The sequence below is a fragment of the Astatotilapia calliptera genome, chromosome 9, assembly GCF_964374335.1.
Source record: "Astatotilapia calliptera chromosome 9, fAstCal68.1, whole genome shotgun sequence".
Lineage (NCBI taxonomy): Eukaryota > Metazoa > Chordata > Actinopteri > Cichliformes > Cichlidae > Astatotilapia > Astatotilapia calliptera.
In genome coordinates, this window is record NC_137430.1 from 15,154,684 (window position 1) to 15,298,862 (window position 144,179).

The 144,179-nt window shown below is 41.0% G+C and overlaps 3 protein-coding genes, 1 long non-coding RNA gene and 1 other non-coding gene across 7 annotated transcripts; 3 read left to right on the forward strand and 2 right to left on the reverse strand.

The window, feature by feature from the left end:
* Positions 1–3,220: 3,220 nt before the first annotated feature.
* Positions 3,221–6,604, reverse strand: LOC145431100 (uncharacterized). Its single transcript, XR_013911451.1, has 2 exons — positions 6,540–6,604; positions 3,221–4,236 (listed from the first exon to the last, which is right to left on the reverse strand). It is a non-coding gene; the product is annotated as an uncharacterized LOC145431100 (long non-coding RNA).
* A 2,102-nt stretch (positions 6,605–8,706) lies between these two features.
* On the reverse strand, positions 8,707–16,265 carry pex2 (peroxisomal biogenesis factor 2). 2 transcript variants are annotated; one of them, XM_026180801.2, is made up of 2 exons: positions 16,146–16,265; positions 8,707–10,145 (listed from the first exon to the last, which is right to left on the reverse strand). In XM_026180801.2, the coding sequence occupies exons 1-2, from the start codon at positions 16,147–16,149 to the stop codon at positions 9,157–9,159; spliced, it is 993 nt and encodes a 330-aa protein (XP_026036586.1). In that variant the 5' UTR covers positions 16,150–16,265; the 3' UTR covers positions 8,707–9,156. The 2 variants fall into 2 exon arrangements, with proteins under 2 accessions (XP_026036586.1, XP_026036587.1); XM_026180802.2 differs by having other exon boundaries at positions 8,707–10,142; positions 16,146–16,244.
* Positions 16,266–16,366: 101 nt separating this feature from the next.
* Positions 16,367–37,415, forward strand: LOC145430841 (uncharacterized). Of its 2 annotated transcripts, none has more exons than XM_080305823.1 (5): positions 16,367–16,856; positions 19,407–19,526; positions 29,396–29,466; positions 35,158–35,281; positions 36,584–37,415. In XM_080305823.1, exons 1-5 carry the CDS (start codon positions 16,626–16,628, stop codon positions 36,923–36,925), a joined length of 888 nt encoding a protein of 295 aa, XP_080161949.1. In that variant the 5' UTR covers positions 16,367–16,625; the 3' UTR covers positions 36,926–37,415. The 2 variants fall into 2 exon arrangements, with proteins under 2 accessions (XP_080161949.1, XP_080161950.1); XM_080305824.1 differs by having other exon boundaries at positions 35,161–35,281.
* On the forward strand, positions 16,896–16,977 carry trnal-uag (transfer RNA leucine (anticodon UAG)). The gene has a single exon. It is a non-coding gene; the product is annotated as a tRNA-Leu (tRNA).
* Positions 37,416–43,652: 6,237 nt separating the features above from the next.
* LOC113029761 (uncharacterized) lies at positions 43,653–109,898 on the forward strand. Its single transcript, XM_026180757.2, has 22 exons — positions 43,653–43,704; positions 43,818–43,901; positions 56,460–56,579; positions 64,538–64,708; positions 69,625–69,708; positions 69,928–70,092; positions 70,207–70,290; positions 70,945–71,112; positions 72,991–73,218; positions 73,311–73,541; positions 75,363–75,464; positions 75,721–75,797; positions 76,117–76,261; positions 77,527–77,764; positions 83,668–83,752; positions 86,364–86,454; positions 98,889–98,998; positions 99,329–99,403; positions 100,464–100,557; positions 100,655–100,695; positions 105,732–105,834; positions 108,683–109,898. Exons 1-22 carry the CDS (start codon positions 43,702–43,704, stop codon positions 109,064–109,066), a joined length of 2,883 nt encoding a protein of 960 aa, XP_026036542.2. The 5' UTR covers positions 43,653–43,701; the 3' UTR covers positions 109,067–109,898.
* The last annotated feature ends 34,281 nt before the right edge of the window (positions 109,899–144,179 follow it).

Genomic DNA, 144,179 nt, shown 5'->3' on the forward strand with positions numbered 1-144,179 from the left:
GCCTCTACTCTGTGTATGTGAGTGTCCTTCTCTCATCCTCCCCCCCTTTTTTTGTCTCTCTGCGACGATAGGTGGTGTGTCGGAGAAAAACTGAACATCTCCAGTGAAATTGGTTTTCTGTGGAGAAACTGATGGATCACTCTGTGTTCCTGACGGGAGTATAAGGGATTGTTTATGCCGTGCAGACAAATGCATGAATACACACACACACATATACACCCATACACATATGCAAGGGTGAGAGGACGAGAGGATTGTTTATGCTGAAGCAGAATGAATTTTTATGAGTCGTAAATTGCTATTTATGGGGAAATACACTTTTAAGCTGCGAGAAATGTAATCTAGATTGTAGCATGACCAACAATGAATTACTGTTTTTTTTTTTGGAGGCAACAGCTGCAGCAGCCTTCCTCTCACCCTCCATTTCCTCAGCATATGCACAAACACTGGAACACACACGGCACAATTCACCAGCGCTAATGTCACTGCTTTTAAATGGCTTGACGCGTCCTGTAAATCAGACAAATTCACATAAAAACATAGATTAAAACGTGAACCGGGGTGGTGGAGGTGACAGACAGCTGATCTTCACAGACAAAAAAAAGGTTTCTCTTTGTCATATTGTTGTTATGTTAACCTATTTCAAAAATCCATAGACCTAGAAGTTAAACAAATGACTTCTTCCCATTTTCAGGCTGAACTTATCATAATTTCTCTAATACCAGCAGCCTCTATTGCAAGAAATGAGAAATTATTCCATTACCAGCCACCTCTCCCCTCCTCCTCCTTCGTTTCCTTCCACAAATATGTGCATGTAGTATTAGACACACACAGCCTGCGCATGAAAGAGGAAGACCTTGCTTCAAATATAAATTTCACACCAACGAGCGTCAGATGCCTCTTTTAATCGCACACACATGGACAAAGCCTATAAGACATCCTTAACATTAACGTCAATAAGGCAAAAGACTTCAGCTTTACCATTTTCTCTGCTGGCCTCTTCACACCTTTGCAGCCCCCAAAATATTTTCTGTTATGTGAATGGCTACACTGTGGGCCTTGGAAACAGAAAATCTGCACAGACAAAAATCCAAAACTCTCTTATCTGTCTTGTTTGTGGTGAAACGTGACTGTAGAGACGACGATTTCACTATGGTTTACCAAAAAAGCACAATGATAAAAATTAGCAGCGCTAAATATGCAGCTTCTTGTGCAGTCAGCTCATATAAATGTGTGTTTAGAGGGAAAAAGTCTTTATTCAGTGATCAAATTCATTCCCTGTGTCTTTTCTCTTTTTTTCCTCTTTGTCCTGAGTTTTTATCAGCACTCGTGCAATAACTCGAGCGGAGAGATGGAGCAAATGTATTCCACCCATATGTATGAACGAATGAATGAATATGATTACCATGTCTTGGACCCTCTCAAGGACATAGTGCTATGCTTTCTATGTGTGTGTTTGTGTGTGTGCATGTGTGCATGTTTTACTTCTGCATCTTTTTGCGCTGCTTGTAATGCAGCTAAACACAGTGTTTACCTTTGTCCATGTCTCACTTATTGCATTGAGTGAGATTTTTGTTTTATTTGTGCCTGTCTTCATGCGCAGTTAAAGGCTCATGCTTGATAGGTGTCCTCTACAGACTCTGTGCTTTCTTTTTGTTGCATAATTACAATCTACTTCATCCCCCGGTGCACACGCAAGCAAAAAACCCATCTTTTCCTGCTCTCCTGCGCTGCCTCCTCAGAGGCGGTCACAATCAAATGTAACCATTTGCAGGTGACGTACCTGGGAAATGCTGTCCTGTAATTGTGTCACTCTGTCTTCCTGTGATGAGGTAGCTGGTGGCTTGCTGCCTACCAGCCTGCGACTCACCAGAATTACCAACTGAGGGGAGAGAGGGGCGGAAGAAGGGGGGGGGGGTACCATTAAAATGCAAAATCACCACTGCGGTGCAGTGCGGCGCCTTGCACCCTCACTTTTTCTCCAAGGCAGCCATCTTATGATGGAATGAGTATGTGTTTGATGGTGTGCAAATGTGTGTCCCTTGGACTCTGTGCATGTGATTGTGCGCGCTCATGCATCTATATGTCCATGCGTTTGATAGAGTGTAGATTTGAGCTGCGACGAGGAATGGTGAGATGGTGTGGGGCTGGCAAGCGGGGTTTGTGTGTTTGTGTGCACGTGTGTGTCTGTGAGTGTGTGAGGCAGGGGTGATAAATCAGAACTAGGTAAAGGCTTTTTAATGCAGCGGACCCCTCTCCCAGCCTCCATCTTCTGTCAAGGCTCAGTAAAAGATGAGAGCCCCCTGGGGAACAGCACTAGCCATGCACCAGAGCAGGGCTATGCCTCAGGTCTCTCGTACACACGCACACATTCTCACACAAACACACACACACACGGTGACAAAAGCAAATCCACTGACTGGGCCTTGTGAATGAGTGAATACATGAATAACTGAATCTACAGAATACTTGAATATATAAATAAAACTTTCCACAGGAGCCACATTTATTGATGAACACCTCCCCCCGAATAAATGTGTTTTCCAAATGATTTCCAAATGAGTTCCTAAATGATTTATGGCTGGTGATATTGCATTTAGATCAGAGAAAATATTTTCGCAGAAAACAGAATGAATATTTGGTTCATTCCTGCCTGTGCCCCTAAGGTCAAACGCAGTCTTTGTCCATGATATGCCTTGAGTCTTAAAGCGGCCCCAAGTTTCAGGGGGCCGGATATGAAAAATATGTGGAATTTGCCAACATCTGACAATACTTAGTCGGCAATATATCTCCTGTCTGATAGAAAAATGTGTTCTGAATTGCAGATATGCTCTCTTTTCTGGCATACCTTTTTAATTTGACTTTGAGGGAAAACAAGCCAGGCTCCCAGATAGACAAGGAGAGATATGACTGCTGAACGTTGTGTAGGCCTTTGCGGATGGGGCAAAGAGGACTCCAGCAGCTTGGCTTAGAAGACGAACACAAACGCTTGAGAACATAATACTTGACAACGAGCCCAGAGTGTCTGGTAGGGGGCCTGCAGAGAAAAGTGTGCCGTGTTTGGGAAGCAACAGAAATGCTGTGATGCTGATTCTTAGCTGGAATTTTGGAAACCTGTGATCCTAATTTATGCCCCTTACTTTCATTTAAAAACAATCTACTTATAAAACAATCTAGTATTAGTAATCTGTTAGCGCCACAAAAAACCACAAAAGTCTTATTTTTGGAAAGCCAACAGCTTGTAAACACAAGTTTTATTTCAAGGATTCAGTTGAAGTTATTCAAACAAACAACTAAAACCCCACATTACAAGGTACAGACCAACAGCCTTCTAGGTTTTTTGACCATTCAAGGTGTTTTTATATACACTAAAGTCACACTCATTACTTTTTAGTACATTTTGTTATCACACACACACACACACACACACACACACACACACACACACACACACACACACACACACACACACACACACAGGGTTCAGTATCTTGCCAGCAGACACACATATTAGAGAAGCCAGGGACTGAACCACCAACCTTCACATTAGTGGTCTTGCACTGCAACCTAACAGTCATGCCACCCCAGAATGAACTCTTGCTTTACAAGTATTTATAATGGAATAATAGCAGTACTTTATTTAGTTCACATAAGACTACTCTAAATTTAAAGCTAAAGCATCATACATGAACACATAACAATGATTAAATCATCAGTGCACTTTACCAAAAATTCAGGGAATTGTATGGCATGAAAGCATGGCAGGTAAGTGTTATTACAGCGGTGAAAAACGAGCTAGACAACATCACACACAGAAACCCCTCCACAGCGGACGCTTGCACCTCATGTAGTACAACAGAACAGCATTACATGTGTTTCTTCTTCTGCTTACTGCTCCCTGCTCACTCAAGAGTATCTAGCACCAGACCGGCTCTGACAATGCACAGCTCTGCTCGCAGCCGTGTGCGCACGCCTAGCTGGCTGCAGTTCGCATTGTACTTTATGCTGAGATGAGGAACCTAATGCGCATGTTTGTGCGTGTTTATTATTCCGTCTTGTGCATGTGTGTCTCTGCGCATCTGTTGGACATAGCAGGTTAATGCTGGCTGACACATGCGGTTCACTGATCTCCACGAGGAGTCGGGACTCGCAGCAAAACCTTCATACGCAGGTATCCATGGCAACCACAAAAATTATATTTCCTTCTTCCCCCGGCAAGCTGGAGATTCCGAGATGCTGAAATGCACAAATACATTGTCATTACCTGGCTGCCTCATACTTAACAGGGCTAGGCTTTTTCTGCCTGCTGTTGTCTCATTGTTCAGTGTTGCCTACACATGTAATTTAGAAATTCCTCTTGTTACCTTCCCCCCAGACAGAAACTCCATACTATCTTTACATGATTTCTCTTTCCCCACATCAGACTCCTTTCCAGGAAAATGCTTATACTGTTGTGTTTTTGCATATTTTCCTCTTTAACTAGGCTCAAGATCTAGCCCAGTGATTTTAAATATCTAGTTAGGCTTGCAGGACATGATCAGATATTCATGCTGTTTTTGCACCATGTGTTTGGTGGTTCCTATTTAGGGCCTTGAGTATTAAATTTGATTGACATTTGAGGGGAAAGCTCTTTTTTCACCTCACCATGTTGTTTTATTGCTGACAGCTAACATCTGCAACTAAAACAAAAAACAAAAGAGGATATTAATGGAAACACATGTATAGTCTTAGTTTTAACAATCTCTACCAGAGATCAATCAAGTCTAAACATTATATCCATCTTATAATTAAAGGAATAGTTTTCAGTCCAACCTCAAAACCACACCACATACTCAACATCCTGCTGTAGAATTCCTGTTAAAAAGAGAAATATTGCACCAATAGGTGATCTAGTACTCGAAGTAAGCACATTCCCACTTTTTCATCCCTTTGAGGGGAAATTGGAATAAGCACAATGTGTCCTGCACCAAATTCCTGAAGAAGCAGAGGTTCAATCACATTTGCAGAAGTTATCGAGACTTCCAAAGAGCTCAGCTGGTGCCTTAAGCCACAGGAAATTCACTGGGACATCTGGAGGGATGTGTGCAGATTATTGCCCATTTAGTCTGTTCTAGACATCAGTAGGAGGACAGAGATGGCCCAAGCACGCATGCACAGCCTAGAAGATGTATATACACACACACACACACACGCACACAAACATAAAAACGGGCTTGGTTTTGAAAGATGCTACCGCAGGCACACAACACACCAGAGTATAATCCCCCATTATGAGACCCTCAGGTCATTTGTCCAGATCTCTGCTACACCTGTCCCAGCATCCAATCACAGGACAGGTACGGTAAGGTTGCTTTGATCTTTTTTTAAGTAAGTGGATGTAAAATATAATCCAGAAAATTCGAATTACTTGGTTGTTATATTTGAATCTCAAATATAAGTCTCTGATCGGTTTAAACCACTGCAGTTTAATATTTGTCCTTCAAAAGAAAAGAAAGAAAATACTGGGCTTGTAATGTATGCCAGAGCACAATTAGCTCGGAGAATATTTGAAAAAATATATTAATTACAGTATGAGCACAAAATGTCCAACTTTAAAAAAAGAAGAAGGTAGATTTAAAAAAAAAAAAATAGATACGCAGTATATCAAAGCATGTAATATTGAGTTTACAAGAACACACCCACCACATCCCTGACTGTCTGCATGCATGCTCTGAGCAAGATGCTCATTTCTGATGCAGTGGAGGAGGATACAGCTTTTTAAAGTAATAAAGTAGCACAACCTTTATCGACATGCATCATAAGATAGAATACTTTTTTGTGTATTTTCTTGATCTTTGCATTTGCTCTTCTGTGCAGTAAGTATTGGTTTGTACATATACGTCATATATATATATATATATATATATATATATATATATATATATATAAAAAACCCAAATTATCCTGGGTCTTCAGAACCAAAAACAAAAGGCCAATTTTATAAATATATATATATTCCCAAAGCAGAGCTGCCTCGTCTTTCTTTAGGTGTGAAATGCAACCCGACAAAACCTCAACACCATGATAAAAGCTCAGGAAATTACTTCCTTATTTTAGGTGTGATTGATTGTCCCCCTGACCTGTTAGACTGAAGAGGTGGTTAAGAAGAAGAGGCAGACTAAGATAATTGGGCCCGGTGGTATCCAAAGCCCGGCAGGTGTTGAAAGAACTCTCATAATACAGGTACCTGCAGCGGCTGCAGCCCTGAACTTCAGCACACCTAGGATTTCACTACCTTGGAGGAATTTTGCTGTTTTATGTTTGGCATGTCTTTTATTGAATAGATGAAATATGAGATACTTGTAACTCCTATTGACATATTGGACATGCCACGAGAAAAAAACAACAACAAATAAAAAAAACACAGGTGTCAAAAATCAAATAAATGCTGCAGCTTTGTTTCATCTTTTCTTGGCATGAAAATAATGTCATTCACTCTTTAAAAGCATTGTCAGTTGTTGGAAATATCTCCCAATACAAGAGGGATGTAATTCCCTTACCTGTTGAAAAGCAGGTAAAAGCTTTCACCAGCAGCAGCATAGGGATCGGAGATGGAATTCAGCTGAAGTGAAAAAGCACATGTGTTTTTACTCTTTAATTTAATTAGCAATTCAGAGGGCTCGATGAGTCCTTCTAGCCATTTCAAATGAAGAGGTAAAAGCCAGACATAAGCTTAAATGATAACATTCTTTCTCAGAGAAAAATATGCATGTACTACCCTTATTATTATCTGCAAGCCAAGGGCTCTGTTCCAATTAAAGAATACCACAGATGGACCATTCAACAAGCATGCACACAAACGGACCTACAATAGGTAAAGTAAAGTACCCAGTATTACAGAGCCCAGAGAAGAGCTTTTTACTTTAAAAACTATTTAATCAGGAAAATCAACGCCTCACATCAAAGAAATGGAGATGAGGGACAGGCGGATGAAGAGGCTCATCAAAGGAGAAGATCTAGTTAGGGATTCAACGCCCTAATTCCCTTTCTCTTAAAACCATCGTCAGAGGGGGCACAGGGCCAATTTGCTCCCTAAATGGCTGCGTGTGAATGTGCAGATTGCTTTGCATAGCCGCTGGGAATCTGGGCTTCTTCCTCTTTTTCTTCTCCACATGGAGCCTGTGAATTAGAAGAGATCCAAAGACAGATAGGCTTAACTGAGCCCAAGCTACCTTCCGTAAGTCCAGAGCCCTGTTCCAACTTCCAACTAATGCAATCCATGGCCTAACTCAATTAATAGACTTTAATACAGTGTTTCTTCTTTATCTTTTCACTTTCCTGGGGATTGGGGGACTTCAATTAGAGTTGTAGAGTAATGTCAGTGAAAAGGTTGGGATTTTAAGTATGTCTGAATGTAAAGACAATGACCCGGTGTCCCAGTGGCATTAAGGTTGATCATATATGCATCCTTAATCTCAAACATCTCCTTAATCTCACTTCCTGGGACTTGCTGCACATTAATGTAATGCAGTGCATAAAATATTGACAACTCTCTCCTGTCCCTGACTTTATATGCATTAGTGTTGGATTCATTAGTCAAAATGTCCTTGATGTAAAGGAGGACTTTCAAGTATCCATGTGATGAGCCCTGTGTTTTTTACATAATGTCAAACTAATCATGTAGAACGTGCCCCCCCTCCTCCAAGGTGTACATTTTATTTTATTCTGGTGAAGGGCTACCTCAGTATTTCTGTAGGTGCTCTAAAAAAAACAAAACAAACCAAACCACACAAACACATACAAAATAATTAATTTTGGCCTTGCATTACCACCAAGGACATATACTCTAAAGGCCTGCTGAAACACTGGGAGAAATCAAAATCACATTGGTCAGTAATAAATAATTTAAAATGAGCCCTTCCAGTGCAACCAGCTAGTATTCTTCAGGGAATTCATATACCACACAAGGACAGATATTTAAGTTTACCCTCTCTGTCCAAGGGAAACATTAACCTCATCTGAGTGCAAATGTCTTTCTGAGCTGGTAGATTTGAGACGAGCTCCTTGGCAATAGGCTTTCTATCACGCCTGCAGTTCCGATTGATCGTCTCAGCAATCAGCAATTAAGTACTAGTGATCAGAGCCTGGGAAGGGAGGAGGGGGTGGGAAGGAGAGTTAGGAGGTAGCCTCCCCACCCCGCTCCTGTCTTGTCAGCCCAGGAAAGGCTTCACTCAGCTGGGGTGAGTTTGGCCCGGGGCTGGGCTCACTGGTAGAGGTTAACTCCAGCATAAATAAGCATCTTTGGACTCATTACAGGGATTAGAGAGTAATTCGCCTGCGAGGAAGGAGACGACTGCCAGGGTTTTGGTACAGTTTACTACAGTCTTATAGGGGCGAGGGCCCTGGAGATTACAGAAAGAGAGAGATGGAAATGCAGCAAAAGAGAGAAAGGCCAAGGGAAAAGAGAGGCTGGCTGTCAAGTGTGTGTGCGTGAGTCAATCCAAGCCCCCGGCTGCCCCCTTGATCTTGAGCATGTTGGGGTGCTGTGAAAACGGATAATGGGAGTTAGAACGACCGGCCTGTCTAGAGAGAAGTGTGCTGATTGTTATAACTTTCCCTCATCTCTCTCTCCTCCACTTAACTAAATAAACACCCAAGAGGTAGCACTCTATCAATTTTAATGATGTTGAAATACAATTTAGGCACAAAATACACAACAAATGCTAATTTGGCCATGATGAGAGGCATCAGAAATTCCTCCCATTATTTATTCAGCTGACTTTTTGCATTTTTCATCAGAACAAATATTCCCATTTCAACAAACACACACACACTCATACATACACACACGTCAGCACAGAGCCAATTTGGAGCATAAATCAACACGTTCACTCATCAAATATATGCTCTGTGTCGTTCTCTGCAGTCTGTCCAGTGCACCAAAGACAAATAGTTCCTTCCAAAGTCCAGTTGGAAAAACAGAAGGGGCAGCAGACTGTCAATATGTGCACATATACATTAAACATCACAGGCTGATGCGTGTTCAGAAAAGACATCATGGAGATAAGTCTAATTATAAACTTGTACATGACAAAACCTTTAAAAACAAAACCAAACAAAAGCCAGCTGAAATTTCATAGCAACTTCATTTCATTTCTTCTGTGTGTGAGATGATTATCACCTGTCAGTCATCTCCACCTCCAGCTTGACCAGCTTGGGCTGCCCTGCTTCTGCCCCGCACTTGGGACAAGTGAGATAAGGGTCGGCAATGCTGTGGCTTTTAATGCAGTAGTAGCAGAAAACGTGCTGGCATCCCACCGTATGAGGCATGGTTGGCCACTCTCCGCACAGTCCACACTCTTTCCACAACTCTTGCCCTTCCCTTGCTCCCTCCCCGCTTGCACGTTCCCCCCCAAACACAGCAGACAGTATTGTTGCCTTCAGTTTCTTTGTATTGATCAGTGGGAACAGGAAGATGAGAAACTCTGCAAAGCCATGCCAAAGTAGTTCTCGGTTCATGAACTTGTAGTTTACCTCCCGGGCCACATTTGGCTTACTGAAAACCGTCTGAGCTCCTGTGATTCTTTCAGCGAGGATGGGATGCCGGCCATTCCTTAGGAACACAAGGAAGTTGATCAGATTTGTGAACTTAACAATACCAGCAACAAGCGTCAGCGCATTACGGAGACCCTGATGGAGCAAACCGCTCTCTCTTTCAGACCCAGATCCTTGTGAACTCAAACCCAAGTACGGCAGCAGCCTGTGGGAACGCTCTTGGAGCCAGAGGGGCCCTGCAGTGAGCACGGCCAGACCTAACTTCTGCCTGGGGGATAAAGGCCTGTAACGGGGAGACAGGGAAAATTTGCTGTGGTAGCGCAGGCTCAGTAAAGATTGCCCCACCGTGGCACTGTTAGAATAGAGTGTGAACCTCCATAGGAGCAAATGAAGCAAAACCCTCAGTTCAGGCTCCAGAGGAGTGAGGAAGCCTGGGCGGCAGTTTTGGAAGCACAGCGAGAACTGAGTCCACACTAGCTGCTCAAGGGCTGAGTCTAGCTCGAGGGCATCCAGCTGACTGATACGCAGTACCGGGGTCTGTGGGTTCATATCAAAGTGGGGGCCGTGACTTCTAGCAGTCTTTTTCTGGTCATTCTCACTTCCCAACCCTGCTGAAAAAACACAAACACCCAAAAAACAGAAAACATTAAGAACATATCAACATGTTATTTTCAATATTTTAATCAGTAGAAAAAAAGACAAAGTGACTGGGCTCTTGTTGCAGCCTGAATGTAGTTTCTGTTCATGTTGGCCCATCCGTCTTAGATATTATGATACTATGATTCACCAAATATTACTCTGACAAAGCAAACTTTGTGAAAATGACATTTTCCTGGAGTGAACAAGGACAGCCACACGCAAATGGTTAGACATGCTTTAAAAACAGAAATGGAAGAATAAAAAAAAAGGACTGAATGTAATACAGGCCGAAATCAGATAAAAAGCCAAAACCCCCACAAAAAACAGTCGTTTATTAAGGCCATTTCCCCCCAACACTGATAAATGTTTAAAGCATTTACATCAGTTAATACGTTATTAATGTATAAACAATAGCATATTTAATGTATTCAAATCATGAACATAATATACACCAAGGCTCAACCATTAAAAGGACAACTCGGTCATTGGGAGGGCTGAGGCTCCGGAGGTGAAGCCCATCCTGTTAGGAAGGTCATTTTGTCTTTATACACAGGAAGGGAAATCACTTTTCACATGTAAAACCCGTCCTTAATGCAACCTTAGAGCCTTGCCATGCAGAGGAGCAGGGGGTCTTAGACTGCTTTCCCCTGCATATAAACACACAATCCCCCCTGCACACACACACACACACACACACACACACACACACACACACACACACACACACACACACACACACACACACACAGGAGCAGAAGCCCAGGGGCTCCTGGTGCCCGCTCCCTCTAGAGATAGGGGTGTGTGTACAAATCACATCACTAGGGATTAGGCTAACGGCACAGTCTCTGGTACACCGTAAACATCTGCCAAATGTGGAACAATTTTCTCTCCCCTCGATTCGACTCCATATGGGATCTCGCCATTGTGACATCAGGGCTATTTAGTGCTGCATACGTTTCCAAACCGCTCACAGTTCTCCAGTTTTATCTGCCATTTCCTCAAATGAAATACTTAAAGAAGTGAAAGACTAACTAATGCAGGGAGAGACAGAGCAAGAAGGCCACAGAGAGAGAGGGAGAGAGAGACAGAGAGGCCTTTTTTTGACAGTGACTTTTGTGTCTCGCCGAACAGGATTTGTCACGAGGCTTTAAAAGAGATTTCAGCCGGGTAAATATGGCAGTTTTGACAGAAGGAGAGAGATGATGGTCACTTTAGACGTTTTGAGGAGGTGAAAAAAATAAAATTCTAACGTGCGCAGGCAAATCTTGGGTTTATTGTGGTGGTGCACACAACCATCTGTGTATTCAAGATGTTTCAATAGGGCTAGGATACACGGTCCAACTAAGTTAGAATTAGCAAATGAATGAAAGGAGTGAATTCACGCTAAAGTAAGCAGGTATGACAAATTCATTGAGCTGTATTTGAAATGCTGCCATGTTTGGTGACTAGAACCTCGCCTGTGACGGGAATAGAGTTTGGATTAAAAAAAGAAGAAGAAGAAAAAAGGGAAAGAGCAAGAGACGTAGTCTGAGTGTGTTTGCTAACCAGTAAACAGGCACTATTTGTTTAGCCTAATCTGAAAGTTTTTTCCCTTGATGGGAGAAAATGAGCAGATTATGTGTCCTCATGTGTGTGTGAGAGACTATGTATGTATGTCAAGCATAGCCTTGATCTATGCAGAGCTCTAATGCAGCGCAAACTTAATCTATCAGCCCACCGTTACACATATACACACACACACGCACGCAAATATACCGCCAGGTGGTGGAAATCCCCGTCACAGCAGCAGCTCTCTCAGGAGAGTAAACCCGGCCGGGTCCAATAGTCTTTTCAAAGCCTTTTATCGAGCAGTTTACAAGTTATGAATGAATATGTTTTATTTGGGGAAACACAGTATTGACAACCACCTATCAATAGTAATGTGACTATTGTCAAGGGTCTGTCAATATTAATGTAATTATGATGTAGAGGGATCAGAGGGATGCTGGAGTTGGGGGCCAAGTAACATCTCCTGCCCACTGCCATATCAATAGCTGGGATTGCTATTGACAGCTTCCCTTCAGACTTGCAGCACTTGCCAAATATATAACAAGCAGACACTTCAGTCAATGCCGGGCTGCCTATAAAAATTAAGCATTTGAATTTACAGGGCTTTTACCGCGGACAGCTGGAAATCCATGTTCCTTATGTAATAGTCAAAAGTCACAGTCAATGCCAGTGTTTACAGAGTAATGACACGGTGTGGGTGAGAGGACAGACAGCGCAGCATTTGCACGCACAAGGAAAAAATATACAAGGATATGAGCAAAGAGACTCCTTCCATGATGTATTCACACACACACACACACCCACACACACACAATGATATATTGACTTTATAATTCTCTTGTGGGTCAGCCATCCAACTAACTATGAGACTAAATGCCCTCTTTTGGAGAGTTGATAACTGACAACCAAGAGAGTCAGAAGGCAAGTTAGAAGAGGTCGTTGAAAAAAAACAACAGAAAAAATAAAAATTTAAAAAAAATCACCTGATATTTCTGAGGTCTTGCTGTTCTATCAGAGCAGTGAAAAATGTTTTCAAAACATTTTCCGGGGTATGTTAAAGGGTATTTTGATTCAGGTCATATGAGCGTTTATTTTATTTTTTCCCTTCCCCTTGTTTCCATAGCTTGTGCATCTTGTTCAGACAAAGATAGCGCACTGACTCAAGGCTGACTGCCATAGCTTACAGACAACCACAACAACAACAACAACAATATCCAATCTAACACGGAACACAGTGCAACACCGCTTCAAGGCAAAAGGGGCCATGACCAGTGTGAGGAAGGAGAGATGAGGCAACAAAAGCATACAGCGCATCAGTCTGAAGCCTTGCAGCTGCACTGGGTCCTCTGAAAACTAGACAATGGGCTGTAATGACAGCTACCCAACGAAAAAAAAGACGGATAGGCAAAGACACAGACAAAGATGGATACGTCAGACAAAGCGTCATGAAACCGCCAACTGGGAACTGTGAGCTAATGTCTACTGATATAGTGAAAGAAAAAAAAAAAACTTGGGGAAACGATAGCCAAAGAGGGAAAATAAAGCGTGGGTAGGTGGGCAGATAAGCTCAAACCTCTCCCTAGGAGCTGACCTTGAGACAGACACAATCATGGAGGAGGGAACATTTCTGAAGCATACGTGGTTCAGCCCTACTGAGGTGTGGGCATCCAGGGAATACCCTATAGACAGAGGAAGGCCTCACTTTCTTCTTGACCTTGGCTTTGGTGTCTAGGGAGGTGTGAGACTGTTTAGGACAAGGGGACCAAAGGCTGTGGGGGGGATGCTGGGAAGGTGAACGTCTCTTGGGGATTGCACTTTGCTTTTTCTGTGCTCATTGCACACCGGTTGGAAAATGCACAGCTAGAAGTCTGGATGTAGCCCCTCGTGTGGTGTAGCGCTGAGATTCCTAACCACTTAGCTGTGGTTGTTAGTATAATGTATTTGCTGAAATAATGCATAAATGTTCACTTGGCTTTCTATGATGCTTGTAGCGAGAAATAGGCTATGCATTGGCAAAGCATGCTGGATTACAACTTTACATTTTATTCTCTCGCTCATGTAAATTAATTTGTGTAAAAGCTCTGGTGGATAAAACCTATTTCTCTGAGCGCTCCAGTCAGTCAGTCCCCCCCCCTTCTCGTTCCCGCTCCCTCGCTTTATTGCCCTTCTTTCGCCAGAAACAAGTGCGGGGCCTATTAGCCGAGGCTTGCTAATGTCCTCACTATGAAAACGGATGAGAATGTCAGATTTAGAACTTTTAAGAGAGTGATGTCATACAGCAGACCACAGGCATTACGGGGACACTAAGATTACCCAGGCGGTAACCAGACTAATTGTTATGAGTCTGTTTCATGAAAAATGAATGTGTGCAGATGCACAGAGGGGTCTTAGGGCTGTGTGTGCGTCACACACTAATGCTTTATCAAGGCTCTCCTCTTTCTCTAATCACCCAAAACTCCAAGCCATTGGGGTAGGAGCCAAGTTAATGCCTGAATACAAAAAAAAAAGGAGAGAAAAAAAAAAATAAAAAAAATTACACATCAGTTAGAACACCACATCTGACACACAAAAAAGTGCTCCGCTTAATCTGGTTTGCTCAGAAGGTGAATTATTTAAGAGAATTAATTGATTTCATGAGTACAAGGTTGAGTATGCTAAGGCTGTATGAGTAATAAGTTCAAGGGTTTGCAGAAAAACAACTTAAAAAGTCATGAAACATTTAGAGCACAGAGAGAGGCACAATGAATGCGAAAAAAAAAAAAAAGCAGAATGGCTAATAAATGAGAGAACCAAAGTTGTGTCTTTCAGAGGAGTCAATGAGAGAGCAACTCATGCAAATAAAAAGTGTTATCCTCAGGAATATTTGATCTGCACATTTCTTGACCTCTCTTTATGCATGAAAAAACACAGACAATAAAAGAGTAAACATTTTAGCTTTTTAAAAAAACAAAAAGGGAAAAAAATGTGATGGTTAACTGAGGACAAGCCAATAAAATCTACAGGAATGCGAGGGCTACTGCAGGATGTGTTTGTCAATCAAACTCATGGTGCTGGGGCTACATGTAAGAGTTCATTCGGCATGTCTAATTCAAAGTGTGATTGGTTGATTTCCTTCAAAAGTAACACAAAATACCTTCTAGTAATTTACACATTATATATTATTATCAGACAACTAAACATGAAATATAGACTATATTATAGTTAGATTAGCATGCTGGAGCTCCAGCAACACATATGTAAAAAATGGAAATCTTTGTGCCTTCCAGTTCCTTTTAGTCTATTTGACCTTGTAAAATTTAGATTGAACAGTAATGCTAATCTTTTATTACTTTAAATTGCAAATATGAACATTCTTTTTCCAAAATTCATTAAAAGGATTGACACTATACATTGTAGCTTTTAGACTGTGGAATAAATTAATGTTGGATTGATTTTTTCCCCCCTCCAAATATGCACTGATAATTATAGTGCCTTTAAGACTTGCCTTCATCTGGAAACTGTATAAAATAACCTTATGACCCCAGAGTGAGATCACAGCCTAGTTTAACTTGTGCGACTGCCTTAAAAAACACACTCATCAAAGTAAGTGTTTGGCTCCAGAGGCACACACACCACATCACACCACACCACAATCTCATGCAATCAGCCGGTCCACATTCTCCTCATAATAGCGTTGTCTGCTTAATTTTTTTTAAACATTTTTTTAAGCTTGAGCCCATCAGTCTTTAACAACAACAACAAAACCCAAATCTGCTCCATTTTGATAATAAGGCAAGAGCATTATGTGATAATCACAGGAGGGATTAGGTTTTGGCAGAGAGTGTGAGAGCCATACAGTCAAAGCCACTGGAAAAGAGAGATATAACCAAGAGACAGATAAGAGTAGAGCAGTGATGATTGGGATGAGAGAAATGAAGTGAGTAGTCTCCTGAAAATCAATAAGATCAACTTTGCCTTGAATCTCAATGTGGAAGGTTTTGATCTCTGGCACTGATTATTTAGGGGAATAATGGAATTATGTGCGGAGTTGCACAACATACTCTTGAAGGTGCACACAGTCACAAGGTTACCATCCAAAGTTTCAGCTGGTATACACACCTGAACCAGACTCCCGATGAATACTAATTCAAAAACGGCTGGCTGATTGAACACTATGCAGTGGTCACTATACTCATCAACAGCCATCAACAATCGATACGATTTTAAATGAAAGCGTGCAGGAAAAGAGGGGGGACAAGCAAGCGGCTAACACAGACAAAATACTGATACAGCAGCGAGGAGCTGATAACATGTGACGACGAGCCTTAACAGCTCGGGGAAAAAAGCAGACATGCCGCTATTGAGCTTCATGTGGGCATAGAAGAAAATAATGCAGGCTTATGTTTTTTCAGCAGGGTAATGAAGTCATATATTCATATATTTACCCATCGCTTCTCGGGGTCGAACTCAATGTAACCCAGTCTTCCCTGAAATGTCAACAGCACTTGTATTTCCGGGTTGTACATCGTTATCCCGCCTCCTAAAGAAAACTCACCAGTAGCGGGTGTGTACGTCACGTTTTAGAAACCCGTGATCAAAATGGGCCAATCGCACAGCGTAGCGCCAAAGCACTTGTTAAAACCTGCATACCGTCTGGGGAAAAATAATTCAAACTCCTCAGTTGTAGCAACGATACATAGCGACCAACTTGTTAAGAAAAGCCACGGCAATTATTTACTCAGTCTTAAATGTCAAGTTCATTCAAAGTGCCGGGATCTTGATTTGATTTGTTTTTTCCAGGTTACCGTGTACTTGCCTAAACTATAAGATTTTACCAAACCGAGATTATGACTGTTTTTAGCTAGCTTTTTGCAAGCCTTTATGCAGTTGACTTAGGAAATAGGTTGCAGGAACTTCTTGGAGCAATGCGTGCAGCTTGCGCACAGCCAAGGAAAAGCTCAACATTGTCGGAAACGCTTAGTCACGCTTCTCACCTGTCTTCTTGCTCAGGTGAAAAAGAGCTCATAGTAGCCAATCAGAGTCCCGAAACAGAGCTAAACATTATTAAAGAACTACTAAACGAGTTCAGAGGGCTTCACGAGCTGAAGTTAAGATGCTTGGAGGAGGACACCAGTAGAAGGGGAGAACTACCACAGGTGAGTAGTTGTTGTGCCACATGTGAAATGCACGTTGTGGGTAGCGTGGCCGAGCGGTCTAAGGCGCTGGATTTAGGCTCCAGTCTCTCTGGAGGCGTGGGTTCGAATCCCACCGCTGCCATTATTGTTAGTCCTGGCGTAACATCCGGTTTACGGTAACTAAAGGACAAAGTTAAGAAGTGTAGCATCAGATTTCTTGAGGGAAATAATAAATCCAGACTTTCTGTTCGCACTTTATACAGCTACGTTGAAACACACGAATCCAACCCATTTATTTAAAATAAAGAGCTCCTTAATAGTATCGTGTTTTTTCCTATTAACATTGGAAACAAATGCTAGTCGTCTTAATGACGATTCTGCACACGCCCTTCCAGTAGTCTGGACCCTGGATTGTGAAAGATTGTTTTTATGGGTTCAGACAATTGCATAAAGTACGGGTTAGCAGACACAGTCTCTACAGCATGTTTAGATTTAGGCTAACATCTATTGTCATTAGGCTATAATCCATCCATTACAAATCATACAGCATCCTGTCCACCTTGACTCTAACATCAGAAGATGACCTCTGTCTTGTCAGACAAATGACAGGAGGAAGCGCAGCGGTGCTTTCATAAAGCCGCAGCACTTGTAACAGGTGGCAAATTGCATTATGTTTCCATCTGAGCGGCAGAGATCAGGAACACAGAGCCACACTCATATTTAAAAAAGAGAGGTTTCTAATCATCGGGATCGTCATGTAACATCTTTTAGCAACAGAATGTAGCTCGTGTGAGCTGGACTGTGCATCAAAGCAAAAATAACAAGGTTTCAGAATAGGTTATGGTCAGCCGGCCCCAGTCAAGGGCCAGCTTAACAAGGTTATGATGTTCAGAACCCAGGAGCTCCCAAGTCCTAAAGGTTGATGGGGACACTTAATCATAAAGCGTGTCCGCTGAAAATACAACATCCATTATTGCATGAACCCATTGTAGGTTTATGATGTTTCTTAAAATGTTGAAATGTTTGAGCAACCTGCCAGTTCAAGAATTCATTTTTTTTCTTATGCTTTAGGGCACTTATCATAGCTAGCTTTTCCAAAAGTGAAAAGTAAGTAAGAAACAACAACAACAACAACAAACAAACAATGTCAACCCTAGAATGTTACCGTACTGTCACATTTGCCATCTTTGTAAAGTTACTTTCCCTGAAGCTAAACATCAGTATAATGTTATGCATCAGGGGACAGTATAAACTGCTTATTTACTTTTGGCTGTAGGGGACAGATGTTTTTCAGCACAGATGTACAGGTGGTCCTCTAAGGCAATATACTTCTTAGGTTTGTGGCACTTCCTTTTATCGGAGGGACAATCATTGTATGTGTAGGGTATCTGGAAAACTACAAAAGCTCCTTAAGCTAAGTGCACAGGCTTTTTTTTTTTTAACCTGGAATAAGAAAATAAAGAATACGGTTAGGTTATCAGTTTTTGTAAGTAATAAAATCTGAACATTGAAATGCCTTCTTGAGTCTTCCCTACACTTTGAGTGCATGATCACTAAGTATTCCTTTTCCTGTGATAGAGGGCAGAGGTCATCTATTGTGAATCTTAGGTGGGCTTCTGTGTGAAAGCCACAAGGATCTGGCCTCTTTGTCTGGCGTATTCAGCATTATATAAAGGTTTTGGAAAATGAAAAAGAAAAAAAAAGTTTTAAATGTCACAACCAGCTCAGTGAATAAAATATGTCAAGGATTTAGATACTCAAACAGTGCCATAATAACAATAAGGCTTACTGACTTAATGTAAGTAGAATCAAAATAGTCACTGGTGGCTTTTGACGATCTCTCTGTTTCTTATTCTCTTTTATAAACTGTTGTATTTTGGCTCGTTCTTCGACTGTTTTATATGTCTCGGGTACTTGTTGGGATAGAATGAGAGCCTGTGGACATCTCACCACCAACATGTTTTGCACTTGTTGTCTTTAGATGTATTTTCTTCAGTTTGTCAGAAAGTTACAGAGACCCCCAACCTGCCCGGCCATACAATTGATCATCATTTAATGTGTTTCAATGCTAAATCAGATTCTTCATCTGCTCTAAAGACGGGTAAGATGCAACTAAATAAGAAACACATTATTATTTTGTGTTTGCCTGGATCTCTTGCCTTTCCTGTGAGGTGTCACTGGGGATATAGTCCCTGTTTTAACACCAAGGAGTACTACATTTATAAGTGACATGCTGGATTGAGGGGATTATGTTGCTTAACTGCACTGTGGTTAGTGTTTGTGCACACTCCCATATTGGGATTCATCATTTTGACTTTTAATGAACTTTTTATTATTGGATATTTTAATAATAATCTTACTCTGCCCTGTTTATGGCCACCAACTCAGGCCAGCCACTCACTAATCTGTTACAGTATTCACATTGTCCCAGAGAGTCTCTAGGCCTGTATGACCGGGGCCTAACAATTACCATAATCTGTACTCAGCAACTAATTAAACATATAAACTGTCAGCTTATTAAACCACAATAATTAACCACTATCTTATCCTGTTGTACTGTTGCTCTTACAGAAGAAAGTGGACTTCCTGCAGTCTTACGTGAATGACCTCACAGACCACATCCAGGTGCTTGTTCAGACCATTGAGGATTTGCAAAGGGGAGCTGGACAGAACCATGATCGTGTTTTGGCTGTAAGATTTTATAAATGGCTTCATCTTGACACAGATGTAACTGCGCCCAGTGCTTTTTTTTTCCTGGCTCAGAATGGGCTTACAAGAGGTGACTAGCCATGGCAGTAAGCATGACTGATCTGCGTACTCTGAAGGCAAAGTTACCTTGTTACCTTATTTGACAAAAATCGATGCATTTTTCTCTTATTTCTGTTCATTCGATCAACAAAAATGCTATTATGCCTGACTAAAAAAGACCAAAAACCTCTCAGAAAATAATTTTATTACATGATCAAGGGTTGGAGGGCTCTTTTTGTGGCTGACTTAAACCTCCTCTGGTTGCCAAAAATTCCTCTGCACATTAAAAGGCTTCTTGTCTTTGTTTTTAATATATATCTTCTGTAATTTTAGCGATTTTACAGTGTTCTTTTCTTCCTTAATGTGAATTAGAATCTATCCTTGAGACAGATAATGAACTATTGCTTTTGGGTCTTTGGAAAAACTGCCTAAAAAAGGAAAACTTTATTATAGGAGGAACTAACAACATCACCACCACTTGATGTAGTGACCTTAAGTCATTGTTCCATTTTAGTTACGGCCAGGCTTCTATCAATATTCTCTCCTCTGAGTGGATTTTACACACAGAAAAGTAATTATGGCTTATTATACATCAAAGTACTTATCTGCCATTATGTAGAAGGTCAGAGGGCTAGCTTTGTGTGCTCTCTACACCGTTACTACAAAGGTCACGCTAACATAATGCTTTGCATTTTTGAGCATTCAAAGCTGCCCAATTTTAACTTTCATCATTTTAAAACTTAATTCTCTTCACTGACATTGCTTAAGCAACACAAATACCGGCATCTCTGCCGTTTTTCTTCCATAGCACTTTCTCAGATTCCTTTATTGAATAAGTTCTACAATATATGTCTTTCTTGCATATTATAGCACAATACATGCCTACAGGATAGTTTGAAAAGCAAAGACATTTGTTAATTTTCACATTTATTATCAGTAATGGAATTTTAGGAACTTTACTAATTTATTTTTCCATTTCTCAAGCTGATTAAAAACATACAGCTTAAAGGGAAAAGGTGAAGAACAATTTGTAAAATCTATTAAAGTGACATTCACTTAGTTGCTGAGAGTCCTTCAGTCCATCCAGTCATAGTTTTGCTATTGTTTGTGATAACAGCAGCTTCGTTTGGCAGCAAAAGAGACACGCTGTGAGGGAACATAATAGTTTGTTGCCGCTATCGACCCATCTTCTGAGCCTTTGAATCTCCATTTTCACCCGTCTTACACGATGCTCTCACTGTCTGTTTATGCTACTTTGTATGTTTTCAGGGTCTACATCAGTAAACAAATACAAACAAATGGAGCGTCTCACTCAACAGTCTATTAGGATAGTCAGGGGACAGGATAGTCAGTGTGTTTCTGCTCTGATGTCCATAATGCGAAATCCAATCAAATGAGGAGCATTTAGAGCTACTTATGGACCGTTCCACAATGTAAACGATGCAATGAGCTCTGTAATAGGAGCTTGGCTAACGTCTGATTGAATCGTAGTGTATGGTCTTGTTGATACACAATAGGGCTGAACTCTAATGGACACTAAACAGAGTTTGTTTTGTGGCCATAATATCATAAAATTCAAGGATTGTATTCTGGGTTCTAGACTGTTACAATTAGCCTTTGGTCTGTGCCATCTACAGACAGATGGACATGTCCCTTGCATGCAATACAAACTTGTACTGTACTTGAACACCTGTTTTAACTGAAGGGGTTATAGGACAACCCAGGATTTTAGATAGAGAAGAAATAGTCTTTTTTTTTATGTTTTTTGAACCTTACTTAACCCTCCTGCCATCCTTTAAAAAACTCACACCCATCACCCTAGGGACCATTCTCAGCCACGCCATAAAAAGACCATATATCCATATTTTATTCCACTTTAAATTAGCCAACCTTGTAAAACTACTTCTCCCTGAAATATTCATGTAAAGTTTTAATTATATTTTCGTTGTTTTAACCCTTCAAATCCCAGTGTTATTACATGAGCGCCCTGTGTTATAAGCCCCAAAAACCAAAAAACGAAACTAAATATTTCCACAAAAAACTAGTTGAAGTAATATGTGATTGTCATTATAAGTAGGCCTTTAGATGGACCAAAGATTGGCACCAACATACATTTTGACCTGCCATTATTTTTTTTGCATTTTTTTTGCAATTTAAAAATTAAAACTTCAAGGCCCTGAGTCTTCATTGACATCCAAGAAAAGAAGAAAAAATAAAATCATATGATGATAATTTGGGGTTGAAAAATAGCGTTTATAATGGAAGTCAATGGGCAGAAAATGGTCCCCAGGGTGATGGGTGTGGGGATTTCTGCTGCTCAGCCATTTTAGGCTGATTTAAGGAATTCACACTGGAATATTAACATTGACAGGTAAAAACTATCCTGTGGCAAGTTTGGTTATATTCCACTGAACACAGTGGAAATGGCAGCCATTTAACACATAGCAGTGGCACAAAAAGGTCCCAAGAAGGCAGGAAGGTTAAACAAGTTAAACTGTACTAGGAAAACATCTGCAGTGACAGACATGTCTTTAATTTGAGACATGTATTTGTTAGTAAGTACAGATCAGAAGAGGTAAATTGGAATCAGCTGGCATCCACTCAGCTCGTCATGACAAAATTTGAACACCGTCGCCCCCAAAATGTTCCTACAATCATAGATAAAAAAAAACACCCACATGATAGGACAAACAGTTCAATAGCCTGCATTGGAACCCCTGCAGTCTTCTTTTGCGGTTGCCTAAACTGGAAGTCTTCCATCGGCCATGCTTGTTAATCTTTATAAACGGTGGTTGACAAAGGATTTTCTTTGTGTTATTTGTATCGGAGGAGAGAGCAAAACCAGTTACAACAAGTGATGACAACAAATTTGCTCACTGAATGCCAGCAATGTCTCCAGCTGTGATGAGGCTCCAATTTTTTTGTGTGTGTGTGTGTGTGTGTGTATGTGATTCACAAAGCGACTATTTATGACATTCCCATAAACCACAGAACAGGGGCTATTAAAATCTTAAAGCCTGGGAACCAAATGATAAAATTGGTCTCATGACTTAATTTTTGCTAATGAGAGCACAATTTTTCTTGTCATGTGGAGCTTTCTTCATAGCAGGACTCTCAAGGCCCAGTTTTCTTCCTGGGTTGTAGTTACATGTAAATGAAACATGTAAGTATGCAGGCTACAGCGCATATCAGCCCTGCATTAAGGATGACCACAACTTTAGAGTTCTGACATCTGGTCTACTTGAAAATACATACATACCGGTGCATTAAGACTATCTGTCAAAAATATGTTGAAGAAAATGATTGTAATAGAAGTACTGATGTAGCGTGCTTCCTAACTGATTAAGCTGTGGTTAGCTTGTATATGATTCATGCTGCGAACTTGGTGCAGTAGAAGCGTTTCAAAGAACACCTGTCCAACCCTACATAGCAGTGACTGCTGAAACCTAATTCAGGTTAGCATTAAAAACAGTCTATGATCTCTGTGACCTTTATCAACCCCCCCAAACTCCACTTCCCCCAACAAATACATGCACACATGCACGCACCTCACACACGCTTCAGCATTCGCGTTTGTGGCAGGTGCTCTGAGGGAACAAGGCAGTGAAAGTGAGAAAGACAGAGCAGGGGAGGTCACGGGGGTCACGGTGGTTGACTATGCTAATGCTGTTGTTAATGACTTTGCTGTGAGTGATAATTTATTGTCTTCATTACCATATTAACTCCATAGCACCCCTCCACACCCAAGAGCCCTAAGTCTCTCTTTCTCTCTGTCTATGCAGTAATGGATGCCCCTGTTTGATCCTTGGAATAATGAACTAATTAGCTTAATTAAAATCAATATAGGTGCCAATACCAGGTTAGACCTTTCAGGGACGCCATCTCTATCTGCAGGAGAAGGGGTTTTCAGAAAGAGAGGGTGAAACAGGATGGATGGCAGGGGGTAGAGGGGCCACACATAATAAATAAAGAGATGATGATGAGGAGGACTGACAGGTAGACAGATACACAGTATAAGGCCATATGCACACTACATCAATGCTGTTATGTTTACACCTGTAGACCTACACTGCTTTGGTATTTTAGGACCCATAAAACAGATCCGCAATGACCCAGTTTTAGTTTACAGATGGAGTTTTGGAAACAGCGATGTCAACGCCCATGTTTGCAGCCTGCAGTCACCGTGTGTCCATCCCTTGTGTCATGCACAAAGCACACAATCCTTGCCCATAAGAAGACAAAGACTTCAGCTTTAACTAGAAGTATTAAATTAAACTTGGATAACAAATTATATGCGTCTGTTTGGTCAAGGAATATGCGTTTATTTAAGCGATTTTCAAATGGTGTTATCAACTTTGCCAGTGTGGATGTAGTTAAAAGGAAGAAGAATGAAAAACATTGAATTTGAATGAGAATGAGTGACAGGTTTGAAAAGGTAAATTGTAAAAAAAAAAAAATGCATGCAAGAAGGGGCAGAAAATATCGGAGGAGTGGAGGGAGCCACAGAGAAGGGGGACTAAACGAGAGAGAGAAGGCGAAAGAGGTTCCTAATGCTGATTTATGAGTGCTTGACGGTCGTTAGCTGGAATAAATGGCTTGTAGGAGTGGCTGCAGCATTACTCCCTGTACAGGATACTAAGTGCATTGTAAGGTCAGCCATAAGGCCAAACTTACATATGTAGTGCTCTGCCCTTGTAAACCTTTGTTAATATATCAGCCACAGGATGGAACGGTAACAAGTCCGTCTGATGCAGGGAGACGACAGTGGCTTTCTGAACTGTGTAGAAATGATTCTACTTGGGTTTTACTTTAAGAGCAACCGGTAAGTTTAGTCAACGCAACTTTCATGGTTGGGCAAGCCAAAATTAAAATCAGCAACTTTTTGTATGAATGTGATTTGCTACAGTTTAGTCTTCTTCCATTGGGCAGAGGGAAGGTTTACAACAGTGCCACTTCACTAATTAGGAATAAAGCTTACTCTCCCAGTCTTTTTGCAACAAATTGGCAAAATAGGACATTTTATATTTGAAAGATTATAGAATTGAAGGCAAAATCTTATAAAGGGACGTCTCGGCACATACAGTATATTGGATAGGCTCTGCCAGTACGTTTGATGCCACACTGTATCTCGTCAATAACATGTTCAGTAAGGCAGCAGACATGTGCTTTTGCCTGTATGCTGTCGTTGCATCATTTGAATTAGGCTCAAGCAAAATTAAAGTAAACTTTTTCTTTCTTTTTTTTTGTCTACGCTCATTCTGAACATGCAGGTCGTGACGTAGCAGAACTAGATGCTGGCGTGCTCCTTCCAGTCACAATTGGCTTGAGTTGCTTGATTCTATTTTATTCAGCCTTCGCTTTGTGTTGTGATCTGGTGACTCACGAGCACACGTTCCCGCTTTGCTTGTTTCTTGTCTTTTTTCTCCTCTGTTGCTTTTAGTTGACAAAGCTCGGGAGAAAATTGATGACTATTTTCAGACAGAAAAGGAAACAAGAAAGGGGAAGTGTGTGTGTGTTGGGGGGAGGGGGGGAGTATGTTAGGGGCAAATGATTGAGACAGGAGGGGACAAGAGACTGTGATGAGGTTTGAGGCTGAAAACAAAGAAAAAGAAATGAAGGAAAATTGAGGCAAAAAGAGGAAGAGTGACAGTGGAGAAGAAGGAAATCAGTCTGGGAATGACTGTTGCTATTTTGCGCTTTCCTTGTATTTCTTACAGTAGAAGTCCTACTGTTGACCATTTTTGGTACTTACCAGCCATACTGCAACTACAAGTGCAATCTCTTTACATCGTATCTAATAGGGCTGCTCAATTAATCGAATTTAAATCACGATTACGATCTGGGCTTTCAACGATCATTAAAAATGACTGAGCCGATTATTAGCCCCTTCCTCGTTTATCCGCGACACCTTAAAGGCCGTCTGTGAAAATATTGTCGGGCATAAACCGGTCCGTGGCGCAAAAAAGGGTGGAGACCGCTGATTAAGAGGACCCGAGGGAAGCCCGGAAAGCTAAGCAGAAGTTATTTGGAGAGTGACTGCCGTTGGTTGAAAAGAGAGGTAAAAAAAAAAAAACTTCAGTGGTGTTGCACACCATTTTATATTATTTTTTTAAAGTCATTGTTAACCCTTTAAAGCCGGTCAGAGCAGCACGCTCCGTTTTGCGTAACTATTTTTAAATCCCTGTAGAACCTGAACCGTGTAAGCTAGCGCAATAATTTGTTTTGCATATGAAACCGGAGGAGTTGTACTTACATCTGATGCCATCAGCTTGTCCTCGGTCACGGTTTCGTTCCACATATAGCTTTGCAAAAATTGCATAAAAAGCGCTTGCATGAACAAAAACATAATATTCCAGAAACACGTTTTGCCGTTCCTATCAGCTGTTCGTAACACTTCCCACAGTGAAATGATGCACATGCTGTTTTCTTTGCAAATTTGCATCATAGGATTGTTTTTTGTTTTTCCTGCAGTATATAAAAATTGCTGTATCTCCAAAATAAAACTATGAAGACACTCAAAATAAATTTCCTGTGGTGGGAAACTATTTTTTGCAACTTTATTGTATTTAAAGTTTTGAGGGATAAACCTCTTAAATTTCTCCAAGTAGAAATATATGTAAACAAAACAAAAGCGATTTTCAATTTTTTTTGTAGTTTATTGCACTTTTTTGCAATTTATGTAATTACTATGGACTTAATGCATACATATTATTAAAATATGGGCTATAACAGTTGTATTGATGTATAGCAACTTGAAATGCTCCCACAAATGGCACTACAGCATGTAAAAAAAAAAAAAATAATAATAATAATATAAGCTCTGGTGGACTTGGTTCTATAGTAGGTCTTAAAGGGTTAAATAAATATCGTCAAATAATCGTGATCTCAATTTCAGTGAAAATAATCGTGATTATCATTTTTGCCATAATCGAGCAGCCCTAGTATCTAATACAATTTTTCCCTGTGCATAACAGGGAAAGGACCTGTAGTGATGAAGATAAAATAAATAAAGATAAAAAAAAAAAAAAATAGGACGTTTGCCTTCCTAATAAGAAATTGTGACACAACATTTGAAGTTAGTTTTGCTTGTTATGCCGAGGACACCGTGCAGAAGAATATATTGTATAAGTCCTCTCTGTGTTTTTAATAACTGCCCAAGGAAGCTAATTGATGTGATGCAACATCTGTGTAATGTGCTCTCTTTTTCTTTCCTGTTTGCCTCTTTTTCTCTCACTCCCCGTCTCTGATGATTTTCACCAATACTTTAAAAGTATTTTTCCTCGCCACTCCTTTATGACATTGCTATATTATACATAAAACAGCCAGCCAGCCAGACAGACACACACATATATACCTACTGCTAACAAATGAGTTTACTGTGGTCATAACCTTCACAGGGCTCATTATCATAGATTGCAGGCCTTTTCATAAAGCTGAGACCACAGGTGACGGATTACTAACGATGGACACACACACACACACACACACACACACACACACACACACACACACACACACACACACACACACACACACACACACACACACACACCGTGATCTGTAATGAGACCTTATTCCGGACACCCAGCCCAGCTGCCTGTAAATTTCAGCCGTCACTCTGCCATACATACTTAATCAGCTAATGTTGTTTTATTTCTTATTATTAATTTCCTCCTGTTTCTGATTTATCTAAAGCCCCCTGCATCGCACCAATATTTTGTCTCCTTTACAGTTCAGAGAGGCAGAGAAAAGGAGAAAGCCGCACGCTTATTCATGTACTTAGGGGATTGCATCAGTAATGAATTGACTGGCTTTTTAGGCATACATAACACAGCCTACTACTCACCTTAATAATGTAAGCAGGTCGTAACTCCTGCTAACCCAAGGGTATATATAAGGCCTGCACGCACAGTCGCACACACTCCTAAACACACATAGCCTACCTATATTAGCCGCTGACCTCTACGTTTTCCAGGTCCTCTCATTGTCACATTGCAGGTGCATTAGAATATGAATATTTTATGATCGTGTGTGGCTTTTGTGTGTGTGTGTGTGTTTAAATGTATATTTTTATAGATGTGGTTTGGTAAACAGATTGATTACTTAGAGGACGGACAGCTTGGCTTTTTATATTACTTTCTTATAGACCAGTAATGCTATGCTGGTATTATACAACATAATATTCAAACGTGCCATCACACAGGAGGAGTCCCCATACATAAATACTGCCAGCAGGTTAAATTGCACTAATATGTGAGTGAACACCTTTTCTGTAATCATCATTCACCAATCAATGTCCTTAATTTAAAGTTTTCTTCAAGTTCATAGTAAAGTGGTGGCAAAAATGGAAGATCCAGACTCTGTGTGTTATTTAATGATTAGTCTCCTTTAAAACAGCAAAGGCGACCTGTATAATTGTCTTTTACCATTAGGCCTTAAATACTACACATTAAATGAACTGAATCTTATCTTTACACATGCTTCAGATCCTTTTTTTAGATGGTTTAACTTGATATTTTATGCACTCCATATGTGCTCTACTGCTCCATATCTTATCTCGCATGCACACAAACGCATGGTTATACACATAAACACACTTAACATATGCATAATTGAAAAACACACATGCACGCACACACTCATGGCCAAAAGCAAACGAACAGACACACATTAACTCACACACGGGGGATATGTGTTGACCTGTGAGTCATTGCTGTCAGCATTGATTTCCTTTTCCCGGAGTGACCCCTGTCACCACGGCGATAGAGTGGCCGATATTTTACCAGCGGTGCCGGGCCTCTCTGTTTCCGTGGAGCCTCCTGCCGCTCTCTCCTTCTCTGGCAGTCTTTTTCTTTGCTCTTTTCAGCTGTTGCTTATTGCCCTTGTTAATTTGGCCCTGTCCTGTCTATTTCTTCCCTCTTTTTAATAGTCTGGCCTAATAAAAAACGCTGGACAATCAGAACTATTTACTTTTCTTTTGAACTCAGTTAATTCCTTTGCCCCCCTTCTATGCTGTTCTCTTTTTTGCACAGTGTGAATTGACCTCACAATAACTGTGCTGACACATTTTTCACTCGTCCTTACAAATTTTCATTTGAAAAAAAAAAGACATGCAGACAGGATAATGGCAAGGGGTATTTTGAATTGAAACTATATCTGAGAATTGTGTGTCTGTCTGTGTTTGTGCATAAGCTTTTGTCTGCATATGCTCTGTCTTGCTTTCTCTGTCCTCCTTTCAATGCACTTGACTTCCCACACTACTGTATTGCTTTAAAGATGTTCTTTAAAAAAAAAATCTCTCAGGAGGGAAGTCGAATTATTAAATCAGTTCTATCTCCATTTTAATCTTGGATTCTGGGTTTGAAAATGAGGAATGATTGTTTTCCTTCAATTTTATTTATGCAGTTGCTGTATATTAATGTCTTCTTTCCTCATGATAATATTATCATGCTGCTGCGGTCAACAAGATGCAAATTCTTAGCAATTAGTCAGGGGTGACACACTTCACACCTTTACCCCTGGGCGCTGTCGGACTTCATCACGGTTTACACCCGAGAAAATCAATTTCTACAAAACTATTTTCCTTTATTTAGCAGTGTATATCTAATAAACAGAAATTTAGGTTGTACTGAAGTGAATATTGAACTATTTGGATATGTTAGAGTTCAGAGAGAACGTATTATTTCTTGGGTGTACTACTTTAGCATTAAAATTCATTTCAAGGTGTATGGTACTGCATTATAATGCTGCAGTTACTACAAATACACTAAACAGAAATAAATAATCAGGATGTCATTTTCTGTGTATCCTAGGTGTCTGAGGCTGGGTTGAAGCCTTTGTTGCTGGATGAGGTCACTGGACCTGTGGCTCACATCCCACGCAGGTTTGTATTACCTTCGCTTCTCATCAGCTAGGCAGTTTTTTTCTTCGGAGAAGTTTACTTTTGACTGAAATAATGATTAATTTCATGATTCGACCACACAAACTCACTCACACACATGCACAGGTACCCCACTGTTGAGAAAGGTAGCAGAGCTGGCCTCAGGGACTGTGTCTATCCTGAGGGAGCTTGAACTCTTTAGGGAGTCACTGCAACACCACTGTCCCCATGGCAATATGCAAATCCCTATATGATATTTCCCACCATGCAATGCTCCAAAGCCCCTAAAGACGTGTTCTGTTTTGACGTTAGATCTTCCCAGAGAGATAGATTTTTATTTTTACATTCTGACAAAACTAATGAAAGTAGCATTTTTGAATCTTTGTGCTCATACATATTTATCTAGTTCACACTTTTTCATTGCCAGCTAGGCACACGGACTCACTTGACCAGTAAGAAGTTTGATAGGAAAATCAATTGAGAAGCATTTGGATAATTTGGACAATTTAAACAACCATCCAAATAAAAACTCATTCAAATTACACCTTGTCTCGTGCTGTACATATCATTGTTTTGTTCTTTGCCTTTATAAAACAGCTGCTGTAGCATCACACAGCTGTTTGATGCTACAATACAACTCAATCTCTCGATGTCCCGACACTAAGAGATTGGCCGTCTGCAAGTTACGCAGGTGGCACAGCAGCAGCAGTAATTTCATTAATTATTTATATCTTCTGACATGCCATTGTGATCTTAGGTATTAACCCAAATGCTTTTCTCCAAGCAAGCAGCTGAGCTGCTGTGCACAAATTCATAGTTACCCTTTGGCAACAGAGCAGTTATGCTTAGAATGAAGTCAGCATTTTTATCCGCAGCAGAAGAGTCAAAATATAGGTTAGTTTCATCTAGAGAATGCCAATATGTTTTCATGGTGTATCAAGTGATTATTGCAGGAAGTGGTCTGATTTTAAAAAGCAATGATGTATGCTGTAGAGTTATTGAAATGTATTGATTATGTCATTGAAATTACAAAAAAAAGTGAATAATCTGCCCAAATTTTAACTAAAGACATTGTCCCCGTTTCTACTGCTTGCAGTAGATCATGTGTTCCTGACCTCACTACACAAGAGCTCCTCCTCCTCTCAAACTCCAGTACAACCCCTGCTGACAAGTAATGCCTTTGTCATCAAAGGTGACATTATAATATTTACTGACCTAAAAGAAAAACAGTTAATTTCCAAACACATGGGTATTATTGCAGTTGATATTTATTTTTCACAAGCTGTCATATAATAGCTAAAAAAACACATCCAAATATGGTCAAAAGTGACAGTCGGTGGTTTGACAGCCTGCAGCGCAGCCAATTAAAGCACCCAGCTAAGCAGGAATCAGTGGTCTGGCACAATGTGGCACAGCCGAGTTTGTGGCTATACGGGGTTTCTATGCCATTCCTGTAAAAGGCACTGAAGGGTGTGATGGATCCTCAGTCAGCGTACTTGCTGTCAGAGATGTGGGGCTTTGCATCACACCTTGAGCGTTTTAAATGGCTGCACATATAATAATAATAAAAAAAATTAAATAAATGAAATGAGTAAATCAGGTCTCCTGAAATGAAATGACAGGCAGGTTGAAACAGCGGGTGAGTGTGTGTGTTTCTTGCCACCAGCGTCAACATTAAACGCATCAGATTGAAGCCACCCTCCAGGGTAGCATCACTCAGCCAGGTGTGTGTGTGTGTGTGTGTTTGTGTATGTATGCGTGTGCGTGGTGAAACCTAAGTCTTTTATCTACTTTTCCGTTTTCTCTGTTTTTTTTTGTTTATCTACAAATTTATTTATATATTTCAGTTGAAATGGTGTACATAACACACACACAGACACCCCCGACACACATACCCACCCACCCACCCCCACACACACCCATAAACCCCCACACACATTGATCTATCGGTGTATTAATGTGTGAGTGAGTGTCAGTTTTTATCCCAATTATTTTTTAAATTATTTCCCCTTAGTATAATCTCCAGCAGTTTTTTCTTACACAGGAGTTAACTTGAGTGCTGTTTTCCTTTGCCAAAAGCAGTCAAATGCTGAAAGTTAGTTAGGAAAGAGAGAGGAAAAAAGCTCTGACAGAATATCCTGATTCTCATTTGGGAAAGGTAGGAACTTCACTTATGTGAAACTTAGGCGGTATCCCTCAGTGAGACTGTTCTAATTCAAAACTCAAACTTTTCTCTGTTAACAGAGTGATGAGATACATGGGCTTCAAGAGACTAGGGGGGTGGGTTCATCATTGTTATATTATTATTTTCTTCTGGCGCTGGTTGTTTTTCTGTTGTCCAGCTGGTTTTCCAAAAAGCTACACACTCTTCACCATTTTCTTCAGCACTGACAGTGTACAGTAGACTCTCTACCTCTGTATCTATCTCTTCTCTTTCATTCTCTCTCTCTCCCACTTCTCTCTCAGGACGGGAGGAGGATATGTCTCTTTTTCCCCATATTGACTTTCCCAGGTCAGGCTCCTCTTCTCCTATTAGGCCAAGCTAACTGATCAATACGAAGGCCTGGTGGGCTGCTGTACGGACATGCAGACATGCACACACAGCGGGCCGTGCCGCGGCCAAGTGCCACGCTAATTAACAAACAAACACACAAAGCAGAACACGCGCAGCGCTCGTATCTACCCATTTCCAAATATAAGCACACACACTTCTTAACGATACAGCTGATTATTAAAGCCACGGCTAACATTTCTACATGTATGAAAAAGTCGCCGACATTAACAAAAGTCACGAAATGAGCACATTGATTAGTCAGTCGTGTGCGAATATATGAAACTTCATCCAGTTGGTTGCTTTTCTGTCAAATACTGAGATGCAAGAAAACTCCTCCTCTCCTCTAAAAAATCTTCTCTCTTCTCCTCCCCTGCTGTTCTCCCAGCTGATGAGTTGTGACATCTGCAGCGCTGCGACATGGATAAGCAGCTGCCAGAGATGGAGCTAGGGAGGAATGATGGAGAGAAGACAATGCAGGAGATGGGTGAAGAAGGGGGGGGTGGGGAAGGGGTGAGGGATGCTGACAAGCAGCAACAGTTAGATGTACAGTGAGGTGGGGCGGTGGGGGGCATGATTGCATTGCGTGTGCATGTTCCTAAATGTGTATATGTGCATGTCTCTGGGTGTGTATGTGTGTGTGTGTGAATGAAGCTGTGTGGGCATATGAGCATATGTGTCTTTGCATGGCAGCGTGCCAGGCAGTGCCATCTGGCTGCTTGACAGAACTCCTCTCATTAACGGGGGAGGTTAATTGCTGTGGCAGCGCCCAGGCTGTGTCAAACACCACCCTGGGGACACGGAGGCAACAGACTATCTACATGTTGGTGTGTGTACATGCACCGACACGTGCGCGCTTGTGTCTCAAGCATAAAACGCGGAGCGGGAAACCCCCAGCCTTTTTTCCCCCACAACATAAAAAGGTTAAAGCGAACCCGCTGTACTATATGTGAACCCCATCGTGTGAAGAGAGTCTCAAGGAGGACTTGTGTCCTTTTTTTGCGTGCCAGGTTACATAGATGTTCAGATTATTCTTATGAATTATGCCTTGTTGCTGTAATGATGTAGAAAGAATTGGGTTTACAGAGCCAATGTCTATAGCCCTGGGGGCAAACACATATGTATACACGCTCACACACCCACATGCACAGCGTGTTGGGGGGGAGTGGTGGCAATTTGCATTTGTTATTACTGCATATTCATGACTAATTTTGTTAGCCTTGCTTAATAGGGCTGAATGACAGGTTGAGAAATCGAGAGCCTGCTTTAATATCACATACAGTCACAGTAATACACACACACACACACACACATGCACAATTCAGTCACATTCACTCAACCTGCTCACTCTGTCCACACAGTAATCATAACAACACTTAATGCTTTTAATAGGAATTCTCTGTTCCTCTGGTGGTGTGACATTGTGTCATTTGTTTACCACAAGTACTTATTGTATATTGCAATATAACAAGCCGTGCAGCCTTATTTGTTGCATGCATAATAATGACCTGCAATATTATGCACACATGCACGCAGATACGTACGCACTTGAATGGCATGAATAAATTTGCATGTTGACTTGTTGCAGATCAGGATTTGCTGCATGTTTTCATTTTGATTTTCCCAAAAGTAGCAAAACTGTTGGAAATGAAGGATCCTCCTCTCCTTAATAAATTCAGTTCCATCCATTAATGGTGCAGAAAATAGAGGCTTATGTGTCGTTAAGTAACACAAATTATAGTTATTTTATTATTTTTGTTTTTTTTAATCCTTTGACTCTGCATTAGTTGTGTGTTCATGAGTTCTTGGACAAGATAAGAACAGTGTGGTTTTAAAAAAAATCTTTGTTTTTGCAGCGAGCATATGCTTGCACGCACTCACATCCATTTTCCAAGTGTCTTCCTTCTATAGGAAAATAGGTTTTAAATTAGCTTGTTTTTACACCTAAGTTTTGCACCTCTGACTAAAAGGACCTAAAGAAGTCATCTTATAATAAATGTTAGCATTTCTTTTCCTTTTGGTCTTAAATGACATGTTTTGGGCCAAAAACCATCCTTCTACACATACCTATGTGTTACTTAGGCTTCTATATCACGGGTTGTGTGTTGTAAATTATCACCTTAGCTCGGTGATTATTTACAACAGAGGAAAACTCTACTTACGATTAAATAAAAAGACATCAAGTGGATTAATAACAGCAGAACATACACGTTCCCATTCTCCTATCGAGGCAGAACCAGACTATAATCTAAAGTCAGCTTTCACTGTTTCCTCTGTGGCTTTTACTCCATTTGACTGAAAAGTTTTTTTTTTGTTTTTTTTTTTGCCAAAGTGAAAGATTTAACTCTCAGCGCTCTCTATCCACTCACATGTCACTTTTGTCAAATCTTGCCTTTCCTTCTCCACTTGGTGTGAAAGTGTAGACACGCTTGATCAAATGTGAGTTTAACATTTTTAATCTGTGCAAAGTTTCATCAGAATAGCTCATCTCATGAGGCTGGTAAATATGAAACTGTGTGTGCGTGCGTGTGCCTGCGTGTGTCTTTGTACGTGCCCGTGTGTTTGTGAACAGTACCACACAGTGCCGTATGATCTGGGTTTTTTTTCTCTCTCTTTCCATCTTGGGTGTGTGACAGCTGTCACTGGTGACTCAGAAAGGTGTCTGGGCAGAGTTAACGTATTTTCACCGCTGGGAGACACACAGACTTATACACATGCATGCACACGCGTGCGCACACACACACACACACACACACTGACGGAGAGAAACACATATCAGCTCTGGTTGCTGTCATCTAGCACAAATTTCAACAGGCTCAGCATCTCTTTGCTGCTTTTGAATGAGATGTTTTTGAATTTTACACCTTATACATGTGCTGCATGTTGCTTACACATTCCTGTTTTATCCTGCATCAGTTGTTAAAACAATTTGATTAAGGATCAAAGCTTATACATTGTGATGGAAACAATTATATACACTGCAATATGCTGTGGCTTTCATCTCTGTAATTCACATCACTTAATAATGCACTCTGTACTCACTATAAACCTGAAAAGAGATATTTTCCTTCTATGTTTTACATCTATCTGCTTGTTCAGTAGTTCACGATTTCCTTCCTCTTCCTTATGCTTTTCCGCTATAGCAGTGATTCCGTGGACCAGATGACGTCTGAGACGGAAGATGTGAAAATCCAGCTGCAAACCAAGGACATGATCATCTCGGATCTGGAGAGGGAGCTCACAGAGAATATACAAGGAAAGCAAAAGGTAACCGACTTGACTTGACTTGATTTTAGCACATTCCAAAGAATGAGCTACCGGGATCACGCCACAAAAATGCAAACAAGACATTCTGTCGTTTGCACGTAATTGTCTGGACTCAAGATAGTTCCCCAAAAAAAGCAAGACAATGTAAACAAATCTCTTTTTTCTTCTCATAGCAATTGTAAGGTTGAAACAATTAAATGATTTGCTAAGAAATTGTTTCTTTTTTTTGCAGCATTTGTTGAGAAGGCTGTTTAAAAGGTGGAGGAGTCTTTTTTTAATTTTTTTTTACGATATTGGTTTGGCAGCTGTGCTACAAGCTCTCCATGTGCAGTCAGGTTTAACAGGAAGCCATGGCGTGTGTGATGAATTACCAGCATATCTCAGAGCCCTGGGTAACAAACATGGCATCGCCGTTCGGGATTAAAAGGGAGAGATTTTTACAACCTTCCCACACCTCCTTACAGGGTGTCACTAAATTATACCCACTGCTGTTTTACTGTCTTCTGTGGCTTATGGTTAAGGCACACGTAAACACACACAGGCTTGCAGAAATACACACATGCATTTGTGCTTGTGGTAAACCCAGGCTTGTTGGTTGTTTATGTGTGTGTTGGCTGGTTACTGTTTGTTTATGCTGCTTGTGAGTTGACTCATTTGCACTGCCGCTAATTAGTGGTTTGTGTGATTACAGACAGATCCGTAGAGAAACAAGTAGAGTAACTGGAGCTTGTTCTGTTAATCACATTTTCAACAAATGGCTATATATTTTCTATTCCACTTGTGTTTCTGTTTAGCTGGTGCTTCTGCAATGCAGATGCGCAAACAGATCTACAGGACACACAAACACACACGGAGCCTTGGTACATGTGAGCGCCATAACTTAAAAAAATACTGTTTGTTAGCACGACGACACTATCAAATGAACAGCTTTCTAGAACACGTGGCCAAATTAAACTATAAATGATATATATTTACAGTATACGTTGTATTTTAATCTGCAATATGTGAACTTCTAACTATGAATTTGTCTTACACAACCCAGGCAATTATCGCTCAGGCTCTTACAGTTGTAATTACATGGACTTCTATTTTAAAATGAGACATTAAGAATTGATATAAAAATGTAATTTTATTCATTCCAATTCATTTCAGATTATTGCGAGACATTTATGAAAAAGTAATCAAAAGCAATTTGGAAAAATTGTATGAGGAGTATTAGCCAGTGAATAATTCTCAATGAAAATAAACCTTTGTCTCTTTTGGGGGGGGGGGAAATCAAATTTTAATTCCTTTCTGGCGAAGACTGCGACGCAGGTGCTGGAAAGCGGTGAGAGGCTGGTGCACCTGCAGAGCGAGCTGTCTTGTCTGCGGCGGATCCACGAAGACAACATGAAGGAGATTGCTGAGAAAGACATCTGCATCACCAAACTGCAAGCTAACATTCAGCTCCTGCAACAGGAGGGGGCTGACACGCTTGCTCAGGTGTGCAAAGGCTTACACGTGTACTATTCGGGACTGCTGTTTGCACACATACACATGCATGTGCCACGCATATTGCACATGCAACAGCTATTAACGTGTGGTGTGATAAAACATACATTCGCTCACTTAGTGCCAGTCAATTTAGCCATCTTTTTTGCATGACCCACTTTTTCTTTTACTGCCTTGCAGGATGTTGTGTTGCGATGGGTCTCTTGATGTTTCAGATTAGTTTTTTTAGATTATGTGACTGGTACCTCATTTGTTCCACAGATTGCAGAGATGTGACTGCCTGCACATTTCTTTTTTTCTTTTCTTCTCCTGTCTGACTTCAGCTCTCCAAGCTGAATGTAAGAACAAATGAGCTGCAGGAGGAGTTAAAGAAGAAAAGAGGTGCTATGGAGGTAGAGGGAGGATGAGGAGAAAATAAAAGATAAAAAAGGAGCGTTAAGAAAAACAGATGAGAGGAGAAGGCAGGAGCAACTGAAGACAGAGGAGTGGATAAAGAGTGGAAGAGGGGGTTTGAGGAAGATGGAAAAGACTATATCCGGGCTGTTTAAAAGTGCGCTAAGAAGGCAGCTTTTTTGAATTCTGAGGTGAGTGTATTAATGCACTCTGTAACTTAACAAGAACTACTCATCAGCGGGTAAAACTGCAAACTGGGTTGCCAATAAGAAGTTACACACCTTCATCAAGTTTCAGGATGATTAGATTCTTTTGATCATTGATATGATTTACATGAAGTTTCTCTCTTTACAATTTTATACACGTTTATATCAAAATCCTAACTTAGTGTTTCAATGTTAAGACTTTTTTTTGGATGATGGACATCCCTTTATTGAGCAGACTTAATATGTTTACCAAAAACAGTACAGCAGATAGCATATTTACGCGTATGCACATACACACACTTACACAGTCCTAGAAAAAAACCCCAACAAAACACTTCACCTTAATTCAGACCTCAGACACTCTCTCCTCTCCCCCCCCTCCTTCCATCCTGCCATCTCGCCACAACCGCTCCAAATTAATCTGCAAAATATTGATTTGAGGACCAAGGGGGTGGGGGGGTGGAGGCGCACGATTGCGGCCGCATATTAATACGAACAAGCCGCTCTTCGTCTCTCCTCTATACTTTAAGATCCTCATATCTTCATAATTGATTAATGTTCCTTTGTGAAGTGGGGATGAATAATACATTAGTGGGCCTGCTGCACCCTCAGGCTGATGAGAAAATGTTTAATTTCAGTAAATGTAGCGCTCCTTCTCTCTTTCTCTCTGTTTCATTTCCCTCTCTCTGGTTATTTGTGAGTGCTGGATTGTGTTTGTGAGTTTTCACTTGCTGACGACCGGAGGAGTGCTGTTGATTTGCTTCTTCTGTGTTTACTGTCGGCTTTAAGCGCATGTTGAGCATCACAAACAAAAGACAGCATCTGCATTTGCAAACACGAATGAATAAATTGGTGGTATGAGCTCAGCATTGTTCTATTAACTGATATAACTTCAAGAGCTGTGTCACTTTTACAGGGCTGCTTGCCTTGAGAGAGAAATCATCCCCCTCTGACTTTTTTTTTAATGTGTGTGTGTGTGTGTGTGCACATTGCATCAAAATGTGCTGGAAAGACCATTTGTTATCAGTTAGCAATCACTAAGGGTATGGAAATGTGCCATAAACCCACCTGATGAGGAACAAGTAGCCCCCTCCGCAACCTGGAAAAGTGCGAGGAGCTTGACATTTGTCAGCTGCCCCGACTGGCACAGCCTGGCTCCACTCAAGCTCATCTGGTTAACAGTGCTAATTATGCTAATCAGAAACCTAATGATGATGATGAGGGGGTTTAAGAGCCACAGCATAGCAAGCTTGGAGTGTTTGTGTGTGTTGGTGGGGGTGGTAGTGAGGGGTGGGGGGGCTGGTGGGGCTGAAGTGCCTGGCACCTGATGGTGAGCATCTGTGTGTCGAACAGATAAATGATGAAATCAACACGCGCACAGGCGCCCACAGGTCTCCCTTCATGCCTACTTAGCTTTGCCTCGTTTTCATTTGAACTTATACCAGCGATGAAGGGGATCCATACACACAGAGCGCTAATTGAATAAATAGCACTCCTCCGTTAACAAGGATCCTAATTAGTTATGCTAATCAGACTAGATAACCCAATTAACCCCACAGCGAGGCAGGGTGGGCTCCTCTCTGTGTGTGTTTATGTGTGGGTGTGGATTTATGTGCCTGAGAGCATATCAGAGACACTTAAGAAAACACGTTTGCCTAATTACTTTTCAGAGACGAGCGTTTATGCTTTTTTCATGTCCTTATTGTTCTGCAGTTAAATGCAGGATATTAAGCTTTCCAAACTAAAGAAAAGAAGGATTGAACAGTGTTTGTTTTTGGGCTTTCATATATGGGGGATATCTGCATTTATATGTATTTCTCTTTGCCTTCTGCCAGCCTGTCTCTCAGTTAGATCTACATTGACATGTATATTTTTACAACTATTATGGTTGTTTAAACAGAGTGTGTATTTGTTCAGAGAATGTCTGGCTGTTCCATTAGTTTATGTCCTTGGAAATACAATTTGGCCTCAAGTTCTCTCCGTTTATTTAAAACCTTCAGTCAGCGTTCCCCTCCTAATAGTGAGCCGTGTTTCCTCTCGTTTAGCTCCACCACTCATTATCCGGGCCATGTGGAAGAGACAATGTTTAGAGAGAAGAGAGGGGGACCTGGAGAAGGACAGCAAGAAATGGAGGGAGAGGGAGAAAAGGGCTAAAAATAAGAGCGAACAGGAGAGAAAAAGACAGAGGGAATTAATGAGTGACTGAAAGAGAGAGAATGTAGATTGTCTCTGAACCTGGCCGCAGCTGCTTGTGCTTCTAATGAATGGATGGGGGTGGGGGTGGGGGTGGGGGGGACCCGGACAAGACTGTCTTTGTTGTGCCTGTGCCATAGAGAGAGTGAGAGCACAACAGATTTATGTCTTACAGGAAGTCTCCTAGATTTGTGGTGTCACAAACCGCCTACCCCAAGTCAACTTCATGCTCTGGCTTTTAATTAATAGGCAGCATTCATGTATATGTATCTGTTTGCCTCTGTGGCATGTGCCTGTTTTTGAACATTTCGCCATGTAGTTGATCATGTGTGGTTTGGAAATGACTATTAGTTTTGACAGAACAGTACTCATCCTGTCTTCCAGTTTGGCCTCTGCATCTGACATTGGGAGACGTTTAATTAGAACAACAGCTTCCGAATAATTTTGCATTAGATTTATACTTTGTTTAGGGCCCTTAGAAGAGTGGCAACAATGACATTTTCACATATACAGGCCTGTCTTTTGGATTAGCCTTGCTTTTAGTTTTAAGAACAGTTTCAGGGCTACCCTCACATTTGACTTAAGCTGCTTTAGAGAACAAATACTGTAAGGTCTTAAATGCGGCACCCAACCTTAGCATTAGGTCGTGGCACCTTTGCTAATGTGCTAATGGAATTCACTGCGGTGCGCTTAACTGCTGGTCTTAATGTCCAAAACGTGCACTTTTGTAATGGGAAGCCCAAAGAGTAGAAGCTACTCCGTGCATTGCAGGTCTAGAACGGGGGGCGAGATGCTAATATTAGCTCGGGCTCACATCAGCTGAGTCATCTCCTCTGTGTCCTTGGCTTATTAACTGATTTAAGACTGATTAGATCAGTCATGCACAGACGTGCACAGGCACACATGCGCACCAAATTTGAATATCAAAATGGAATTGCTTGACCAGTGAAAACTAGATTAATTCAAAATGTTTGCATCAAGGTGTAGGTAAAACGGATGACTGTGCATATTTTTAATGCACCTTGCAGCATTTAGAGCCATTTATGACATTAACTAAAGCTCATGTTATGCAAACACATTTTGCAAGTCAAAGCCACTTATGTTGAGAATGCATGATGCTCCTTTTTTCCCTCCTTCGCCTTGATTTGACGTCATGAGATCATCAGCATAAGTATTGATTTTGCACTCCATTAAATGGAGTTTGAGTTGAGTTTGCTACAACGTGTCTCGTCTTTTCACAATACCATGCCTAAGTAACAAGAGAGTGTTGCTGAACTGTTTTACGGCATTGTTATATCTGGGCCTTTTTTTAATCACTAGCTGCAGAGATACTTCAAATAGCTTGATAATAAGAAAAAAAAAAGATAATTAATTTCTGCGCGGACACATTGTGGACCCTATACACCAGAGCAGCATTAGCTTAAATCCCTATTTATCACCTGTAATTGTTCCTTGATCTCACTTCATCAAGGTTATGTAAACAGATTAGATGTTGCTTCGCTCCCAAGAAATTACCACAAATAGCTTTACTTCTCTCCAGTCTCCAGAAAGCATCAAGAACTTGCACTGTTTCTGCCTGGTCAAATCTCCTGACAACCTAACAGCATGGGTGGCGGTGCACATTTGGCACAGAAATCTCCCTCGTTCTCAGTCTTAATTTGAACAAAATAATTTCTGTTGTTGTGGTTGATGTGAGAAACTACTGAAGTTTTCCACCTACTTGATCAGCCCTGAACACGATGTTACAGTTACACAGCTGTCCTGGTAAATAAGAGAAAGTTGTCTGTTAGAGTTGGTTGAGTCAGCCAGTGTTAAATGTGTATGCCTGTGTGTGCTCTCGCACAGGACTGATTGTTTCTACTTCTCTCTGTATATGTGGCAGTTTCCTCTCGAGATGTTAATTCCTCTCCTCCCTGTTGTTGTCATGCTTCCACCAGCAGTGTCTGCACCGGGGAGACGAAGACATATTGGTGTTAATGAAAAGCCCTCCTAAACTATCCTCCCCGCATGAATGTTTAAACATGCTTGTCATAACATTCATTCGCTCACACATGACAGCTAGCATCTGCAGCTGCCTTGCTCGCCCTCAATATTTTATCATACCATCTCCCCTAACCCTACACTAGCACAATGCCTGTGTGTTAGCAAACTGAATTATAATGACTGAAAACAGGCTGTGTTCAGACCCACTGCCAGCACAGGCCATGCATAATGGATTCAGTAACACCAAAAGTCTCATAATGGTACAATTAGTCAATCTTAAATATGAAAGTAATAAAGAAAGGCAAAACAAGAAGCCTTTTTGTTTTTTTTCAAGTAGCAAAAAAAGAAAAAGAAAAGGAGAAATGTACACAAAGATAATGAGAGAGAAAAAATGCAAAGTAAGGACAAAATGTGTAAAGAAGGAAAGAAAGAGAGAAATCCTTGTGTCCATTTACAGTATGCTATTCCAAAGTCCCATAACGCTGCAGGTCAGCAGTTGTGACCTTGGTGGTTTTGACAGAAATGATTCACCATGGTAACGGTTGGTCTGCAACCCTCACTACACCCCCGCACCCCTTATCATTCCCCAACCTTCCTTACCGCCTCTTTTCCAATTTGATTGGATGCACAATTGAAATGTCATGCCTCAGCAAAACGCATGCACACGCACCCGATCAACCACAGTGAAAAAGTGGGGGGGATAAAAGAACTGGACATGTTATACACTTCAAATTATAAATTAAGAGACAGGTCCAGTGCACGCTGGAAGAAAAGAGGGGTTTTGGTCGAGCATCGAATCGCTTGCATTTCAGGTAGCAAGGATAAATATGCATATATGGCTGAAATCATAATCAGAGCTATAGGGTTAATGTTGTGTGATGTACCAGGGGACATAGGCACAGTGCATCAAAGCAGTGAAGGGAGCCATAGTCACTAAATGCAAAGTCAAATGAATATTAATGCAGAACCAATTACCTCAGAGAAATGTTGTCTGTAGGTTAACTTTGCTAACACGTGTGTCTCACCTTTACCGCAGTAGAAGCATTGGGGGATGGGTTGTTGAGGGGCAGCGCTGATGTGTTAGTTTTCTTCCTAACAAGCTTCTCTGTCCCTGCTAAAATAGAATTGTTAAGCAAACAGCTACTCCTCTCCACTTATCTTATTTCAATACGATGCAAGATCCAATTTTTAAAGAGAGGGAAAGTGCAAAGTGAGGGTTACAATTAGGGTGTTACTTGACTGTGGCATTTCTTTAAAATACTTCATAAGCAGCAAAACAAAAAAAAAGTATTTTGCATGTCATACAGCAATGCTAAGTCTCCTCTTTCTCTTTATTTCAGTCTTTAGAGGTGAGCCACATACTTTCTTGTTGTATGAGCAGCTTAGCACAGAGCAGCACTGATCTATGCAGGTGCTGATCTGCACAAGTGACTGTGCCACACTTAAAGCCCCTTCTAAATCAGTGTTAAAGCCTTGATAATAGACCTCACTGACCAATTGATTGGCCTTCATATGTTTACAGCTCACTTTAATTGCCTCAAAAATACCATTTATCAGCCAAGTGTGTCCGCATATGCATGTATGTGTGAGTGCAAGCATGCCCGTCCATTGACAAAAAGGCTTATTGATTTATCAGCATCAGGATTTGTCCCGTTCACCATACATAAAACCCCTGCGTATGTGCTGTTCAAAATGGGAAATGGCCCCATTGATTCCCTTAAGTTGGAGCCCAAATGCTAAAGATTTTTGGATAAGCTTTCTCATTACTTAAGCTGAAATCAATAGGGGAGAGCATGGGTCTAATGAATGAACGGGCCACAGATCAGATGGGGTGTGCTCATCCCTGGCCTGTCCGGGTCGATCCGAGTATGTGTGTGTGAGTGCGTGTGTGGGAGAAAGAGAGAGAAAGAGACATCCGCATGCACTCACACAAAAACGAGCGGACTATTTGGACATCACAAATCTTTTTGTCTGCCTCAGAAAATTCACATTTTAGATCCATTTGTGTCTTTAGGTCTTTCTGCTCACTTGACCCACTTCTGTGCCTTTAGCTTCCACTGCTTCTCGATCCACATTAATGTGCCAAAAATATGTTCTTTTCAGAACCGGAACCATGTGTTAAAATCATGCAAGACACCAAACCCTTATCCATGTATGGTATGGAAATAGTTTAAGCCTCAAAAGTCTGCGTATGGAATTTCAAATATTTGTTATTAATTATTATTTGAATCGTTCTACTTTCCCTTTGCACACTTTCTTTCCCTCTGTAGTTGGAGGCCAGCAGGAAGCAGGTGGAACGTCAGAGGAGGGAGTTATCAGAGCTTCACCAGAAGGAGGAGACACTTTTGTGTGAGGTACAAAGATAAATCATAAACAGACACACACATGCATGCACGTGCACACAACACATACACACACACACACACACACACACACACACACACACACACACACACACACACACAGAGGAACTAACTCGGGATTTAAGATTTAAATACTCAGCATCTACAAATAAAATCTAGATTAGTCATAAATCTTCATGGGAATGTACAGTAATATCGAGTGCATGTGGATGTGTGTCAGCCAGCCAGCTGGTGGAACCAAGAATGTAGCTCACACACGCATACGCGGAAACTACTACCCCTCTTAGTCGCAGCCCCTTTGGCTAACCATTTGGTTTTTCCACTTTCCACTCTTTCCACCCCTTTGAAATATCAAAACAGCACAGAGTGGTGTATCTCTTGAAAATTGTTTTTGGCTGAGTGTGCAGACGCTTCCTCTCAGAGTACATTTACCAGACAACTTCTAACAGTTTCACTTTGTGACTTGGCCAATTTATGGAATTAACTTGATAAGCCGATATTACAAACAGTTGTCACTGCGATTAGTTAAACCAAGGAGTTGCTCGCTAAAAATTAGAAACCTGTAGACACCTAACGCTGATGAAAAATTAATTAAATCATTAATTAAATAGATTTAATTAGTAATATTGCAGTTATTAAATATCACATACACATGAAGCAGGAAACTTAGGAGCTATTTGGTGGATTTATAAACTGTGGCTTTAAGTAGGATGAGCAGTCAATAAATTGTGCATATGAGCACTATCAACAAAGAACTCTGGATTATCACCACTAACCCAGCCCACTTTTCAAACAGTCAACTCCCTATCCCTTCCCCTACTCTCCACCAAGGTGTCCCGCCTTTTCAACTCATAAATATGGAAGGCAAAAGATGATGAGATTCAGGGACAAGAAAGGAATCAAAATCTATTGTAGCGTGTCCTTTTCCCCGTGTAAAGTTTGGATTAAATGTCACACATTAGCATGTGAACTTTTAAATGAGCTTGTTTGCTCTCCACGGTGTGGGGCATGTAAATACCCATCTTGAGAATGGAATGGGGATTTCGTAGTGGAGGCGGTGGTGCTGGTGGAGGTTCTCAAGAGTTGCAGAGTGTAGGACACATTTGAGGGTTGCAATGGGCAATTAGACCCCACCAAGGGACGGGTGTACCAAACAGGTCTATTGACTGCAACCTGAAGTGACAGACATTAGCAGATGGGAAATCTCACTAAGGGATGTGGCTTCTAGTGATTTATGTGAGACAGATGATTGACATGAGAAAACTGACACACACTGTCATGTTTATTTCTGGGCAAAATCCGGTCAGAGTGAAAAGAAATATGTAAATGTTTAGAAAACCATTGTAAGTTTGTTTGATCAAAAAAATTAACTGTTGAAATTTTTATGTACTTTTTACTTTTGCATTTTCATTCTATAACACGTTTAATACGCACTGCTCAAAAAATTAAAGGAACACTTTGAAAACACATCAGATCTCAATGGGAAAGATCATGCTGGTTATCTATACTGATATGGACTGGGTAATGTGTTATGAATGAAAGAATCAATTGTTTGATGGAAATAAAAATGATCAACATACAGAGGGCTGAATTCAAAAACATCTGGAAAATCAAAGTGAAAAAATGATGCAGTGAGTGAGTCGATTTTGTTGAAATTTCTTGTGAGCAACTCAAAATGGTACTCAGTAATTGGTGCTTGTATTCATGTCTGACAAAACTGGACCATGCTCCTATTGAAAGGACGGATGCTGTCCTGAGGGATCTTCTCCCAGATCTGGACCAGGGCATCACTGAGCTCCTTGACAGTCGGAGGTACAACCTGACAGCGTTGGATGGACCAAAACATAATATCCCAGAGGTGCTGCATTTAGCTCAGGTGAGGGTATCAGTTCCTTCATCCTCCAGGAACTGCCTGCATATTCTTGCCACATAATGCTGGGCATCGTGAACTAGGAGGAACCCAGAACCCACTGCACCAGCATGTCTGACAGTGAGTCTAAGGATTTCATCCCGATACCCAATGGCAGACAGTGTGCTGTTGTCTAACCTGTAGATATCTGTGCGTTCATCCATTCCTCACCACCAAACCGCTCATACTGAACGATGAACAGGCAGCATAACGTTCTCTACGACTTCTCCAGAGCCTTTCACGTCTATCACATGTATTCAGTGCTTCGATCTGTGAAAATTAGAGGGTGCCAGTGGTGGACTTGCCAATTCTGGTATTCTATGGCAAATGCCAATCATGTTCCACGGTGCCAGGCAGTGAGCACAGGACCTACTAAAGGACATTGGACCCCCAGGCCACCCTCATGAGGTCTGTTTCTGATTGTTTGGTCAGAGACATTTACACCAGTGGGCTGCTGGAGGTTCTTTGTTGCTCCGTCAGTGCTCATCCTGTTCCTCATTGTACAAAAGGAGCAGATACCGGTCCTGCTGATGGGCTAAGCACCTTCTAAAGCTTTACAGCGCTCCTAAAGTAACTGCCTGTGTCCTGGAATCTCCTACATGCGTTTTGGAAGACACAACAAGCCTTGTGGCTATGACACATATTGACGTGCCATCCTGGAGGAATTGGACTACCTGTGCAAGCTCTGTAGGGTCCAGGCACCAACTCATGTTACCAGTAGTGACACTGACGTTAGCCAAAAGTAGTGAAAAAACAGTCAGAAAAGATGCAGGGAAAAAATGTCAATGACTTGGACCTTTAAAAACTATTTGTGGTTTAAGGGTTGTCTCATTGTTGCCCCTCTAACTGCACATGTTGTTAATTGTATTTACACCAAACTGGTTAACAACCCCCTCTGCTACTTAACTGACCAGATCAATATCCCAGAAGTTTTACTGACTCTGATAAAAAAGTGTTCCTTTCATGTTTTCTGAGCAGTGTATAAGTTCGAGTTGAAGCTATGGAAATAGCAAACATATGGTAAAGACCATAAAAAACAAGCATGTGTCGCTAACACTCACAGAACCTCAGGGTTGAGAGCTCACCAAGTACTATTGTCAGAATATGTGTGTGTGTGTTGACGCATGACCGTATTGTGTATCATATTTGATAACCAAACACCATAATATATGTGCACATATTTCACTGACTATGATTCCCTTTGTTTTAAAATGTGAGTCTGCTTATTTATTGACATAATTTCCTCTCACTGAAGGGCTTGTGTCTATAAAACACATTAAAATCATATTGCAATCTTTGGTTACCCAGGAGTAGCGTCATAGTTCTATTATACTCACTGAACAACAGCATCACAGCCTGTTTATCAATCCAATATCTCATAATGTGCTCTCTGCCTGGTCATTTTGAATATAAAAAGATCTCATACTCCCATTGTACCATATTTCCTATATTTAGTATTAATCTCTTGTACTGACATGAATCTGACACATCCAATATGGCATTTGATTAGTTGTTTTTGTTTTTTGTTTGTTTTATTTATTTTTTTCTGAGTCTCCAGGTGATATTAGATACACGTGCCGAGCTAGTATTATGTTGGTTGTTTCATCTGAGTATAAAAATGATTTAGTGTGTACTCAGCAGGCAGTGTCATTGACTAGCTTTAATTTCACTGCAAGGGTGGGCTTTATTACTCTGCTACTCTCTAAATATGTGTATGTGAGTGCATGTGAGAGAAAGTGTGTGTGTGTGTGTGCGCGCGTGTGTGTGTGTGTGGAGTGCCCCCCCCACACACACAGAAAAAAATAGAAAGTGCAAATGAATGTTTCTGTGGACATTCGTTCTGTCTCTTTTCATGCTTATTATCTTTGCAGCATGCAACGTCTGTGCACACATGTGCTGAGACTCTCTTTCGCTTTTTGATGAGCAGAGCTTTCCTAAACCTAACCAAGTAGTTTTCAATACCCAAAGCTAGCAAAGGTAAGACAATAAACTGCAAGTAAATATGAAACCTGCACCCAGAGAAAACTCAATTTTCAGTCTCAGTGGTCAAAAATCAGGTGTGTCTGAAATGTGTCTGATCTTGTTACTCTTGGAGTGGACTCCGAGTTGAAACACCCCCAAAGCCACGTGGAAAAGTTTTCACAGTACTCTATGAAGTCCTGGGAAGAGTCACCGTTATCAGATGTATCTTGAATGAATGTTTTTTTGTGTTACTTAATTAGTCTCTCACATCATTGTGTATGAATTTTGGCCCATTCATCTTTACAATGTTGCTTCAGTGCATTTGCAGTGATTTGTTTATGCACAGCTCAGTTTTGGTCCTGCCACAGCATTTTAGTCAGGTTGACGACTTTGACTGGGCCTTTTTTCTGCCAATTTGTGCAGATTTGCTGCTGTCACTGTTCTGTTGCATGACTCAATTTCACCCGGGTTTAGCTATTAAACAAAAGGCTTAACATTTGCCTATAGAATACATTGCAATACAGAGGAGTTCATAGTTACCACCTGCAAGGTGCCCAGATCATGTGGTTCCAAAACAAGCCAAAAGCCTGTGGTCACCCCTATTAGGTGTTTGGCCTGATAGGCTGATTGCTTTTGGCCAAACATGGCACTGTGTACAACTCCACTTGGATCTCATCTGTCCAAAACACATTGTTCCAGAAGTCTGGTGATTTGTTGAGATGTAACTTTGCAAACCTACTGCCATGTTTTGCCATGGAAGGACTGCCAGGAGAAGAGGCTTTCTCCTGGCAGTCCTTCTAAACAAGCCATACTTGTTCAGTCTTTTTATTGTACTGAAATGAACATTATCATTTCACATGTTAAATGGGGCCTGTAGAGAAGTAGCTTTTGGGTTTTTTGCTGTTTTCCAGAGTGTTGCATGGTTTGACATTGGGGTGATTTTGCTGGGAGGTCCACTGCTGGGAGGATTATAGCTTTGTGTTAACATGCATCTGAGTGCTCCAGACCAGCAAACTTCCCAAATATATGTTTTTATTAAAGCAACTGATGATCAGTTAATCAAGTGGTAAATGGTAAATGAACCACATCTTATGTAGTGCTTTTTTACTTTACTGGAGTACTAAAAGCACTGATGCACCTGGCTACTATTTACCCCCGAAAACTTTTTTTTTCACATGACTGTACATTTCCAAAAGACTTTAATGGATTTTAGACAGTAGGAATCCATCCATCCAGGTCCAAGTCTCTGGTGCAGCAGTCTGAGATGCTCCAATCTCAGTCTCTACCTCACCTGTTTTTCTTGGGGGAGACACAGAAGCATTCCCAGTCCAGATGAGAGACATTACCTCTCAAGTTTGTCCTGGGTCTGTCCTATCTGAAGCATGATAGGGGCATTAGCAACAAATATTGATATTCCATATTAATCTTTATTTGGAGGACATCTTACATGCACTTTTGTGCAGTGACAATGAACAGTGAACCCTTTGAAATGGGCTGGCTTTCATTAAAAACATTTCAAAAAGGTGACATGAATCTCATTTGAGCCAAAAGAACACAAACCAAATGTGCTAACACACAAACAATTCTACTGGTTCTCATCTTTAAACTCATCCCTGATGGGCATGTTTAATAAATACAAATCAAGCTACACTGTAAATAAGGAAAATTTAATAAAAAAATTTAATAACCAGTTCAACTTCCAAGTATAGCAACAGCCACAAAAAACAGGGTTTGGGGTCCCACACAACATTTGGACTATTTACCGTATGCTTCACCTCAGCCATTTTCTTGTCCAATGTGACCAGATTACTTGAAGTTGTCCACAATATTGTTCAATGCTTTGGTTCTGAGTGGGCTGCTCAGAAACTGAGCTGTTAAGTTGCCAGTTTATTTCCTTGTCCTTTTGCCTCACCCAGCATCTAGCTTGAGCTTTAACTGTTGAGCAGCTCTATCCTGTAACATATTGTGATAGACTTGGACTTCCTTCATTTTCCCCTCAGTAATGAAAAGTTCTGTAGTACTCGAGGCAGCAAAACAGCCTAAAATTATACTTCACATGCTTCACATTTGGGATAGAACAATGAAACTTTCTTGAGTTCAAGGATTTTTTGCATTTCTAAGACAGAGTTATGCATAAATCCTGCTGTATATCTTTGTATATATCTCCAAACATGCTGTTTATTCATCGTCTTCTGCATGCAATTAGCATTCACTGGACGAATCGGCTAAACCAGCACTTGGAGCCGTTCTCACATAACACTCTGGCTAAACTGATGGTCCCGGTGCAAGAAACAGAGGAGCTCCACTTTGACGTGACAAACCTTACTTCTGATCAAATGCTACAGAGCTATAATCATGTTTGTGCCACTGAATTCCTTAACCTTTCCATGACCTCGTTGAATGCCAGCGGCCCAATCACAGAACCTAATTGAATCTGCTCGGCGGCGCCCCCCTCACACCCCTCCCCACCATACCCCAACCCAAATAAAATTGGAGGTGAAAAATGAATACAGCAGTATTCGGTAAGAGAGAAGAAGAAGGCAGGTGACACCAGTGGTGGTGGAGTTGGTGGGGTGGGATTGGGGCGGTGGATCATACTGCGGCTTTATAAATACACAGACGTGCTCACAAACACACACCCAGACACGTACACGCAGTCACACCTTTTTCAATCCTGCAAGAGAATGGGGAGTGGGAAATGACAAAGAGAGAGAGAAGGCGGGAGCGAGGGAGAGGTTGGGCCTAGGTTTCTCATTACCCCCCTGGCCTATTTGGAGGATATTCCTATAAGATAATCTGATTTATTTGCAATTTTCCTTTAAGCGGCTTAGTGTTTACCTCCAAGATTAATATTTTTCTCTGTTATTAATATCAGACTGTAATTAGGAGTGATGTGTCTCGCTAGGCACGGTTCTGTGGCCGCCAGGCAGCTGGCTGGATGAAACTCTTGTTGCGACTCACTTGTTGTGATCCTGTTTCACGAGAGGCGTAAAAGAACAGAGATGGAAGTTTTAAAAGAAGAGACTGCAGGGTAGGGATGCAGAATTACAATTGGGGCATACCTGTCTCTATGTCGAAGTGTATGCGTAGGTGAGTGCGGGTGCAGGACCGTACAAATATGGGAGTTTATGTGCGCGCGTGTGAGTGTGACAGTGTGATGGCCCCCTCTGATTGATAAGGTGTCTGTGCCGGCTGCAGATTGCTCTTGCTGATTGCTTCTGAGAGCTCCAGCTGATTTATAATCAGAGCAGGATGAAGGATTGTGCTGTGGATTGCTTATCTGTTTACCCCCTCACAACATAAACTGACAAATTATCATGTTGAACACCCCCCCTCACCCACCCACCCACACACACACACACACGTGAAAGGGGAAAAAAACACATAATAATGTTGACCTTCTTATTAAATATAAAGGAAAAGAGAGAAAGCATGCGAGAGAGAGAGAGACACTGTCATATAATTTCACAGACACACACTGGCCATACGGAACATAAACAGCTCTACTCTTCAGCACATATTTTCATGATTGCACAAAGGAGTGCAATCAGTCTCAGTTGTTTATATACAAAAATGTCAACATGTCAACATCACATATCAAGTTACGTTGCAATTAGCATGTTTCAGGCACTTCGATTTTTTTTTATTCGCTTCAATCAAAAAAAGAAAGTATTCAAGTATTATTTGGAAGCTTCTTAGCCAGTGATCTCAAATATCGATTTGTATTCATTTATGGCCTTTTGTTTCATTTGTGCATTTTTCTATTCCTTGTTGCTTAACGTGCCTCACTGTGTGCAACGGCATTTCTTATATGCACAATCAAATTCTTAATCTCTGAACCATGCGAAAACTGACTCGGGAAATAACAAATATGCCGACTTTTATGGTACTTAGTGAAGTGATTCTGATTGTATTTAAACTGTTGTGTTTAGTTGTAGTAAGAATAAAATAGCTGTTGCTTTTGACAAAGAAAATGGCATATGATGTGAGACTAATTCCAATTGGCAAGGCAGGGTACAAGCCGGTAGTTTTAAACGCTGACAGGTTTTGTATGCCCTATGGCACTGTGACAGCTCTGTGTGTGTGTGTGTGTCTGCCTCTGTATCTTTCTGTCTTTCTCCCTTTCTCTTTTCCCAGTCTTACCTGTCTGTCTGATGATGCTACTTTCTCTCTTTTCACCGTGCTTGTTTGTAAATGCACACAGACAAAATTATGAAGGGAACACAAAAAACACAAAGTACAGGAGTGTATGAATTCAGACGCACACACACACACACATGTGCACACACACAAAACACACGCACACACACTGACGAATGGCAGCAATTAGATGGGGAAACCAAGCATGTGAGGACAGAGGAGCGCTGAGGGGCTGCAGCCTGCTGTATGGAACGTGCGTTTGTGTATGTGTGTGTGTGTGTGCACATGTTATATGTTTGTGTGCATTTGATAGGTTTTTATCCCTCTATTTATACCATCCATCTGTCTAAATATCAACACTGTCTCATATGTCACTGGACAGCAGCTGTAGTAAGGTGTAGTCGAATTTTAGCATTTGCAATCAAGGACCAAATGTGAAAAGGCCTGGACTGCAACAATATAACTTTACAGGAGATAATTAGTCATTATATAAAAGGTGAGAAAGAAATGTTTGAGTATTTGACAGCAGGCACATGAGGTAAATAATTCAATTTTTTTAAGTTAAAAAAAGAAATAAATATGAAATATTTGTCATCTCTGTCTTCCTCCGGTTTCATGTCAGCCTACTGAATTGATCAACCCACTGACACTGAGACCTTGGGCTTCCTTAGTTCTTCTTTTCTCTCCCATTTGGAAGAATAGCCTTCTTGCTTCAGTCAGAGCAGCAGTCACTTCTCATATTCCCTTTAAATGTGAGGATTCATCTTTTCAGGAAATTCCTCAATGCAGCCTTCCCTCTTCAAATTAATCACATCTCTACCCACTCCCGTTGCTATCTAATAAACACTCCCCCCCTCGCCTAGATCTGTAACTGTCCCAGGATTTCTCTGATTTTTCATCGCCAGGTTGCATGTGGAAGTCAGTGTTAATTAGCCGCAGCGGTTAAGTAATAAAAGAGCTTCAAGGCAATTCAATTTCAGCTGTTTAAAAAGATTTGAGACGCACTGTTTAACTTGTTTGGGACTAACTTTTAGTGCTGACACTGGTGACTTGTTTCCCAAGCATTACAGCTGTTAGGTAAAAAATATAATATAATATTTAAAAAAACACCATCAAATGTTATGAAAACACATCATATGTCTGTCTTTTTGTGTTAGTTTCTGTATGTGTGTGTGTGAGAGAGAGAGTAAGAGAGAGTAGTCATATTTGAAAGGAGAGCAGAGGTATGATAGACAGAGCTGAACGATTTACTTCTTGCTTACATCACAAATCAGCCCCATATTATAAGGCTTTACATGCAAATATGAGGCAGAGTAAGTGTGTGTGTGTGTGTGTGTGTGTGTGTGTGTGTGTGTGTGTGTGTGTGTGTGTGTGCGCGCGCACATGTGGGAGAGAGGGACTGCACACTGGTCTGCAAAATAAAGCAAACTCTTATTTGCATATAAACTGAATGCATTGTGTGACTTCATATATGTAACCCATGTTTAGTATCAATGTATATCATGAATGAGTGAGTAAGTGTATGCGCCTCTGTGTGTGTGTGTGTGTGTGTGTGTGTGTGTGTGTGTGTGTGTGTGTGTGTGTGTGGTAACCCTGTATCACTGGCAAGCTCATTTCTCTCAGAAATCAAAGTTAAATGGGTCATCTATCATGAGAATATGTGACTGGGTCTCTTGTCTCTGCTCTGTGTGTGTGTGTGTGTGTGTGTGTGTGTGTGTGTGTGTGTGTGTGTGTGTGTGCGTGTGTTTCATGCACACATATGCAAGGTGTGTGGTGCGAGAGCAGTCTGCGTGCACCGCTGCAGCTGCTCACACGTGTGTATGCGGCGGCCACTTGTCTTTGCCTATGCTATGATTAATGGTTTACATTGGGCTGTTCAGCCATGCATGTTTCTTGGTTTATCGTTTTATGCTGTCTCCAATTAAAGCTCCATAACTTGAGTGATGGCTTCACGCCAGTGTCCATCAATAGAGGCCATCAGCAGCTCATGCATTCAGGATATGGAAGCCACACACTAACTAATATCCTTTTGTGTCAGAGCCAGTGGGCATCCTTTTTGTGTGACTGTACAAATATATACACGTGCGCATGCTGTGCACATGAAATAAAAACAGTAATTAAATTTGAAGTGATCTATTTTTCCTGATAAATTTGGTTTTACTGTTTAAAATCTTGAAAAATGAATTACCAGTGGGATGAAATAATATTATAATTGTATTTTTTTATGTAATCAATGAAAACCATCAGGTGATCAATTAATGAATCATCCTGAAATTGTTTTTTCGATAAGGACAGTCTTTTGCGCCATGTCTGCATTCATGCACGATTTTGCATCTTTGTGTCTTTTTGTGCCAAAGAAGTGCTGGGGGCTACATACATCTGGACGTGGGAGCTAGTTCATGTGTGTGCCGCACAGACACGCGTGCGCCGCACAATATCATTTCACGCAATATTATTTCTCATATAGCTGTAATGACATTAGGCCGATATGTTGATTATACTGTCGGCAAACAGCAGCCTGCTGATTGGGTTAGCATATAACCTTATATCACATCTCTCCATTCATCCCTGTGCTTTTTTTTTTATTGCCCTCATTTTTCCAAATCACTTCCCACTTCTCCAGTTTCCAGGGCGAGGTTCCAGGCTATGCAAGCAGGTGATGAGAAGTAATATGATGACAGGAAGACACAACAACTTAAGAGAAGAAAACCCAGAACCTTAGAGCAGCCCAAGTTCTCTGAGTGCAGGACAAAGAAGCCTAGTGGTAGGATAGAAAAGCGTTGTCGACAAACATAAGAATAAATGAATATTTATTCGCGCTGACAAAACCCAGTGAGCACGCACAAATTGTGCATGTTACGGTTTCTGCTCAGCTTTTGTTGTTTTGATTTTTAACAGTTGTATGGATTGATGATGAAGAAGAAGAAGAACAAAAAGGGAGATTTTTTTGGTGTGGGCTACTGAGATTGTTAAAGAGAATGAGATTTTATTTGCAGTTACACATGGACACTTTAGTATCTGCACACACAAAACAAGGTTTTTCATGCATTAAGGAAGTTTTAATCCCCCCCATAGAGGTTTTAGCCAAAGCTAAGATGCTAAGATCACTGCTCATTGGGATTTTATATACTCAGGGATAATAGGAATATTCATTACTGTACATAGACGAATCTTGTTTACATTTGTGGTATAAACTTCAAGCTGTGTTTGGAGTTCACTGTGTAGCAGCTACAGCTTTAATATGTGTCCATAAGCAGCAGAATGCAATGGCAAAAATCAGCAGAAAACACACTGTAGCTGTATACAATCACCTCTATTTCCCTTCTCCCTAGCTAACATGTACACACAAACATACATATGGTGTACTCTCAAACACAGACTTCATTATTATCTACAAGAAACAAACATTACACAAAATACCTCTGGCGATATTTGTGCTTTGACGAAAAGAACACTTTTGGTGCTGTTTGGTTCTTAAACACAGCTGTGTTAGCACGTCGAACTGTCAAGATTTTACTGCAAATTACTAATGGTGGGAATCAATATCTGTACCACATGCACAGGTAATGATTTAGCCATGTATAGCATACAGCTGGACAGACAAGCAGCAAATGGAAAAAAGATAACAATAGCAATAAATTCACATCAGCCATACCTAACGCATAAGATGCTATGCTATGTCAAGGCTAAATGACACAAGGAGAAAAATGAAACTAGGTTGTGTGGAAATTAAAAAAAAAAAAGGGGGGGGGGGGGTCTGATTTAGTATTCAGTAATGGCTGAAGGGGATTGGGGGAGGGAGAGAAAGCAGACTTATGTATAGGGAAAAGGGGTGGATATGATGAAGCTGGAGAAAATTAATCAGTGGTATCATCTCCCGGCAAGTTTAGTTAACACTATTTCTGCCAGTTACAAAATATTCCAGCAATTAGTGATTTCCCATCGTGTGGTAGTGTAAGGGAATCAAACTTTCTGCTCTTTCTTTTCATGTATGGATTAAATATTGAATGATTACCAATGCATTAGTCACTGGTAAGTTCAGAACCGTACTCTGGCTTGAATCTTAGTGCTTTAGTCTTCCTGTGAGGGAACTTCTGTTGTATCGGTGTAACAACCCATTAAATCAGCGTGCATATACACTGCACACACACAAGAAAAGCACAGTCGCTTGTTGACCTCACATTAGATAAGCCCAGTGTCATCAGTCCAGCACTCCAATGTTTGTTTGCATTTGTGCATGAGCTTAGCCTTGAGGCAGTCTCAATGCTTGCATGTACATTATAATGTAATCTAAGTGTATAAACATATTAATGTGTGTGCAGAGCAAGAAAATCACTGTGACGAAATCATAGTGTGACATTTTGCAGGAATCTAAAACTTTATTTTGATTCTTTTAAAAAAATCTACAACACTTTTGCTCATAACTGCTTCTCTCGATCAATTTTAACAACGATAGAAGCAACGTTAAAAGTAAACTGACTAACACTTTGACTCCAGTTTATGACAATGACTAAATAATACTGTTCTTTCTGCTCCAGACCAAGGCCAAAATGGTGCATTTGAAAGACAAGCTCCGCAATCGTTTCAAGAGAATGGTGGAGGAGAAAGAGACGAGGATTAAGCAACTAACTGACGAGCTGAATGGAACGAGGCAAAAGGTAAAATGCACGCAAAGGGTACACAAGCACATACTTCAAATGCTTCTTTTATGTTTGTATAAAATTTAAAGACATTTTACAGATTCTTCAATGAATGAGTCCTATTTATCTATAATGAATTGCTGCTTCGCTGTAAGAGCATTTGTGAGCGAAGGCTGCCAAGAAATGGGAAAGAGTAACTTCAAGAGAAGACATGCTTAGTGTTTTTAACACGTGGGTCATAGTCTTTTTTGGTCAAACACATAAGTACACAAATAAACATACAGTACTGAAAAGCTTTTGAGTAAATGAATTGCATTGCACTGTGAACCCTTGGCTAACATTATTGGTTGACCCCTGGGATTCTGTTAGCTAATTTAACTACGCCATCCTAGCGCTTCAATCACTTTTCCACCCACTTATTTTATACCCTTTCAATTATACAGATTACCATTGCTAGTAGAGCTTATTGAGCTGTACTTCTGATTCAAAGGAACACCGGCCCATTGAGGCACAAGCACTGACTGACGTACACACACACACACACACACAAGTACACACCACTTGATCTGCATATCATTATGCTTTTGATCGAATGCCAAGGTTTTCGCTGAGAAAGACGTCAGAGTCAAATGAAGCGAGCATGTACACAACACCTGTAGGATTTGTGTGTGTGTGTGCGCTCGTGTGCGTTCATGCTCATGAGAGAGGCAGCTGTGAAATCTGCACCTGTTTAATTGAATTAGCCTCGTTAATGTATTCACACAGCCTGCCAAAAAAAAGCGTGGCATTAACAAGCTCATTAGACCAATTAGTTAATTAATTGTCTGTATGGCAGAAGCTTCCCAAAGAGCTGCGTCTTCATTATCTGATAGCTGCTGCCTGTTGGATCACTGCTTGAGAGCTGATAATGCACTCTGTGTGTGCGCCCGCTTGTACGTCTCATCAAATGTCGTATATTCCTGCATATATGTGTGTATATATACTGTATGTACTGTGTGTGTGTGTGTGTGTGTGTGTGTGGTTATTTCAGGTAAAAAATGTGCGTGTGCGCGTGAATGCTCATGTATTCGTCTGTCTGTGTGTAGCATGCTCATAATATGGTGGCCAATATCAGTGTGCATATTGCAGTGAAAGGTTATGTGGGGGCCGTCACTCCCACAGGTAAAGACAGAGCAGTCCTCCCAGCCACTTTCTAATCTCTCTTTTATTAGAAGTTAATATCTCGCCTGCTCTTTCTCACTCCACACTCCCACCTGCTTAGAAATGGCCCCGCTCCATCTTTTTAATTCAATTATATTAGCCACCCTCTCTCTCTCTCTCTGTCTTTCTCTGTGCCCATAACTCTGCAACTCACATCTCTCCCTAACACACTATCTATCTCCTTCTTCCTTCTCTGTCTCTTCCCATCTTACCCCTCCTTCCTTTGTCCTCAAATGTTCCATTTCTATTTGTAATCCTAGATGGAGGATAGACTTTGGCCAATCAAGGATTTGCACAAGCCATTCTCCCTTTCTCCTCTTCTCTGCCTTGGTGGCAGAAATGTATGATGGCGAGCAGAGGGGGAGAAAAAAAAGACGGGAGACGGGAGGAGGTGGGAGGCAGGAGTTGAGGGGAGGACCCCAGGGGCGAAACTTTGATTGCTAAAGTAATGAGACTTGATCAGATTGAGGTTTCTCTCTCAATAGGAGCTCTACTAATATGAAAGTCCAGGGCTTAAGCACTCATTTGAAATAAAATCACAAATCTGATATTCTTTCTTCCGGACTCTCAGCCAAGGTCCTATACTCCTCTGCTGGAGAATTAAGACTTCACAGAGACCACATGGGAACTTTTAATCATCTCTGATGGTGGCAGATTTGGAGATGGGGAAAAAATGACCCTAATGTATTAATTATGTAACAATATTATGGAGAAAGTCAGACCTGTAAAGACCTTGAGCTATAGGAGGGATTTTGGCAGACACTGAGATCTTTAACTAGCTGGATCAACAGGCCTGACCCGCAGTGAGTGGGAATAAGAAAATGTCAACATCCTGTTATACAGACTCATAACAAATTAGATGTGACAACATAGGCTTTTTGAATTACCTTGTTTGTAGCCCTGTGAGTAACTCAAATTTGGATGTTTTTCCAAGGTAAATGTGACTTCGTTTCCAAGAAAGGCTTGATTGCTGCTGCAAAAATAATACTCAGTCTCTACTTGTTCACAAGAGCAAAAAACACCATGATGTTGGCACTAGATAACAGGAATAAAGACTATCAGTCACTTTACATCGCTCTTCCTTTTGGCTCCTGGGCACTTTACCATGAATCCAAGCTTCTTTTGCACCCTATCACCGGTATATAAGCCTTTAAAACGTTATATTTCTCGAGTTTTAATATTGGATATTAGCGAAGACTTTGTCTAGTAACTAAGCTGACACAGAACACTGCCTTTAATTGTGTCTTGCATGTGAAATATGGCTATTGTCGTACAGTCCGGATTGCAGTCATAAGTAAGTATAGTAAAACATTTACAGAAGCTGACTTTTAATTAGATCTTATTGCTTTTACTTGGTTTAACATTGATGGCAATAATATTTAAAATGTGTAAAAATGTGCTCTTTTGCCAAATGTCCATTTTTCATTTGAAATCCCTCTTGCGCCGTAGATGGTTTAACATAAAGAACTTTTGCTCTCTGGTGTAATATGTTGAACTTGGTTGAAGCGATGAAATGAACACGTTATTGTCCTAGTTTTTGTAAAACTTATTTCCCAATAGTCACACAAAAAACTGGGGCGAATAATCCAGATAAAAGAGAGATTTTAATTCATTATTGCAATAATACTGGGTGGCCCATTGCTTATAATTGTTACCATCCATTAGCAAAGCTGTAGATAATTTAACTGCATTGATGACCACCTTTAACTCACTGTTGCACTGTGTTGGGTGGGACATATTAATGCTAGGAAGTGTTTCTGGGAGGCTCACTTAAGGAGGCAGAGGTAGGTTGTGACTGCGCCAAGACACATGCCCCTAACCACAGTCTGCTCCTGGTGGCCGTGTTCACTTTGAGTGTGTCTTTAGCTCCATATTTTTTTTTGTGGTTATATCTGCATCTTGTTATGACCTGATCTTATATCATCCAGTTTGATAGAAATAAAAATATGCAGGCGTTTCGACTAGTGCGTGCACGTGCATGCAAAGGTATGGTATGGTATCTCAAAGTGTGTTTGCTGTGACTCTCTGCGGAGCTTCCTTGCTAATCTAACACAGGACCATTTAACAGAGTCCCAATGAATAGAGGCTTTGATTTAAGTGGGATCTGAACCACGGGCCCACACACACTCACATTCATGTTTGGGGTGAGGAGTTCACCCACTGTCTGCGTCCTCTGAAATTATTGGTCTTTTTGTATCAGTAATTGCTCAAGCGCAAATTCATGTGCAGTAACGCACACCGCACACACCAACAGTTACTTAGAGCGGCACTGTGGTGCAGTGATTAGCAGTTTTGCTTCTCCTGGTCTCCAGGAACATGCAAACTCTATGTGGCGTTTGCATGTTCTCCTGGTGCTTGCCAAGGTTTCTCAGATTCAGATTTTTCCCACAGTCAAAAAGACATGCCTGCTAGGTAAGTTAGCTAAATCCTAAATTGGCTGTCCATATGAATGAAATCATAAATTGCTGGTAAAGAGACAGTTCACCCCAAGTTCAAGTTGATGAAATTCCTTCGTGCTACAATAGGCTATGGATTGTAGTGTGAAGGTAAATGGTAAATGGCCTGTATTTGTATAGCGCTTTACTAGTCCCTAAGGACCCCAAAGCGCTTTACACAACCAGTCATCCACCCATTCACACACACATTCACACACTGGTGATGGCAAGCTACATTGTAGCCACAGCCACCCTGGGGCGCACTGACAGAGGCGAGGCTGCCGGACACTGGCGCCACCGGGTCCTCTGACCAGATCCAAGGTGGATCCAAGGTGGCAGATCCAAATGCAAAAGACTCAAGGCAGAATAATAAAAGCTGATAAAAGCCCAAACCTGCTACTAGACATCCAAACGAAAACTAGAGATGGACCGATCCGATATTACGTATCGGTATCGGTCCGATACTGACCTAAATTACTGGATCGGATATCGGAGAAAAATAAAAAATGTAATCCGATCCATTAAATATCACGAAAGCACCTCACAAAACTTGCAACACACCGTAACTCACCTCAGAACGTTAGCACGTCGGAGCAGTATGCATCACGTGATAGAGCGGCTGTGGCATGCGGGACCTGTCGGTGGTCTGGATAGCATGTGGAGCTTCGCTAGCAACCCAGCATTTCATCTCTGACAAAGTTACCCCGAGAGAAGTAAAGCAAGTGTGTAAGTCCATCTCTGAATGTTTGTAAAGCATTCCTGCGTTAAGCTTAACTAGCGACTGCCTCTCGCTCTCCGGCTGCTACTTCAATCATGAAACTGCTTAATGATCAGCTGATCGGCTTTTCTGTCGCAAGTCCGTGTCTCTTGTTTGTTTTTGGCCCACTTTGCACCAGAAAGAGGAAACCAGCGGCTGAACAACAGCAGCACGTTTAAGCTTGATCAGCTGTTGTTAGAATTTATTTAATATTACTTTCTACTCCAGGATCTTTTTCTACGTAGCTGACGCTGGTAACTGTGCAGGGGCGGATCTAGCAAAGTTTAGCCAGGGGGGCCGATAGGGCATTAACAGGGAAAAGGGGGCACAAAGACATAATTTTCTTTCTTATTCTCATTTAAAATGTCGAGCTTTTAATTATTTAATATTTATCTGAATCTTACACCCAAAGTTTTAATCTGATGTAAAATGTATAGAAGTCCATTATTGTATATAGTGACTATTAAGTCTAATATACCCTAGTAAGCTATAGTAGTTTTTCCTTTGGGAAGGTACCATCTGTGCAGTCTGCAATTTTGTTGAAGAAAGATGTTGAATCTATTTAATATTTCTTGAAAAATAATTGATTTCTGTGCATTTTTTTTTCACACTGCATCAAATTAAGGTTGATTACGTTGATTAAGCATCATGAGGTGGAGCGTGAGGGGTGGTTCCCTATTTTTTATTTATTTATTTTTGTTGTTGCTGGGAGTTGGAACCCTATTAGTTAGGTTGCTTAATATTTATGCTAAGTACTCTTTAAAATACCAGAATAGGGAGGATGGTGTAGGTCTAAGTTTATTAGATTGATCAGTATTGCTGAACTATGAAATATTTTTTTTGCATACAGGTATAACAGAATAGCTTTAGTGTAGTTGTTGTTTTAAACTTGAGTATGAACTTATACAAAATGCAGCAAGATATTTAAAAAACAGTTTTGTTGATTAAAAAACACTATATCGGATTCATATCGGTATCGGCAGATATCCAAATTTATGATATCGGTATCGGACATAAAAAAGTGGTATCGTGCCATCTCTAACGAAAACATAACCCAGAGAACTACAACAACACAAGAAAACACAAGGAAGCAGAAGAGCACATGCTGAAGGCACATCAGGGAATAGCCAAAGAAGACCAATACTAATCTGAATATTACTACTTAACAAGATGAACAGAAAAAGGCAACACAAGGGGACCAAGGCATAAACACAGAGCGAGACAGAGGGACAGCTGAAAAATATGAAATACAGAAAGAACTAAAACCATAAAGTAACGGAAAAACCTGCCATTAATCTATAACTTAAGAATTCACAACCCCAAAACTAAACACAAAGAAACACACAACGTTCTACATTAGACAGTGTGGGAACTAAGCACAAATGCTAACTAATGAGCTAAAACATAAATATACATAGAACAAAAATGAGGAAATCATAACTCAAAATGTAGGCGCTTAAGTAGAGTAAAGAAGCCCAACTAAATAATAAACCAGAAGACGCAACTCAAAAACCTGGCACAAAAAGCCAGGGATCATGACATCTCTGGCCCGTACTGCTATTTATATGGTGTAAGTTACCAATCACTGGGAATATTGGCTGTAGAAATGCCTGCCCTCTCTTGAATGTAATGAATGCAAACAGCACTTAAAAGTCGTGCTTAAAGAGCCAAAAAATACATTACAGAAATACAACTCAGCACAATCTTTCCAGAAATCCTGACCCGGTTGCTCAAACAAATATAAAATAAAAATAAAAATCCACAAAGTGTCAGCACTACTTGAAACGAACATCTTGTTTATCTTCTGTAACTGAAACCACCACATCTTGTTGGTAGTTTCGCAAACGCTACGGGAAATCTTCGATTGAGGCGAAAGGGTGCCTCTGAGCACTTTTTTATTTGCAGGTAGAAAACCTCCAAGCTGAGGAGGCTCATGCGAAGCCCCTCGCCCAGGATGTGGTTAGTTTGCGAGTCACATAGAAGTCTCTGAAGAGAACATTTGTCATAAAGGAGAAAACTAGAATGCCATCCTCAAAGACAGCCCAGCCACACGGCAGAGCACAGTGGGTAAGCGCGCTCTGTCTTTCACACGCTCGCACACAGAGGAGAGGAGATCTTCTTAAACAAGGAGCAGAACTGGGCATCGTTCTCTAAATCAAATCCAGCGAGGTACATCGGGGAATTCTCCTCATTTTTTACTTCCTTCACAGTTAATCATCAGTCCTTCTTCCCCTCCTCCTCCGCCTTTCCTCTCTTGCCCTCTCTCCATATTTAATAACTCATCCCCACCATCTTAGCTCCGCAGAGGGTAGCCTCGTACATTAAAGAAGCATGTTTGTGTGAATATCACTTAGCCATTAGAAGGAACAAGATGGGGGGAGGGGTTAAATGTTGGCTTGATTTTCTTTTCTATTAATTATTTTTCTTCAGATCATTCTTTTTTTTTTGCTTCCTTTGTTGTCTTTTTCCTCTCTCATCTCCCTTGTCCAGCCTCTCTCTCTCTTTTGCCCCAATGAGAATCAGTGGTAATGAATGTGAACATTAAAGAGTCGTACGCATGATGAATGGAATGGCCTTTAGGTTTCTCTCACTGTCCTCTCTCTCCCTCTCTTTATTTTTATTCTCGCTCCCTCTCTGTTTCATTCTCTCTTCTTCTTTTCCTCCTCCCCCTCTCACCCCTCTAGGTATATCAGAGTGGCGCGTGGCAGTGATGTGTTTTAGGCTTAAATTAACCTATTTACTGTGTCCTTGGCCAAACCAAGTCATTTGTCTGCTCCTTAGTGTTTTAGCATGGTGGGTGCCTGTCAGCCAGCTAAATGAAATACATTCGACATAAAAACAGCGGGCCCTTAGATGCCGACTTTATGCCCTTACTTTTCTAACACTAACTTAATTTCCTTATTACCTTTTTGACATCACTGGTGTATTCAGAAGGCGCCAGCAGCTTAAATGCGATAAGTGTAACACTGTATTTTCATTTCATCATGTTACTGATGTTCTGGGGCCGAGTTTGAAAATTTGCGGTGTCAAAGGTTTAAGTAAGTGTCTGAAAATAAACAGGTTGCTTTCTGTTGCCAGCGTGATTTTGTATGTTACAAAGAAAAGGGGCCGTGGCCCAGCTAAACATCATGTGATGCTTTTTTTTTTCTTTTAATGAAAAGCTTTTTGATGCATCTGATGTAGAGGAGATACAAAAGGATCACAACACAGTGAGAGCTCTGCCTCCAGGTTTTAGAAGCACTGCTCCGGTTAGCGTCCTACAACTTTATGACGAGTAGTCAAGCAGTTTTATTGGTCCCGAGTCAAAGCGGTAATTGTAGGGGTCCCTAGCCTGGCACAAAGCCTTTATGATGTTCCCTTTCACTTGTACGGAGAAAAAACAGAAGCAAACGTCTCTAAATTTTACTTTCATCTCCCACCTCTCTTATTTGTATTTTCTTGCAATGGGTCGCTCATTCTTCTCCTTGCGTTTTGGTCCACCACAGCTTTCTTTTTGTCTGTCGGTGGGCTTAAAGGTCCTAACCTCAAACAGTACTTTCAGATCATCATCCTTGCCTTTCTTCCTGTCTCTGCTAACCTTGCAGTTACGAATAAGTGAAGGTATGTTAAGTGATATCACGAATGCCCTGAATCAGACCACCACCAACCTGAATGCAGACAGACAGCAGATCTTAGGCCAGCTGCACCATGCGAGCAAAGAGGTTGGACGTCTACAGCTGGAATTAGCTCTCGAGCGTCGCACCAGTGAAAAGAAGGTAATCAGCTTCGTCTCCAAGGTCTTAATTCAAATATTAAAATGTGAATTCTTGTAAAATCTTTGCTTTGTTTGACTTTGTCGTTTTACAATTAAACCGAAGCGTGTGCGTGTTTTTCCCCCTCAAATTGTTGACAATTGGTACGTTAAAGGCGAGTTTTCCACCTCACCATTAAAGCAAGAGTTTCTACAGAAAGCGGGCACGTTGGAAGAAAAATGGTTAATCTAGAGATACGAAATTTCTACTGGATGGGAGATTAAATATAATATTCACTTTAATGTAATGCATTGTCTTTCCCCACAATGGGACTGATAAGATGGGTCGCGTAGGTGAGGGATTCATTTAAATATGAAATTTTCAAATGTAATATTCACTGTGACAGGCATTGTCTATTTCTACAATAGTGCTGATAATAAGGTTTTAGATAATGGGTAATAGGATGTTCTGATATTTAGAGCCTTATTAAAAACACATACTTTTGATGAAGACAGACTTGGCAAAAATTTTGATTGTTCCGCTAAAATGGGATTTCAGCTTCACTACTGCTGGGATTGTGGCGAAGCTGGGAAATCACGTGGTCACGTGCTACATTGCTTCTAAGACCTGTTTTTTTTGTCCTGCTCTGCCCTTTATGCGATACACCAAAAGCATATGTTAGTGCTTAGTGGTTTGTGTTTAACCTTCAATTAACCAGGTTGCAAAGATACCTTTCCCAAAGCCGTTGGGAAATTTCAAGGGCTCGGAATTGTAAAAAAACAGAACACAGCACATGAGGTTCGGTCCTTGTCACTGGGATGCCTCTTCACTGACAATACGCTTTTTCAACGTATTTTTTAGGGTGAAGGTTAAGTTCAGAATTTTGCTGGCTATCCGCGAGTCTATTGTTACAGTAGTCAGCCATTTATTAGAGTGCCCATTTAAAAATGCTCCTCTGTAGCTCATGTTATATGGGAGTTTGGGTAAATTTAAGAAATTTAATTAGGGGGTGCACAGGAGTTCATTTTCACGATGAAAGCAGCTGCACTGAAGTTCAGCTCCTTAAAAACAAGTCACCGAAGCTAAGCTGTCACATACAGGAGAGTTTTAAATAATTTCTAAAACGGTTTTGTGCTCATGTGTTTTGTCGCGCACATACATTTCATGCAGTTACCTGTGCACGTGCAACTGTGTGCACATGTATACGTGTGGGTGTGTTTAAGTCTTTTATGTTTGTGCTGGTTAAGTCAAAGGATGGACCACAGCTCTCAGGGATCTGGTTTCTGCTTCACATCTGGCCTTGCTTTATGCACAAAAACTGGTTTTCTCTGATGTATTACAAGCCCTCTCTCGCACACCCACACAAGGGCGCACACACTTGCAGCTTTGCATTCCCTCATGCACACTTCATTCCGTCGTTGTGTGGACGGTGGCTGCAGTAGGTGTGCGGGAACGCGAGCGAGCGCCCCTGCTCCCTCTCAAATCTAAATGAAACGGAGAACTTTGCATTAAGTGTTTTTTTTTTCTTTTCGCTGCGGCTCTAAATGTCCAAACATTAGCACAGCTGAACAAATACTGTCAACACTCTCTCCTTCATCTTAAATGTACTCTGCTGATTCACTCTCTCTTGCACTCGCTCGCCCTCTCACTTACAGTTGCACTTCTTTCCTTCGAATAAAAAGAGAACGCAGTCTGCTCTCGCTGCAGAGAACAAGTACTCTAGTCACTTTAAAATCGTAATTATCCGAAATTCTTGGGAAGTCAGCGTGGACACGGCATTTATATTAGATTTATATAAGAAACCACTGAAACATCTGTTTAAATCTTTTTTCCTCTCCCTGCGGTATCATTTTTTTTCTGTTAAAACAACATTTCACCAAACACTGATACTGATGTTTGCAGGACAGCTACGGTTTGCTGTTGACATTTTTTTACTGTATTTTTTAATTTTTTTGTGACTAACACAACATATATGACACAGGAAATTTGTCAAATAAAAGCAGATGTGTGCCCTTTTTTATGTAAATGTCCAGTCTTAAATTTAGAGCCTTATTAAAAACACACCCTTTTGATGAAGCCAGGCTTGTCAGGAATCGGACGGGCACAACTTCCTCCTTAATCCCTTTAATTTCCTACCTTTTTAATCCCGAATCCTTTTTTTCTAACTAACTCGCACATCATCATCAACATCATGTGAACAGCCACATGTTGTTGCGACTGAGACATGAGGTTGAAGTCTTGTCTCTCCCTCCCCCTCCCCACCCACCATCACCACCACCTTGTGTCAATAATAAAATCATTAACATCACAAGCGGCTTTCTTTGTAGAAATGATCTACTTCACCTTCCCAGGACCAAAAGACACACACGCACACAAACTCTTCTTTAAAGATCACAGATCACAAATGTGCACAGGAAGCAGAACGGGGGATTTCTTGACTTGAGGATTCACGTTCAATTTTGCTGGACAGTAAAAGCCACAAAATCTCGCCATAGAGCTATATGTGAGGCACGACCTTTCAGATCCTTTACTCTAAATCTTAAAATATCTCACTCTATGCGCGCGGAGACTAAAGAACAGTAAATGAAGCTGTGTTTCAAAACAGATGTGTGCACTATAATCCTATTTATTTTTAATCTGCTGCTAACTCTCCTGCCTAGTGTGTCCTCAGCTTCCTCACTTGGACTTTAGTTTAAAATGCAAGGACGCACAAGTTGTGTATGAAGCACTTTTGGAAAACTAATTCAGATGCCCTCCTATTTAAAGTGGAAAAAGAGGTGAAAGCAAACAAAAGAACGGAGTAGGAGCAGTACAGTGGAAGGTAAGCGGCGTTGACTAAAGTTGTTCGAGCCTTCAAGGTTGGACAGGGACAGACGTGGGTCCTGGTCACAGCGCTTTACAACTGTCAGAAAAGCTTACAGATTTTTTTCTCGCTCTCTCTCGCCTTGCTTTCTCTCTTGATCTCACTTATTGCTCATTTCTTTTCTTGCCTTGCCACATCTCTGTTTCATCCCCACCACCCTCTTCACTACCCCACCCACCCCCAACTGTTCAAATATTATTTCTCCCCCTCCTGTCGTTGTCCCCCCCCCACCTGCGCACCTCTTTTTTTTCCTCCCTCTCTTTATCTTGTCATTGCCTGTCAGTGGGGATTCTATCTACGCCGAGTGTTGTGTGCGTGCGTTATGTGTGAACACATTGAGACTGGGATGCACTTAAGAGCTCATTGATTTAAAAATACCTTCGATATTGGAGGTCCCCTCCTGCAGATTCGTTCAGGAGCTTATCACACACACATAGACATCCAGGTAGAGATATGCATAAACCAAAGCTCCACTCCAAAGTTTCTCCTTAAACTTTGTGATTGACCTAGTTAGCGTGTCGTTTTGACAAGTTGTCTGTTTTGACACGACGTCCTCCGGTGTTTATCAACATCCATTCTGCCTATCACACGCTCACATTGGGAATTCATGCACGCGCACGCACTCAAAGATAAATCAAGCTATGGTTTAACAATTGGCAGGAAGAGAGTGTGCAGTGTTTGCTATGGGTAAGTGGAATGACTTGTATTTGTAAGATGAATAAAAGCTTTGGTCAGTTTTTTTTTCTTCTTCTGTGTGCACGTTTTTTTTTATCTGATGTCTGTGGAATGCAAAACACCACCGGTATCACTCCGGTACCAGGGTACTACCTATTTGTATGAGTCGAAGTGTTTACATGAATGCTCCTGTGTGATTTAACTGGTGCGTGGATAGCGGTGTGTATACACAGGGCTTTTTTTCTTCCTTCTTCTTCTTCACTTGCCATAGCTCAGGTTTAGTGCGTCTGGTGAGCCTGGCCACCGACAGCCAGAGGTGAGAGGCCAAAGAGCCAAGTTAACTCCATCAATCCCCCTGGACAGTTACAAACAAGCCCTCAACTCTGGTCAAAACGATCCCTAGATCATGGATGACAGACAGCAGGTGGGGAGGGAAAGAGAAACGGAGAGCGAGCATTTGACTCAATTCCAAAAGAAAGGCTCTTACAAATTGGAAGTGAAAACTTGTCTGCTTCAACTATAACAAATAAGCTGTTAAAATTAGATCGAGACATAGCATTTCTTCTTTCTTATTGTTATTGTCAGCATTGTCAGTGATATTGTGGTAAAATCACTCACAAGACAGGATTAGATATCAAGTAATACAATCTTGCCTTCATGTCAATTTAAAAAAGGTTAATTAATTTAGAGCATCCTATTCCTCTCGGTCTTCAACTCCCAAATACTGGCCGCTGATTTTGTTTTTTGTTTTGGAGATGATCAGATTCACGTTTCAGTCATAGAAAGGTTAAAAGAACAACTTAACATCTTTAAAATGTTAATAAGCCATCGCAAAAATATCCCAGAGTTAAAAAGAAACTTTTTGGCTCGACACCCAAACCTGGCCGTTCTCACCAACCTCAATGAGAAAAAGACCGTGGCGAGGTAGGAAGTCGGTGAACACGTACAGAAGAAAAAATGTCCAAAACATTTCCCCGAGGCAAACTTGTAAGGAATCACACCCACATGAAAGCGCACACAGACATGCAGACGCACACGCTCACGCACTCATTTGGCATCGAGCAGAAGTGGGTAATTAGGGAAGGTCACCAAGGAAACAGACAAACACAAGCTACTGTGAGACGTAGCGTATACTCAAGAGAAGCATCAACAACCGTTTCCCTGTATGCAGTGTCATTCACCCATCACCGCCACCATTACCTGAAACACACAAATATGAAAACAACAACTCGAATATTTTATCTCGAGTTCAGTAAACGGTGACAGAGTCGCCAGCGAATGTTCTTAACACGACGTTCCCTTGTCCGAATCTTATGAGATCGGCTGTGGCTTTGCGATTTAAAAAACAAAAGCAACAAAAAAATGGGTGTTTGATGTGTGATTAAATGCTTTCATCTTACAGATACAGAAGAGGGAGGTTAAGATTTGTACACTGATGAAGGAGCTCACAGAAAGTAAGGGACAACACTCAGAGTGTCAAAAAGAGGTAAAAAAAAAACCCCCCATCAGTTTCATTTTTCATGATTATTGTTAACCACACTGAAATTTGATAATGGAATCACTTTTTAACGCATCCTGTTTTTAATTGTTTGTTGGATAATGTTGAGTGGGTTTATAATTAATATTGTTTCATTACATGTTTATCTTTGGACATTTAAAGCTTTTTCCCCTGGTGCGGATGCAAATTTATGTGCAAATGTAACAGTTGCTTCGAAAAGACAGGTCTTTGGAGAAGCTCCGTGAGGAGAGGGATGAGCTGAGAATCCTGATGGAGGACCGAAGCAAAGAGTGCGCCCACCTCGACCGGAGCAAAGCCAAACTGGAGGCTGACTTGGCTCTGAGCCACAAACTCCACACCTCACACCTTGAGGTCCATCTCTCTCTGTCTGTTTAATTAAAGGAACTGGAGAGGCTAAAATGCCAGGACGTGCAACTTATTTAAATGCACGTTTTTATTAATTTTGTCAATTTTCTCTGTTTTCAGGTTCGAAGTAGAGATGAGTTAATTGTGCAGCTCAGAGCCGAAATGAAGACAGCTGAACAGAAGCATCGAGGAACACAGAAGCAGGTGCGGTGGCTCGTCTGCGTTCACTTTTCAGGTTGTGTCATGCAGTTTTTAGAGATTAAAAAATACAATTTGGAGAAATGGAAACTCCATGTTTTTCCCTTTAAAACTGCATATTTGGCCGTTTTTAAGCAGTATTTTATGAAAAAGGCGCTTTCTTTTTTATATTATGTTTTGCTTTTTGGGTTTGAAATTTGTCTTAGGGCTTTCAATTCTCTCCTACAATTTTTTTTATTTTTCTTTCATATGCCGAGGCTAGGTTCAGTGATCACCCCTATTTTTTCAACACTTCCTTGCTTTACACCCACAGAGTTGCACACATCTACTCAAGGGAAGTGCCCAAACCAGCAGCAGTCTTCTACTGTTGGCTATCGAGCAGCTCCATCAGAGCAATGGGAGGTGTAGCACCTTGCTCAAAGGCTCTGCGAAAGTTGGAGCTAAGGAAAAGGGAATCGTTACTCATTCATGCTGTGCCTACATTTTCCCAGCTGGTCCTGAGACTAAACTGGGAAACTCTCTGACTCAAACCTGACACTCACTTTTTGGTTACTGCCACCCCCTCACTGTCTTTTCTGTCTGTCTGGGTGTGCATAGTATCCCAGCGTAAAGCTTTCCTCGTCTCAATTTTCATCTTTTTTTCTCTTTCTTTTGGCTCAGGTGACAGCTCTGGAGGAAGAGGTAAGACACTTAAACTGCACGATTAGAGCGCACAAGGAAGAGGCCTGTCAGTTAAGCGAAAAGGTCAGCGATATCGAGCACCTTAGAGAGCAGAAGGAGAAAGAACAACAGCAGCTACAAGAGCAGCTCCGTATTAAGGAGCAACAGGTAAAGAGAAACTCTCTCCTCTCCTCTTCACCTTTGCTCACTTCTTGTGAAATCTATGGATCAGTTGAACTCTGACCGGGAAGTCGTGAAACAGGCTCACAAAATTGAAGCGTAACCCGGAGGGGGGACCGGCTCCGTGCTTCACAGCCGACTGAAGCAGAACAACTCTGAGCTCGGCCAAATGCACAGCAGGCTGAAAGACCGAGAGCCAGAGGTCACAAAGCTCAAGGACGGTTTAAGTCGGAGGTCCATAACGGCGCAGAAGTCGACTCTTTTGTGTGCTCACTTGTCTGTCGGCTGAGACATAATCCAACCGAAAAGCCATCTACTGCGATAATCCAATGAGGAACATAAAAGGAAAAATCGGATGCACTTGTGCGTTTGAGTGCGAGCGCTCTAAATCACGGTAGACAATCAAGTAGTCAGAGTTTTCTGCCAGGAACGGCAAACCGACTCGCTTGCGGCAGACAAGCTTTATTTTGTAGTCATCTTACATATATTCCAATCTACATCATCTGAATTACTAAACAAGACACGATGACTCTACTGTTTGTGAAACTCTCACATCTAATTGGAACTAAGCATGAATACAGACAGGGAAATGTAGACCAAGAATAAAGTTATTATCAACTTAGGGTCAACTTGGGTAGTCATGTGACGGCAGTGAATACTCAAACATCAGGCCAAATGAGGCTTGTCAGGTCATGAGGGTCAGATGTGTTTTCCATCATGTTTAATGAGGGTTGTTTGTTTCCCCAAAGCACACGCTTCTGATTATGGTCACAAGAAAGCCATAGTGTCCCCATTAAGTCTTGTTATGAGGCCTTTCATCCAGTAACAGAAAGAAATGCAAAGTCCACCATTAGTGTTTGGCCTGTAGGATAGTGAATTCATTAAAGGAGAGAAATACAGTGACACAAGTAGAGCAAGTAATAAATACAGCTTTGATATGTAAAGCCGACGTACGACGTCTCACTTTATAGCGTGTGGTTCTTCTCCGTGTGATTATTTTTAAAACTGTTACCTCAGACAACCTCGTCAAACATTCACCATTCACCACCATCACGCTCAGATAAAACAGAGGCTGCATGGGCTGAGTCAATGCTTTTAAGCAGTCCACGCACGCGGCCGTACACCTACACAGGTTGTTCAGTCTTTCCACTCTAAAACAGAGAGTAAGAGTCGATGACTCCTCTCCTCTGGTTTGTCTCTTTCTTCCTTTTGCATGAGCAAGTTCTCTCTCGTGCCACCTTCAATCCAGTGTTAGTCCTGCGGGCCCAGTTAATCCCTGGTTAAACCGAGCTGCAGTGAACCGCTGAAATCTAACTAGTTGGCTGTCATTAGTCGTAAAACCCTCGTGTTCTGATCCAGATTACAGCGGGATTAATGTGGATGAACTCAAGCTGAGTGTTAGAGCGGGTTTAACTTTCTCAACCTCTCCCCTTGAAAGGTGAGCTACGGTAGGATTCCTAGTGTAACGGCAGGATTAAGCCCGGTTTCACTTCCTGAGTTCCCCTTTCATTATGACAGAGGTTACTGTAGAGCAGTGCAGTAAATTAATGTTAAACAAACTAGCATGGGTCTGTTCAAGTAGCTTTTTAAGGCACGTTTAGTCACGAAGCATTGAGTAATGGCTTTGGTTTCACTGTTTGAATTTTAGCATAATGATAATGATGATGATGGTTGCTGCTGTAATAGTTTATGTAATATAAAAGTTTACGTTTTGCAAGATTATTTATTGCTTCCTACTTCATATTGCTTTTTTTTCACACATTCACACGTGCCACTGTGTCTTTTTAAATTTGACTGCTTTCATCGTCTTTATTGAAAAACAAAGGTCAACATCAGCATCTGTACTCTGTTTGATTTTGCTCTCAGGCTGATACAGTTGAAAAGAAGCTGAATACGGAGAAGGAGGAGGTACTTCTTAATCAGCAGCTGAAAGAATCCAAGGATGAGCTCAAAGAGGCCAATTTGCACACCCAGGAGCAGAAAGAAACGGCTGCGATTTTTAAGCAGAAATGCACGGCAGCAATAGAGAAGGCGCGCAGGGTGCAAGAGCATGTGGAACGTCTGGAGGAGGAACTACAATATTCACAGGAAAAGGTTAATAATGGCCGATATAGCCTTTAAATACGTACATACGTTTTGTCTAATATGTCTTTAATTTTGAGTCTGACTACCTGTTTTAATGGCAGCTAAGAGAGTCGCAGTTAGCAGCTTCTTCGCTGAAGGAAGAGCTAGCTGAGCTGGAGCGCCGGTATCAGGAAAAGGTTGGCCAGTGGGAGAATTCACAGGAGGCTCTTGACCAACTAACAGATGAACTTCAGGCCAGTCACAACCTGCTAAGAGAGAGTGAAGAAAAACTGGAGCACTTCAAAAACCTGATGAGATCCCTTCAGGAGCAGATGGACACACTCAATCAGCAGGTTTGGGAAAACATTTACGTAATCCAGACACAAACACACGTACAAATACATGAACATAGTTAATCCTTTATATCTATGTGGACAACCTGATTTGCTTGCGTAACAAATAGTATTAACCTTTCTTGCAAAAGAGTTGTTTTCCTTCCACTTAATGAAACATCTGAAAACAGTGTGATTCATTGTATACACTAATTCTGTGTAATCATGTCACGTAACAAATGAGGTTGACTGTGAGATCAGTGGAAAACTCTGTCATAAACCAGTTCAGCCTTTCATTTCAAACTAAGAAACTAATGCTGTTGCACACTTTACTGTCTCACTATGTATTTTTTCATGGATGCACCCACCTCCTTAAAAACTAGGTTTTGAATACATGCCTTGTTTTTTTGGGGTTAACTCCGATGGGTGTCTCTCTATTTTCGCAAGTGCACCCAGGTGCTTGCCAGCTCCAATCATGCTGTACAAGTGCATGCATGGATATATTGCTCTGTGTGCTTGTGTCATTGTACGCACGCATGTATATGTGTGTGTGTACTAGTGCGCATTTGTGCATCTGTGCACTGGCGTGTGTCACTTAATCTTTTCTTCTTCTTTTTTTCCCCCTTTCTGTTTTATATTTACTACGTCAGGCAACAAATGAATCATCTTTATTACGGAGAAATTTAATTTGGATGAACTTAACTGCTGCCGCCAAGGTCAGACGGGCAGAATGTCATTTTAATCCAATCAACTTTAATCTGTTGGTTATAAAAGAGTTAGGCTGTTGAAGAATGGCTGTATCTCAGGCCCTTTATTACACTGGCTAATGACTTTGATTGTAAGGCGCCTATCAAGAGGTTAGGAGTTCTTATGGAGCTTCACATCCTGCTAATGCGCTACCTCATGTCACTGTTGGGCTTAGCTAACCCTAAAATCACCATTGCCTTTATTCCCTGTTTACGAAGAAATACAGTGTGGAAAACATGAAACAGTTTTAAATGAAAGAAAACATGACTATAAAAGCAGTTTAGAAGTTATAGCGTTTCACATTTGAGGGATAAATGGAGAAGAAAACCATGGACTGGCTCAAATTGTGAGTGTAGTATCTTAATTCTATCTCTACTGGTCAATTTATATTCGACTAGAGAATATTTCACTATAACATAAAGATGGACAGTTGAAGATAAGTAAGATTTCTTCCCTTTCCTATAAAGATGTCTACTTTTGAATTACTTACATAATTTGCCTGTATAAAGGACAGCAGCTAATAGGGTAAGATTGAGGGTAGTGATACATTAAGCAATTTATGAAAAAAAGCGAGAGCATTACTCCTGGCGATGCTCTCGGGAGTAAAAAACAAAGTGTAACACTTTCACTTTTTTCCAAAGAGATATACATTTGTAATTAAGAGAACAATGCAGATGTTCATGAGCGCGATTGCTCATAGTACTTCCTATGAGCTAGAGTCACGTGCTAAGTTCGAACTTGTTGTTTTACAGTTTGTATAATGTGCTTGAAACACCAAGGTCATGTTTCTCTGTGCAAATCAATACACAAATGAGTGTAACACAAAATAATGTGCTTCCTTAATGGCCCATCAATGCCACTGCCATTTATTAGTAAACCAAAATAAGTGTAATCTGTTGAAATGCAATTCATTCAATTCATTCGCCCTTTTGTGTCTTGACTTGGTGGTTTGTTTCTATTTAAGTTTCTGTTTAGGTGTGTTTTGGGTTATAGAACCGATTAAAATAAGATTTAAACAAGCGGGATGTTCTTAAAAAAATATGTTTTTTCTAACTATCTATATCACTTACTCTCCCTTTCTCTCGTTACTTATAGAAACTTGCTGTGGAGTGCGACCTGCAGCTCTATCGTCGGAGCCATTCTCATTCTGATGAGGAGTATTTGAGTCTAGGAAGACTCAGACAGCAGCTGCAGAAGGTAATATCCTGCATGGCACTGCTGGGATTATGCATTCTGTGTATTATCATCACAATGAAACATTAAAATATATCTGCCACAGTTATGTTCAGTGATAACAGCTGAGAGATAAGATTTGTTGACATTCCAGTATTCAGAAGTAACGCTGGTAAATGTAAATGTAGGCTTATATTTAAAGTTTGTTTTATATTTACATGGACAAACAGTTTTTGCTACATTCCAGCACTCATTTTTTCTTTGTGTGTGTGTGTTTCAGCGCTGTGCGGCACAGGTTGAACACCTTGCGGTGTGTGAAAACACTATTCTTCAGATGAAGTCAGAGCTAGAGAGACAGTAATAACAGAGTCTATAAAACTCTCATTCTCCTCTGCTGCTCGCTTTCTGTCCTTGTCTCTCCTTTCATGCCCTTCTCATCAGTCTCCACCCCCAACTCGCTCTCATTTTCGCAACAGTCTGCTTACTAAATGGCACACAGTAGATATATTATGTTACTTGGCAGATGTAAAAATCTATTGAAATCTTTTTTTTTTTAATTTCAGTAATCATTAATATGCTATCTGGTCTACATATTATTACGCTGTGTTAACTTGGGCAGCACATTTTTTACAGACCGGTTTGCTCAGGCAATTATCTTTTGCTCTCCTTACCTTAGAGTCCAGGAAAAGGTGGGTCTGAAACCAAGTCTCGCTGCTTCCCAGCAAACTCACCGGAGCAATCAAAAACAGCTGGAACAGGAAGTGATTCGTTCAAAACAGGAAGTGGCATCCTTAGAGCTTGAACTGGCGAACGCCCAAAAGGTATTAAAATAATGCATATCTGCTGACCTGTCCTCTAATTTAGTGAGAGCTATATTAATTTGACCTTTGTCAAAATTCAGACGCATCTGCCATTGTCCTTAAATGTTCGCGATGCAGTCATTTCAATCTAAGGACATGTTTGAGTTCCCAAAGAGGAGTATTTCAACCACCTCCACGGGCACCACACACCCACCACTCATGTGATTGTCCTGCGATTGTCTGGCAGAAACAAATTGCCTCGCCATTAATTAAAGCACCAAACGGTGCCAAGGCTGGTGAAATTGACTCCAATTAAGAGCTCAATGGGACACTAAATATTCAAATTACTCAAAGTGGTGACTGTAGCCTGGCAGAACGCCAGCATTCCTGGCAGTCTTGGACACATCATTTGTATGTGTGTGAGTGTGTGAGTGTCTATGTTTGCGCGCGTTTGTGTGTACGCTTGCTTAGCCGTGTATGGGTAGGTGGAAACGGTAATATTTGATTTCGCACGTTAATTTGTGTTTGTCACATATTAGCAAAACACGTGTTACTCTTACCAAAATCATATGCTCGCACACTTACATTTACTCCCACAAACACACACAGCGGCAGGTTCTCTTGCTGTCAGGTCTTGCCCATTCATTCACACAACTTCCCTGTGGAATACCACATAATGAGTCCGTGTCATGTAGGTACACATATCTTGAAGTATACATCTACATTCATCACATGCATAATGCATGTACACATTATTAACTTTTATCATTATGCATATATACATAATTATACAAGAGTCTAATCCTTTACATGAGTGATCAGTCATACATACAAGGGCTGAGTTCAGAGCCATTAACACTAAAAACATTTTTTTTAAGGAAATTGTATTTGACAGTGTATTTTTTGGGTTGCTAAATGTGTGTGTTTTTTACAGAAACACAGAATTTATATTGGTTCATAATGTTTTTCTGTTTTATTATTATTATTATTATTATATCCACCATCATTTCCACCACCTTCTGTCTTTTCCAGCTTTAGATTAAATGGAAATATATATATCTTTTATCTTCGGTTTTTATTCAGGACCATACAATATGATGCGATACCATTTTGGAAATTCTTTAAATGTAAGCAGCAAGCAAAGCAAATAATAAGTGATTTCTGATGATATATTTAGAGGTCTATTGATGGCAACTGTTACATGGCAACAGCACATTATAAACACAACTGTGCAACATATTTAAACCGAACAGACGCTGGATGTTTCTTTGGCCCGTACGCTGCAGGTACAGGTGACACTCCTCAGGCAGTCAGATGAGGAACTGAAGGAGGCCAGACAAGAGTCTGCAAGAAAGAGCCGAGAGGTGGATGTGGAGAGAAGAAAGGCCCAGATGCTTCAGGAGGCGTTACACAAGGAGCAGCAGAAGCTGCAGAGTGCTATCAGAGAGAATGAGACCCTGAGCACTCTCATCGGAAAGCTGAGGAAAGAGCTGGAGGAGCTGCGCAGCAGTCACCAAGTTACAGGTAGCAATCAGTCCATAAACTGATAAGCTGTTAGTCATAAAGTAATAATTTTCCGTCAACCGTATATTCATGTTGATAACATATACATATTTCAGTTAGGACTAATATATTTATAAGAAGAATGCTATTAATATTCAGTATTATGTCACTGTTCAGGGACTTCTCTGCTGTTCGGCGCGCATTCGTGGATGTCTGTAGTCGGAGAGAGCAAGAGCCAGACCCCAACATAAAACAGAGTAGGGTTCAATGACAGTGTTACTGCACGCATTATATGAATCTGTCAGCATAGCATGAAAAGGAAGAGTGGGGATGAAAGTGGGTTGCAATGTGGCATGTAGATAAGAAGAAGCCGTAGGTTCCTAAAGACACTTACACAGTGTGGCCTTTATGAGATTTGCCAGCTAGATGCATTAGTTGAGCCTCCAGCTGTGGGCAAGCATGGAGATCAATTGATCTGACAGGAATATGGCTATGCTTGACTTTGTGGCCTGCCTGAACTAACACTATACTCAGTATCATGTGAAAATTAACCTGTATTTCACCAGTGCTTGATTCAGCATCCACATTTTTTTAACAAGCAAGTCAACATGACCAAAAGCAAAGATTTTATGTCAGTTCACTGCTTGATCCATTCATCACCCTGCCTTTATTATTAGCACTCTATGAACATTTCCCCGCTGCTAAGGTTTTGGACATTATTGGCGATCAGAAGCCCATCACATACCAGAGGAGCTACAGTACGCAGCCTGTCCTGTCTTTTGTTGCAGAACCACCCGCACTGCTGTTAGCTCAATCAGTTAGCTCAAATTAGCCAGCAGTGTGGTGATTTTGTAGCTAGCTGTCTGCACACCATGTTAACTCAGACACACACACACACGCTGTAGGTAGAGGTTTGATTTAATGGTGCACTGCTTTAGCTGTATGGTAATGATCTGGTTTCTGTGTGTGTCTGTACATGTGTGCGTGTGGCCAATGGTGGCCTTTGTAGTAGTGCGTCAGTGTAGGAATGGTGATGGCTGGGTCTCTCTGGGCACAGAAATGTCTCATTAAGAATTAACGTACACATCGACGGTCACGCCAGGCAAACACCTCACATGCGCACGCTTGCAGCCATTTCTTCCAACTCCCACTGCTTTAATTAGCACATACACACTGGCTCTCCAAGGTACAAACACACATACACACACACAATCACCTATTGTCCGCAGAGAGATGAATCTGAGGTCTCTCTCTGTGGCAGACAGTGGCTGGCTTTCTCACTGAACACTGCTCATTAACAAGATAGAGACAGAAGGACAACGCTGTGTAGCCTGGCCTTTGTCTGTGATCAAAACGCATTCCCTCAACTCTACTCTACACACAAAACCACATATTATTCAGCTTTTACCTTCAGCAAATACAATCCAGCAATGCAGAGCCTATTGTAATAACTTAAGAAGAATAAAGATGCATTATTATAACAAAGGGGGCATTGTTTACCTGGATATAGCAGTGGTCTGAATAAACTGGGTGAGGAGTCAGCTTGAGAAATTACTGTCATGAACAAAGGGCCTTTTTATTAACATGAAGCCCTCGTCGAGGTTCTTTCTGTATTATGAAAACATTTCATTGAGTGGTGATGATTTTGTTTGTTGCTTAATAACAGCAGACCTCATCTAAGATGGACTGGACTGTGAACGTGAACAGGTTTGAATGATAAGAAAAATATGGACAGGCAGAAACAGGTATACAATTATGAGTTAACAAGAAAATGTATGCTTGAGGTGACTCTAACCAGAATAATTTAATAAGGAATGCATATTTAAGATGCTTTAAATTACTCTACATAACTTATTAGCCTTTTATAACCCAGTCGTCTGTAAATTGTTATGTAAAATTACAAAATTACTCATCTGGTAAATTAAAAATCAATGAATTATCAACACAGTAGCTGCCAGTATCAGGTTTTCAGAAGTAATAATCATATCAGTCCAAAGTCATTTTTGATGTTGCTATTTAGACAGTTAACGAGATAAACTGCCATTTTTGGTGTTTTTAACAAAGCATTTTTACCTCTAATGCTGTTGATATGCTTTCTACAGTTTAATATATAAATGTAGTTTGGGAGTAATGGATATTATATAAAGGTCTCTGTGGCCAGACAGAAGGAAAGAAGCAGGAAAAGAGAATGAGTTGGAAACCAGGGAAGTGTCACATGGATTAGATTGAAGTGTCTGAAGGCAGCTGGATTCAATCAGACTGTGTCAGGATAGGATGAAGAGACTGGAAAGAAAGGAGTGATTAAAAAGGATAGAAAAAAGTCCTTAAACTTGGCGTATGGGTGCTTGTGTCAAATTTACTGTCATTCTGTCACTTATGGCTCTCGGAATAGGCTGGGGCGTGTGTGATACATGCGGAAAATTGCACTATTTCGAACATACAGTGCACACGAGCCATTACAGAAAATGCACATAAAGGTGTACCGAAGGGACGATTGTATTCGTAATCTGTTTTCCAGGAAAATCAGATGTGGCGTACTCTTAAGTAGGTGTTTTCATAGCATCTGCTCGTGAAACACGGGCGGGGATGGATCTTTAAAATATTCAAACCCGACTAGTAGAGTCATCTTACATCTTAAATAAGATGTGTTGTAAGGTTGGTTATAATGCAAAATAAATGTGATGCCGTGTGACAACAAATGAAATAACGGCATAAACAAAAACACTATATCCTTATTTCCACACTTCCACCAAAACAGAAATGTGATATTACCACCCCTCTGTGCTGCTGATGTGCATCTGCCTAAAGATGATGAAATCATTATTGCACGTTTGTGCGTGCACTCGTTTGTACGTGTGAATGTGTGTGCGTGCATGTGTGTGTGTGTGTGTGTGTGTGTGTGTGTGTGCGCTGCTGCTATCCAGTCTGGATCCCCGGACACACACGTGCACAGGCCTCTCTCCTCCAATTCACCTCTATTACTAGCTATAATCCCATTTCACACTCTATCGATCCCCAAAACTGTTGTTCACCGGAACCAGCAGCAAACACTGGCATTTCTCCCCATCATTTCACCACTATTGTTCTTTATTACACAAAGAAGCGTAACCCCCCCCCCCCCCCCCCCTCCCTCTTTGTCTCAGAGCAAACTCAGCCCCGCTGAAATATGAATTATAAATGTATGGCTAATAAAAGAGAAGGGGGGGGGGGGTGAAAAGGAGAGAGAGTTAGAGATAGAGAGAAGTGGTTGGTAGAAACATCAGAGAAAATGACTCCTTTACAAGAGTCTATTGATCAGTTTCTATCAAAGGGGGATGTCAGACATGAGATTACCTGGCAGTTTGAGCATTAGGTGCCGTGTGTTATAGCCCCGGGCCCTTGTACCGCTGCCAGAGGATTGTAAATAAAGCGAAGAGGAGAGAGCAAGAGGGGAGTGTGTTGGGGTGTACGCGTGTGTGTTTGTGTGTGTTAGTCTTTGTCTTTGTGAGTGTTCACTGTTGTGTGCATATGAGGTGTGTTTTTTTTTTTTTTTTTTTTGGTCTTCTTGTGGTGTATTTGTGTGCATGACAGTGTGCGGCTGTGTGTCTGCACCTTTTGGCTTATACCCAAAAGCAGTGTTGCAAGCCCATGAAACTTCAGAAAGAGAGAGAAAGAGTCTTGGGAGGCTTTGGGACATCTCTCGGGAGCACCTTAGCCGGCTCCGAATCCCCCAACAAAGCCAAAGGAAGCTCCCATGAAGCCTTATGAAGCTTTTATGAGGGCCAGGCAGGGCCGGGCCTAGCCCCAACCACTGATTCAGGGTTAGCAAGGTTTTCATCCTTCTCATGTTAAAGGTTAGCGGTGAGAGCAGGGTAATCTGACCGCAGATCTGTGATTATAGGCTGATGCTGCATGATGGGCTTTGAAGCTCCTACGAAGGCACTGAGAAGGAGAGATCGGGAGAGAGTTACATTGTGGCCTAATGTCACACCGTAAGTTGTGAAGACAAGAATCAAAGAGCTAAGAAAGAGAAGGACTGAAGATCTTAAATTGTGAACTACGGACACAGCTCATGAAGCCACTCAAAACAGTTTGCTAAGGGCCTCAGACCTCAGGATATGGATCACAGTTCTGCTTTTACTAAGATAAAGAGAGAAGTGTCAAAATCCACACCCCCTCTGCAGATCCTCATTTTATGCGGAAAAAAATAGTCAGTATTTGGTCATCAAGTCTTGCCAAGCTAAATATGTACCACATTTAAGTAAGGACTTGTATGTGTTTGGACCAGCTTCCTTTGTGCCCATTTTTTCCCCTCGTATTTCTACAAATTTGTTTTTCACTTAATTTTCAGTGTGTATTTCAGTTTTGTGCGCATCTTTATTTATGCGAGCTCAGGCACAAATAAGAGAGTTTGTGTAAACGGTCAGCGCATGCAGTTAATTGCTCTCTCTGTGGCTTCCCCTGGTGGAAGGTGTCACTGAGGTCACCTGAAAAGCGAATGCCTTGAATACGAATTTGATCCCCATCTCAAGTTTTCACATCTCCACTTTATTGATTATTGAGATTCATAGCAAAACTTTCACCTTGAGGTTCGGTAAAATAGCCAAGGCAGGGCACATGCATGCACATAGATACACAAATAAAAGCGCATCGTTAAATATTTAGCAATTCCAGTTGCAGCTTCAATTTTCCTAGGGCTTTAGTTTAAACAGTTTTGATGCAACAAAACCATAAATTAGTCATAGTTTTATTAAATGTGGATTTTCTTTTCTGTATTGTTTCCTTTATGGTATTGGTTTTGGCTTCCTCCTCTTCAGTCTTTCCCACCACTTCTATCCTAGCATTCTGTGTGGCCTTAAAAAGCTTACAGAAATACACATTTCCTATATTTCTATTTCACACACCCAAATACACACTCAGAAAGTCAAGGTCCGCTCCGTAAATATTCAACAAACACCCGCACTCGCACACACACGTGCACACATAAACACAGACTCAGGAGCGCACACACCTCTTCATATTCAGCGCACAGACCTTCTCAATATTCACTAGCCTTGGTCACCGATGGCTGACAGTTTATGTTATATTCAATGAATACTGAATTTAGTGAAAAGGTTTTAAGAGCTATGAAGAAACATTGACTCACAAAACAGCATACAGAACAAAAAAAAGAGGGGAGTGCGGGGGCAAATCCTAAATTTTAAATTCAAACTGAACAGGGCCTGCAAAGCAAACCTAGCTGAGAAACCTGACTAGTGGTTTATTATGCATCCCTCAATGTGCTAAACTACTAAGTGTAGGACAATGGGGTTTTATTGCATGTAGATGGAAGAGACGGCTGAAAAGGGTATGTGATTGAAGGGCTGCAGTCAGGGGTATGAGCTCAAGTGGCCTGCTCAAGGTAAAGAGTGCCATCTATTGACGAAACCAGGGAGCACCCCTTTTGTCTCTCAACAAAAGGTTGCTTCGCCGACCAACTGTAAGCAGTGCACTGTGTTCGTTCCTCCCTTCCCTCTCCGCCTCTGAAAGGCATTCAGTGCCTCTTCTGTGGCAGAGTTCTTGGTTCGCTTTGAAGGTGACTCGCAGTTCATGTTTTCCCACTCGTGCTGAACTTGACAAGAATCAATAAAGACCTCCGTATGCAGGTTTTGTAAATCATCCAGTTAACGTTTGCCTGCTAGGAGATGTAAAGTGTCGTGCAAGTGTGTAGTCATCTCGGAGAGTTATTTCTTTAATCCAGTTCAAAAAACAAAATCATCTCTGCATCGAGAGCTATCTGAGGCAATTTTATGACTATTCTTTTTGCATTTTTTGTGGTTGTGTGATTATTTGAATAAGGCCTGTTCTCTAATGAATCCCAACTAAGTGTGTCTGAAATGAACTGTTGCTCTTTATCGCACACTTTTCTTCTTCCTCTGTCTCCCCTCTCTCTCTCTCCTGCTCAGTGGAGGAGTTGGCAGCCCGTGCAGAGGAGGTGAGGCGGATGGAGGGGTGTCTGAATGAAGGCAAGCTAGCAGAGGAGAAAATAAGGTAAGAAGCAAAGAGAAGGAAAAAGGGAAAGCGGCTTCCGTTCTCATCCCATTTCCCGCCGTCCCTCGCGTAAGCTCGGTAATCAAAAACATTTAGACTTTTTTACGTGCGACGCACAGTAGGCTTTTTTTTTTTTAACCGAACATGTGTTGAACAGAACAGCCCTGAGCTCTAAATGCATACATTGTTTGAGCCTGCAAAGCAAAATGTTACATTGTTCCTGAACATGTGAACTGCTTTCCCTTTTATCTGCTCCTGGATTAATGCGAGAGAAAATATATACAAACATGTATTGATGGGAGAAGGTGAGCAAGCAGATGTTGGGTCGCAGAGTTCAGAGGTGAGACCTCTGGTTGACCTCTCTGTTTCACCAGAGCTGCGGTGATGACATCAGCAAGCATGTATCACCCAGTCGAGTGTGTGTTTGTGTGTTGCTGTTTGTGCACGCATAGTTGTGGTTGCGGCTTTGGCTTCGACATGACCTCACCGCTACGGTCTCCGTCTCGGGGAGTTTCTTGGTTAAGTTGAGCCATGGAACATTTTGCTCGTCAACTGACAATTTAAAACTCAGTATGGAGACTTTATAGGTTACATTCTGAATTATTACATTTTATTAGATTTTAACCAATTTTAGATGCTGTATGGTAAAACAATCGCTGTGCCTGCATATTATATCCATTTGCAGAATCATGCTGTTTACTGTTAACCGGGTATTATCTAATAACTGCAAAGACATGAAAGGTTTTTAAGCAACAGCACCATGCTAATGGCTTCCATCTGTGCTGTGGGAAATCCCCCTTCTTTCTCCACAGGACGCCTCCTCTCTTTCTTTCCTTCTCTCTCCCACTCTGTTCATCCTATCATATGTTCTCTCTACGGACCGATCTGTCAGACATTTTCTCTTCCTTTTGTTTTGGCTGTACGGCTTTTGCTTCAACTTTTGCTACCAATGAGTTGCTTTATTAGTCTCAGCTTTAAAGTTGTTGAGGAACATTTAGCGAGGGATTCTGAGTGTAGTCGGCTACGATTTCCTTTCATTATACAAACGTATACGGATTTTTATTCTTCATTTTATCGCCTTCTAATCATCTGAGAAGAAAATTAATTAAAATTGCCCAGCTCTTGCTGGTGTGCCTTCATAACTATCAAGGTTTCATATTTCATAATTTTTTTGATCATTACTTTTTCATCATTCACTTCTTACCCAAGGAAAACTGTAGGATCTAAGGAGAGCACTGGTGGCCTAGAGATATCGCCTTCTTGTTTCTCTCTTATTTTTGTCACCCTTCTGCTATCGGCCATCTCTTAATGCAACAGCTATCCGTGACATTTTTTATAAAGTAATCAAATATAATCTGAAATGACAAAACAAGTTTCCCCAGCCTTTCAAATCTAAAAATTTGATCTTCTATCATTTGGGGTTTGTCTTTCTGAGAGGATAAAACCTATAATCATGTGAAAACACTTTAGGTTTTGGGTCCTTGGGAACTGCTCTAGACAGTGTAAATAATTAAAAATGAAAGATAATTGGCAGATTAAACGATAATGAAAATAATAAGTTGTAGACAGAACAGACAAAAGTGGTAGTAAGTTAAAGTTGCATTTTTTTTAGCACTTAATAGACTGATTAATGAACTTAAGTATGAAGTATAAATCACATTTATCACCAGTGTTAGAAAGATTTAGTTGGGTAAATACTGGGCTTTCTATTAAGGTTTTGATATTTTTGGATGAGTCGTTTTAACACAGAAGCCAATAAAAACTAATAGACAGATGCTGACTTTGTGGTCTTTCCCTGCCTAGTCATTCTTTTTTTTAACTGTAAAATCAATAATATGCTAACTTCAGATTATGGTCAAAAAACTTTCGGCCGTAAAAGGCCCGGATGCTTTTACTATTCATAAAGTTGCAATTTCTCATTTTTATATCGGCTTTTTAGAGGTATGGGTCAAGAGCGGAGGGAAGGGGGGTTGTTTATGTGTGTGTGTGTGTACATATATATATATATATATGTATATATATATATATATATATATATATATATATATATATATATATATATATATATATATATATATATATACATATATACATATATATGTGTGTGTGTGTCTGTGTGGAGTGTTGGCGGAGGGGTGTCGAGGCCCGAGAGCGGCCGAAGTGAGGCTGTGGAGGGAGGTTTGTGGAAATGGTAATCATTTGTCGTATTGATTCGGCTGTAGCCAGGGCAGCCGGCACACACAGTCTCGCTCGCATACACGTACACACACACTCGTAGACACTGACTGACTCGCGCACGCACGGACGCACGGTGCGTGGCAGGAATAGACCCCTTCATATTGATCCCCTTCACATTCCCTTAGCTCGGCTGCCACACACACATACTCACACTTCACGGGGCCTGCGTTAAACACTAACGCGGATCGGGATTTTCTGTCTCTGTTTGTTTTTGCGCTAATGGAAATAATGTATTTGTAAAATACATTTGAATAATGAAATCAGTTTAACCAAAAACGAATTACTCACTTAAGCTGTGTTTTTGTTTTGTTTTTCGTTGATAAGCCTCGTCTTAGGATGATACTAAGCTCGGCTGTTTTGTTTTCGCTCGCAGGTCAATGGCTGCGGGGCTGAAGAAGGAGCTGACAGAGGCTGTCCATCAGAAACTCACAGCAGAGAGAGAGAAACAGGATGCATTGGACCAGGTGAAGAAATACGCACCAAACCTCAGTGACGCAGTCTTCCCAAATAATTTCAGGTGTTTGTTTAAAAAGGGCTCGGGGCACAACGCAGGTGAGGTGTTTGCTGAGAAGAAAATGAATTGATACTGTGTGTACATAAATTACAGCTATGCCAGGTTTTACCGCTTCATTATTTAAATGCGATTATCTAACTCTTCTACCAGTCAGCCTATTGATTTTTCTCACTGACCCATCTGGATGAAACATTTAAGCCAGGTGTACTGTACTACATAAACATGAATACTAATACTCATGATCTCCTCTATTCTCCCTTTCCCTTGAAGATCTTCCTTGCTGTTCCTTCTCTCCCTGCAACCCCCCCACCCCTTGCCTTTTTGATGATTAGTGGCATATATCCGGTGCTAGAGCCAGGATTATCTTGTCCAAGAAAGGGAGGGGTATATGCGGGACCTAAACCTAGCAAGGTGATTTGGAGCGTTAATTCCTAGGTGTAATATTCCCTGATATTCCCTAATGTTCTAGCTGGGAGCTGGGGGGAATCTCAAGGGAGAGCAGTTGTCAGAGCTGAGCTGCCGCTGTACAAAGGCAGAATGGATAATTAGGGCCATAGCCAGTGTAGGGAAGTGATGTTCATTTAGATTTGACAAACTCTGAATCCAGCCGTAAGCTTCCCCACACTACGGTGCTCTCTCATGCCTTGATTATGTGTTTTGTTCCCTTTTTTTACCTTCAAGTTTCTTCTTTATGTGTTTCATTTTCTCTTTCATGCCTTCTTTTCTTTCCCACTCTTGTTTTTCTGTCCTCTCTCACTCATGTGCTCTGTTGTTTTCTTCTCTTTTCATTTTGTTCCCCTTCACTCACTTTCCTTCACCTTACTCCGTTTTTTTCCTCCACTCTGTCCTTGTGAATAATGCAGTCCACATAACACGGCTCTCCTTTCTTCTGTTTAGTGCACCATGGCTTGACAATTGTGATAGCCCAGGGCCAGTAAGACACCAACTAAGGCCAGCTGATTGGTCAGTCACAAGCCATGTCAGTGCTCGCGAAGAGTTCTTCATCTATTTCACGAGTGTTGAAAACTCTTTCATGTCTGCCTTTGCTGCGTGGCTGGCTCTCTTTTCTCTGTTGTCTGTGATCAAAAATTTTGCATGACATTTGTCAGAGGTATGTCAGACTATTGATTGAAGCAGACGTGCCAATGACTGCTAGTGCAAGAATTATCAAGAAAAAAAAGGTCTCTTTCTTCTATAATAAAAGTTGCAATATTAAAGGATTTTTTTTTTCCTCATGCTGACACGTTTCGGGAAATTCCTCAAAAATATGGAAACATCTTATAAGATAAATAAGTTGTTTTTCTTCTCCCAGTCCCCATGGTTTTAATTTTATCTGCACTTAATCCATCAAGATGAAGTTTTCTTATTCTTATGGAAAAATTTAGCAATTAAATGTTCACAAATAAATACAGTAAATTCCTTTTCTTTCCATCATTAAAAAATACAGTTTCAAAAATAGACTGCTGTCTCACCGTAAGACGGCTCTGGGTTTGAATGCGGCGGCTGGGGCTTTTATGTGCAGGTTGCTGCATGTTCTCCCTGTGCCTGCATGGGTTCTCATCAGGTAGTCCAAAGACATGCATGTTAAGTTAACTGGGCTTCCAAATTAGCCGTAGGAGTGTAAGTGTGTGTCCGTGGTTGTCTGCTTCTCTGTGTAACCCCCTGTGATGTGACTGGCAACCTGTTCAAGGTGTTCTCTTCCTCTCACCCTATGACAGCTGGGAGAAGTTCCAGATCCCTGTGACTAAATTGAATAAGCGGTTAAGAAAATGGATGCATGAATGGAACATTTTAGGGTTTTTTTTTTTTGCTCATTGTGATTTATACTAAGCTGAAACATCTAGTGTTTGTTCTGCAAGTCTTGCAAAGTCAAGTTTAGTGTACTACTAAAGGTTTTTCTTCAGTTTACACTCTTGCAGTGGGGGCTGTTCACCAGCTGATAGTGCTGACAGTTCTATTGCCCAGTGCAGGGCCTGTAATCCTGGAGGACCCACACAGGAAACTTTGGGGTTTCAATGATGGAGCTGTTCCAGCGATCATCAGGGGGTATTTGGTGCGTTTAGACAATGATACAGATGAGCTTGGCGAGCTGATTAAGACCATTCTCTGAGGAAAAGCACAGAGTGTTGTGCCATGTACTATTTGGAGCACTGCAGTGAGATGTTGGTGCACATACTTAGTGGACCACAGTGTGACCTTACCTGGCTTCAAGACTTTTCGTGTGGACAGAGACATTAATCTTAGCGGTTAGAAGAAACGTGGAGGGATTGATATGCTACCTAAGAAGGAAAGTTTCTGTGGCTTGGATAGTGAACTGCTAGCTGTTGGAATGCATCCATAATACTTGCCAAGGGAATTCATCAGCGCTGTAATTGCTTGAATCTCATTGGAATCAACACACCGTTTGGATTTTTGGGTTCCTCGATGAGCTTATGCAGAGGTCATCAAAATGACTGTGGCTGTTGTGAATAGCTGTGGATAATTAATGGAAAGTACACCGCTTACTGGATATGCAGCTGAAAACCTTCTCTAGCATCTGTTTCAGCTTCGCTGCCACGGGGACAGCTAGCAATGCACCTTATATGACCGTACCCACGTTGATTTTTGATTTAAGTTCCTTATTTTATCATGTTTACTTTTGATTGATTCCCGTTTTTATCTATACAGTAATTTTTCAAGATACTTTTCTTTGTGATGTTTATTTATTTATTGAGCTAAGCGAGCTTTCATGTTTTAGCTGTTTGTTTAGCTAGGTCCCATTGCCTGGGAATAGAGGCCTCTGAGACCATTATCTAACTCATGTTGTAATCTGTGCCTGAGTTTGCAGTCTTCACACAGATTTTTGGACTAGTTGAACTGTAGGTTACTAAACTGCCTCAAATTGAAGCTTTTGTTTTTGGCATGAAGTACACATTAAACACACAATGAAAGCTGTGAAATGTCAACTCCTTGATTTTACTGTTAAGATTTCTTAAAGTGGACTTACTTGGCTGATCCAATCCCAAACTCCAGTTCCTTTTTTGTTTTTCTTTTATCCCACAACTTTGTGGACACAGGATTGCAAAACTGTGGGCACACTTTACAAGCTAGCCTGACTCTACGGGGCCTCCAAAGAACTGGGCTAGCTGTTTCCCTCTGTTTCCATACTTCATGCTAAGCTGAGCAAACAGGCTATAGCCCTATATTTAATGGATTAATATGAAAGTGTAAGAAATGTTCACATCCAGCTCTTACCCATCGCATCATAGTATTTCATCACAGCCTTTCAAGGAGCAACAGCCATGAGCATCTAATGACTAAGATAGTAAAGCAGACACTGCAAACCCCTATCAGGTGACCTTAATGGACTGACAAGTTAGATGAGTTCAGAATCTTGCCAATATCAATAATGGACTTCCTCTCTGGCCTTTTAGTATTAGGAGAAACAGAGTAGAGCCTTCTGGCATGGAACCTAAAGTCTGCTTTCCGCTTTAGTAACTAAAGTGGTAAAAGTTCATGCAGCCTAAGTAGTATGTGCATGTTTTGGCTTGTGGCTGAAACACATTGCTCAGCTAATAAAAATGCTCCCAATACTACCGGTGTTGTTGTAACTGTAACTGTAATGTTTCAGTAACCTTTGGGTTTAAGTTCAAGATACTGTATGAGCAAGTACAGTGATTACATCTGGTTGTAAATGATTCAGTTAATCACTCTAATACTTTTTTATTGTATGCATCAAAAAGTATGTATTTGTATATGTTATGCGCTCACTGACCCACCCTTGTTCACAATCCTTTGCATTTTTCCTTTGCATGCTTCGTGTCCTCCATCATTTCAAAAACCAATGAGCTTTTCAGTGAATTTGACTCCAAACTGTGTTTAAACACCTGTGTGATGGCCGTTGTGACTATGACTCCTTCATTAGGTCCCAATCTCGGTTATTGAGCGGCAGAAGATGAATTATCCAATGGTGAAAAAAAATCAAAGGGTTTGAAATGGTAAATGGTACTCTACAGTGGCTTATAGAGGAAATCTATATTACAAATTGCCTTGGTGCACAGAAGCTGAACCTCAGATAGCTCTGTCTTTTTCTCTATGTATGTCTTTGTATGCACAGTGTATACTACGTAGGTGTGCGCGAAAGAGTCTTGTTTGCGTTTTCTGGGTTTGTTTAGTATCTTTTTTCTGGTATCAAGTTAACGATTCGCATGTTAGTCAGTTTTGCACTTCCATGCATGCTGCTCAGGACATACACACACACACACACACACACACACACACGAAGAGATACATGCACACTTTGCTTAGTCCTGTCCCTCTGCATGAGTCCAGTTCAAATACCAATCAGGGTAAAAATAAGGCATGTTTTTGTGATTGATCAGATCATCCCTCTTTCCTTCTCCCTCACATTTACTCAGCCATACACACAACACACACAATCATAGTCATTAGTGTGTTTACCTCAACTTCTTTGAGCATGAAGTTAAAGATTTCAAGCAGTTTTAATGAGAATTTGCAGAGAAGTTTTCAGATAGCAAAGTTTATAAGCATGTTTTCATGTTCTTAAACTTTTTTAGTTGCCCAAATATCTTTACAACTATTGATGTCATCTGTACAAATACAATTAGACAGTAGATTTTAATCACTCTGAGTCAGCGGGGCGCTTGCCTAGTGATTACAGAGAGAAGTCTGGTCCCTTGTTAATATCCTTGAGAAAAACATAGAACTGCCAAAAAAAAAAGGGAACAAAGAGTCATCCTGCTACCTCCTGTTACCACCTTTTCCCACAATGAATCATTAGGCAGTATTTAACTGCATACAAATTCTGTTATGAAGTATTTTTTTTTGGGGGGGGGGGCGTAAAATACAAAGTTGCATCTGAATGTGTAAAAATACTTTGTAGATTTGTACCAATCAGTGTGTGAATGCACAATATAAATTTAAGTTGCGCAAGGGTGTGTTGAATGTCGCTATAATGTGCAGTTAGGTCCACGTAATATTGGAATTTCCCTAAACATAATCTTTTAATAGTTGTATGACTAAAGTCAGCATGAACTGTATTAACCAATGAGGATGTGTCACAGGGTGAGAGGTGAGCGCAGTCCTTCATAGGGCTAACTCAGAGAGACGGACCACCATTCATGCTCACATTTACACCTACAGCCAATTTATAATTACCAATTAACCTCACAATCATGTCTTTGTAGCGTGGGAGCTGACAGTGCTAAACACTGCATCAACCAAGCTGATATTGCACTGAAAATAAAAGCCACACCAGCTCTGCAACAACATTATTTTGGAGATGAAGTTATATGGAAATCGCAGGAAAATGAGTATGAAGAAGGCTTGGAAGCATACAACTTCATCTGTAAAGTGTGGTGGAAGCAGTGTGACACACTGACATACATATCTTCCAGCAGCGCTGGATCACTGCTGTTTATTGATGATGTGACAGAAGACGGAACTGTATAGGGATACACTATCTGCTTGGTTTCAGCTGTACTGGAGCGAAGTTGACTAGATGGCATTTCAAAGGAGAGATGGACAGTGGCCCAAAACACAATCTAAAAGCAACCTGGGAGTTTTTAAAGGTAAAGAACTGGAATAATCTGCATTAGCAGAGTCAGTCATGTGATCTAAATCCAGTTGAGGTACATTTTATAGGATAACTGTAATGAAGGTCTGGGAAGTTTTTCCCCCAAAAGCCATTGTTTTGTCTTTTTATGTCAATCCAGCCATCATTGTCTGCAATATAATATTTTAAAACATATTTAAATTAAGGGTTTTAATTATTAATATATGGTTTTGGTTGATTTATATGTGATTTATACTTCAGTGAGAACAAACAACCCCTGGATTAACACGGAAGAGCTTTATGCAAATGTACAGTTTATAAGGTTGGGAAACCTGCAGTCAGCTGAGACTGAAGAAGTCACTTGGATGAGTGACGAAACGTTTCTCCCACTGAAAACGCTACATCCAGATGAACAGAATCAACTGTCTGGGACTCGACTGCTAGAATTAGGGCCTTATTCATTTGTTTTGCCAATATGTTTTTGTAAATTTGTGGTCCTAACTGCTTAATAGAAATTTTCCATCAAATCATGTCATCCAGTACTCGTGCGTTCTCACCCCAGGGCAACAAATACTGCTATTCTGTTGCTGGCACAGAAATGCGGACAGGTATAGCCATAGCAACACCGGACGGACATGGATAAGTAATGTTTCTCTTTTAAAAAGTCCACATTTGAAGGTCTAGGCACCAAAGACTGGTTGTTTAGATTCATGGCTTCACAAAACACCCATATTTGAAATCCTGGAAATGAGAAAAAATATTTTTTAAAGCAATATGGAAAGATTTTCTCATTTGAGCCAGAAAAAGTCACAATAGGACCACTCAAACTAGTTTCAACTGCGTAACTTTTTGTTTCCAGATTTTTGTAAAAAAAACCAAAACAGCATGTTGTATGTGCAAGCCTGTAAATATCTTTGTGGTTTTTGTTTGCAATCTGGCTAAGTGGATGCAAAACAAACGTGTTGTATTTCAAATTTTAGAGACACTTGAGATGTCGGTTCGCCGTAACGGTTGTAGCTGTTCACTGATCTCACTCATTATACCTGATAGAAGCCCCCAAGCCTGGACTAATTAGCTCAGAACGACCTGCGCTTGATCACCATTTTCACACACAAACATACACACACATGGCGAAATGAGGACAGACAAATGAAGCTCATTTGTTTAGTTGATGAATAAAGAGAAGTTGCCCAATTGTCTGACTGTTAAACCATGGAATGGACTTTGTATTTGCACAGTGTGTGTGCATGTGTGTCCCATCACCATCCCACACAGCTCATTAAGCTACACTGTTGTAATTCATTTGAGAGATGGAAAGGACAGTCAAGCAGGAAAACTAACCATGTTTTTTCCCCTCGCATGTTGTTGCTATAACTTTTCACGTCCTTCTTAGCTGTCACCCAATATCCTTCTTTACCAAAGAAGGCTGTACGTTTGTGTTTCTGTCTCAGTACAAAACCATGAAAAGTTCCTGTACAGACGGGTTCATAGAGGTGACATATGGCAGGAAGAATTTAGTCTCAGACTGGAAGGAAGAGGCGATAAGAAAAAGGTGTATTGAAAGGGTTTTTTTTCTCCTCCTTGCTGTCACCTTTGGTTTTTGTTTTATTGATAATGTGTTGGATTTCTTAAGCTTTTCGTTCAAGCACAAAATAGGCAGACTCACATCAGTCATAGCTCTTTTATTTTATTTCATTTCATGTTTTACTTTATAAACAGTTTGTCACCTTGGTCAAGATTTACAACACTTTTAAAACGAGTGGAAATTAGTTTGGTTTTTTTTAATAAATCAAACATGAGAGTGTTTAATTAATCAAATAAAAGTAAGGGAAAATACTAATACTGCAATTATTCAAGGTTAACATCTAATTATTTCACCTTGGCAACAAGGTTTAGCTCTGCTAAATTCGCCCTCACAGATTCCAAGAGTTGTGTTGTGTCACTCTATTACAAGCTGTGTTGTGTGATAGCCCCACATCGCTGAGTTTTCAGCTACCACACTGGACTAAGAGCATCCATGAGGAGATTGACCTTGGCACATTTTTATTTATTAGTCATCGTGTGTGGATCTGTGTGTGTGTTTGCGTGTGCAGGAGAACATAATGAATTATGTATAAATGCCTTGCAGTTAAAAAGCAAACCACGTACTGCAATGTATGCTATATTTATCCATCCATCCATTTTCTGCCGATTATCTGGGTGCAGATCATGGCGGCAGCGGCCTAAGTAGAGACACACACCTTTGGCAGCATGTTCCAGCTCTTCCAGTTTCCACACCAGCTGTGAGATGTAATCTCTCCAGCATGGCCTCGGTCTTCCCCGCGGCTTCCAAGCAATCACCTAGAAGGCATTCAGGAAGCATCCTAGCCTGTTGACCGGCCCACCTTAACAGTTTCCTTTCGATGTGAACGAGTTATGCTGAGGTTCTTAGAATATTTTTAAGGGAGATCCAAACCACCCCTTGGAGGAAGCTTATTACCACCATGATCTCATTCTCTCGGTCACTACCTAGAGCTCACGTGTGTAGGTTTGGGTAGAAATGTAGATCGAGTGGTAAATCAACAGCTTTGCTTCTTTGCTCAGCTCTCTCTTCGCCACAATGGACCGCTACAGCATCCGCATCACTGCAGACTTCACACCAACCCGTCTGTCAATCTCCCGCTCCCCTCTCCCCCAAGATGCTTTGGGGCAGCGCCTCCTCCCCGTAACTCTGTGCTTTGCCAAACTCATCACTGAAACAAAACAGCACGGATGCACCTCAGACCCTAAAATTGCTCTTTTGTTTTGCTGCTGTTATTTAAGCACTTGTGCGACCCGGTCAGCCGGACAACTAAACACCACTCATTGTGCTATTGCGAATCCCTTCAATCCATAACGCATTTACAGTTTTCTGTTGTTTGACTTTTTCATCAAACGTAGACTTTTTCTTTTTCTTTTTTAGACGCTGCACGACAATATTTGCACATTTCTTTTTCTTTTTTTTGTCAGTAATCCTGTTACGCCTCAAGGACTAGCTTACCCTCCTTTATACAGGATCTGTGGAATAAAAGTGCAAAATTGAATTATTTCTAAGGTTGGATGTTGTTTGATATTATATTAGTGCTGGCGTATTGACTGAACTTGGTAAAATATTTCCATTGTATGCCTTACAAGTTTAAACTTATTTTCTACTGATTCCTGAAGGGGCTTGTGAAACTTCAACCAAGGCTGGTTATGTAGCTGTGCACACACAGGCTAGATGCAAGACAGAGGATTTCAGTAATGGCAACCACTGATAAACAACCCAGCAGCATGCGTAGGAGAGTGTGTGATGAAAGGAATCGGGGAAAAGGAGTCAGGCCACGCAGCAGCAGACGAAGGTAATTAAAGAAGCCATCATCAGCATCATTAATATGCTAGATCTGCTGTGGCCCACTGACTAGTCTAATGGAGAACATGTCATCATCGTCACCATTAGGGAGAGTGGGACACACATAAACACACGCACACACTGTCTTAATGTTGGGTCACGCCACGATTACCACCATTAAGCCTAGAGTGAGAAGGCCTGCTTAGGAAGCCTCATTCTCTTTTACCATCATACATGCACGCATACAGTGCACACACAGAGCCCCGCACGCACTTGTGGATCTTTAATTCAGACCATGTGAGTGATAAGTATGCATATTTAAGTGATGTCAGGCCTGTTGGGTCTTTTAATTAGACAGAATGAATGAATGTTTTATAAAAACGTGTTTAACAATAAATGTGTTCATTAATTTGATGAGAGGATGTGCTCTGATGAGCTGAGTGGAACAGAGTAATGGCTCATATTCGGCTCTAGCGGTTTGATGGTTGTAGAAGCAACAACTAGGCTATCTGTTTCTGATTTTATACTCATTTTTATGTTCCTCTCATTACCAAGAAAAGTCTGCTTTGACGCATGTTTATCCCCTGACCTTGGACGGTTTGTTGGCTTTTAGTGAAAATACACTTTTGTCCAATGCGCTTTTCTATTCTCCATGGAGAATAGAAAAGATGGAAAATCTATTAACTTCTAAAGTCTCTACAATCATTTGCTCTCTTTCTTTTCTTTCTTCCTTTTATATTTTCCATCTGCAGGTATGCTTTCAGGTTTGTCATGAAAGTTCATTCAGATGTATAGGTTCAGAAAAAAATGTTGGAGTCCAGCAAAGTCTAGCTTGCATCTATTGAAAAGCATAGGCTGGAACGACTCGGGCATTTTTTTTTCTTCTTCTTCTTTTTTCTTTTTGGTAGGATAAATAAAAAAAATAATTAATTAAAAAAGAAATGGTACAGCAGCTGTAAAGATTTGAAATCTTTCACCAGCGCAGGAGTAGTCAACTCATATTCTGGAGTATAAAGCTGAAAGGACAAGAGGTATCACCAAACTTGGTTATAAATGCATTTTGTTGCCCCTTTTAGCCCCCATCATCTGCTAAAATATTTGTGCAACAAAACCAATCTAAATGTTAAGCAGGTGTGCTGACTTACTTCTCCCCACTGTTGCAGTGGCACCTCCTTGTCCCCCCCCCCACACCATCCGTTTTCTACAAATGTCCCTCCCTCTTTCTCACAAACCCTTCTCTCTGCCTCCCTTGACACTGCTGGAAACAGAGTGATGATGTGTAATTTAGACCTAATCGCAACATCAGAGTTGTGCTGCGATTTACATCCCTCCACTAGCTGAGCCAGTCAGACATTCAGGAGGGAGATGTTAATGTGAGACCGCAGGTAATTACTGTCATTACAGCATGCCGCAGATCCTGCCAGTGTACGTGCGCCCATGTGTTGCGTGGGTGGGTGTTATTTGATCTTTTGAATGGTATAGCTTGATATATTTGCGCTTATAATTAATATGGGTGTGTTAATATGCGGGGGTTTTGCCAAGACGGCTTAAACAGAACTTTTTTCATGTGAATATGCGTCAGAGCACGAGACAAAACACAAGATGAAGTCACAAACAGTGACAATATTTACTCCACTGTTAATGTAATTACAATCGATAGCCTGACTCAGTTTATTCTTCAAAATTGAATGATTTGCTTGATGTAATTTCACCGATCCCACGGTTTCTCTTCAGCGCTTATTTGCTGAAATGCAACCCTTCCTTAATCCAATCCTAATTAAAAGCGCAATTTTTCATCATGTTACGCAAACTGAATTATTAATTATGTGTCACTGGTGTCTTCACAGCCTCATTGCTTACTCTTATGCATGTCAGTTCTGTTTTTTTCAGTGGATGCATAAGGTATTAAACAAATGAGTGTCTCATGGATTTCCTTGTGTTGCAACATATTTGAATTTTTACAGTGAAAGAAAAACAAAACCCGATGTGTTGTCTGCTGCTTCGTATTTTCTTGTGCAGGTGAAAAATTCATCAGCTTTAGAAGTTGTAAACTTTTGAACTGGTGCCTCTGTTTGTAGCCCTGGGCTGACTGACTTCTGTCAGATAAACTCGTTAATATTTTAAAAACCTTGACCTCAGGCAACTAAAAGTGTGGGTTTTTTTCTGTTTTCCTGCAGCCCACCTGGATATGGGCAAAACATATTTAATGGATGCTCAATCATCAGGAAACAGATGCCGAGTTCTGAAAGTTTTTGGACGCTACAGACAATAATCTCTTTTATTTTTAATGCTGATAGTTTTTTGTTTGCTAATCATTGCCTCCTTCACTTTTCACTACCATTATTTGTCCTGTTATGCTCACTTGAAGTCACTGGATGATAAAATGAATTATAATGATTCTTAATCACTTTTCTTTGTTTGATTGCTCGGGAATACAATTTCTTTCGCAACAACAGAATCAGTCTTATCTATGTGTTAAATTTAAATCTTCTTTAACTTTCTGGAAACACGTTGGCAATATAAAATAATAAAATATATATTTTGTGCACGTGTGAGATTGAAAATACACATGCAGATATGCACACAGATGCACACCGTGCTTGATTCATCTCATACCTGCAGTTGATATTTTGACATTTCGGGTTAATCATTTGACATTTTTATAAACTTAAATCACGGCCCACATATTGGAAACTTTTTCTGTGTTTGCTCAAGTCTTTGTGGGAAGATGGTATGGCATATCAAGGTGTTTCTATGGCGATAAGGGTAATATGTCAGGGTCCCCAGAGTTTAGGCCTGGAAAGGTCCTGACTGATAAGCAGAATGAAAAAGTCAGCAGTTTGGCCAGTGCCATCCAGTCCCTGTTAACCCCACACCCATCTTTTCCCTTTCTCCAATCTCGCCTCCAGTCTGCTTCTGCCCCTCCACCCACCCACCAAATCCTCCATCTCCCCTCCCGCCTGCTTAATACCTCACCTTGCTATTTATACCTGTGTCTGCAAATGCCATCTCTTTCATCCTCCATTATTCTCCATTTACCTAATTTTTCTCTTGTGTTGCCATTATGCTCTATTTTTGACATTTAGTCTCACCCTTTTTGCACCCCCTCTATTTAAAGCATTACTTACCCTGCTTTTTAGCTTTTCTTTAATCACACCTTTGCTCCCCTCCACCCCACATTCATATTTAATATGATGTTTGCATCTGAGCGTGTGCACAGGCGTGTCTGTTTACAAGACAGAGACATGCAGTCCATAAATGTGTGAAGCTGCAGGATGTTAATATTTTTAAAAAATACTTTAAGCTGCTAACCTGTTTAAATTACTTGGGATTTGGTTAGCGTGAATATCGGTGTGTACTTCACTAATCTGCTGGGTAAAGTATAGAAAAGGGGGCAGTATATCTGCAATAAGGAAATGCTGAAAAGATTGCAACTGCTTAAGTTTTGATGGATAATTCTTGGCTACTGTATCGACTGTAGGTGATCACGCTCCGGTCAAAGATGGAGGGGACGCGGTCTGACAATGCAAAGCTTCTGCACGAGAGCCAGCTGGTCATGACTAATGTCAACCTTTGGATCACTGAGCAAAAGTATGGACACTCCCAACATGTTTTTTGTGAATTTAAAAAATAAAAACAGAGGATTTAAGGAAATAAAAGGAAGTTATTAATGTTTTCTTAGTTGGCACATGCTATAAAATATGTGTGTATCATATAGTGTACTGTTATGTGTAGCTACAGTTCAAGGTCAATCTACAAAATACTTTATGTTGTAGAAAATATTGATTTTATATATTTAAACCTGTTTAATGGTGCATTTTGATCTATTTGTTTATATTCAAACAACTAAAGGACAGCCAAAAACTGTTGATGTGTTAGTTTGTGTAGAATTACATTAAAAAATGTGTCTTCCTTACTAAGGGCTTCCAGTGAGAGCATTATTGCCCAGATTAAAGCCCAAAACAAAGCTCTGCTTGTCATCACTAAAGAGAAAGAGTAAGTATATTTGGCACAGCGATATTTTTCAGTAGCTAGATTTGTTTGCGTTTGTAGACAAGTATGTTCGAATGAATGCGTTTCAACCCTGTACATCGCTTTATTTAGGGAATATGACTGAAGATGGTTGGCGGTGGTTTGGAAGTGAGGCAGCATGAAGTGTGTCTGTGTACGTGTGTGTGTGTGCATATGCTGAGGTGATTCAGGTAGACTCCCTGACATACTCACACCTGACAGTGTTTCTGTTTAGTCATGTCTCATAAATACACGCATACATGGGCGTGACATATTCTTCATGCCAGAGATCAAAGCTGTCTAGCTATAGTGCCATACGTTCATAATCCCCACCCAGCACCACCGTAACCATGTTCTCCTCTGTCTCCACTCACACGTGTCCTCGTTCATGTGTGCTCGTGTGTGCTTATGTTTTTGTCATGTTATCATGTGGCTCTTGTGCATAACAGACTCCATACACCTTTGTCGAAATCACATCTCCCTCAATGGTTCCTTTTCATAATGAACACAGTCCAAGTCCAAGTTCAACTTTATTGTCACTTCAACCATATACAGTTTAAAAATACACAGTGAGGCGAAACAACGTTCCTCCAGGAACCAAGGTGCTACAAGACAAGTTAGTGCAAAAAAAATAATAATATATAATATATCTAGTAATAATATTGTGCAAAAGAGCAATATTCCCTAACCGGAAAATGTCTGCTTCCTGCCCCCCTGCAAATAAAACAATTTCAGAATTCTTAATAGGTCTGAAATTGGTGGGCACAGCAAGATACTGAAATAGATAGTCACTAGGGTAAGTGATAAATGCTGTGCAAAAAGAATTGTGTTATAATGGACTACAGTATATGCGTGTATGCGATGATGTCTGAACTGCTAGTTAAAGGCTGCTCTGGAAAAGAGAGAAACGCGGTCATCACTGGTGTTGCTTGAAAGACTATTTTGTCAGCAATGTTAACAAGAGTCTCTTGATGATAATAGGTGTCTGCTATTCTTCCTCTCTATTTATATTTCTCTGTTTAACGCGTCTCTCTGCTTTTGTCAGATGCCTTCAGGAGGCTAATGACACACTGAAGGCGGAGGTAAAGAGACTGAAAGAAGCGGTGGATGAGAAGGAGAAAGACATGGAACTCTTCAAGGTGAACAGGGGCAGAGTGGAAAAGCAATGAACTACAAATAAGGAGATACAAGAGCGAGTCAATCATAAACAGGTTTGTTTTTTATAATTGTTTGCAGGCCCATCTCCGGGACTGGGGAGTACAGCAAGACAGGAAAACGTGAGTCATCTACATTTATGTGGGCACGTGTATGTGTGTGTGTGTGACCACACATTTAAAGGCATACGTTTGTTTGCATTCAGCAGCTGATCAAAGTTTAGCATGTAACAAAAGCCACCACGTTTGGCTCTTTCGCACACAATCTGGTCGGAACAAAGCTGATGATGATAGTAACAGCAGGAGTGCCAAGTTGTGAATGAAACGCCCCGCGGGCCCGGCCACCTGTGCGTAGCAGTGCCCGTGTGTGCGCACGTGCTGCTGTTTTATTTCTTCTTCGTCAATCTGAATATGTTATTCATGCTGGGCCTTTAACAATGATTACACTTCAATCAAGTGCCCATCCTCTCCTGCTTGCCACCCCCGTGGCTGCCAAATAGCATTCATCAATAGAGAGGAGATATATTTATTATGTTCATTAAGCCAATGAAAACGAACGTGGCACAGATGGGATTGGGTGTAGGATGGAAGTGAGAAAAGAGGGTGCGCGCGTACGGGAGAGGGGGTGTTTGTGGGGGCACCTGCCTGCAGCGCTTCTCCCCATACCCCAAGTGTGAGCCCCCCTAAGGTACCCCTCATTAACAGCTCCCCCGCCCACGCCCCATTCTAACCTCACCCCGTTTTTTTTTTTAACATGTGCTCATGTTGCACCCCTCCCCTAACAAACCACCAGACTCTGTTTCCAAAACGGATCAGATTTGTTTTGACTGGGGTAGGTTTCCAGTGCTATTCAAAGCTGTCAGTCATTTTAATGATATCATTAAGGGGCCGCGACAGAAAGATGAATCGCTTTTCTTTGTCTTTCCCTCATAATTGCGAATGAGCAAGTGAGAGGGACAGAGTGAGAGAGGCAGTTCATATAGATGTATGCATAAGAGAGGGTTTTGATTGAGCGAATATAATAACACGGAACGAGATAAAAACAGTGAATGAAAGCCTCTTCCATTGTGTCACCCCCATCCAGCCCCTCTTCCTCCTTTGCCCCCCTTTTTTATTCCATTCCTTCATTATGTTGATTCCTAATTTATTTTATTTTATTAGTATGCCCACACCTTCCCCCACACTCGCACCTACCAAAAAATGCCATATGTGTTAAAATTGCACTTCTATAAAGCAATAGATAATGTCATGATTGCAAGGCAGCCGTATACATTCAGAGTGTAAATTTCATTACTAGTGGGACAGGGGGTATCTTAACAATGTCTGTCTGCTGTCACTATCACTGACAGCAGTCAACACGGGGTGAAGGTTTTGTCATTAGATATGCCTTTATTAAAGAAATTTATTATGATTACCTGACCTACTGTTATAAAGCTGCTTGAATGAGAAGGCCTTTCATTGCATTTGTTATTTTGTGAAAAAGTAAAGCCCACAGGGAGGCGCGGAGAGGCCTGATGGAGGGGACCGCAATTGTGTTAGCTCGGTAAACGAAATTTTCTGCATTTCTCAACCTCAACAAATTACGTAAAACTCAACAAATTACGCAAAACTGAAGCTTTTTTACATGCAAATATAAATCTTAAGAGTCAAAAATGATATTGGCATATTTATTTGCATTTTCTGCTCAAAATCCACCTAGTGGATGAAGGATAAGGAAATCTCCAAGCATCAGCCAACTCGTAGCTCAATTTGCTGCCATAACGGACGGGAAAACTTAGATTTAGACACGCAGATCTAATAAGCGCTTGTTAATAAGGTGATGTTTTGACAAAAAGCATGTCTGTCTGAGCAGACATTTTTGTGTAACGGTGTTTACACTACATCGTGTCTATCCAAATCCATTTAGTAGCCGTTTCTGTAATCCTCGTCAGCAGCTGTTTTCCAGATGTTGTAGAATTGTAGATGTTCAAATATATATTTTTCTTGCACTGTAATCCCTTAAAAGCCTACTAGGAGTAACGCTTCTGAACCGAGCTGTTTCTGTTATATTTCAGGCCTCCCCATAGGACAAAATGACTGGGTGTGCATTGAAAGTTAGTGAGGGTGGTCTCTGCCTATGCAGCTACTCTTGCAAAAACTCGGAAACTATTCTAATGGTCGTCAAATTATTCATCTGAGGTGCCAAAAGTCGTCTTGGTGGGTACAGGGAAGGCCACATTTTTCTGGGGGAAAGAGTTAAAAAGTAAGCAAAACTTTATCTGTTTACCTTAGAAACCTTGTTATGAGGACAGTAATATCAATGCAGGGGTGTGGCCCTGGACATAGAACAGATTGTAGAGTTTGATCCTAAACAATGTACAATCTACAGTCCATATGTCAAAGGTTTTTGGCCACGGAGACCAAATTACATCTCTTATCAAACTAACACCTTGCCTTTCATTTCCACTGTGTAAATAAGTAGCCGAGTGTTAAAGTAAAAAGCTATTTTGCCATTACGGGTAAAAGCGGTATTGCTCAAACTAAAAAACAATGATAGGAGTTGTTATGTGCACAATTAATGCCCTGGATCGGTGATACTAAAAAGGTTTGTTACACTCTTGTTGCGCAGTAACATCATAGTGTCAATTAACAATCTCATTAAAGCCCCTCATGATAATCACTTATACAAGTGTCTTGTACCTCCCTCTAAAGTGCTGCGTGTGGCCTGATGGGTTTCGATGCTGCTTGCCCCTCCTTTCCCTCCCACCTCTCTCCTGCAGAAATGCTTATTAAGAAGAAAAAGAAGAAGGATAAACTCTGACAACAGACATTACAACCCAAAAATGATTTCTGCTAATATCTGAAAATATGATACCAGTACACATTGATATGCAGTGAGTGGCGGAAACAGAGATTGATGCTGTTTGCCTCTGGCAGCACTGACTCAGTGGCTGCCTGACACAACCCATGTGGGGGAAGCGCTCATAAAGCATCAGGCTTCATCAGTTGCACCGCTAACGATGTGCTTCCAATTAAGAGCACCCAGTGATCACAGCAGAGGATTTGTACAAACAAGGAGAACCAAAGTGACAGAGAAGCAGAAAGCGGCGATGAGAGGGAGGCTGTGTGAAAAGAGAGCCGAGCCTTGCATAAAATTTACAGCAAAAATGAGGACAGTAAATAAGAAAGATGAGTGAGACTGGAGCAGGAGAGGAACCACGTAGTTTATTGCCTGGTTTAGAGAGCATGGCCGCTTGGCTTTGACACTAATGACTGTAATTATACACACACTGATTGGATTAGGCTGCTAATTACACACATCTGTGTTTGCGTGTAAACACAGGAACACATGTTTACACGGGCGCCAAGCCAAGCGCTCGGCACTTCGCCGGTTTCTCACATCGAGTGCATAAATCTCACACAGTTGTCTCAGCAGCGGAGATGATTCATGATCTGCTGAAGACCACATTACCGCGTAGGAAAGCGTTTAAATCATTTGAGGAAAATGTGTAGATGTGGCGCTTTGGATTTTATGGAATTGGCTTGTGGTTAAAGTTTGTGTCTTCTGTTATTTTTTTTTCTCCCCCTTCGCTGTAGCAATGGAAACTCATGGAACTCGTCTTTCAAGCGGCATTCAAAATTTGAAAGATCAAAGGAAATTTCTGCATTTCTCTTATTAATGTTCTTTGTATCATCATTAGGGTGTGAAATTAAAAGATCTGCAAGGGTCAGTGGCAATTATGTTCAGTTTATAAATGTCATTTTCAGGAAATTAGGTTTTCTCACTTATATTGGCCAAGCTAAATTAGTTAGTTGGCTAATATGCAGGGACTCAGATTATATTTTGTCAGCTGGGGAATGTATGGATTGGTTTTTTTTGTGTTTCTCTTGCACATATTTGGGGGAACTTATCAAAAATATTCATGTTATCTAGATATATTTATAATTGTAGTTTGTTTTTTGCCATTAAAAAATTGTGTCGTTTTTTTGGAGCAACCATTTCTTTTGTTCAGTCTCGAAGCTACATGCTATAACTCAGAGTTGTATGATGATCCATAGAAATGCAAAATAATATTACATCCATATAAATGATTCAAAAATCGTTTTTAAGCAGCGTTATAACTATCTACTGTTTTTGTTGTTGCCTTTGTTAGCTGCAAATGCACGGGAGCCGAAAACAATGTCAATTCAAATATTTGTGTCTTCCTCAAGTGTCTTCCACATCTTAAATGGTTTCAGTTGCGACTAATAAGGGCAAAAGTTTATGACTGCGTGTGTGTGAGCGTGCGCACGCATCTACAGGAACAATGGGACTATTTATTAGCGTTTCAATGAGTGCGTGCATCTTCTCAGTTGAGGCAAAATGGGACCATCTTCCCGTCCGCTGCTCTGATAGAAAATCCCAGCTTGCTCTTTTACAAGAAAATTAACATTGGGGAGGTACAGTGGTACTTTAATGGGCTAAGAACTCTTCAATAAAGTATTTAGAAGGTTTTTTTTTTCCAAATGCTAACTGGACAGGTTCACTGGGGCATGAAAGAAAGAGCGTAAAGCGGGGGCAGCAAGCTCTTCAGCCCGTACAGAGCACCATTATCCACCGTCGTTAATTTAATAGACATTCCTTAGACAGCCCTCGGTCTGAAGATAGGAGACCCTAACATTTGTTTGTCATTTCCCAAAACGGTTTTAATAAACAGTTAAAATCTTAAATGGCTTCTTGTACTCTTAATGTTCCCTGGCTGCGCTTGCGTTTGTTTTGTTTTTGTTTTTTGCTGCTTTGTTTTTTTTCCCCAGCTTTATATGCACTTTCTTATATAATTTAATGATTTCTGGAACCCATTTGCTCACCCATCTTTGAGTTTAGTAATAAGTTATAATGAAGATAGTTATAATGAAGATGATGCACGCCAACTTCTTTATGCCGCAGATTTCCGAGGACATTTGACTGAAACTGTTCAGTCAGGCAAATGCATGTCATTGTGCAAGAATAGGTAGAAGCAAGTGTAAACTTAATGTGCTTTTTAAGCTAAACTACAGACAAGGCAGTTAAAGGATCTGCAAGAAGGAAAGAGTTTTGTTATTCTGTTTTTTCTCTCAGACCGCTAAACTCCCTGTACTGTTTTAAAGAGTTTATTTTTCATGTATGTTTGTTTGCCTGTGTGCATACACTTGTGTTGCAGCATGGAAAAGAAGGGCTGCGTCGCTCTAAACCTCAGCAAAATCGAGGACATGCAGACCAGACTGCAAAGCAACCTGGAGGCCATCGGAATGCTAAATCAACAAGTAAGCGCTCGTCCACACGCACGCACACAGACACACACAAGAACACGTACACACCGGGTCCTGACAGTCCTTTTACCCGACAGATACAAACACACACCCACACACCGGCCCACCTGCTGTTGAGCTCACACAGAAGAGGAAGCTTTCATGCGTCCAACTTCAAACACACAAGCGCACTTACACAGAGGCGCACGCAGACATCCATTTCCTCTTCCTACGATAAAAGTGAAAAATCGGCAGCGGGGTGGGGTGCGGGATGTAGGGACGTGGTGTGGGGAAGTGGGGTGTGTGTGTGTGCGGGGGGGGGGGGACAAATCGTATCGGGAAAAGGCAGTGACGTTCCTTTCCACTGGTAAATGATTTCCCTTTCATGAAACTGAGAGAGAGATGTATATCAATACAGCCGTGCTGATCTCTCCATGACAGCATAGGGAAATGGCCCGCTGTGATAAAACAATGTGGGGGAAAAAACACAGAGGAATATTCTTGGGAAATGCTGACATTTTTTACTGTGTTGAGCTTCACAAGAGTCAACAAATCACCAAAGAAGAGACAAATCAAAAGTACTCCTCAGCCCCCTCAGTTCTCCAAAACTCCAGGGCCTAGGGAGCGGCTCACCCGACTTTTGTTAGTTTGTGAAGTGGCCTGCTGATTGACGGGGTATGACAAAAGCTAGTACTTGTTGAAGTTTTAATGCAGTGTTGTTTCAGTGAAGAGCAAATGACATTAGCTGTGGGTTTAGGATAGAGGAACATGGAGAAACGCAGAGGAGAACTCAGACAAGAGAGAAAGAGAGAGGTGTTGTTTAACAGGTCAGGTGTGTAATAGCACCTCTTAATCTCTAGTGTGAATCATTACACACATCGATCCAACATGGACAGTATACACACACACATACACGCAGGCAGTCAGGAAAGGAGAGGATGTAAACACCTCACTCTGCAGTGAACACACTTGCGCACGCACACAGAGCTATCAGTAAAGAAGTTGAATGGAATGACTCAGATTATGAAAGGCGTTGGGTTACAAATCAGGTCTGTGTCTCCTTGAATCAGTCGTATTTACTCATAGTAACAAACTGGTTTGACGCCGTCGCTTTCTCACTCGCCGAAAGGCATTATACGGAGCACATATGCATGATTTCCATCCGACTGTCAAGCCAATTTCATGCAAACTTTTGAAACGTCACAGAAAATTAACAGAGATGAAGACGAACACGAGAGGACTAAAAATCGAGATTCTTTTCGAGACTCGATCAGCAGCAGGGTATCGTTCTTCTGATGATATCCAGGTTGTCTCGTGGCTACACGCGACAATTAAAACAGGCATTAAGCAGCTGAACAGTTTTTATGCAACTCTTTTATAGTTCTGTAATTGCCATAATTTGCATTAAAACTATACAAACAGTGGAAAAATACACACGCACACATGCTTAACTCCCTTCACCCCTACTTATACACATCCTTGTGTCCTTTTCATCCACATATATGCACACCAATTCACCCACGGAAAGTTAAGGTTGAGAAGACAAGCTGTGATTTTTAATTTCAACCCCCCCGCCTTACAATTAGAAAAGCATCCAGAGCCACAAAAGATGAGAAAAATTAAACCGGTCGCGTGCAGTTAATTATAAATGTCAGACTCTGTGTTTTTCATCTAGAATTGTTATTGCTTTTGGCATGACTGAAAATGGACGTGTTGCAGGAGGTTTGCCTGTTGAGGATAGTAAAGCATCTTATGATCGTTTGACACGTCGACATGCCATTGGTTCTTCGAGGGTTAAGCCTAAGACCCGTGCTCAGAGTTTATTGAGCATGTGTGTGTCTCTCTGTGTCTGTGTGCATGCGTACGATGTCTGGACGGGTAATATTAGCAGAACCATCCGGAAATGTGTCTGTCTCATCTCCGTTTGTGTTTTTCTCTCTCCTTCACGCACACACACACGCAGACTCACACATGGCCAGACATGTTAATGTGACATCATTCTTTAACCGTAGTTTTTACACGCACACACTTAAAAACAGATGTGGATGAGTGCAACTGTCATTACCCGATGAGTCTTTTTTGTCTTTACATCCTTTAATTTCTTATTTTACTCGTACTCACAGCTAAAAATACATTATTTCATATCTTTTTCTCTCTTTTATCTACCTTATTGCAATTTTTAGACTGGCACATTTTGCATATAATTACCGAGCTTTTACAACAAATATAAATGCTTTTATTTTTTGTATTAAAAACCATGTTTTAACTCACACTCCACGCTGCCTTTACCCAAATGTCCTTGTCACACACACACACACACAAATAAAACAAAAAATCCTCAATTTAGCTAGTCTATAATTGTGTTTCAGGGAGCCCAATCATGTCCTGACGATGTGCGATTTGTTTTGTGTCACGGATGATTTTGTGTTAAATCGACCTCTAATGATCGCTCAAATTGGCTGTTTTCATGTAGAAATTTACACTGTCGCATGACTCCCTCTTGCAACCATTTCAAACTGTGAACACAATACAATCCTGAACCCCACCCCCCCACCCCCTTGCAATTTTCCATTTGCATTTCTGTTTCAACAGGCATGAAAGCGACTGTGAAAGATGATGAATTAATCACATAATGGAATGTCAGTTACTTGATAAGCACGATAGCTGTTCACTTTTGATGGTTGATATTTATTGCTAACTTTGATTCGAGTTGTGTGATTCCACTGCTTCGGCTAAAGGAGAGCCGTGTTTTTTGGAAACTTCTCAAAAATGTGCCACTGTTCCTTTGGCTACACAAACATATTAATCTCTTTGTCTGCACATGTGCTTCTCTGTGTATGTTTCTTTCTTTTTTTCTCTGTAGTTAGGCAATCTCAGTCAGGAGAATAAGCGGTTGCGTAGGCAGCTGGAAGAAGAGAGGTCCATGCATAGACAAGTGGAGAGGAGTGGGCCCCTTCCTCCTCCCCCTACAACCACCATCCACCTCCCACTCTCTCTCAGTGTCAGCCCTCCTATCTGTGCCTCCCTTCCCTCATCCCTGGACCTGCCCCGTCTTCTGAGTATAGTCCCAGTGACAGGGGACACTAATGGGACTCAAACCAAGCCGACTACAGTCGGAGTAGGGAGACCAGGTGAGTCCAAGGCTTCGGATAAAGCGTCCTTGATTAGGCCGTCTTCCAAGTGCGCTTTCTCCGCCTCTGTGGAAGATGCCGGGTCTAAGGGGACAAGCAGGAATCCGGCAAAATGAAGCCCCCTAAAGACTTTGACCTGCCATGGCTTTTGACCTTCAGCTTCTCGCTGGGGAGCATACCCAGGATGAGGTTAATGTCCTGCAGGTCAAAGTCAAGTCCCACAGTTCTTTGTGCCTAAGGGGGCGCTCGGAAACAGAAAATAATGGAATTTCTTCAGCCATATTTATAAGGGTACTGCTGTTCCATGCAACGATTTATGCCAAGAAAACATTCACACTGACAGATTACTTAGATAGACTTAAAATTATGATAACTGACTGTGTCCTCAAAAATGTTTCAGTGCTTCAAGCAATTACATCTTCAATTAATAATATTATTCTGCAGCAAAACTGCAGCAGTGAGCACAAAATCTCAAATGCACTTATTTGAAAATTCCCAACAGTTCACTTGAGCTATAACCAGATTTTAGCACCTTAAATGCACAAATGAACTAATCAAAACAAGAAACTTAATGTAGATAGAGTTAAACAGTAGATCTGAAGATGAGTCCCGCTTGGATAAATGAGAAACAGCACATGATCCATCCACAGGCGTGGTTCAGACGTTGATGTAAATGGCAGTAACGCAGCCTCTGATTATGCTCCAGCTGTGCACCACGTGTCCCGCGTCTGCTGCGGTGAATGTGGCCGTGCGTCTCTATGTTTGAGTACATTATGTGTCTGTGTACTTCTGTGTCTCTTTGAGAGACTGTGGGCGAGCGCGTGCTCGCGTGATTGGGTGTATTAGCTGTCTGATATTATGTTTTATACTTTCAAAACTGTTTATTGATTTTTTTTCTGTGCCCCGTATTGTGACGGTAGCAAAATAAAAACACATATTTGCAAGCGGCTTTATATTCCTCCCCACTTTTGTTTTGCATGTCAGTGTGCCAAAAATATATTATTTCTGCCAGTCGGATGCTTGTACTGTAACAATAACTGGCAGTGGTACTCGTTAATTAGGCTTTTGTAAAAAAAATTATACGACTGCTGAGTCAGGCATCGACGCTGATACGGGTAAGTACCTTTCTAGGAAGTAAAATCGTTCCATTAAAAGATCTAAAATGAGTTTGGGACCTGGGATAACATGTAGATCTATAGGGCACGCGTTCCTCTATTCATGTTTCAAGTGTTTGAATAAGAGCAACTCTCATTCGCACAAATAAACCCTCGCAGAGGAAGCATGTGCATATCCAAAGTTATAAAGAGGGAACACTGTGATAATGAGAATTCTAGGAAAAGCAGGTCTCAGGCCACAACTAGCTTCTTCATCTTGCCTTTCTCTGTCACCGTGTCCACCTTCCTGTCTTCCAAACCCACTTTTTCTTTTTTTTTATCCTTCATTGGTTCTTTATATTTATATATATATATATATATATATATAGCGGTTGTATAGCTGGTCAGGATGTCATACATTTTAATGATTTCGAACGGAGCTGCATGTCCTTGTTAGCTTTGTTTTCCTCATTTGCCATGTCACACTCAAAAATATCCTTTTTTTATGTGCAAACACACACGTGTGCACCTACCCACACATCCACACACGCATATTCTTTTCACAAACACACACACTTTCACAAATGGCACAGTCATTAAAAATGAAACCACAGGCTTTTTGAAAACTCCCAGGACTGAGGGAAAAGTCAGCAGCGCGGCGGTGAAAAGAGTCCCCCTGGAAACAATGAGGAGAATGATCATTTGTTGTTCTTGAAAACCCGGTGAGGTTTCACAGAGGTTAAGCTTCCCTTTGATGTGTTTTTAACTCGTTTCAGCTCTGTGGAGGGATTAGTCAGCCTCTCTCACACACACACAAACACAAATGCACACATTTACGCACACAAGTACATGCAGGCTCTTAATTTCCACACCATGAGCTCTTCTCTCACAAAGACAGAAAAGCACACTACGGTCTCCTTCCTAACCTAATTTTATCAAATGAGCATGTGTGGTACTTCACTGCTGTGTGTGTGGTCCCTTGGAAATCTGTGGTAAACCAGCAAAATATTGCATGTCAGTATTTTTTTTTTTTATCCCAAATTAGCGTCGGGCTGTTAGTGAACAGTATGGGCCCTCAACCGCAAGAGAGATTTTAAAACAAAAAACAGAGAGAAGTTGAAGATAATCTTAGCACTCATTACAGTGTTTACGACTTATTATTTGATCCCCATTTCAAGATACAAATGATTGGGATGCTAGTGCCCATGACATTTGTGAGTGTATGCTCTATCAGCTCCAGTCTGGGCTTCCCTGTAGGTCTCTGCATGGTTGCCTGTGCTAATAATCATACGCAAATATTGTGTTCAAAGCTTGTCTGGTAAGCATTTGTGGTACAAGAAGCTTTTGCAGGATTTTAAGAATTTATTTCAGCCAACTTGGAGCAATAAATGGGTGTAGATAGACCACACCTGAGCAACTCAGATAGAGCCTTAGCTCTGCTAATAAACTCAACAGGAAAGGTTATTAGTTGCCACAACAACACATCTGGTATTTTTTTCACCTTGTGAGTTTGTGTTACAGCAAAAACCTGCTGTAGCAGAAATCACGAAAGAGATGGTGCAAACTATGTTCGCGAGTGTTTCTTTGTAAGCTGACATTTTGTCAAAATTCATTCAATAACATTTACAGATGTGTTCCTCTTGGATAACTTGATTCAATTCAATATTATTATTAATGGCTTGAACAGTAGTGGCATCTGTGCCCGACCCTCTCTGATGTCTATAAGCACATAGTCGGTTAATTGAACCACTGTCTGCTGATGGGCTATTTAGCCAATCACTCATTTTCATTCAGGCCAAATTTGTTCCATGTCTAAATATCATCTCTTCAAGTGACTCATTAAGCCCCGCCCTGAGTCACTGTCAGGGCTGTGGATTCACTGTGGTAGTGTAGTGTAGGCCAGGCATACTGCACCCCATCTGAGTTGAACAAAAGTCCGAATGACCTCCCAGGATTCATCAGGCTTCTTCTTGTATTCTTTTGCAAAGTTCAACATTATCGTTTGAACCAAAGAGCACAAAAGCGTTTTTTCTTTGTCGTCTATTATTTAATGTCCTTCGAACTGTCTAAGCTGTCACTGAAACTCAGATTTCCATTGATCCTATACTAAGTCTGAAGTCCTTTCTCTTGTCTTGTCTGGTTTTCACTGCTAGTTTGTACATGCAGCACATTCTCCAAAGGTTTATTTTAGGAGGAAACCACTGTGGCCGTGATCGTTGGTACTGTGGCCCATTCTGTACCTCCTAATTACTGCTGTAGATGTGTGCTTTAACTCATTGTTAATTGATCGTGTGTCTTTCTGTATGACCTTCACACTTAAAGCCAATCAGAGCAGATTTTTGGCAGTTCTTTCAATTCATGTAGATGCATTGCACAGATTTAATACAACTATGGTGTTTACATGACAGTTTGTAATAATCAGGCTTATATGAAATATACTTTCTTACATGTGAAAGTTACCATAGTGTATTAGCTTTAGTTTCACTGAATTTATAAACTGTGGTGTTTGAGTATTCTAAATATAGTCTTGTTTTAGTCATTCATAAATGAAAATATTCTACTTGTCAGCTTAGAAATAATCCACTTATTGAGAGGTGATACAGCTTTAAATGAGTCAACATTTAAGTGACAGTGCACAGCGATGTACTCGCTTATTTTGCATACTAAATATGTATGACTTGTAGACTATAAAATGGCAATAAGCCTACATTCAAACTCTAACTCTTGCTTAAATGATAGTATTCCTTGGTATTCCTTATTCCTTGGAAAAAGGGAAAAACCTGTGTTCGCTTTTTCTAAGGACTAATTACAGTCATGTAAAAAATATCTATTTTGTCCGATGCAAGAAAAACAGAAAAGAGAATAAAGCTTCCACAAAGATGCAGTTGTGATGCAAAACTGTCCAATAAAAACTTGCATGTGTAAGATATTTCTGTACTCAGCAGCTAAGATAATAAACATTAAACCATACTTATTTCAGCGCTGGATTCGGATTTTATTCACATCATGTGTGGCACTATTGGGAACTGAGGCTTTTGCATTGCCAACATCATGCTTTTATGTTTTCTGTTGGACAACAGAAGACCACAAACATCGATTTTACAGTCAGCTGTTAACTCAAGTATCCCAATGCTACTTGTTGTCAGGAAAAATAAAACAACAGTTTTCTGACTAGAGAACTTTTTAAATTAGGCAATACTGAGTGTTCCCAGATTGTCGAGCTAATCTGGGATGGGCGGGGTCAGTGGGGATGGGGTTTACAACATATTGGAGTCCAGTAACCATTTGTCTCTTCTTTACAGTGTGTGTTAAATTGTATAATTAGCGCACAGTTTCTTAAATCATGGCCACAAATCTGTTTTGTAAGGTTCCTTTTTGAGTACAAATGAATCACTGTGTCAAATTTCAAAGAAGCCCCTCAAGGTGTGGAAACAAAATTCGTTTTCATCATCGTCAGTTCATCCTTGAGTCCAAGTGAACGTTTTTATAATAAAATTCCCCGCAGGCGTCTGATATATCACCTTCACGAAAGCGGGACAGATGTGAGGTGACCCTGAACTAAGACCTACAAAATGCAATCAGTTCATCCTTGTGAACCGTTTTGTCGAGTTTGAAAAAACTTTCTCGAGGAGTTTAAGAAATATCATGTTTCCATGAATGGCATGGACAGCTTGAAGACCTCTGGCCACAGCTGTTTGTGGAATAATATGTTTATTAAATTTATTGAACTACCAGAGACGTGTAACCTTGAGGTGTACAGCTTAGCGGCCATGATGTAGGTACAATTATTATTGCGTAGCAAATAGCAGACAGCTTACAAAATATATTAATGAAACTGAAATGAAAACTGGTGCATCTTCCATTATCTACTTGGTTGCCTGGAGAAATATATCTTACAATTATTAATTAAGCTCACAAATGAAGAGGATCATGAATGTTGTGAGTATGCTATTAGTCAATGAAAGTGAAAAGCTTCCCTGTTTACCGAATGCACAACTAACTAAGAAAAAGAACCAATATTTTGACCACAAATGGCCAAGTTGACAATATGAGCAATGTCTCAAAAAGTTTTACCCAGAAGTGAAAGAAGTAGTAAGAGGAAATGGAGGAATGTGCGACAGTAGGAGCCCTAGCAGGAAGGAGAGATTACAAGGTAATATGAGGCGAGGAAGCATTAAGGACTACAAGGAAAGGAAAAAGGAAGTGTAAAAGTAGTGAAAGAGGGATGCATGAGGGAAGAGACTGAAAGAATGTAGCTGGGGATTTGGGGAGTAAGTTTGGGACTGCTGGGGGAAACCAGAGTGAACGATGGATGCAGAGGGAGACTGACAAAGGAAGCAAGGAAAGGAGGTGCTGGGTGTGATTTAGAGAGCAGAGAGGTTGGGATGGGGGAAAGAGGAGAGAAAAGAAGAGGCAGAGGAGGAGTAATGGGACGGAGGAGTAATGGGACATTTAGAAAGAAAAGTGAAAAGTGAGAGAAACCTGTGACAAGAAGTATGAGAGATGAAGGAATGAAGAGACGCTGGAGACTGAGCGAGGGGGAAAGATGGGAAGGGAGCAGAGGGAGAGAAAAAGAAAGAAAGTGAGTAGTGTGAGATTTGGGGGTATATATGGAAGAGAGAGTGCCAAAGAAGAGCATATTGTCCTTATCGGCCTGCTCCAGAAAGCCTTCTCCCTAATGGGGCTGGTGTGAAGGGGAAATGAGGACTAGGCCTGATGCTACCTGATTAGCTATGGGCTCAAACACACATCAAAGGCTGGGAGGAGAGGAAGGAGTGCAAGGTGTGTATGAGTGGTGTGTGTGTGTGGTGGTTTGTGGCTGAAGGTGAGTCACCATCACCTCCTTCAGCAGGACCATGAATGAAAATCACTCCCACTTTCCGCACACACACACACATGCAGACACATGGCCATTTTCTTCAACCTTGAAAGGGAACGCTGCTCTGAATAAGGAGATCCTCTGAATGAGGAGGGGACAGAAGAGGAGGAGAGGGAGGATGGGGGATGAGAGAAAGGAGGGGTAAATAGATAAAAAGGCAGCGGGAGGCGTGGATGGGGTGGGGAAAGAGAGAGAGCAGGTAGGAAAGGGGAAAAAGAAAGGGGGGGGGGGGTTGGAAGGAGACATCAAAAAGAGTCATCACGCTCCACATTAGCGAAATAATGAAATTTGCCTTTTAGCTAATGACATCTCATGACAGCTCTGTTTTCACATAAATTACAGAAGGCCGGATCGTGTCTTACACCTGCTACCTTGGCGAAAAGCTCACAGACAAACACGCACCTACCACCGGACACAAGGAAGCCAACCGGAATGATCAGTGCCAAGGCGGCGAGCAGTCAGCGTCCCTGTTTGAAATTCAACACTCTCGGAGACCTATATCCCATTTCTATCCCACACCCTGAATTCATTACTGCCACACACACTCACACAACTATAATCATATTCATCACACTCACCTCCCCTACCTCTCTCCCTAAATTCTATCCAAGGGAGCCCCCAATATAGAATCAGCAGCCGATGACCTTCATTAGTCTCCTTTTTCCCTCCCCTCTCTTTCTCTCTCCCCCACATTCTATATTTTTTATCTCTCCCTTTCGCTGTGTACGTTCACACATGTGGCCTCCCTTTCGGTGACTCCTCTTTACAAACACTTTGGGTCATGTTTCTAATTCTCTCAATTCTCTCATGTATTCTTCTACACACTGTTTCCTATTCCTTTTTCTATATTCCCCCACTCGTTTTTTTATCTGTCACTCTTTTCTCATTACTCCTGCTCTCTGTTTCATTAGCATACAGAGTAAGAAGATGGCGCTGGGGGTAATCTGCGTGAGTCACCAGTGACAAAATGGAGGGCGTCATCAGAGGTCGCGGCGCTGTCATCAGCCGCCAAACCTCCGCTGATGCCTGCCTGTCACACGCTCACGCTCACGCGGGCATCACGCGTATTTGCAGCGCGCGACACAGAGAGAAGGAAACATGTAGCTGTAATCAGGTGTGACAGATCACAGTGTAAATGCTACAATCTCACCTGACAGCCACGTACACACGTGTGGCGTTTGCGTCGCGGTGCCCCCCCCCCCCCCCGGATGCAAACAGGCATTGACAGGTATCTGAGTGTATTCGGAGACTCACACAATAGCGGCTTTAATGAACACAGCCGGTTTGTTTTGTTTCAGTTTCTTCTAGTTGTTGGATGTATCGGGGGTTTTAAAGGAGGTGCTGTGCAGAGATGGACTGTGATTCCCTTTCAGACTGTCAGGAAGAGGTTTTTTTGTGTGTGTATGTGTGTTCTGTTATTGCTAATCGGTTGAGTGGACTGACAGTCAAAATCTGCCTCTAATCAGTTTAATGTAACATCATCCAAAGAGAGATTTGTATCATTGGGACGTCTTTTGCAATCAACAGCCCTCGGTCTATCTGTCTCTTCAACTTAACATATCTACAAATATTTGCTATTTCCTCACAGATCATGTTAGAGTTACAACAGATTACAGATTAGGTATTTACTGTATTCTTGAGTATGCTTAGTTAATAAAGCCTGAATCACTAAAGGAGCCACTGCATCGACAAGTGGCTGATACCAACTGGTAAAATGCAGTTAACTTTGCCCATAACTCCGATAAGCTAATCTACGTTTCATACCAAAGCAAAGTAGGGCTACACCATCATTAGACAATAGACACGGCTCCCTTGACATCTTCCATTGGGTTCTGAAGTCCTATTTTGAAGCCCCAAGATGAACTTTTTGGTACCCAGAGAGTGACCCAGATGAGTGACTGAGACCACGAACTCGGCAGGAAAACTGTTTACAGAGTCAAGACAGAAAGTTGTTTCCCCATAGACTTATATACAGGGTGGGCCATTTATATGGATTCACCGTAATAACATGGGAATGGTTGGTGATATTAAAGTCCTGTTTGTGGCACATTAGTATATGTGAGGGGGAAAACTCATCAAGATTGGTGGTGACCATGGTGGCCATTTAGGAGTCGGCCATCTTGGATACAACTTTTGTCTTTTCAATAGGAAGAGGGCCATGTGACACATCAGACTTATTGGTAATGTCACAAGAAAAACAATGGTGTGCTTGGTTTCAACGTAACTTTATTCTTTCATGAGTTGTTTACAAGTTTCTCTTTGTTCACAGCCATTGACATGTCAAAGAGGTTAACACATGAGGAGCGGATCGAAATTGTGTTGATATCTGGTGAACGCAGTAACCGGGTCATTGCAGCAGATTTTAATGCAAGACACCCTACGAGACCACCCATCTCCCATGCTACAGTTAGCAAACTGCTTGCTAAGTTTCGTGAAACTGGTTCAGTGTTGGATTTGCCAAAATGTGGACGCAAGAAAACTGTCACCAATGAAGAAACATCAGTGGCTGTCCTAGCTTCATTCAGCAAGAGCCCACAGCGTAGCACTTGTCGCATGTCACTGGAGAGTGGCATTAGTCGAACATCCCTTCGGCGGATATTAGCTACTCACAAATGGCTCCCTTACAAACTACAACTACTGCAGCATCTCAACGAGGATGACCCAGATCGGCGCACAGAATTTGCAGAATGGGCAAAACAAAAATTGGAACAGGACCCTCAGTTCACGGAGACGATTTTGTTCAGTGATGAGGCAAACTTTTATGTGAATGGTGAAGTTAACCAACAAAACCACCGCTATTGGTCTGACACTAACCCACATTGGATGGATCCCTCCAAGACTGTTGGAACAACAAAAGTGATGGTTTGGTGTGGTATATGGGGTACAACGATAGTGGGTCCATTCTTCATCAATGGAAACCTCAAGACCACTGGATATTTGAAATTGCTACATGATGATCTGTTTCCCTCTTTATGCACTGAAGCTGGCACGTTCCCTGAGTTTTTCCAGCAAGATGGTGCACCACCACATTATGGGTGCCAGGTCCGAGCATTCCTAGATGAACAGTTTCCTGGAAAGTGGATTGGTCGTCGTGGGCCAGTTGAATGGCCCCCTTAAGGTCTCCCGATCTGACCCCCTTAGACTTTTATCTTTGGGGTCATCTGAAGGGAATTGTCTATGGTGTGAAGATACGAGATGTGCAGCACCTGAAACTACGGATACTGGATGCCTGTGCTGGCATTTCTCCTGCGGTGTTGCTATCAGTGTGTGAAGAGTGGGAGACGAGGGTTGCATTGACAATCCAACACAATGGGCAGCACATTGAACACATTTTATAAGTGGTCAGAAACTTATAAATAACTCATGAAAGAATAAAGTTACGTTGAAACCAAGCACACCATTGTTTTTCTTGTGACATTACCAATAAGTTTGATGTGTCACATGGCCCTCTTCCTATTGAAAAAACAAAAGTTGTATCCAAGATGGCTGACTTCTAATTGGCCACCTTGGTCACCACCCATCTTGAGGAGTTTGCCCCCTCACATATACTAATGTGCCACAAACAGGACTTTAATATCACCAACCATTCCCATGTTATTACGGTGTATCCATATAAATGGCCCACCCTGTAGAACCGGAAGGGTTTTTGCAACTACAGCTATCGCCATCTGGTGACCTTCAGACACAATGCAGTCTTAAAGCGCTTCCTCATTGGCTTCATTATTCTGACCTGGAATCTACGTCCATGTTTTATACTGTCTGTGGATGTCACTCATTTGTATTCCCTATAAAACATTATAGCTGTCACTATTTATTTACCTATCTAGAAGCGAGAAAGTATTCATCATATTTTGATGAAAAGGGTTGAACGGTAAGTTGTAAGCTAAGGTTAGCATGGTTCAGTTGATAGGGACTGACTCACTGATGAACTGCAGTCTTCCAGACATTTAAAGAACATCAGCTGTTTCATATTGAATTTATTTATTTACTGTCTGCATCTGCTGATGAAAAGTCAAACTGAATCATTTTCAGCAATAACATCCTAGTTTATATAATTAACATAATCATCTGGGGCCTGTTTTTGAGGCTTTTAGCATCTTTCCATCACATTCAGTATCGGTTGTTAAAAACGTTTTTAAGTATTGTTTTTGAGGTCTTTGTTGCTTTTATTTGGGTTTTTTTAGTCACGCAGTGCTGCAACCTTTACAAATAATTCTTTTACAACAATGTGTGAAAACTATGTGAAATGTGGTGTTTTGCACTGGTCGCATATGTAGTCAGCATTTCTGGAGTGCAGTTGTTGTTAAACAAGGCTCGAGTTGTAAGCAGAATAATGCAGAACTGACATATCTCCGTTTTATTGTGCAAATCTGCCTGCGCATACTTTACCTGGAATAGATTAAAGCCATAAAAAAAATTAGTGTAAGTAGAAAAAGAACTAAATTCACCATCTGACCTTCACAGACAGCGTGATTTTCATTTACACATCCTGTCATGGTTTTTTTCTCCTTTCTTTCTCACCAAAGGAGAAGCTGCAGTGTACTAATGACAGTATAGCAGAACTGTAATCATGTGTCTGTGCTGATCACTAGATGCCCCTTCTGCTCTGATCTTGATTAGAGATTATACACTTATTAATATCTGCTGTTGCTTGACAAGCCAAGTGTGTATCAACAAAATAAATCACGCAGGGTTTTGAGAGTGAGAAAGAGAGTGGTAGTGTTATAATGAGATAGAAGAGAGGAAATAGAATGAAAAAAAGAGTGGTAGCTAAGGAAAGAAAGAGAAAGACAAAACAAGAGGCAAAAGAAAGAGAGGAGACAGAAAGTAAAGGATAAATTCCCAGGAGACTATGTTAAGTTGTATTGGTGTGTGAGCTTGTCACTAATAGTGTCGCTGCCATGGTTATGAGAGCTGGAAATACTTTGGTGCTAATAGACAGATTATGGAAAGAAACGAAGCATGTCCTGAAATCCTCTTAGCAAGGCTTCACCTTTTTATTTATTTATTTCCTGCCATATTCCTTTCTTTCTTTCTCCCTTTCTCTCTCTACTCTGCTGGCCTTGGCATTGTCTCGCTGAACGTGTTTCATGTTTTGTTGGCGCTTGGCGGGTAGTGTCGTCTCTCTCCCTCATTCTCACTCGATCTTTTTTCTGTCTCGCACATTTTCAAAAGGCACTTTATTTATTGTCCCTGGGGAGCACTACATTATGCATTAACCTGTTCAATTATGCATTCATTTATGCAGCCATTGCCTTATGTAAATGCACTTTATGATTAAACAAATTGTTTCGCTGTTTGGCCGTGTGTTCCCCACGTCGAGTGTTTGCCAGTGACATCATGCAGCAGTAGCAAGAGACTCCATGCTGAAAGTACATATGTGCGAGTCTCGGTCCTTTTTGGCCTGCTATACTGGTGAAGGGGCCTTGGAGATTGCAAAAGCGCCGTACGGGTTTCACAAACTGACACTGAAGTGAAAGTTTCCTCACTGAAGGCCACTAAAAAGGCCAATTCCTGCAATAAAGGCATCTGCTGGTCGTGTCGAAACCCGTCTAATCGTAATGTAACACTTGGCCAGACATTCCATATTATATTAAAACCCAAGAAAGGAAGTATCGCAATATCTGAAGTTTGCAAGTAGTTACAAAAACTGACCCGCAGCAAGAGCTGTTTAATTTTTTTCTTTGTTTTTTGACTAAGTGAAGAATCTTCCAAATAACTTCATTTGAATTAAAAATATTTAACCTTTTAAATATATGCTCACAGAGAGATGAAGAGTCTCTCTGTGAGCAGAGGTTTTACCCATATTAGGCTATTTTTCCTTCTCAGTTTACCAAAAAACATTCTGCCTTATTTCCAAAACAAAGATTTAAATGGCATGTATTAATATAAAATGATATAAATGCATTGCTTATCATATTGTTGAAACATTTAGAAAATGTAATGGGAGTGAGTTCTGTGAGAATTCTTTTGCTGCAAGACAAAATAAATAAAGTGTAGGAATTTAATGAAAGCCAACAGAGAAATTCGCATTGACCATTGTCGCACGGAATAAGCTTTTAGCGTTCTTTCACACTTGGTACTCACACCATTCTCAAGCACGAACCTTTCACACTATACCAGGACTGATACGGCAGTTTGTGCCATTTCATTAGGCACAAAATTAGTACATCCCCCCGAGTGCAGGATGAGTTATCAACTTTTTAGAAAACAGTTTTTCCAGGAAATGACAGACGCTACTGTCAGATCTGACAAAATGACTTAGTTGGATGGGACATTGGTGTATACAGTAAGCGAAGTATAACATAAGACATAAACCACTTAAGCTTCAAATTACTCTTAAAGGTGACTTAAAAAAAAAACCCCATATATCTTCATCTTAAGGTATCAGCATGTTGTCAGGGTCATCGTAGCTCGGCAAATGCATAAAAACACATCTTGCAGTTCGGTGCCAGAAGTTTTACTTTTCTTGGCTTCATCTTGGTTGAAAAGCAAACAGTGAAATCACCATGCGTACCTCATCCAGCATAATATTTGTACTTTAACAAGATCAGCTAAGTAGATGTGTGCCATAATGAAAGCGTATACCGCGGCTATATCACTGTGTCAGAAAGCATAGAACCCTGAAACAACAGCTAATTTAAAACAAATACCCTTTGAGTGCTAGCAGAGGCCTTGGAAGTCTCCTGTTGACTAAGGACTACGAGAGTTGCCTCAGACATCTTAATCACTGCTATATATAGCATTACCCCTATCTGACAAGAGAAATGAGCAGCCATTTAAGACAGATGAACTGTGTCTGGATGGTGGGTAGACTTATCTAAGCCACAGCCACACCTTTTGATCTACTCCAGGATCTCCCACTGGTTTCCATCTGATATAGGCTATCTGATTTCTCTCCCGCCATTGAGGAAAGAGAAATTTTAGAGGAGAAAAGATGAGTGGAATATGCATTAAGACACCTCGACTATACAGCCGCTCTATTTTTCCGCCTCGCTTTTCCCCTTTTCTCTCCCCCCCCCTCATATGCAGCCATTCCTCAATCACGCGGTCGCAACACTGTGACTGTACTCTCTCTATTTCCTCCTTCTCTCCCCCTCTCCCTTCACCTCTATCACTCTCTTACCCTGCCTTCTCCCTCGATGGGTCTCGCTCTCGCTCCATCTCTCCGTCTCCGCCAGGGTGTGAGTGAGTGATGGAGTTTTAGTGGACCCTGAGAGTGGTCCTGTGGTTTTTCAGTGCCACACATCAGAGGCAGAGCATTAGCCCTCTGCATGCTTCAGGAGTTTAGCTTGGCAGAGAACCAGGCCCTAACTACCTCCTCTGTAGCGCTCGCTGCCGCCAGAGCAGTCCAGACAAACTAACTTAGCCCCGCTCACAATATACGCGAAATTATGCCGATGTCCCACTGTTTATACTTATATTCATTAACTTTTATAAGGACATATGTGTGTTTTTATTGCATTAATTTTCTGACTAGACCCTGACACAGAATGACTTGAAGTAAGTTTTTATTGGCTGTCTTGAAGGGAAAAAAGGGTCTCTATCTGCATAATATACAGTAAATCTTCATTATACAAACCTCAGACTGAATGGTTGAAGGAACAAGCGTAATGAAGAGAATATGCACAGCAATGCAAAGTTATAGTCTGGTAATTTTGTGAATTAATAATAAAGCTACCTGGGACTTGTGTCTTAAAGGTAAAAAAAAAAAGAAGAAAAGGATTATGTGCACTTTATAATAAACTTGGTCCAGGCGGAGATAATCGAGGCAAAGGAAGCATGAGAAGTACAAAGACAGGAAAACGGGTGTATGATTCATATAGCTTTACATATGTATATGTATTATGTGCAAGAGAGTAAAACCTTTTCGAGACGCCTGCAGCCCCCCCTGTGCAGTGCTTGAAATTCCACACACAGTAAGCGTAATTAAAAACAGGTGAACATTAGGTAATCTGATTTTAAAACTCTGCAGGGTCATGTAGTACATGAGGCTCGGATATGATCAAACATAAACATTCTTTCGTTATTTGCTATATATTACCAAAACTGCTGTATCAAAACTGTGGCTTTGGCACTTTTGGCATTCAGCGGATGTATCTGAAAGCACTCTTGTCATATGGGTGATACTGAATCCTTTTTAGGGCTTCTCTTCACAGCTTTTGCCTGTGAAGCAAAGAAGCATTTATTCCTGCCCTCGGACCCTGGGTCATTAAAGCAAACTCTCGGTCGTTACAGAACCAGAAGCAAACAAGTGACTTTTTTTTTTCTTAAATTTTTCTTTCTTTTTTTTTTACTACGGCTGATGGTCTGACAGAAATAGAAGGGGCGTCAAGAGTCACCGCAGCAGACAGATCGCTTCAGGCTGTGGCACACACCACCTGAACTGCCTGCACATGTATGCTTGTGTGTATGTGTATGTGTGTGAGCATGCATGATTTTGTTGTACATGATCTGCAGCCATTAAAGCATACTATCAATCAAAAAACATCATTAAAGTTTGTATTTTAAATAAATGATTTTATTAAAACATAATTACTGAAGCACTGGTGTAATATATATTATTTCCAGTAAAGGACAGGAGGGTGTGCGCTCGCCACACATCATGGTCCAGCTAATTCTGGGAGATTACATTTGGGTCATTTTGAAACAGCTCTCTTGTGGTAGTTTTGTAGCAGAATAATTTATCAGAACATTTTATGCTGTCCCCCAATTGATTGTGACCAGCACTAAAAGATGCAATACTTAGGCATGCAGTATGCATGAAATTATGCTAATGCATAACACTAGCGTTCATATGGATCTGCATATTGATATATACAGTATCTTTTACCTGATTACATTAAATCTAATAAATGTAGGCAAACACCGAGTGATTCAAAATAGACATAAAATACAGAGCACCAGCCTTTTCCTTATTGCACTTTTTAATATAATAAAGTATATATGCGATATATAGTATAAAAGTACCAGACATACGTTGGAGCGCTCCAAATTCAATTTCTGCAAATGTCCACATGAGTTAAATGGTTTAAGTTGGAAGTAAATGCAGCCATGTATGCCATATATGCTGAAACACAATATTGTGACTCCTTAAACTTCCAATTGTACTTCACCAAGATTTTGAATATTTCCGCGTGATTCTTTTGTGAATTTTGAATCAAATAAGTATCATTACATGCCATTTTCAAGCGTAGGCTTATAATTTCAGTCGCTTTTAGTATGATTTTTTTTTAATGCTACGAACCCTAATGGTAATTTAAAATTTTGCTTTATACATTGGAGTTAGTCATTTCAACTGATGAATCAGATGTGTTTCGTAATATAACAGAAATTGATTTTTGAATAGTTAGGCCATTTGCCAGAGGAGCGTTGGAGTATCGTATTAAGCTAAAAGCTATAGCTGTAGGTTAATGCTGCTTAACTGGATGTTTAGTTGCACACACAGACACACACATGCACAAGTTATGAACGTTCAGTTTGCTGGTGACACCTCAGTAGTCACATGCTTGGCCATATATCTATGATAATGGTTGCTATGCTGATGATCAGAGCTATTTACTTTAAATGGGTCATTATCAGTCGAAGACTCTACCATGTGATGGTGATGAGGGCTTTGACAGATATATTGCTAAACGGGAATAGGTGGTGATGATGAGCCACAGAAGTGTGCCACTAGTCTGTGCTTCCATTCGCTCCTTGCGTCTCTCCACTTCATTGTCGCTTCACCTCTTTGTCCTTTAGCTCAATTTTCGAATCACAAGTCAGGAGCAGTCAAGTGCTGCCATTCCAGCGCACAACAGCGTGTCTCGGGACTCTGGAAAAAAAAAAAGATTATAGAAAAGACAATGGAAATGTATTAGTAACACAAAGTCTGCGCTCTGTTTTTATTGAATTATGAAGAATTTATGATAGCAATTTGATCTGGGGTATCACTTTCAGCTAGGCTCTTGTTCTGCATGTTTAAGATATAGTGCAGCGCTTGGATATCTGTCTCTTTGGGGAGTTGGCAAGGAGCAAAGCATGCTGTGTGATGCTCCGCTCATCCCAATCACAGCTTTGAGTCTTCAAAGAAAATATGACGACTCAAATTCATATTTGACACGGTAATAATAAAACTACTTAAAACTATAAAGTCTCTCCCAATTCCCCCATTTTCATAAGCCCATGTTTATCTCCCCATTTTAATTAGCAAGTGGCATTAATTTCTGCTTTTGCTTTTATCACCTATAATTTACAAGCACAAGGATGATCGTGTGAAAATTACCGAATTATGGAATACATTCCCTAGGTTAATTAGGTTGTTCTTTTTAATTAGAATGTAATTGTGTGAATTGGTGTCTTTTCAAGGGGAAAGACAGGCCATCAGACAGCACAGGCAGGCCAGACTTTCACCAAGTCTGACACTGTAGGCAACAGTGCCCTCTACGTGTCAACAATGGGACCACATTATTGTGCCGGGACTGGCCTTCTAAGTGTTAGAAGGCTGGTTTGTGTGTGAATGTTTGTGTGTCAGGGTGCACATGTGTTTGTGTAACAGGCCTACATGGGGAAAAAAACGTGAAAAATGGTCTGATTCATAATGATTCATGGCTGAGTCATAAATTAAACTGAACACTCCTGGAAGAATATCTATTTTCAGGCGTTTATGCTCGGACATACTTATGATGTTAGGTAACAGATTTTTTTTCCATCTAAAGCTGATCTTTTGGACTGGCAATCAGTTTTCCATGAAGCATGAATGTGTTGCAGAAGAACCTTTTGAGCTAAGCCACCAGAACTCTCGATTTGGGCGCGTTTCTTTGGGAAAAAAAAGGTTGGAATTTTAATATATGAAAGCCACTATAAATGCAACTACTCAAGGGCCTCACGAAAGTGTTGCGTCTGCGCATGTGTGGATGTTATTCTCCTCTTTTGTCTATCTGTACATATACTGCTGTGTATTTGCCTACAGCATATACACCAGCGCCTCCAGCTTAATCATTCAGCGCAGTCCCTCGCCCTCCATCACGCCCACAAACAACAAACATAGTGGACTGCAGGTAAACAGCACTATCTCTAGGCCAATCTCTCACATGGGGTAAGGCAATTACAAACTCTGCATGCCACCACACCATGCCACCTACATTGCACACACTTCCACACACACATTTGTGCACGTACCTGAAGACACACCCCCCTGTTTCGAACCACCCTGCACACTTTCTCAGCATTTCATCCCTCTCTCATTCCTTCTCCCGCCCGCTCTGCGTGTCATTCTCTGTCACTCGCCTTGTGCAAAATTGCACCGAGGCGAGCTGCCACAGTATTGAGGAATAGTGTCATATACTGGCAATTTCCTCCCTAGGTGTCAGGCATACTTTACCTTAATATGTCTGCAGCGACTCTTAATAAAACAGTCTTGTCTATATACATATCTCTACCGCAGCCTGGCCTGTGCCACACTGCACACGGCACTCAATAGCATGCTGTTAAATATTTACCTCCGCTGAATGTCAATGGAGGAGGACTAGCTGGAGAGGAGAGGAGACAGAGGAAAGAAATGGAAAAATGTGTCCCCGGTTGGTGTTTTAGCTGTCTGGATCTATTGCATGGAGAAATTCCATATCAGCCAGCAGAATGTTTTAGGATCTTGTGACGCCATATCAGTGTAGCCTGCCTGCTTGAGAAGGGGGGCGGAATAAAAAAATAAAAAATAAAGTTAAAAAAAAGGCGACAACTGGAAATTGAAAAATAGTGGGATATTTGCGATTCAGACAGAAAAGAGGAAGTATTTGGATGCAGAGAAATTTACTGCGCCTATCTGCCTTGCATTCACGATCTTAAAGTCATGCACAACGTGCCAGAACTCTATGTGCTGACAAGCCTTTGACTTAAAAAAAGAACAGTAGGTCCCTTACGGAGAGCCCGGGCAACACTTATCAACGCTAACTAAGACAGCCTATTGTGGTTTTGGATCAAGCCGTGCATTGCGCGATTTCACTGCTAACCCTGCATCTTGCGACAAACTTCATTTTTACACCTCACATATTCACTTCTCACTCATACTCAGTTGCTGAGGGGTAGTTGGGAAAGGGATGGAGAACAAAAACAGACATGTGACATTTGACCTTAATTTTCAAGGTAATGACAGGGATATTGGATGTCACAGAGCGCAGATATGTCTTGGTTTATGGCTTGTCGTAGCTCGACTCTGGCTTCTTTCAAAGTCGTCACATGTGGAGAGCTAAAAATAATGCAATATAGCATGTGCATTGTATTCGGCAAGATAGCACAAGAAGTGCTGGGAATGTGTCCTAGCTTTCAAAGCCAGTGGTAAGCTGAAATAATCCTGCTGCACATGCAGTAGTTGCCCTGAATAATCACTAATACTGTGGCTTATCAATCCACTCAGAGCACGCACCCTCGACGGCTTCATGTGGAAATGAAAAAAAATGCACTGTCCAACCCCACGAACTTTATCACTTAGCAGTGGCATTCATTTGAGCGAAAGTTAGAAAAGTATCTCCTGGATGTTAACTATGTGGCAGGTGATCCTGATAATAATCATGAGCTTGAAGGAAGGAAAGCTAACATCTCCTTTAAGTGCAGATTTTCCAGCTCAGACTTAGAGTCAGAAATATTCTCTGCGAGGGGAAACAGAAAAAAAAGAGGAAGAAAAACGGCAGCAGGGTTTTTAATGACTTTCTGCACATTAGAATAATCTGTCATTTCAATTAGCGGGATTGTCATCTATGAGATGTCTCCCGCTGCACCCATACATAGACACACCCACGCGCTCACATGCACACACACAGGCATACCACACATACCTATACCTTGAGGTTGTCATCTGTGTACCCCTCATGGGAGAGAAGCAGGGGTGTCAAAGCATCCCCCTCCACTCTGCCGCCACCCACCTCCCTCCCCCAACACCGCCACCACCACCACCGCCGCCGCCATCACCACACACGCAGACACACCACCAACACCGCCACCACCGCAACTACACACACCATCCTTAAAAAACAAAGCAAGGTTTCAAGGGAAATTGCTTGACAGCAGCTTAAAAGCCAGTCAGGAATAACTTATCAGGCAAGGGCTGCCATCGTGCCTCGCGGGGTCATTTCATTACGATTACTTTACCCTCCTTAACTCAAAGAGAGTGAAGAGAGAGAGAATGAGTAAGAGAGAGAAGGGGGGGGGGGGGGGGGGGTACAGGTGGTAGTGGTGGTGACGGCAGGGAGGGGGTAAACTCTTCAAGAAAGATAGATAGAAAGGAAGCTGAAGTTTCAGGAAGTGCTTAACTTTTACTTTTCTTCTTTTTTTTCTCCACTCTCTGGTTTTAAAACTTGTCTCAGTAATGAGCTTACATCTTTTTTTCCCCCTGCTCCTCAGTATATCATCTGCTGTTTCCTCCCTCCTGCACGTGGGGTGTTTTAAGCCGTAGAAAATGAAAGGTGAACAGTTTAGATATTTCTTTCAGTTGTTTCTGTTTTGGGTTTTTTTTTTTTTTTTTGAAGGACAACATTTTTGTACAGTGGAACATGTTTGACCCCAGACCTCATTTGCCCAAAGGGCTGTTGCTGCCTTCAATACCGTGTGTGTGTGTGTGTGTGTGCGTGTGTGTGTGTGTTTGTGTTTGTGTGTGTGGGGGATTTCAAGCAGAGGAAAATAGCTTGCCCTCATGTCCAGTGGAGTAATTTCATTAAACTTTTTTTGTTTATTCAGGATTACTTGACCCACTTTTAAGCTGTTATTCCTGCTATCTAATTATGTTCTCTAGGTTAAGGAAATAGATATTTCTTTATTTTTTTTGTTTGTACCTCAAGGCAATTAAGAAGCTTCTAGAGAATAAGACTGCATGGCATGTAGGGATGATGTTATGATTGCTAATTATGCTCTGATGCGGCCCTGAGAAATGCTCTGCGTTCTGGCTTTTGTCCGGCCAGCTTTGCCAGGCCCAGATAATATTTATGAAATGTAGACATTCTTGGGGCTAAAGCAGAGTCTTTATAATGGGAGACAGATGGGGTCTGCTTCGGATTAAGAACATCGAGTCCACTATCTGTGGGAACACCTTCTCTCTCCGTATGTGTGCACTTAAATGTGTGTGCATGTTTGCCTCAGTGGGCTTGCATCTGTGCGTATGTGCACCTAAGTGCTCACTCATGTGTGGATGCGTGCGCGTGTGTAAATGCAATTGTCTTTGACAGCCGCAGCGTAGTTATTTTTTAATGCATTTCTGAGTTATGATAACCATCGTGCATTCTGCCCTTCCAATGGCTTATATATCTGACAGTGGAAATGGGAGTAATTGTACAAAAACGCTTCTCAATAACAACAAAAAATCCCTTACAATTACATAGCTAGAGTTCATTTGGGCCAGAACTTTGTTATTGCCAACAACCAAGGCAATGTTTCGGAGTAAATGTTTCTTCATTCCTGATTCATCAGAAGCAATGATCCTCCAGTACCTCACTGAGAGGAAGAGATATGCAATATGAAGGCAAATTGCAGATAATATTCCCCTGACAAGCAACAATATAGTATATGGTGTATTGTTTACACCACTAGCATGTCATCTTAATGCCATCTGCTGACGCACTACTGATAAATTCAAAAGCACAGAGGTTAGCTCAGCGGGCATGATGTACTGCTGTCTGTTATTTGCACTTATTGAGATTTAACTATGTCAGTGTGACTTCCAGAAAGGGTGAGATCAAGTAATGGCACGTTGTTATGTGTGGTGCCATGGCAGAACTGTATTATGTTCATTAGATTCCAGAAAACAAGATGAGATTTCAAAATTCACATTAAAGATATGACACCAGGAAATAACCTACACGACTGCCTATCGCCCTTTCTTCATTCCTTCTTTCCTCTTCTTTATCTCCCGTTTTCTGTCCTCCTTTTTCCTTCTCCCACTCTCTTTCTCGGCTCTCTATCTTATCATTTATCTCTTCTCTCTTTTCTGTTTTCCTCTTCCCCTTCCTCTCTTACTTCTTCTCTATGCTCTCCTTCTTTTAATCTTCCCTCTTTTTATTTCTCCTTCTCAAACATCCTGTACTGAGAAAAAAAAAGTCATAGTTTTTTGCATATTTGTCACACTTAAATGTTTCGGATCATCAATCAGTTTCTAAAATTAGACAATGATAACCTGAGTAAAATATAGTTACTAAATGATGATTTCATTTATTATGGGGCAAAAAAAAGAGCTATCCAAACCCTACTGGTCCTATGTGGAACAAGTTCTTGATTTCATTTCCACAGCTAGATCCAGGCCTAATTTTTGAATCAGGAAATCACTTCAACAAAACCTGTCTGTCAAAGTGCAGTAGGCTAAACGATCTCAAAAAGCAGCGCATCATGCCAAAATTCAAAGCAACAGCTGACAAATAAATTCTTTGACATCTTTGGTATTCCAGCAAACATGGTGAGAGCCGTCATCTACAAATGGAGAAATGTGGCTGGCCTTTGGAAATTACTCCAGGACCACATCAACGACTCATCCAGGAGGTCACAGAACAACATCTAAAGAAGTGCAGGCCTCACCTTACTCAGTTAAGGTCAAAGTTCATGATTCAACATTAGAAAAAAGCCTGGCCAAAAATGGCAGCCAACTTGTGACATCCGGCATAAAACGGTATTTCGTAAAAGAACGTCATACCATAAGTCAAACGTGGTGGTGGTGACTGATGGCCTGGGGCTGCTTTGCTGCTTCGGGACCTCGACGACTGATTGATGGAACCATAAATTCTGCTCTCTAACAGAAAATGCTGAAGGAGAACGTCTGGTCATCAGTTTGTGCTCTGAAGCTTAAGATCAAGTGAATTATGCAGCAGGTCAATGATCTAACCACACCAGCAAATCCACCTCTGAAGGGCTCAAAACAACAAAATGAAGGTTTTGGAGTGGCCTAGTCAAAGTCTGGACTCACATCCTATTGAGATCCTATTAAGATGTTTCGGCATGACCAAAACAGGCTGTTCATGTTGGAAAACCAGTGTAGCTGTATTAAAAAACTGTTCTGCAAATAAGAGGGGATCAAAATTCTTCCGCGGTGATGTGAAAGACTCGTCGCCAGTTATTGCAAACACTTCATTGTAGTTCTTGCTCCCAGACTGGCACAACCAGATATTAGGTTTAGGAAGCGGTTACTTTTTATTTCAAAAATTGGTTTGTATTTGCTCAGGTTTTTGTTTTTTTGATGATAAGAAACAGTTTCTGTCAAAAACTTGTTTAAAACCATGCACGTAAATGATGGTAATTTGGTATCTTATTCAGCAACCACATATATAAGATTCTGTGTTTTTAATCTGTATTTTTTTCATGCATATGTCTCAGCTGCACACTCTGGTCCTCTGGTCTTTGAGCTAGAAGAGACAGAAAATGGAGTAAAAACTCAGATGATTGCATTACTATTGAACACGGCTCAGAGTTAACCAGCAAAACACTGCTTCTATGAAATACATTGGCTGAAATTTATAAAGACACTAAAACTCTACCGAGGCAAAAGAAAGCCAATGTTTTGTTTCAACTGTTTTGAGATTGTTGGGCTTCACTTTTCCTTCTCTACAAGATCCTAAGATATTATGGCATGTTTGGATAAAATACATAAGCTTTTTCAAGTGTCTTCCACTCTGTAAATACTATTTTTGAAGGTGGAAATGTCCCCGCTTTGGTTGCAGAAGAAACAAGAGAAATGAGGGATGAATCAAGCCTCTTTTGCCACATATTCATACTCATCCTTCACCAAATTGAGCAGATGGAAATTAAGTGAATCTGGTGAGGCCATATTAGTCCCATTTGGGTAAATGTCATTGAAAAGATAGTGAACAGAGCTAAGTCGAATAACGCTTTGAGCCCAGTGAATTAGGCACAGTTAGGGATTAGCCCACAATGGGGGTCAATTGATTAACAGTGTTAAATACAGTGTTAAATGTTGGAGTTTGAATAAAGAGAACAGAGAGGGGAAAAAAGAGGAAGGTTCACATGGAAACTTGGAAGCAGGCTTTTTTTTCATTTTTGTTGTTTTTACCTCACAGGTCAGTTTATGCATGATCTTATTTTACCAGTTGATATGGTTTCTTTCCCGTTGAGCTGTGATTCCCTGGAATATCAAACACTTGGATCTCCCTTCTTTTATCCTTTCTTCCCTCTCTCCTCCCAGTCTTTTATTCTTTTCTCCCTCTGCCGTATCTCTTCTGTCATATCCCATCTTTTGTCGTTTGTCTGGTTTCATCCCCCAACAATGGGGGTGAAAATTACATTTCAGCTGGAACGTTTCATGTTGCAAAGCGCCAGCCGGTGTAATCTTTTTTTTGCAGAGGTGAAAACATCAGGCTGCATTTGCTGCACTTCACGTATGTAAATCAGAACGGTGATGCACACCTTCTGAGGCCAGCTAGACGATGCATTTAGACTGCTTAGGGAGACTGATACTATGTAGGCTCTCGGCGTTTGTGTGTGTGTGAGTATGTGGTTTTGACTGTGCATGAGTGAGTGTGGGTACACGTCTGTGTAGGCCTATGTTTATACCCTTTAGTGACAGCCTCAACATAATCTGAGCTTGCTCTACAGGCATGGTGGGATGATACTTCAAAGTAAGTACCTGCTAACAGACATTAGTCCATGTAAACAGGGCATACTCAACCTAAGCTGGGTGCGCAGTACAACATGCATGTACAAATATTTCTTGTTTGTGAAGTGTCACATTAATGCAATAAGACACTGTTGCGTGGTGTGGGTTTTTTTCTCTCTGTGTGTAAAGTTACATTACGCCATGCTGGACAATTCAGCATGTACACACGAGTGTGTGAGAGTGAATGTACGGGTGTGCGTGGTATAAACAGGAGCCTGGAATAATGGAGGCAGAGACAGAGAATCAGTTCAGCTTCTTGAAGCAGAGAAATAAAGAAGGACCGAGCTTTCAGGTGTGTAACAGTTTACCACATTGTACTGCAATGAAAAAACCCAAATTTTGTACACCTTTAGAAGGGTTCTGCTGGATAATGCAATCTTGTAACTAAAAAGGTCAGGGTAAAAAGACCATATAAAATGAATAAAATTATCAAATTTACACCATGTCTTATCCATCTTGTTTTCAACCATACATACATTTTGTTTCTGGGAGGAAAAATGAAACTACATGAAATATATATATGGGCAGCACCGGGCCACGGTGGCACGGTGATTAGCACTGTTGCCGCAAAGCAAGAAGGTCTTGAGTTCAATTCCACCATCAGGCCGGGGTCTTTCTGTGTGGAGTTTGCATGTTCTCCCCGTGTTTGTGTGGGTTCTTCCCAGGATACTCCAGCTTCCTCCCACAGTCCAAAGACATGCAGTTAGTGGGGATAGGTTACTTGAGTAATCGAAATTGCCCATAGGTTTGCGAATAGTTGTCTGTGTCTCTATGTGTTAGACTGGCGATCTGTCCAGGGTGTACCCTGCCTCTCCCCCTATAACAACTGGGATAGGCTCCAGCGACCCTGGAAAGGATAAGCAGAAGCAAATGGATGAAATATATTACCACTAAATACTCATATTCACTGGGCTCTTTATTAGTTACACTTTGCTAGGTGAGCTCTATTTTCCTTCAGAGCAGCCTTACTTTTCGTGACTTAGATTCAACAAACTGCTGGAAACATTCCTCAGAGACTTTGGTCTATATTGATATCGTAGCATCATTCGGCAGATTTTTCAGCTGTACATCCATGATGCAAATCTCCCATTCAACCACATCCCAAAGGTGCTCTAATGGATTGAGATCTGATGACTTGTTTACACTACATTCTGACCCTACTGTCCAAATGCTGCAGTAGAAATCGGGATTCATCAGACCAGGCAGTCTTCATGGTGTGATCTTCTGCTGCTGGAGCCCATTTGCTTCAAGGTTTAATGTGTTGTGCCTTCAGAAATGCTCTAATGCTAATAGTTTCTTTTTTTGGACCACTCTGTAACTCTTTAGATGGTTGTGTTGGAAAATCCCAGCAGATCAGCAGGTTCTAAAAGACCAGCCCGCCTAGCATCATCAACCACAGCACGTTCAAAGTCAAATTCAAATTCAAATTTTATTTGTCACGTACACAGTCATACACAGTACGATATGTAGTGAAATGCTTGGACAACTGCTCGTGACCTAAAGAAAACAAAAAAAGGAAAAGGCTATGAATAAGATAGGAAATAAATATGAAAAATTAAAAAGGGTAAATTTAACTAGGAAGGAATAAAATATAAATTAAGGTTAAAAATGAAATAACTGTACAACACAAATTAGAATGAAGGGTAAATTTAACTGGGAAGAATAAGATAAAATATATAAATTAAAGTTGAAAATAAAATAACTGTACAACAAAATACACAATACACAATATAGAACTATATAAGAATGTATGAAGAAATCTAAATCTAAATAAATATATACACAATAACAGCAGCTGTACAAGTATTAACTGGAAATGAAGAATATAGTGACCAGTGTTGTGCAAAAACAATGTCCAGAAAGTCCAGTGTGTGTGTAAGAACCATATGTGTGGGTCAGTACTGTGTGGTGGTGTGATTGAGAGACCGTATCGCCTGCGGGAAGAAGCTCCTCCTCAGTCTCTCTGTGTTGGTCTTCAGGGAGCGGAATCGCTTTCCTGACCTCAACAGAGAGAACAGTCTGTTGTTGGGATGGCTGAGGTCCTTCACGATCTTCCTGGCCTTGGTCCAGCACCGCCTGCTGTAGATTGAGTGCAGGTCAGGGAGCTCGGAGCGGATGGTGCGCTCAGCTGACCGCACAACCCTCTGTAGTCACTTAAGTCACTTAAATCAGATAGGTAGATATAAATAATAAACAGGTGACGCTGGATTAGAAACAAATCAAGACATCTCATCCTTCTGTTATTTATTTGCACTTTTTTGTAAGAGAAAAATTGGATTTAGGGCACAATATGATTCACTGACTTACATTATCTGTTAGGACAGATCACCTCCAAGCCCAGCACCTTTGCCCTGTAGTTCACAATGCTGCTGACAGGATATATATCAAGTGCACTTATCAAACACCATTATCACACCTTCCGATGCATTGATGGTCGTCCAGAATGTGCCCAAACCAGTCAGTCCATCCCTCACAGTGTGTTTTTTTTTCCATTGATAGAAATGAGAGAATAGATGTGAAGAAGGTGTAAGAAAATCACCCTGGCAGACATCATTGCCACGCCGAGACCTTTTTCTGTGATTTGCCTTTGTGTGACTTCCATCCAACATACTTTTGCACTTTCTCCTTTGAATCCCTCCCCTGTTCTCCTTTTCTGTCACTTCTCGCTTCCTCCCATGTCCCGGCTCGTCCCTTATCACTGCATGTTCAACACAGGCTGAGGGACTCCTCTCCCTTTCTCTGTCCTTGCTCTCTCTTTGCCCTCCTCTTTCCTGCAAAGACAATAGGCAAAGAGGATAACCCCTTACTCTAGAATTAATTATCTGCCCCTTTAATTCTGGGCCACGCTGATTAGCTCTGTATGTAAAATGGAGTCCATATTAACATAATATTTGGCTATCTTCTCTAAGCTGAGGTCCCCTGACCTTTTCCACCTCCTAAGTCTCTCTGTCTCTTTCTCTCTCTCTCCCTCATCTTTTACTCTCAGGAGGTCCCTGACAGTCCCAGCCTATGAATGTGATTTGAAGGGGTAAATTAGATTTTGCTTCTCTCTCCCTTTCTCTCACGTTTCCCCTCCCTCCTTCTGTATGTTTATGAAACTAACGACAGTTCATTTCGAGGCCCCCGGTATAATTATGTGTGCTTTTTTTCTCTATCATTGACTGCTCTGATGGCAAGGCTGATATGCTGTGTTAATATAAACGTTTAGCTCAGTTATTATGAGCCCTGAGAGTCATAAAGGACAGCCAACCTGCGCGCCGATTGCCTCCCGTACAGGATGTCCACCTTCACTCTCTGCTGCTATTCTTCCCTTTATCACTGTCCCCTATCTCTCAGTTTCTATATTTATTGCTATGTTGTGTCTTTTCTAACATTGCCCGTGCCCAGTGTAATGTCTGCCTTGCAGAATTGCAGACACCGGAGATTGCTTTCAAATCAACTTTCTTGAATAGCCATGAATGGATGGCACACTTAAGATGGCTGCTGTAAGAATGGTGATAATGTCATTTGTGGAAATGAACATTGGTATGGTGCCTTAGATCAGAAGAGCTGACTTGCCATTGCAATCATGGCAGATTTCTCTTCAAAAAATCTTTAACTGGTATTGTTTTCTTTTGCTTCGGTATTATTGGGCTGCAGCCAACAATGTTAATGATACACTGAAAAATCTGGATGGTTTTTGACTCAAAGTTTGCACCACTTACTCGCAGATTCCAGATTTTTCTTTTTTTTTTTGCTTCTTTTGGCATAACAGAAAGATCAGTTTGTTCTGAACTCAAAGTCGGATTTCAAATGTGCAGATTTTTGGTAGTTTTAATCTACATTTCTTTAAGTACACTTTTTGTCAATGGACTAACTGGTTGATTCTTAGTGCTAGCTAAAAACAAAACCTAAACGCTCTTGACAGTTTGGATGGACCGCCCTTTTTTTGCCACACCTTGGCATGATATTATCTGAAATCCCCAATCAATACAGGGCAACTTAACTAACTAGCCTAGCCAGTATTGCCCATTCCTGGGTCAGTACTTGAATATTGTATACAAGCCTTTTATCAATATGTACAACACCAGCTATATACAGTGGGGCAAAAAAGTATTTAGTCAGCCACCGATTGTGCAAGTTCCCCCACCTAAAATGATGACAGAGGTCAGTAATTTGCACCAGAGGTACACTTCAACTGTGAGAGACAGAATGTGAAAAAAAAAAAAAATCCATGAATCCACATGGTAGGATTTGTAAAGAATTTATTCGTAAATTAGGGTGTGAAAATAAGTATTTGGTCACCTCAAACAAGGAAAATCTCTGGCTCTCACAGACCTGTAACGTCTTCTGTAAGAAGCTTTTCTGTCCCCCACTCGTTACCTGTATGAATGGCACCTGTTTGAACTCATCATCTGTATAAAAGACACCTGTCCACAGCCTCAAACAGTCAGACTCCAAACTCCGCCATGGCCAGGACCAAAGAGCTTTCGAAGGACACCAGGAAAAGTATTGTAGACCTGCACCAGACTGGGAAGAGTGAATCTACAATAGGCAAGCAGCTTGGTGTGAAAAAATCAACTGTGGGAGCAATCATCAGAAAATGGAAGACATACAAGACCACTGATAATCTCCCTCGATCTGGGGCTCCACGCAAGATCTCATCCCGTGGGGTCAAAATGATCATGAGAACGGTGAGCAAAGATCCCAGAACCACACGGGGGGACCTGGTGAATGACCTGCAGAGAGCTGGGACCAAAGTAACAAAGGTCACCATCAGTAACACACTACAACGGCAGGGAATCAAATCCCGCAGTGCCAGACGTGTTCCGCTGCTGAAGCCAGTGCATGTCCAGGCCCGTCTGAAGTTTGCCAGAGAGCACATGGATGATACAGCAGAGGATTGGGAGAATGTCATGTGGTCAGATGAAACCAAAGTAGAACTTTTTGGTATAAACTCAACTCGTTGTGTTTGGAGGAAGAAGAATACTGAGTTGCATCCCAAGAACACCATACCTACTGTGAAGCATGGGGGTGGAAACATCATGCTATGGGGCTGTTTTTCTGCCAAGGGGACAGGACGACTGATCCGTGTTAAGGACAGAATGAATGGGGCCATGTATCGTGAGATTTTGAGCCAAAACCTCCTTCCATCAGTGAGAACTTTGAAGATGAAACGAGGCTGGGTCTTCCAACATGACAATGATCCAAAACACACCGCCCGGGCAACAAAGGAGTGGCTCCGTAAGAAGCATTTGAAAGTCCTGGAGTGGCCTAGCCAGTCTCCAGACCTCAACCCCATAGAAAATCTGTGGCGGGAGTTGAAAGTCCGTGTTGCTCGGCGACAGCCCCAAAACATCACTGCTCTCGAGAAGATCTGCATGGAGGAATGGGCCAAAATACCAGCTACTGTGTGTGCAAACCTGGTAAAGACCTATAGTAAACGTTTGACCTCTGTTATTGCCAACAAAGGTTATGTTACAAAGTATTGAGTTGTATTTTTGTTATTGACCAAATACTGATTTTCCACCCTGATTTACGAATAAATTCTTTACAAATCCTACCATGTGGATTCATGGATTTTTTTTTTTTTCACATTCTGTCTCTCACAGTTGAAGTGTACCTCTGGTGCAAATTACTGACCTCTGTCATCATTTTAGGTGGGGGAACTTGCACAATCGGTGGCTGACTAAATACTTTTTTGCCCCACTGTACTAGCCCACTTTTACAATGCCGATTCCAGTTGTTATACCCTAATGTAAAAGTAATTTCACAAAACTGTCTTTGAACAGAACACTTAAAATGCATTATATCCACTTCCACTAGACTTTATAACCATTTTCAGTGATTTAAAAAAGTTCAGTATAACATTTTAGATGTTTATAATCACACATCTTTAAGAAATATTGCAAGTTCGTGGCAGGAGGGGGTAAGGGAGAGGGAGCAGGTGTCCAAAAGGAACCAGAAATCCAGGGGGACTCATTTATCTCCAGAAACTGAGCAGGTGAGTTCAGAGTAGAGTGTAAGATTTGTGAGACGACATTTACATAAACACTGACTGGGTAGAAAACAAGAAAATCCTAATTTTAGACATCTGGTGAATGACAATTAGATGTGAGCGCTTCACAACTGTTGAAAAGCTAGGTCCTTATTTCCTTATTTCTATATCTGATCTCACATTCTCCCCATCAGAAACAAGAAAATGTTCATATTCTGTTCCTGAAAATTAAAGAAACGCCTCTAGCAGCAAAGGTATTTACAGTGGCTTTTCTGATCTGAAGGTCAGGAGTATGTAAGAATGTTCAACGGGACTTTTTTTGTTGTATTGTACATAGTCACAAATGAGGAGTTCTCAGGCAGCTTGCATCAAACTGTGCACATGCAAAAACAAACACACTCGAGGCCTTTCCACCACCACTCAGTCACAGAGAATTAGCAAGCCGTTACAACTTTCACAATCTCGGCTGAGGAAGGTTTTTAATTGCCCAGCAGTGTGTAGGAGAGAATGTGTGTGGCTGCGCTTTCTTCATCCTACTCCTCAGCTCATTAGATATGGTGTGTGTAGTTCCAGCCCTGGGCAGGTAAACAGTCAGAAGGACATTAGCTTCCAATCAGCCTCCACTATATCACCTAGAAGTTTAATTAATTCCAATCCATAGGGCACGCAGTGTATGGAAAGTCTGTAATTCTACGTATGTGTGTGAGCGTGTATGTGCATCTGTGTGTGTCTGTTTCCATTTAGACTTCCTTATAACCCTTTCACGGACACGGTGTCTAAAACTGCTGGAAAGGTCAGCACATAATCACTCTCTTTAGCCTGCCTCACATTTTAATTGACTATCTTTCCCCCTGCTCCCCTTCCCACACACACACACACACACATACTGTACACACTCCCCCATCATTACAGCCGGTATAGATCCCAGTATGAATTGATGATCTCCTATCTAAAGCCTAATCACTGTGCAGGACCTTAGGGAGACTCAGTGATCCGTTTCCTCTTCTACTACACCACAGGAATCTCACATTCGCATGCTGAGCCTTTTGATGGGTAGAAAATGAGCATTCTACCTGGTTTAATATTGTAGTTCATCACAAGTCCTGTGAAAAATGGAAACGGACATAAAATGGTTCTCTGAGACGGGCATTAAGATTGGAGAGATTGGCTGAAGTAAATGATTAACTGTGTAATGCAAGGGGGCAAATTTAGATAGAAAAATCAGGATGATTTGCCTTGTATTGCAGGGTAACCATACGTAATGGTTGCATATAGATGTAAGATGTGTGAGGTAAGATGACAGATCTTGGCTTTGTTAAAGAAGCTGTTTTTTCTTTTTATTAAACACATTGCAACACATGCTGAATGCTCCATGTTTTCTAGAACACCTAGAGGAAGAAAAGCTGTGTCTACTGATGCTAACGGGGATTCTTACTGTACAACAGCCTATTTAGTACAGCAAGCATCACTGCAGTACAGAACCGAGTGGCTATGGTGTTTAATCATTGGCTTTCATGCTTTAATATTAACAATGGGAAAAAACAATTAGAGAAAAAGTAAAGTGGGAAAATAGTAAAAGCAGAAGTCAATTGAACATTTTGTCATGACTTCTTTTAAAGTTCTGAAAAATCACTTTTAAGACGCACTTAAGCAGAATAGCAGAAATAATTATGTAATTAGTCTCATAAGGCTAAGACGTCATATTTGTCTCGAGAAAAGAAGGAAAAACCATTAAGAAAATATAAAACACTGCTTTGTAAAGCCGTGTTGCAAAAAGAACATTTTTTTTCTTTCGTGATCATTTCTACTTTCTTTCTTAAAATAAAGAAAGGCGCAGACAAAATTATGGCGACCCCCGATAGACCCTGAACAGCAGCTATTCAAGCATCTACATAATGCTCTTTGATGCACCATTTCCTGAAGGAGCAAGAAAGGACCTCTACATACACACACAAACACACACACACACACACGCAAGCTCACGCACACACTCGCAAACAAAGTGGCGATAACACAGGCCTGCTTTTGTCTCAGCCTTTTGGAAGTGGAGAAAAGGGGAGTGTGAAAATGAGTGCGCGAGAGAAAAGAAGCCCAGGATGAGGTGTGTTATTCAGCCTCGCCGCAGGGGGTTAGGACAACTAGGAGACCAGGAGAGTCTGCCCATTGTCTACACATCCCACACACAAGCACACACACCGGACAGAAAGCAGGCTCTGCCGAAGCAAAACCCAATATGTTGCAACATTTGCCAAAGAAATGTGAAAATGAGTGTAAATTGAGGTTATTTTCTCCACCTCTCCCTCACTACCTCACACTTGTTATCCAGTCACCCTGCAAGAGGGGGGTGGGTCATTCTACACCCCTTTCTATGGCTGAGCGCAGCCACCATATGCAGGTGCTTCCAGAAATGTAAGTAGCAAACAAGGAGCCGAGATTACTTTTTGCTCAACTTCTTCCTAACAGAGAGTTCTCCATCCGTGTCTAAGATATTGGACGAAACAGCTTGTATGCAGCTCATGATCATCCATGAGGATAATATTGATGGTCACTCTTATCCTCAGTAAGTCTTAACTATATCTACTGAACTCCCAACACCTCCCTTACTGCTTTCTGAGAACCTGCAGCTGCTACTACTTAAGATACACATTATCATGAATCAGAGATCACTGCTCCTTCTTGGAAATTTTAATCATAGGTTAAAATTCAGCTACATTTGCACTGATGATGCAACTTTGAATGTTTGCACATCACGCAATCAAATCTGACTGTGGGAATTCACCTTCAGCACTTGTTCATTTATAAGCATTTGCTGTAGCCCTACATTAAGATCTCCCCCATGCTGTGGAAGCCAATATATTTCCACTGAATTTGGAAAATGCCTCCAAAGCACTGCTTGTCAGCTCGGTGCTAACTTTAATATGATTATATTAATACGATGTAGTTGGAATAGATTTTTTAAAATATTATTATTTGTGGCAAATTTATTTCTTTTTTTCACACTTTTGAATGTTTAACACAGACCTCCCGCAGTGTCATTGTCTCCGCTGTTTAGACACAACACAGCCAAAGTGTTTGTGGCAGCCTTTTATTCCACTATTAACGCAGTCAAGTGAACCCTTTTCTCACAGTAACCTGTCAGATTTTAGACAATGATAGAAATGTTTATTTTGAGAAATTCAAATTGATCTGACCAGGAGTAGGTGCACGATCAATCATGGTTCCCTGCCCTGAACCGCTTTGATATATGACTCGCTTCAGTTTGCTTTTAACTTTTTAGAACAACGTGCAAGACTTGTATCAAGGCTAATAAACATCAACACATATCAGTTAATACAGCATCCCTTCCTGTGCGGGCTGTACAGAAAGAAAAAAATCCCTTTGTGCTCCATCACCACTGAAAATCCTTCTTTGCGCCTCCAAATAGCTTTCTTTCTTGTACATATTGAGTTTGTTTATTGGTCAAAAAGAATATTAAAGAAGCTCATGCGTAGTTGTTTCTGGTACATAAATATCAGCAGCAGTGTACCTATCTAGGTCTGAGCATACTGAATAATGTATTCGATGTACTGGATTTTTTTCTGCGTGTCATTAATAGTTATCAGTCTTGATGGTCTTTAAAACATGCCCCGTCAAATTCAACTGTGAAAAACATTGGGAATGTGTACTTTTTTTTTGCCAGAGACAGCCTGATCAAGGGAGTCCACATGAAAGCCTTGATTCTTTATTGATTTCACCTTTTTTTAAGCCTCAGCTCCCCCGAGGGTGAGTTTCAGATTATGAGAGGTTAAAAAAGGCTTCACAAATTGACACACTGATTGCAACCAATCGGATGGAGCTCATTATTAAAATGCCATTCCTAATATTTTGTACACTCCGTGTTTATTAGCACAGCTGAGTTCCTAATTTTAACTGTCTTCACACATACATCATATTAGAAGATGCTCGTTTTTTTTTCCTTGACTTGCAAGATACCCAGTACAAAGTGGGCACATGCAACACATCTGGTTGCTTTGAAAACAAAAGCTGATAAGGGTTGATAATGATATAGAGAACTACAGTAGAAACTGTCATCATTTGTTCTTTGCATAGCATCTTCCAGTCATGCAAATCAAAACTCCAAACCAGAGGCTCTCCGTTTGTCTCCAACTATTTTTGATCATTCTGCTTTATCAGTTTCAAAGAAAAAATTGCAAAAAAGAAAGAAAAAAATATGTCACAAGAGCTAGACAACTACGACATGTGGGAGAGAAAAGATGGAGCTTCGATAAAGGTATTCATTGTTGTTACGCACCAAACACTCCTGTGTTCTTATTTTGTGCTTTGCTTTTGCTTTTGGCTTCTTTCAGCTGATCCACTGCTTTAAGCAGGTGAATGTGTTTTGTAAATGTTGACTTCTGTCAGGTAAGTTTCTGTCACTCGTGGAGTAAAAGAAAGAACTGTCTTTGAGTTGCAGCTATGCAAGTTCCCTCAAAAAACATCCCTAAATTAATTCATTTTAAATACAGTTATTATCATTATTGTTGAAATGTCTATTATTTTGTGTCTAGTGTCACCATTACTCTCTCAACGCATCAGCTTGGTTAGCTCGTAACGTGTTAGCGCCGCGCAGCCCCATGCACGGTGCGATCCGCGTTAACTCGCTAAGGAGATTTGCCATAACCGCGTTAATGCGGTTATTTTTACGAGATTAACACTGACAGCACTAATATTATTATTAAAGTGTACACTTGAACTTAAATACATTTCCCAGTTAAATTATGCTAAAGTATTAGCCGCTAAAGTACCAGCAGCTGCTAGCTAGATTTGCCAGCAAAATACTGTTATTTTACAGCAACGTCAGTGTAATGTGTAGACAAAAATATAGCATACAAGCATTGCCATGCAGTACTGTCAGGTTGGAAATTTGATGTATCTGGCTCTGTTTAGTGTTATTAGTATTATTACAGACAAGAACTCTTGGACAAAACTAGAGGAATGCTGCCGTGTTCAACATTTTATCAATCACCTTGAAGATAAACGATAGCCGACCAGATAAATATCTACACGAGTCTTGCACATGGTGGCCCTTGTTGGCTAAACTGCTACTGCAAGCCACACACTGGAAATCACATCGCACATTCACAACAATCAAAGGCTAAGCACGCCATACCTAAAAAGTCCATAACAACACGACTAAATGAATCATTTAGTGTAGTAGGACGTGAGGAGAGGAATGTATGTCCAGAGAGAGATGAGATGGTTAAGAAGAGAAAAAATTTTTTTTTCCTTAATTGTCAGGAATCAAGAGGTGTGTGCGTGCATGTTGATTCATTCACACCTGTGTTGCGTGCTGTATGTTTATGAGCGCTCTGTAATGATAGATTGACAAGCTGCTCCCGCTGGGCTGCGGCACCTCTGACCCTTGACCTTGAAATCTCCAGTCTGGTTTAATGATCCAGTCCTCTCACACCCATCCAGGAATATGTTACCGTGGAAACATAGCCTTTTACCCCCACTCATAATGCAGGAGAGTTTGCCATCCGTGTCTAATTCAGTCTCAAGCCAAGTCGGTGACCTCTGAAGAGATGTTTGCAGTCTGATCAGTATATCCACAGATGCACTGCTTGTGTCCCAGAAGCTGCTGTCAGGATTTCAGGTTAAATACTACAGTTAATAT

Coding starts and splice junctions, on each gene's coding strand:
- LOC145430841 (XM_080305823.1), top strand. CDS start 16,626: ATGCGTGCAGCTTGCGCACAGCCAAGGAAAAGCTCAACATTGTCGGAA. Junction 16,857..19,406: donor GAAGGGGAGAACTACCACAG/GTGAGTAGTTGT, acceptor TTGCTCTTACAG/AAGAAAGTGGACTTCCTGCA. Junction 35,282..36,583: donor ATATACAAGGAAAGCAAAAG/GTAACCGACTTG, acceptor TTTCTGGCGAAG/ACTGCGACGCAGGTGCTGGA.
- LOC113029761 (XM_026180757.2), top strand. Junction 83,753..86,363: donor CTAGCAGAGGAGAAAATAAG/GTAAGAAGCAAA, acceptor TTTCGCTCGCAG/GTCAATGGCTGCGGGGCTGA. Junction 100,558..100,654: donor AAGACATGGAACTCTTCAAG/GTGAACAGGGGC, acceptor AATTGTTTGCAG/GCCCATCTCCGGGACTGGGG.